At 35.2% G+C, this 144,179-nt stretch overlaps 1 protein-coding gene across 4 annotated transcripts; it reads right to left on the reverse strand.

The window, feature by feature from the left end:
• Positions 1-26,742: 26,742 nt before the first annotated feature.
• On the reverse strand, positions 26,743-116,683 carry CNOT6L (CCR4-NOT transcription complex subunit 6 like). 4 transcript variants are annotated; one of them, XM_063108289.1, is made up of 12 exons: positions 116,192-116,683; positions 82,231-82,352; positions 79,499-79,685; positions 78,049-78,134; positions 62,437-62,526; positions 53,293-53,361; positions 50,104-50,261; positions 47,476-47,630; positions 37,542-37,693; positions 34,878-35,105; positions 32,602-32,804; positions 26,743-28,456 (listed from the first exon to the last, which is right to left on the reverse strand). In XM_063108289.1, the coding sequence occupies exons 2-12, from the start codon at positions 82,340-82,342 to the stop codon at positions 28,244-28,246; spliced, it is 1,653 nt and encodes a 550-aa protein (XP_062964359.1). In that variant the 5' UTR covers positions 82,343-82,352; positions 116,192-116,683; the 3' UTR covers positions 26,743-28,243. The 4 variants fall into 4 exon arrangements, with proteins under 4 accessions (XP_062964359.1, XP_062964357.1, XP_062964358.1 ...); XM_063108287.1 differs by lacking the exon at positions 116,192-116,683 and adding an exon at positions 115,838-115,881; XM_063108288.1 differs by lacking the exon at positions 116,192-116,683 and adding an exon at positions 115,767-115,880.
• Between the last annotated feature and the right edge of the window lie 27,496 nt (positions 116,684-144,179).

A 144,179-nucleotide genomic window follows, 5' to 3' on the forward strand; every position in this document is an offset into this window, starting at 1 on the left:
GTCTTTATAGAAACAGCAATCACTTCAGTGTACTTGACAAGGAGTTCTGAGCAATGACTTCTCATTTTGGCTCTGAATTTGAGCAACTCAATAATTGTTTTATGACTTTGAGCAACTTGTTTCACTCTGATCCTCAATTACTTCACCTCTAGAGATCTAATCAATACAGCTAAGGTGACAGCCTGAATCTTACAGGGAATCTTAAAAATAATAACAAGGGGAGCAACCATATGTCACTATGTGTGGAGACTACAGTAAGAACTTTCATTAGGAGGATTAAATGGAACAATGCATTCGTGTCCTGTTATTATCCCTAATTTACAGATTAGGAAACTGAAGCTTAAAGAGGTTAAATAACTTGCCATTGGCACACAGATATAGCAGGGGTTTTAATCCAGATACATCTGCCACTTTCTAACTCCAGAGCCCATGCACGATCTTAACCAGACCCAAGGACTCCTGCTAGGTCAGATCCATACTACTAGGGAGTATCCTTTGTAATGGTCTGAGTGGGGTGGCTGCATAACTTATCCTGCAAACTGAGACACTCTGAGAGTAAAAGGGGCCCTATTAATAATTACTCAGGGTCACAGGCATAAACCACACCTGTTCCAGGCAAACCAGAACATGTAGTCACTGTGGTTCTGACTCTCCAGCAAACAAATGCCGCAGCCTTTTCAGAGATGTCATACGAACGCAGTGGTTTTCTAGTAGTAAACAAGCAGATTGGTGGGAAAGGGCGAGAGTGAGGGGAGATAGGGAATAATTGGGTAAGGGACACAAAGAGTAATTATGATTTTTAATGATGAACATGCTAATAATATTGATTTGATCATCACATGCTGTACACAAATATTGATATTCAACTCTGTACCACATAAATATGTAAAATAAAAAATAAACAACTTTTTTAGAAAATAAAAAAAAGCAGATTCATTCAGATTCCCAGTCTGTGGTTCTGTTGTTCTTTTAGCACCAGAAGTCCTCATAATCCAGCTGGCTGAAATAGAAAACTGAGATGGCGCAATCCAATGGTGCCCCCAGAGGGACACAACAGCTGCTCCAAAGTCATTTCAGGGTTTATCCCTTATTGCCCTAAACATTCTGGAGCATAGTTTCTATTTCCTCCTTTGCTGAAGCATTTAGAAAAACCCTGTCTGTAAAGCATTCAGTCCTGGAAGTCTTTGATATAAGAATGGGATGATGTTGCCCTCTGGTGTCACCAAAGAGGCAGCGAGCAGCTGCACAGATTGGCCAGGGCAAGGGGGAAGGCAAGGAAAAGCAGCACACGCGCCTTTACCAAGCAAGTATATTAACACATCTTCCTATTTAATCCTTACAACTTTGCAAAGTCCATTCCTATATTACTCATTTTCATAGATAAGAAAAGTGCTCAGGGAGATTAATTCATTCAAGGTCACACAGCAATAAATGGATTAAAATTTGAACCCAAATCTTAGCAATTAAAGCCATGGTCTTTCCTCGTATCATTCTGTAGGCCATATAAAAACTGGATCTTCAAATATTCAAAATACCTTTACTGAACACCTGTTTTGTGCCAAAAATTGAACATAACAATAGGTTGACTTACTCCACAAAGAGACCTCAAAGTACTTTAAAGTGAAGTATATGCACACATACATGTGAGTGTGTGTGTGTGTGTTTCAGAGAGAAGGCGGGGGGACAGTCCCTTAGTATCTGTGCTTAAGTGATTTCTTTCAATTGTAATGCCCTCCTACATCTTTGGTAATATTTTCCTACATCCTTCAGAAAAATTCACTGTCTTCTTCACTAATCCTTGTCTCTCTCTTGCTTTTGATCCTCCTATCACTTTGACCAATTTTTTAGTCACCTTGTATTACAGTCACGGGCTTATCTGTCTAATTCCTCTGCCCACCATCCTTGTATTATATAATAAACTACCTGAGAACTGAGACTGTGTCTTACTTTTTTAAATCTCAAACCTCTGTAACACCTCTCACAGTGCTTCACTAAGAGCAGACCCTCAAGGCATTCACAAAATTTAGATTGCAATAGATGTCAGCCACTGTCCTTGATAAGATTTTGATACCAAGAAGTTAATGTCCAACTTGAAACATCCCATTGTGACTTCTCACAGAGCAAACTAGCCATGCTAAATGTCTCATAGCCTGGCAGGATCGGAGCTTTCCCAACTTACATTCACTGGTGAAAGCATAAGACAACAAACCATGGAGCTGGAAAATGGGCAGAGGTAACATCTCTCTCCATATCTCAAGAACTGAGGCTGCAGGGGCAGTGTTCTCCCATGCTTGTTTCTGTCTTCCTTCATTCCCCCATCCCCCTCCTCCATATTTGGTAGTTATTCTGTTCTACCCTAGAGCCATCTCACTCAGTTGCTCCTTTAAATAGAACCTTTCTCCTTTTTCCTTTCCCTAAATGGCTTCCACTGATCTTGACTCTGGCATGTCCTCTGTTTTCAGGGCTAACCTCCTGACCTCTAATTCTGCTATAAACCAGCTGACTTCCCACAGGCCATATATTAACCCTGTTTAAGCAACTCTTTAAATTCCTGGCATGCTCAGTCAGCAGCATCATTACTAGCAGCACCATCTGCTAGGAGTTTAACCCCTGGCTCCCTGGACTTTAATGCGGGAAGTAGATGAGAAACCCAAGCTTCCACAGGTAGCGAGGTATAAGTCACATAACATCTGAATGCTCCTCTGTAATTTCATTCATTCTAAATGTTAGCAAAGTACGTTTTGATATTGAAAAGAAAAAAATTCTAGTATGTTTATGTTAGTTTTAGCGGTGAGCAATAGCAAAATATTAAAAGTAATTTAAATATTCAACAAATACAGAATTCAGCCATATGATTTTGAATGGCTTCATAATATTCTGTGGTTTTGAAATATATTTATTAACCTGGAGAAATACTTAAGTGGAAAAAACAGGATATAAAAATGAATTAAGAAGTAGTAACCATTTTGATGTATTTTCATCCAATCATTTTTTTCTTCACATTTATTTTTGAAAACATAGAAAAAGAACTGCCATTAGTTTAAAAAGAATTTCTATATATTCATAGTAGCAACAAATCAATGCCAACACTCTAGCTCTGCTGTAGTAGGTACAGCATGTTACCAAAAACCCACAGCCAACATGTGAGATAAACCATTTTATTGCTTCCACTAGTTCCTGGAACTCTTTCTTCTTTTACTAATTCTTCAACACCACCACCATTAAAAAAAAAAAAATCAAGACTTTCATTTCTCTCCTTTCTGCCCTCTCCTTCTTCGCAAAGTCATCCCAGCCCCTCTTCTTGGCACCTCTTTGAGTTACAGATAAGGGGAGTAGAAGAGCAGAACAAAGCAAACACGTCCCCCATTTCTTTTTGCCTCCTTGTGTCTTTGAAAAGACACCGGTCACTGGCACTAAAGAAAAACTGATGGCCCTTGAGTACACTATTCCATTGGAAGGTGACATTCCTACTTCTGTAGTTTCAGAAACGCAAGATCAGAACTTTGTGTAGTAACTGCCTGATTCCAGAAAAGGGGCAAAAAAATATATATTATATTTGCTTTTAAAAACCATAACGTAAGGCACTCTCAGGTCTTTAGCATACACGCTGAAAAGATTTCTTATTTCTCTCTCTGGCATTTGTTTTCAGAATACGGTGAAAGTCCCTGAGAGCCCTCATGACATGACACTTGTCCCTGTAGACAGCTGAGTATTTCCATGAATAGGCAATGGCATCTACTTGGAGGAGCTTCTTTAATATGCATTTAGACAGCAGGTGTTCAAAACATAGTTTAGTCCTGTCAGACAAAGAGCCATTTCCAGTCATTCCATTTGTATTCAGAATGTAGTCAAATCAAGGAATACCCGTAGATAACATCAGAAAGAAAGGGAGGGTCATTACACATCCATTACTAAATTCATTCCATTTTTATGACTTTCCACACTTGAATATATATATTACTCTTATTCTATTATAGCAAACACACACATATACCACCTCTCAACTGTGGATTAAGTTCCTCAATAACCACAAGATGGAAGAAGTTGAATTTGGAAACTTAAGAGCCTAAAGTTTGATAGACTGGATTGATAGACTGGGTTTAGTACTGAACTCATAGAAGTTCACTATAAATAAATAAAATCAAACTATACAACAGCACAGTAACTAGACTGTTAATGATCTTTTGTACAACTTGCATTAGTAATAATGGGTCTGTAGTGAATAAAATGGAGAGGAGAAAGATAAGAGTTACCAAGTCCTACTGCTCATTCATCTGTAATACAGCTGACTGACCTCTTTCTTTCCATGTGTATTAGTCCATTTCTGTTGCTTATAATACAATACCTTGAACCAGGTGATTTATAAAAAAACAAAATTTATTGTTTACAGTTTTGAAAGACGGGAAGTCCAAAGTCCTGGGAACACATCTAGCTAATGACTTCTTTGATGGTGGCTTTACTGCAATGCAGGGGTCTCACACGGCAGAAAATGGTAGAGCAGAGAGAGAGAGACTCTCACGTGCTCTCCTTTTACAGCCCTCAGAACCATGCTCCTGGCCACCATTATTAATCCATTCACTACTGCAAGGTCCTACAATCTAGTCACCTCTTCAAGGCCCCACCTTTTAATTACCATAATAGGATTTCCCACCCTTAACACTGTCACAGTAGGGGTCAAATTAATGGGGGACAATCAATCCAAGGTACTGTGGCTCCTAAAACCTTAGACTAGTCTTGACTGGAATCTCTTACCCTATGTAAGAAACACAAGAGGAGGAACAGTGATGATGGAAAAAATTCATTCAATTTTGAACACAGTGAAATTAGGTGTGCCCAAGAATTTCCAAAGAAGCAGTTAGAAATAGAGGACTAAAAACAAAGAGAGAGATTATGGGTGGAGACAGACATTAGGGAGTCATCTATCAGCCCTTCTAGCAAATCTTTCCTCTTTCTACTGGGAAAAAAGTAGATGTTTCATAGCTCATTGTGTCAATGCCTGAATCCAACTTCTTGACCAGAGGGTAAAGAATTCACGTGTTCAACACATAAAGTCTTCCTTTTTAAAAAATTTTGGTATACAATGTAAAGTATCCAAACTCAAACTTTCTGAATTTATCTGATTTTTGTAGGCACAGTTCACAAACTATTAATAATAGGGTATAAGCAAAAAGTTTGGCAAGACTATTTTTGGCTTAAAATAAGATTCTTTAAAAAGAAGTAGGTGGTTCTCTTTACCTCCCATAGAATATTTTATAGATGTGAAAATACTAAAAATAAAGATTAATGTTTCAACAGAAATAAGTATCTCAAAGCAGAATTCGCCATACTATTTTCCCTCCATATGTTTAGTAAGTACCTCATTTTCACACATCATTTGAATGTGTGGTCACTAACTAAATTTAGACAAGTCATCTTGGCTATGTAGTTGCAAATCACTAAAGAAAGGCAATCTAATAGCAGAAAAAATTCATGTTGATTTTTGGGTTTCAGAATAAGGAAAGTACTTAAATCTTATTTAAAAGCTTGCTATTTTAAGTAATTTCTTGCCTCTCATGTTATCTATAATGATTTCTTCTATATGAGTAGGTAGCCCTACCAGAAATAATGCTAGGATTACACAAGATTTATTTAGCATTCATGCTGTTACTTCTGATAGATAGATAGATCATGATATAGTCATATATTTGCAAGCTTCTCTGATGCAAGGTCTATACCATATCCTCTCTATGAATCCATCCACAGCATCTAGTGTGTCCATAATTACAAGAATGGGATATGCTTCTGGAGCTGGTCATTTGCCTACTTATTCTCAAATTCATTTCCTTCCTTCCTTAGTTCTGCCTGTGTCGGGCTTTAAAAACTAAAGCCACCTTAAGTGACATTACAAGTGGATTAATGTGGCAGCCTAAGACGGCACCGGGAGGAAGTAGGGTGGGAGTGTCTGCGGGAAACTTGCCTTAGCCCTTAATTGGCCACACTCTTGAACACTGCGTGATTGCAATAGATAGGCATTGAGACAGGACCCTTAAGCTGATTGGAGGATGTAAAAAACCTGCCTTCCCCATTTGCCTTTAAAAGCAAGTGCTTGTGTGCTAATAAATGGAACTGCTCGACAGAACCCCCGCTGCGTCTGAGTGTCCTTTAACCGGGCTGGGTTGGGGCCAGTGGTGTGCTCACCTCTCTTCACAGCTCTCTTCCCCCATCTCCTTCCAAAGGGAACAGGAGGGAAAGAGGAATCCCGGGCCATTTGTTCGCCCACCAAAAGGAACGAGGCTAGGGCTGTTTGGGTCGGCCGGCGGCGGACCTGACATGCCTGTATCTCAGAGTCTGCATTTCCCAGATTCCCTTGACAAGTAGCTTCTGAGTAGGTTTGGAAAATGGGAAGCCTTACTAGATTACTTGGTGGTAGGAGAAGAGAAGCAGCCAGGGTATTTCTCTCTCTTTTTCTCTGTTTTGGTGTCACCTCTAGGAGTAGCTGTTTCCTACGTGACACAGGTTCCCATGGAATAATTGTATGTAGTTCCAGATCTGACAAGATTGCACCAAAAGGTTCTAGCTCCTACTGGATGACTCAGTTTCTGAGCTCTGCTAACATACATTGTCCTCCCCTCCACCCCATCAGCCCAAATGGTGGTAGCAGTTTCCTGCCTCTTCTAAATCCAGAGTTGCCTCAATATCTTCTTATTTGGCTTCCCAGCTTTTCCACTACCTCTGTAGCCAATTCCCTTCACTAAAAGGTCTTCTGTCTACTATACACAGAGTGATTTCTGTTTTTCTGAATGGCTCTTTACTGATATAGCTCTCGATACCAGGAATGGTCCCAAGAAACTGATACTCAACATGGAATTTAAGATTGTGTTATCATCTGTTTGATCATGAATGTAGTGATGACCTCCTTACAGGCAAGAAATGGGACACTAGTAATTTGTGGCCTGCAGTGGTATCATAATTACTTAAAGTATAAGCTATGGTTTCTTCAGGTTTTGTCAAGTAACTGCTGCATTTGACCATTATGATAGCAATTGGGATTAACACAGATTATTACATAGGATAGATGCTTCTGACTGCCTTGAAGAGTGTACACAAAGAAAAATATAAGCTTAAGGCCTTGAACTTTTAATCCAAAATCAGGCTATGTCGCCACCTTCCATAGCTCCAGAGCCATAAGGCATACGTGGTTGAGAATCAGGCCCAAGGCTTAATAATACAGGTTGCGAAGTTGCAATATCAGTTAAATGTATAGTCCTATTAGATATTTTATGCTAAGGTAAGGACCCTTTTTGGGGAGGAACAGTACACTGAGACTTGGAATGGTAACATTTGGGCAGACAGAGATGAGACTGTGAACTCTGAATTCCCCAACTCCTTGAACAGCCCTCACTGGCAAAAGCAGCTCTCTTTTTGTCTCTGTATTAGTCCATTTTTGTTGCTTATAACAAAGTAGACTGAATTGGGTGATTTATAAAGAAAATAAAATTTACTGCTTACAGTTTCTGAGGCTGAGTCGTCCAAAGTCCATCTGGTGGTGGCGATAATGACTCAGGGGTCTCACATTGCAAGATGGTGGAAGCAGAGAGAGCAGAGAGAGAGTGACTCTCTTCTCTCTTCTTTTAAAGCCCTCAGAACCACGCCCCTGGCCACCATTTTTAATCCATTCACTACTGCATGGTTCTACAATCCAATCACCTCTTCAAGGCTCCACCTTTTGATTACCATAGTAGGATTTCCCATCCTCCTAACAGTCATAGTGGGGGCCAAGTTTCTAAGACATAAACTTGGGGGACAGAATTCAAGCATCAATGAGTTTTGGGGGGACATAATTCAACCCACTACATTCCGCTCCTGGCCCCCCAAAACTCAAGTCTTTTCACATGCAAATACATTCATTTCATCCCCAAAGTCTTAACTTGTTTCAACTCAGAAGTCCAAAGCTCAAAGTCCCATCTGTGAAATTCAAAACAAGTTATCCACTTCCAAGGTACAATGGTGGGACAAACATAGGGTACATATTTCCACTCCAAAAGGGAGAAATAGGCCAAAGAAAGGGGTAACAGGTCCCAAACAAGTCTGAAACCCAGACACGCACTGAATCTTAAAGCTGGTGAATCTTGTAACTTGACTACACGTTCGACGTCCTCTGCACACTGATGTGAGGTTTGGGTCTCCAAGTCCTCAGGCAGCTCCACTTCTATGGCTTTCCTGGTCTTAGGTGATGCTTTAGATCTCGCAAGCTGGTGTTGCACCCTGGTAATAACACAGGTCTGGGGTCTCATGGCAGTCCTGCTCTCACGGGCTCCACTAGACATGGTGCTAATGGGTTGTCTCTGCTACAACTCTGACCCCACATTTCTGCTCAGCATTGCTCTAGTGAAGGCTGTCTGTGGTGACTCTGCCCCTGTGACAGATCTCTTCCTGGGCCCCCAGACTTTTCCATACATGCTTTGAAATCTGGGTGGAGGTTCCCAAGCCTCCACAGCTCTGGCATTCTGCAAGACCTAACACCACATGGGTGCTGCCAAGGCTTCTGGCTTGTATTTTCTAAAGCTGCACATCCAGCCATATCTGGGGCCAATTTAGCCACAGCTAGGCAACCGAAGAAGCTGGGGTGCTGGTGCTCAAAGCAGCTTCCCGAGGTGGTCCTGAGCAGTGAGCCTGTGGAAGGTGCCTCGTGCCTGTTCCCCAAGACCATTTTGTCTCCATAGGCCTTTGGGACTGAAATAGAAGGGTTGCTCCCAGGGGCTTCTGCAATGCCTTCAAGGCCTTTCCCCACTTTTCTTGATAATCCTGTTCTTTTGTGTTAATCTTCTTAGCTAATGTTCGCTGGGCTGCACCATTGCATGCTCTCTTCTTCTCTACCACATGGCCAGGCTGCAAATTTTCTAAATCTTTATACTCTGCTTCCCTATTAAATTCTGGCTTTATGTCATGCTTTTGTCACCATAACTCAGCATAGGCTGTTGCAAGTAGCCACGCAGCTTCCTTAATGCTTTGTTGCTTGGAAATTTCTCCCGCCAAACATTCTGGTTCACAACTCCTAAGTTCCAACTTCCACAACGTCCTAGGGCATGGAAAGAACACAGCCAAGTTCCTTGCCAGTTCATAGCAAGATTGATCTTTGCCCCAGTTTCCAATAAATTCCTTCTTATTTCTATCTGAGACCTCCTTAGAATGGTCTTTACAGTTCGTATTTCTATAAGCATTCTGCTCACTACCAAGTAGCCAGTCTTTAAGACAGTCCGAACTTTCCCTTGTCTTTTTGTCTTCTGCTGAGTCCTCCAAACTCCTCCAACCTTTGCCTCACACCCAGTTCCAAAGCCACATCCACATTTGCAAGTACATGTTATAAGCAACACCCCACTTCTCTGGTACCAATTTTCTGTATTAGTCTGTTTTGTGTTGCTTATAACAGAATACACGGAACTGGGTGATTTATAAAGAAAATGAAATTTATTGCTTACAGTTTCTGAGGCTGAGAAGTCTAAAGTTCATCTGGTGGTGGTGACAGTGACCCAAGGGTCTCACATTGCAAGATGGTGGAAGCAGAGAGAGCAGAGAGAGATTCTCCTCTTCTTTTAAAGCCTTCAGAACCACATCCCGACCACCATTTTTTTTTCTTTAGTTTTATTTTATTTTGTCAATATACAATATGGTTGATTATTGTAGCCCATTACTGACACCTCCCTCCCTCCTTCCGCTCCCCCCTCCCTCCCAACAAACTTCTTTCTGTTCACTTCTCGTATCAACTTCAAGGAATTGTAATTGCTGTGTCTTCTTCCTTCCCCCCACCCAGGTTGTTTGTGTATTTATTTATTTTTAGCTCCCACAAATAAGTGAGAACATGTGATATTTCTCTTTCTGTGCCTGACTTGTTTCACTTAATTAATTCTCTCTAGGTCCATCCATGTCATTGCAAATGGCAGTATTTCATTCTTTTTTATAGCTGAGTAGTATTCCATTGTGTAGATATACCACATTTTCCACATCCACTCATCTGATGATGGACATTTGGGCTGGTTCCAACTCTTAGCTATTGTAAAGAGTGCTGCGATGAACATTGGAGAACAGGTATACCTTCGACTTGATAATTTCCATTCCTCTGGGTATATTCCCAACAGTGGGATAGCTGGGTCGTATGGTAGATCTATCTGCAATTGTTTGAGGAACCTCCATATCATTTTCCATAGAGGCTGCACCATTTTGCAGTCCCACCCACAATGTGTGAGAGTTCCTTTTTCTCCGCAACCTCGCCAGCATTTATCATTCACAATCTTTTGGATATTAGCCATCCTAACTGGCGTAAGATGGTATCTCAGTGTAGTTTTGATTTGCATTTCTTGAATGCTGAGTGATGTTGAGCATTTTTTCATGTCTGTTGGCCATTCATATATCTTCCCTTGAGAAATGCCTATTTAGCTCTTTTGCCCATTTTTTAATTGGGTTACTTGTTTTTTCCTTGTAAAGTTGTTTCAGTTCCTTGTATATTCTGGATATTAATCCTTTGTCAGATGTATATTTTGCAAATATTTTCTCCCACTCTGTTGGTTGTCTTTTCACTCTGTTAATTCTTTTGCTGTGCAGAAGCTTTTTAGTTTGATATAATCCCATTTGTTTATTTTTCCTTTGGTTGCCTATGCTTTTGGGGTCATATTCATGAAGTCTGTGCCCAGTCCTACTTCCTGAAGTGTTTCTCCTATGTTTCATTTTAGAAGTTTTATTGTTTCAGGGTGTATATTTAATTCTTTAATCCATTTAGAGTTGATTTGGGTATATAGTGAGAGGTACAGGTCTAGTTTCATTATCCTGCATATTGATATCCAGTTTCTTCCCCAGTGTATAGGCTTGGTGCCTTTGTCAAAGATCAGATGGCTGTAGGTGTGTGGGTTGATTTCTGGATTCTTTATTCTATTCCATTGATCCATGTGTCGGTTTTTCTGCCAGTACCATGCTGTTTTGGTTATTATAGCTTTGTAGTATAGTTTAAAGTCAGGTAGTGCTATCCCTCCAGCTTTATTTTTTTTGCTCAGAATTGCTTTGGCTATGAGTGGTCTTTTGTTATTCCATATAAATGTCTGGATAGTTTTTTCCATTTCTGAGAAAAATGTCATTGGAATTTTGATGGGGATTGCATTGAATTTGTATATCACTTTGGTAGTATGGACATTTTCACAATGTTGATTCTTCCAATCCAAGAGCATGGGATATCTTTCCATCTTCTTGTGTCTTCTTTAATTTCTCTCAGCAGTGGTTTGTAGTTCTCATTATAGAGATTTTTCACATCCTTGGTTAACTCAATTTGTAAGTATTTTATTTTTTTGGTTGCTATTGTAAATGGGCAAGCTTTCTTGATTTCTCTTTCTGCATGTTCACTATTGGAGAATAGAAATGGTACTGATTTTCATGTGTTGATTTTGTATCCTGCTACTTTGCTGAAATCATTTATCAACTCCACGAGTTTTTTTGTAGAGGCTTTAGGCTGTTCAATACATAGGATCATGCCATTTGCAAAGAGGGACAGTTTGATTTCATCTTATCCAATCTGGATGCCCTTTATGTCCTTCTCTTCTCTGATTGCTCTGGCTAGTACTTCCAACACTATGTTGAATAGGAGTGGTGAGAGTGGGCATCCTTGTCTACTTCCTGTTCTTAAAAGAAAAGCTTTCAGCTTTTCCCCATTCAAGATGATACTGGTGGTGGGTTTATCATATATGGCTTTAATTATGTTGAGATACTTTCCATCTATACCTAACTTATAGAGAGTCTTTATCATGAGTGAGTGTTGAATTTTTTCAAATGCTTTTTCAGCATCTATAGAGATGATGGTATGGTCCTTGTGTTTGATTTTATTGATATGGTGTATCACATTTATTGATTTGCATATGTTGAACCAACCTTGCATCCCTGGGATGAATCCCACTTGATCATGGTGTATAATTTTGCATATGTGTTGCTGTATTCTGTTAGCTAGTATTTTATTGAGGGTTTTTGCATCTATATTCATCAAGGATATTGGCCTGTAGTTTTCTTTTTTGGTTATATCTTTACCTGGTTTTGGTATCAGGGTGATGTTTGCTTCATAGAATGAGTTTGGAAAAATTGCCTCTGTTTCAATCTTTTGGAATAGTTTGTAGAGAATTGGTGTCAATTCCTCTTTGAATGTTTGGTAAAATTCTTCTGTGAATCTATCTGGATTTGGGCTTTTCTTTGTTGGGATCTTTCTGATAACAGCTTCAATCTCTTTTATTGTAATTGGTCTGTTCAGATTTTCTACATCTTCTTGGCTCAGTTTTGGTAGCTTGTGTGTGGCCAGAAATTTATCCATTTCCTCTAGATTTTCAAATTTGTTGGCATATAGTTGTTCATAGTAGTCTCTAATGTTTCCTTGTATTTCAGATGTATCAGTTGTAATATCACCTTTTTCATTTCTAATTTTTGTTATTTGGATCTTTCTCTTCTTTTTCTACTTAGCCGTGCTAATGGTTTGTCAATTTTATTTACCTTTTCAAAAAACCAACTTTTTGATTCATCGATCTTTTGTATTGTTTTTGGGTTTCAATTTCATTAAGTTCTGCTCTGATCTTAATGATTTCTTTCCATCTGCTGACTTTAGATTTGGATTGTTCTTGTTTTTCTAGTTCTTTAAGGTGAGTATTAGGTTGTTCACTTGCCATCTTTCCATTCTTCTGAAGTAAGCATTTAATGTGATAAATTTCCCACATAGTACTGCTTTTGCAGTATCCCATGGGTTTTGGTATGATGTATCATTATTTTCATTAGTTTCAATAAATTTTTGATTTCCTGTTTGATTTTTTCTTGGACCCATATGTCATTAAGTAGAATGCTGTTTAATTTCCATGTGTTTGTATAGTTTCCAGAGTTTCGTTTGTTATTAATTTCTAGTTTTAATCCATTGTGGTCTGAAAAAATACATGGGATAATTTCAGTTTTTTTGAATTTGTTGAGACTTGATTTGTGACCTAACATGTGATCTATCCTGGAGAATGATCCATGTGCTGATGAGAAGAATGAATATTCTGAGGTTGTTGGGTGGAATGTTCCATAGATATCTGCCAAGTTCAATTGGTCTAGAGTATTGTTTAGATCTTTTGTTTCTCTGCTGATTCTTTGCCTAGAGGATCTGTCCAATATTGATAGTGGGGTGTTCAGGTCCTCTGCTATTATAGTATTAGTGTCTATTTCCTTCTTTAGGTCTAATAGAGTTTGTTTTATATATCTGGCTGCTCCAACATTGGGTGCGTATATATTTATGGTTGTTATGTCTTCTTGATGGATCAATCCTTTTATCTTTATGTAGTGGCCTTCATTATCTCTTTTTATGGTTTTTAGTTTAAAGTCTATTTTATCAGATATAAGAATAGCTACTCAAGCTCGTTTTTCATTTCTGTTGGCATGGTAAATCTTTTTCCGTCCTTTCACTCTTAGTCTATGTGAGTCTTTATAGGTGAAGTGGGTCTCTTGAAGGCAGCATGTAGTTGGGTCCTCCTTTTTAATCCAGTCAGTCAGTCTGTGTCTTTTGATTGGGGAATTTAATCCTTTTACATTAAGAGTTGTTATTGAAAATTGTTGATTTACTCCTAGAATTTTATTGATTTTTGTTTGGATGTCTTAAGTGTCTTTTGTTCCTTTCTTTTTGATTTACTGTTTGTTTTCTGTATTTGTTGGTTCCTTGGGTTGTAGATAAACTTATTTTTTTCTCTTTACTGTTGCCATTTTTATTTTCCTAGTGGGTTTTGATTTTTCTTGAATTTTTAGGGCAGTGGTAGTTATTTTGCAGGTACCAAATTCAGTACTCCCTTGAGAATTTCCTGTAAGGGTGGTCATGTGGTAGTGAACTCCCGCAGTTTTTGTTTGTCTGAGAAATATACTATTTGCCCTTCATTTCGGAAGGATAGCCTTGCAGGGTAGAGTATTCTTGGCTGGCAATCTCTGTCTTTTAGTATTTTGAATATATCATCCCACTCCTTTCTGGCTTTTAGGGTTTGTGATGAAAAGTCTGATGTTAGTCTGATTGGGGCTCCCTTATAGGTGATTTGACGCTTCTCTCTTGCAGCTTTTAAGATTCTCTCTTTGTCTTTGAGTTTTGCCAATTTGACTATAACCTGTCTTGGAGAAGACCTTTTTGGGTTGAACACATTTGGGGATCTTTGAGCTTCCTGAATCTGAAGATCTGTCTTTTTCTATACCTGGGAAGTTTTCTGCCACTATTTTGTTGAATATATTTTCAATGCAATCTCGTTTTTCCTCCCCTTCTGGAATACCCATGACTTGGATATTAGAGTGCCTAAGGTTTTCTGATATCTCTCTTAGATTTTCTTCAATGTTTTTAATTCTTTTTTCTTTCTTTCTTTCTTTCTTTTCTTTTCTTTTCTTTTTTTTTTTTTTTTGTCTGCCTGTGTTATTTCAAACAGCCCGTCTTCAAGGTCAGAAGTTCTCTCTTCTGCTTCTGCAAGCCTGCTGGTTAAACTCTCTGTTGTGTTTTTTATTTGGTTGAATGAATTCTTTAGCTCGGCAAGCTCTGCTACATTCTTCTTCAGGGCATTGATTTCCTTGTACATTTCTTCTTTCAGGTCCTGTTTACTTTTCCTTATTTCATCATGTTGTCTAGCTTAGTTTTCTTGTATCTCATTTGGTTTCCTTAGAATTATCACTCCACATTCTTTGTCAGACATTTCAAGGACTTCTTGTTCTATAAGATCTAGATCTTGAGAGTTGTTACCCTTTGCTGGTGTACTTTCTTGATTTTTCATATTTCTGGTATCTTTCCTTTGATGTTTAGTCACTGTGGCAGGGGATTTCACAGTCCACTGGTTTGACACTATTGTCTGGCTAGGATGCTGCTGGGGTTGCCAATTTGGTATGGCTGCCTCAATATCTGCTCAGTTGCCCACTAGTGCCTTGGGTGCATGGTTGCCTTGGATCTTGGGCCTCTCCAGGGAGGCGCCTCTCTGATCGGCGGGCACTCAGCGGGGCTGGGGATGGAGTCAGGTGGTGCTGAAACCTGACCACCATTTTTAATCCATTCATGACAGCATGGTCCTACAATCCAATCACCTCTTCAAGGCCCCACCTTTCAATTACCATGATAGGATTTCCCACCCTCTTAACAGTCACAGTGGTGGCTAAGTTTCTAATACATAATACTTGGGGGACACAATTCAAGCTTCAGGGAGTTTTGGGGGGACATAATTCAATCCACTACAGTTTGTCAATTTAACACCCCATCTGAGGCAACTCACCTTCACTTGCATACAATCTTAAGCATGACTTCACTTGTGGCAGCTGCCTTAGAAGAGGATGTTATTCTCCCAGAATCCACTTGAACCACCCATTGTTATCTCTAGTCTCATAACAGAGTTTGATCCTAACATAGCCCAGATGGATCAGTGTATGATCTGCTCCAGTATGAGAGAGCAAATACACCACTGGATGCAGAGTTTTGTTAATTTGTATTGCAATAAATCTGGGGAACACGTATGTGAATATATTCTAAGACTACTCAGAAGGATAAAATAAGATTGGATCAGGTTGAATTTATTGAGATGGGGACACTTACATGAAACTCAGTGTTTAGTATGTTAGCTCAAGCACCAGAGATGGTATTAATCACCTGCTAGGTTAGGAAAATAAGGCCTGAAAGGTGTGAGTAGAGATGGCAGAACTTGCTTGGCACACTGAAGAAGAGTGCTGTCAGACAGAAATATGTGAGCCACATATGTAATTTCAAATTTCCTAGTACCTACATTTTAACTTTTTTTTCTTTTTAATTATCTCAAGTGCTCAATAGCTTCACGAGGCTAGTGGCTTCTGTATCGGATAGTACAGCACATGCAAAGATGTCTGCAGAATCATGAGAGATGGAAATTTGGAATGGATTCATAATAGGCAAACTTCTTAGCCACACCCAACTATACACTTACATTGAAGGGCCCAGAAGACACTCCTTTCACCAAAGTATAAAGAAATGCATCATTGAGAGAAGCATATTTATATAAAGGATATGGGGCATGACTTTAGGCAAGGCAGCTCCCCCTCCTCAGGAAGGGTCTCAGCAGACAGCCCCCAGCTTCCTACACTCCCAGCAGATGACAAAATGAGTGTTTGAGCCCTGAAGAGGGGCATCAGGGCAGTACACCACAGCATCATGTTGGACCACTTAGAGCCACTTGCTTTGTATAATACACTCTGTAAGAATCTCCTTCCCTCTTCCCTCCACCCACCACTCCTTCCCAGGGACAACTACAAGGGAAAGGCTAGTGAGATAACCTACAGCCTCTTCTGTTGCAACTATTCTGGGCTACAACAGATACTCATCATCTCCCCCCTCCACTATTCAGTTGCCCGCAGCTTCCTCTCTTCCTCAGCTAGCACCTCTGCTGGTCTTGGTGGTTGATCTAGTGGAGTAACCCAGAACTCAGTTACTGTGCCCTTTTCAAGCTTTGATTCTTGTACTTGTCAATTTAATAGCAAAATGGGACAAGGGAGTACCAAGAGTTGCCCACATGTACCTCTGGCTGCCAAATACATTCCTTCCTGCCCCCACTATATAATAGCAGCTGAACCTCTAACACCATAGGTCTGCAGGGTTCCACGGTCCAATGGAAAGGGCCACTTGCACTGTAGCCTAGACAGCTATCTAGTTACCAATCTTTCTGGGCCTCAGTTTCCTCATCTGGAAAATTAAGAGAATTGCTGTACACATCTTATTGGGTGGTTGCTAGGATTAAATGAGTTAATATATATGAAGCATATAAGCAATCCTTGGCACATAATAAACCCTGTAACAGTAAATTCTATTTTTATATTAACTTACATATGTACCATGATCTACAAATATGGGTTATAAGTATATATAATATGCTTAGAAAACACAGGACTATGCTTAATTTCAATAAGAACTTTATCATTTGCAGTTGTAATTATTTAAGTAATTTTATTTCCCTGATTTTCTTCACCATGTCACATTTGAAGAAAAGTTAAACCTGGATACACCCAGGTTAAGTGACCTTTGACCAATGGAATATAAAAGCCATTGGATATTCTCCTCTTCTACTCCTCAGGTGGACATTCTGAGGTGCATTTTACATGGTTCCTCAGAAGGTTCCTCATAGGATCTAGCCTTTGTTGCCCACAGAGGCGATTAGCTCAATAACTCACCATTGAATTGGCTTTTCTTTCTTCCCTGTTTGACTCTTCCCCGACCCCACTCTTGTTTCTTAAGATCATATCCCAAAATAAACTTCATGCAAGGAAGATCTCTCAGGCTCTGTCCTTCAGGGTAACTTAGGCTGAGACATTACCAGAAGTAGCCCAAGAAGGCAAAGCCTCAAGCTGGGATTCTGGACACAGATCACTGTCTAGTTACCTGGTTGATGACCCCTGGTACATCTCATTGGTGGATTTGAAATGGAAGTGGAAAGGAAACATTGGCTTACATGGGAAGCAGTAGCACTTAAATGGTATGGAGCAATGGTAAGTAAGTATAAGGATTGTGGGGTTACCTGGTTTTCAAAACTGACTTTAGACACCTTGAAAAAAGAAAATTACAGGCGCAGGTTAGTCAATTATAACTCAACGCATGCTACAAAGGTCAGAACACACGGAAGGCAGTAAAGACCATTATCTCACTAAAGATCAGGCTCAGGATTTGCACAGTAATAGCAGAGCCACAAATATCGACATAATCTTCAAGGTTGTACAAATGAGACCTTGAAATCTGGGATGGGGACACTGAGTAGAAAAGCTAGAGAATCTTGAGTCCCCAGATATCCTTAACCCTCAAGGCCCCCTCCCTTGCTAGAAGAAACCTTCCTTTGCCTGGATAACCTGAAAAGTTCTCACCTGTAGCAGGTATCTCAAGATGATGCTCGTCCTCTCTTAGATCCATTCTTGCCTATTCTCATTGACTCAAGACCAATAATTATAGTCACATCACAGTATAGACTGAGCTACACCAGAACAAAGTGTCTTACACACCTAGAGAATTCTGAGACCTGGGCTAACATTATGACTAGGCCCTGGAGAAACATGTGCAAGTGTGAACCAGGGAACCCAACTAAGACTGCATTTATTGACACAGTAGCACTCTCTAGTGAATCAAGATTTAAAGCCTTAGCAAAAAGTCTTGGAGATAATCTTAATATACTGCTGGCATTATTGCTTGAAACTTGGTGCTGTAGATTTTAGCCTGAAAAGCAGATTCTGAAATGGAGATTAGCTTGCAGGAAACTTACCAGTGAGTGCTCTCCAAATCAAACCCCGTGAATAGACAGGAATTGGAATTGGATAGAGGGAAGAGTTGAAGACAAAGGAGGCTCAACAAAGGCACCAAGGGAGACTCTGAAGATGGGATGGCCCTTCAGAGTTGCTGAGGTGGGCTAAGGCTGGGACTTTATGCCCACGCATTGGATATAGGCTGCCCCTAGGAAGGTGTCATTTTGGGCTCTTGATTCTGGTGGTGTACAGGTAAAGACTCATCATACTGGCATGAGAAGGCAGGATTGCAGCCACACAATAGGAGGCAGGAAGCAGCAAATCTGGAACCCAAGGGGTTCACTGGGCATCTCTTGGTTTTTTCATGCCCATGAAAGCAACCATGACTCAACAAGTATAAAATATATTCCTGGGATGAAGGTCTGGACAGTCAACCTCAGGGAAGCAACCTAGATCCACTGACGTGCTGGTGCAATGATGAGTAAAATCTGGAACGCATGATGTAAAAGGAAAGATGACAAATATTTATCATAGCCTCAGGACCAGTTGCAGCAGTGAACCGTACTTTGTTCCACTACTCCTTATCTATTTTTTGTTGAGATTACAGCCTGCCACAGCCCTAGGCTACGAAGAAATGGACTTAACAGTGGGCCCAAACAGATCTCAGTGGTGCAAGGGGTACACTGTATCAGATGAATCTTGTGCTCTGCCTCACACTCTCTCAGTTCACTTCCTTATGCTCAACACTGCCTTGGGACCAGATGCACACAGGTGTACCTTAATGACCTGTGCCTCAGCTACACCAAATGTTTCTCACTTTCCACACCCCCAGCCCCACTTCTCCACTATTATTATATGGAACACTTGCAGGAACTTGCTAAATGAATTTGACGCATGCACAAAACAGATTGGAAAAGGAATTAACACACACAGAGTAACCCTTTCCTCATGATAGAAGTCCATAAGTAAATTCTCCCCTCTCCCCATCCCTCATGAAGACAATTTCAAGGTGCATTCTATTCAGCTCCGCAGAGAACCCTTGGCAAGTTTATGCCCCAGTTGCACACAAGAGGTGATTATTTCAATAGTGCACCCTTGACTTTGCTTTCCCTCCTTCCCTATTTTTCCTCATCCCCCATTTTTTCCTGGGATCACTTACCCAAATAAACTACCTCCATTGCAGGCCCTCGTCTTGATCTCTGCTTTTTGAGATAACCATTTAATGAGATTTAGTTTACCTCCACTTTCCCAGTGAGTGTATATTTTGCCCAAGGAAGGTCACATGGTGGAATGCAAGGACACTTGGTAAATGTTTCCTTTTCTTTTTTTTTGACCGGTAAAGGGATTGCAACCCTCGGCTTGGCGTTGTCCACACCACGCTCAGCCAGTGAGCACACCGGCCATCCCAATATAGGATCTGAACCCGTGGCCTCAGCGCTAACAGCACCGCACTCTCCCGAGTGAGCCACGGAGCCTGCCCCTTGGTAAATGTTTTCAATGCCCTACCTCAGGAGTATCTTTATTTTTTAATTGACATGTACTGATTGTATATATTTATGCGGTACAGTTATATCTCAATACATATATACGATGTGTGATCAAATCAGAGTAATTAGCATATTTATCCCCACAAAAATATATTTGTGATGAGAGCATCTGAGCTCCTCTCTTCTAGCCATTATAGAACATAAATCATTAAGGAGTATCTTCTTAATAAGGCAGTTATCTCAAAACTTGGACAACATCAAGATCCACTTCACGGGCAAGTGATTCTACTTTTGGAGGACTTTCTACAAGATTGGCCAAAATAAAGCCTTCTGTGAAGACATAGTCCTCAGGGTCAGTGACAAGCTCACATCAGATCCTTGGTAAAAAGGACAAGTCGGTAGGCACTGAGCTTTAAGCCTAGAAATTTCTGTCAACATTGGCAATCTATTCCAAAATTATCTGCCAGTCTTCCCCAAGCACTTATCAAGTTGAATAGCTTTTTTTCATTCTCTTGAAGAATAATCTGTTCTCAATCACATATCTTAAAATCATTTCTCAATTGAATATCCCTAAACACAGTTTGCAGAATTCCTATTTCACTGCGTATCCTTCTCCCTCCTCCCCTCCCCCTTTCCAAGGTTCTAAGATTTAAGATATCTTTACTCAGACTAAAACACTTCAGTATCTTCTCCTCTGTCATAAATAGAAAAGTACTTGGAGGCCGGCCCGTGGCTCACTCGGTAGAGTGCGGTGCTGATAACACCAAGGCCACGGGTTCGGATCCTGTATAGGGATGGCCGGTTTGCTCACTGGCTGAGCGTGGTGCTGACAACATCAAGCCAAGGGTTGAGATCCCCTTACCGGTCATCTTTTAAAAAAAAAAAAAAAAGAAAAAAAGAAAAGTACTTGAGGATATGGAGCCTGTTTTTCATCTTAATATCCACCCCCGCCCCCCGATCATAGAAGACACCTGAATGTTTTTGAATAAATTTACTCTGGGTATTGGCTGGTCCAGCTGTTGAATTTGGTCACTACTGGTAACTCAGTAGATCTGTCCGATGGTTGTTTTTCAGTCAGAATGGACTAAATTATGTCCTAATAACAAAACTTTACTGTATTAAAACACAGACTTGGCAATTTTTTACTCACATTACATGTCCAAAGGTTAAAAGCAGAATTCTGTTCATCAAAGTCACTCAAACATCTACGTTGAGAGGTTCCATCTCAATATATGCTTCCATGATTATATCAAGGAAAGAAAAGGGAATATGGCAAATTAAACACTGGCTCTTAAAGTTCCACTCAGAAGTGACATATGTCCCTTTGCTCAGATTTCAAGCAAAGCAAGTCACATAAGTAACTGCAGGATCTATTCTAAAGAAAGTACTAGTTTAAGTAGTAACGTAGTTCTCACCAGAAAAAAATGTAGCATTAATCTGTAATTATTTTGCTTGAATTCACTTGGTTCCCTACTTCACTTCACAAGTGAAAAACAAACCTAAAAGCAGAAACATATTGCACAAATGAGGAGTCAAAAACCGAGACAAAAGTATGTGGTTGCAAAATGGCCATTTATTGCCTACAGGGGAAGGAAAGGGAGGGAGAGAAGGGGAAGTACACAGGTGCAAGGAAACAAGCATATATTTAGCCCTATACATCATGTGTGAGCAGTACCCAATCTCCAAAATGGAAAAAAGTATTTTGTCATCTGACATAGTAGTTAAGGTTCTTAAGCACCTCCCTTCTGAGCTGCCACAAGATTTAAAAGGCAGGACTGCTTTGTTTAGTCAATGTTCACATTAATGAAAAAATACTACCACCCAACTGTGTCCTTTTGCACGCACATTTTGTACAGTGTCTACTGTGAAAAACATCTCAGCTGAGCAGTTTGGTCAAGATTCAAACTCATCAACTGTTTAATAAATAGAAAAATAAAGCAGCTGGTGATTTTGTCAGAGAGAATGTGTTCAGTAAGAGTAAAACCACTTTCTCCAGGGATGACAGAGTGTTAAAATAGTTAAAACACCACAGAACCAGCCTATTAAACATTAAACACTAGCAAGCTACAATTACGTGGCACTTCATTAAATCTTCTCATTAAAAAAAAAAGAGAACCTTAAATTTTAAACTGATTACTGGAACAAGATGATTTAGTGCTTGGCTTCTTAGGATAAAAGCAAAGCAAATACACAACCTAACAGTAGAATTTGTTTTGGAACAGTATCAATAGAAATTACCAAAAGTATTCAGGGAATACTCAGTTTTAAAATCATGTGCTTTGCTTTCTGACCATTAGAATTAGATAGTTATAAAAACACTTTATAGGCCACAGAATGACTCAAATGTATGCAAAACAATAAGTTATTTAACTTAATGCCAAGTAATAAAAATAAATGAACCCTTCCCTACTCAAATGGAAGTGGGTGGAAGAATAGATCCCACGGACAATTAGTTGGCACTTGTTGTATAGTTGAAAGAAATCACAATAGAAGATATAATAAATTAATCCATGGTGAATTTGATCCTGATTCTTTCAGAGAGAAAAAATGCATACACTCTTTCTTGAAGAAAAAAACCCAACAAAACTGTACTAACCCAGTCCAGAGACAGCAAAGCCAAAGTGGAAATGTTCATCCTCCTCAAAATATTCCAAGTACTCCTATTGAACTCTATACCTCAGCTTCTCCTGGATGAAAGAATTGTTTGCATTTGGACAACTGTACGAATGCCCATAGTGCACTTCTCAGTGCTGCTGGTGTTTAAGAAATTTGCCACTCACAACACTGAACAGTTCCAGATCCAGTGTGCAGTAACACAGCCATCCAAACCCCTCTCCCCCAAAAGTTGGCAGAGCACCGCTCAGGAATTTCACAGGTAAGGGAATATATTTTTAGCAAGTTAAGCACAGAGAAAGAACAGTACAGTTTCTGAATAAATACAAAGCCAGATACTGCATCACTTACTGCATCAAAATTGAAACAAGTAGCAGGATACTAAGTCTGTTCAAAAAGAAGCAAAGCCATTGTTTGACACGTCAACACTGAGCCAATCTTGTGAGTTCAGATAATTTACATATAACAATTGATAGCTTGAAAGAAAACACATCAGTAATTTGAAATTAACACAAAACTGAAACGAGTAAGAAAGGACCACTTCAGAGAGAGCTACCATGATTCTTATGGTTTAGAGTTAAGTGACACACAAAGAGGGAAATTATCTAAATTAAGGGAGATGTTATAACAAAAATAACTACTAACGGGTGCCAAACTACGCCTTCTGAAAGATTCTGAAAGCTGTACATACCGTGCTACCATGCCAAGAGTCATATCACTTGGCATTTGCATACCCTTTTCATAATGTTATTTCTGATGACATACTTCTAATTTCAGTTCAATGCTACATATGATGTGCCACAAAAAATTAACATTTAATAGTCAGAAATGTCTTTATTTCATATGCTTTGAAAGTGAGAGCTATTTTACTTAAAAATATTCCATTACTTCAACGCTATGTTTGCTGAATGAAAACCTCAACATGCTTTTTTTCCTTTGGTTCCAAGAATAACCCAAGTCTAACCAAACTTATGTCAAAAGAAATTACTAACTAGGTTAATAAAGCTTGTTTCTCTTGGTATCTCCCTATTTCTTGTTGTGGAACTTGTGATTTAACATAGAAGTTTACATAAAGAAGGTATTTTGTTAAAACAAGAAATACACATGCTGTCCCTTACCACCTTCCTTTTGTGTTCAGAACATCTTGCAGTAGAGATGTAAGGGTTTTTCTTTTTCCCCTTAAGCTTTTAGGTGACACATAAAATAAAAATGGGCATATCACTTTGTAAAGTGAAAGATGCTCTTGGGATCTTTCTTAAACAGATTATAATTTTGGTAAATAGGCCAGCTTAAACATGTACTGATTTACTTATGTTTGAATTTAAATTTGGTGATTATGATGCTATTACATAACTAAAATTGCTCAAAGCAACCATAAGCATAAAAGTTCTCATCTGTCTACAAATTCAAAACTTTAGTTGAAGTTCTTGGCTTAGAAAAATAATTCTAACTTCCCCAATTAATTTGTCTGTCTACAATTCACGGAGTTCTACAAACATAATACAATTCAAAAGGAAAGGGGTAAACACATCTAGACATTAGAAAGTTAATTTTTTCTGAAGAGGAGGGCAGGTGGGAGAAAGAGAAAGAGAATACCTTACAAATGTGAGAATTCACATTTCTGTCAAAATATATGTATAAATACTATTTTGAAAATGTGCCATAGTCTTTACTTGCAATAAAACCATTATCATAGGAAAAACTAAAGTTTTCTGTGACAAAAGCAACTGACTGGTCAGTATATTTTGCAAAGCTGTTAAAAATATCTCAGGAACTCAGAATACAAAAGCTTAGAATGAAATAAATATTAGAATTGTCAATTTTTATTGCTAGAAAATCTAGCCTTGTATTAGGAATGACAAACCATATGCCTCTGGTTCCTTCAAAGAACATATTTAACCTATTTTTCCTTGTGCTTTCTCTACTCTTTGCCATTTGATATCAAAAGTACAAATGGCATTAGTGATTTTTAGAAATTCTTGGAAATGCAAATACAAACTTAAATTTTTATCCATTTAACTATACTTAGGAGGCAGAATTTTTAAATGGAACATAACGTTTGCCCATGTTCCAGTTTTAATGAACCACATCCTCAATTCTAATACAATTTACCATAGAATCAAGTGATATGAGCCTTACAAATCTTTCAACTTTCTCCCTTGCTCTTCTGTGAATTTATATAATTTTAAGACACCAAAAAATAGGGGCAAATAAGAGCTTTATATTTCTGCAAACTACAAAACTAAAATACAGTGGCTTCTTTAATACATTCACACAGGATGCTTATTAGTAAAATTAAATATCTGCCTAAGAATATCAGAAAAGTAATTTGAAAAGAAAGCTTGGAACAAGGCAAATGGGAGAGGGGAAAAAGCTGGTCTCAGAACCCATTGTGCCATACCTGACTTTAACATGTGATATTCAAACAAACATTCACACACCTTGTACATCAAAGAAATAAAACAAAAATATTCAGCTATGTCATACAAAATTTTTTTTACATAAAACATCATAAATCTTGAACAGATTTACTATATCTCAATTCTAAAAAGTTGCCTATAGAATGGTGCTGGGATTCTGATCTCTGCTTGCTTTTAGGCAGTGCTGTTGCTTAAAAGTTGACACCAGGCACAATATTTTAAAACAAAGTTAACGAGCAAGGAGCAGTAAGTGGATTTGAGCCTTTCCTAGATGTCAGTCCTGAGGATGCTGCAATATTCCCCATCAAAGTGTGTAAAGCTATGAGGCAGATACCAATGCCTGAGAGAGTGGGTGACTTGACATGCACTTGTATGACTGTTACAATGGCAAACAGTGGTTTTCCCTTCCTCAAACGACACTGTTTTAATAAATTTAAAGAATAATCCAGTTCTTTGACAATGACATATTTAACAGTTTTAAAAAAATAATACATCACAATCCAAAAATGCCTAAATTTTCTTTTATCTTCAGATAAAGTATGCAGCATAAAGCTTTTTAACTTATTCTGAGAACTAGAAAGTATATTAGCATATATATTTTACTTTCATTGAATTTATAATATATGCCATTCACCTCTTTCTTTTGGCTTCTCACTGCCAAAGTTCCAAATGGCATGAGTTTTAACAAGACAATGCTGAGGACAGCAGCATTTCTGATCATCTGAATTGGCAGCTCAAAACAGATACCACTCCTTTTACAGAGGGAACATAGGGTGAAGGGTGTGTGAAATTCGGGCAATGGGCTAAAGGGAAACCGTGCACATGAAATTTGGGTTACCATGCCCCAAGTGTGGGTACCACCTAAAACATAACACAATTACCTACTTCAACAAAGCTACTACTAACATTACTAAAACCACATTAAAAATACACAGGATAATGAAGGGTTTGAAAGAGTGCATTTGGAAGCAGAGAGAACCCAATTACACACCTTCCTGCAACAGAGTGCCTTGATCATACACAAAATAAACTTAAGCTGTTTACAATGTTTCCCATTTTTTTTTATTTTTTCCCTCTACATTTAACTATTAAAAAAGTTTTTTATTAATAAATGGGCTCCTCTGTGGTTCATATACAATCATAAGTGAACTTTAAATTCCATTTTATACAAACATCTCAAAAAATATTGGGAGTGAAGTATGGTAAGAAATATTGCTCACATTGCTAATAAACATGCGTGTATGAGAGGAGGAAAGTATTTTGTTAGTGCATATACCTCCAGAGCAGAAAACCCACCCAAAACAAAAGATCTAAAATAAAACATACAGTAGCTGATTACAAAAAAAGGTAATGTCCACAAAATTAAGTTTTTCATGCTATTCTACTTTCCAGTACTATGCTTCACGTAATCAATTTGCATGGCTAGATGCTGGATGCTTGAGGTATATAAGAAGGAATACCTGCACGTTGAGGAAAATCTGTCATCTTTAAGGGTTTCTTTTTATTTTACTCTTGTACTTTAACATTTCTAAAAGAATATTTTATTTACATCAAACTTCACTGAACTACAATGACATTCCAATTACAGTAGATGACAAACAATGCCTCTATCACTAGGCACTTTTAAAAGGGAGTTTAGGGTTTACAGAACCCTTCCGATGCAATCCCACATAGATATTACATCATCCCACCACCCTCATCCCACTAAAATTACCCTTCAGGGGAAATACTATCTTATATAGCCTGATTAATTTACTACGGGAGAAATTAGTACAAAACGACCAAAGAAAATCCATCAGTTATGACTAATAAAACAGCCTAAGATGTCAAGTTTGAAAGAGACATATTGTATATATTTAAAACTAATTAAATAATTTAAATTTGACCTGTACTTTATATATTAGTGAGACACAAATATAGGCTATTTTCTTTTAAAATTTCATTCACATAATGGAAAATTTGTTTATTAAAAATATCACATTTTGAGACTAGAAACAGTAAAGTGCATGAAAAGTTTAAAATATAAATTTCAGAAAACTCTTATAGCAGCAAAAAAGCAGAATAAAGAAAAACTTAAAAACACAGACACAACCTTTTCCTGTTACTGTGCCATAATTAACATCAAGTAGCCGACCAATTTTTTCCCCCAGAAAATGATATTATGTTCACTGCCTCTTGAGTCACAGATTTTCACCTGGCCCCTCTTGGGCAAAAAAATAATAATAAAAAATGATTCCAACATATCTAAAGGCATCCAACAGTTGGGAACAAAACTGGCAGCTTCTTAATTCTACCCTGACAGAAAATGGTAACAAAGATTAAAAGCATATGGTGGCCATTTGGCAGCTAGAGTCAGGAAAAATGATCCACAGTTTTTAACTACTGCCCCAAATTTGTTCTCTCCCCCCTCAAAATCCATTCCATTGTCACCTCAAAAAAACCAAAACAAACAGCGACTTAACCTACTTTGGAAAACACATGAAATGTGTGTATGGCTTTCCCCTTCTGAAACTTTGATCAGTGTCTTTTTATTGGTTTTTTTTTTAAATGTTTGACTGTAACAGCAAAAATGATAAAGATCATATAATATCTGTTTTTCCAGCACAACCAGACAGAAAAGAAGCATGGATAGCAACAATGAAAAACACTAGACACTAATTTTGTGGTCATCCTCAACATACCAAATTCTATTTTCAAAATATGTGGCAGTATAATTTAGCTGCTGTTTTCCTTTTAAGAAAATTGGAGAGACAGGCTTAGAATTAAAACTTCTAATAAAGTTACAACTAAGAAGGGGACAAAAAAACAGAGTGAGTCCTCAAAAAAACAAAAAACAAAAATAACCACTGTTTGGCAAACAAACTCATGTGCTGTTAAATATTTGATTTTGAAAACATATTGTGCAACCATCTTTAATTTCTCAAATTTTCTTATTATGGCTAGATACTATATTATAGTTTACGTACAGATCAAGCAAATTTAAGTGCTTTGTTAATGTGCAAATGACTTGGGGAGCCAAAAGTCAGTTTGTCATAAAGGAAAACAGAAATTCAAGAAAGTTTTCCCTGCAAAGACATGCCATCACTCACTTTAAAATCTTATATATATAGTTTTTAAAAACTGCCTTTTACAAAAATGGTTGGCTTATTTGAAACTGTTCAAAAGAAAGTATCTGTTTTGCAAAAACAAATACACTGTTGTTGGGCCTCAAATTGGTGATTTATCAATTATCAATGCTGACTCCTAATGTAATATGAAGAAGGTCCAATTTAAAAACATGTTAAACTAAAACTTTGAAAAGAGTAATACTTTGGTTCCAGCCCTAGTGCCAAATGATATCAATATGCACAAAAATATACAAAGTCTTATAGCAAACACATAATGAAAGGAACCTGAAGAAGCAGCTTAAAAGCCATACTTCACTCCTACATACTTTGATTTACAACTGTACAGGTCCATAGCAACTGATCCCCGTCTTGACGGGGCAGTACTCCACTACCTCCGATTAGGCAAGTGAACACCATTGACAAGAGGCAGGAGCGGAGGGTGGAGTTCAAGTTGTGTTAACAGTGAGAAGTGGTCTGAAGGGATGTGAGGATGTGGACACCCAGTGATGTTGTTCTCAACCAGCCATTGAGGATCTAAAGGCCCCAGGACACCAAGCACGTTCATATGAGTCTTGGAATAGAAAATGTAGTCAATCACGCCCTGGAAAGAGATTGGAGATTGGGAAAAAGAAAAATATATGTTTAGAAAAAAGAAAAACTCAAGATATATAAAGAACAATCCTAGTTTGTAAAAGCAAAATAACTGAGCAACCTATACTTTTGGTACCTATTGTCTTCTTGAAAGTGAGTAAAATAAGGCTCAAGTCTTCAATGGGTATTGCACGAAATAAAGGTGGCTCAACAGGGAAATACAACACCCTATTGGAATCACAAAGCCTTGCATCTATGCATAAGTGGTAAACTGAGAAGCTAAACACATCGAATTATGTCCAGGCATCTCTAGAATTGGCCTGCTTGGTTTAGTGAAATCTAATATGTCAGTATAAATATTAGTGGAAACTTTACTAATTTTATCAGTTACAATAAATTAAAAATAAAGATACTTATATACACACATAATTACATGAAAAGGTATGACAAATTAATTATTGTAATGATAATGGCATTATTTTCAATTATTTGCACATCAAGATATCCAAACACATCTGAACAAAGTCATAGCCAAACATGTTTTCAGATTTGCTAATCCTAGCTCAGCTTTCCAGATTTGCTTCATACATACAAAATATTACACACAGTTTACTATTCTAATCTATTCTTTAGTTTAAAATACTCATTTTTACAAATCCTGGCATTCTATATATCCTGGATTTCCTTGCTGCATAAGGACACCTAAGTAAAAATATCAATTGTATCTTTCAGAGCGAGATGATTTGATTTGTCTGACCAGAAAGTCTCAAAACCAGTGTGTCTTTATCATCCCAGGCTGTGTATACAAGAGAGCAAAGTCAAATTTCTTCCTATATAGTTCCAATCCAAATCAAAAGAGCCTGAGGCCAAGTAGGGAGAAATGTTTCCATACCTGGAAGTACCTATTTACAAATACTATACATAATAAATTCTGGCCAGTACTTTAAATGGCATCACAATGTAATAAACTACTTTAAAAAAAAAAACTTTTAATGAATTTTCATATTGTGAAATTTTGAAAACTACTACTTCAGTTTGCTGATTTTCATATAAGGACAAATCAATTCTTTAGAGAGAAAAGGCCTTATCCAATCTTACTTTACCACAAATTAAGGAACCTATTTGAGTCCAAGGGGAGGACTTTTGCTACTAATAATCCAAGTCTAAACAGTCAAGAAATATGATCACAAGATATTATTCTTTCAATTTGATGAATGCCTAGTTTTACAGTGAAATTTTAGGAAAAGAGTTAACAGAGATCGGGGTGGTTTTACTTCCCCTTATGAGACCACCCTTTGCTTCAACTATAAACAAAACACAAATGAAATACTCTCAATTACTTATGTTGAATAAAACTTCTTTTATCATTTTATTAGAGTGCTGTCATGCACATAAGCTACTAAAGTTATCAAATTCTTTGCCCCCCAAAAGATGTTAAACACTCCAGAAAGTAAGATGTATTTAACTGGAGGCATGACTTTTAACTATTTTCTTGGTTTAAAACACGCAGAGTAAAAGCTCTTATCATTACCCTTAGTAAGGTCATGTCTGTGAATTCACCCAAAAATATGCACATATATATATGTGGGGAAGACCCCTAACTTTGATCATATTCACAAAGGAGTTTATAGACTAATGATTCTTAACCTTTTATTCAAACTTTTTTTTTTAAGAACACTAAAATGTGGGAAAACAGTCTTTATACTTAGTGGAGACTATACTATACAAGTCTATAAAAGTGTATTTCTGAAAAAAGTAAAAAGTGAAAATAGTTTATGAGCTAGCATTATGCTAAGCTTTGTTTTTTAAAAGAATGTGAGAAAATTATAAATTTCATAATGTAACACAGACAGGTTTACTACTTGACGTAATAGGAAAGCTGTGATCATATGTGGGGTTAGGGGTGGGGTGAGGAGCAGCAGCAGCAGGTCTAAGTTAAGCTGTTTATTAAACTCACCTGGTCTGCAAGTAATGCTGAGAAAGGAGTAATTCTCCTAACTGCTTATCCTTCAATTTGCTCCAAATCAGTTCTAGATTAAATGAATCTGAGTTCTAAATACTACTCTTCTACATGTCTATCTTATTCACCAACCAAGAAAGTAAACAAATACTAAACCAAGTAAACAAGATCACTGATACAATGGCAGACTACTGTGTTTGGATGTGGATTTAATGCTGATCACATGACATTTTATACTCGATGTTACCTATACTATTTTTACTAATTGCCTTCAATACTGGGATAGTTTTATCTGTGTAAAATACTGTTATAAAACTGAAAAGTTCATTGTCTGTTACTTGGACTAAAATCTCAATTCTCTCTAATCAGGTATGCCCTTAATTCATTCTCTGACCATCCTTCCTTCCCATCCCATTCCACCCTCTTATCCCATCCATCTATGCCATCAGACTATTTATCTTCCCATATTATGCCACTCTCCCACTGATTTACAGCTCTATCATTCTCTCTCATCCCATCCCATATATATAACATCAAACACACTCTGAACCAGGCATTTCTGTACCTCTTTGGACAATGTAAATGGCTCAATAAGTTTTTTATTCAATTACTAACACGAATAAGATCTTTTGTAGAAATATCAACAAAAAATTTTAACAAATTCAGATGATTGAGGAAGAGAGCTTAGATTAATACCCCTAATTTTGTTTCTCTGATTTTTGCTGTATGGACAAGGAACAAGTAACCTTTAAAAAAGTCTAGGTGACCACTTTTTAACTACACACACACCAAAACAATAAACAGTTGTAGAATTATCAAACACTTATTTTGGAGAACTTTATTACAGGTTTTCTCAGTATGCTGGCAAATGTATTATATATCACTACAGTCACAAGGATAGAATTTAACCTACAGTAAACTGTGTATCGATAAATCTAGAGGTGTTCCTTTAAGCTTACACAAGACTAGTGGTGTGCTATAGGCAACCAGTACTAGCTTTCTTAGCCTCTCTTTCTAACTCTGAATTCAACGGGATCATACTGGGAGCACACAATCTGCTGCACTGGACAGAAATCAGTGAACACTACAAATCAGGGCTGCTTTTCACAGAAAACTGATTATTAAGTATTTACCGGCACATCACTCATATGTGTAACTAGAACAAAGTGAACTATTACTGAATAGAACTGTCTACCCTAGTAGCAAAAATTCTAAATTAATTCAATTTCTAAGCAATTTTTTTTTTTACTTCATGATTACAAAAGCTGATTAATAACAACTACAAATTTATTTCTTGAAAAGGAGCTAACAAACACCAAAAATGGAAAAATGGTTATTGGAGATGTGAAAGAGCCCATTTCATAAATTTCTTTTGGTATTTTATTAAATTCCCTCTAGGCTTCTTATACCAAACCACTTTCTAACATCTGCATTTCTTCAAGATTGTGTAAGATTTTAGTACAGATGCCTAAAATGACAGTCAAAAAGAGCTACAACAGGAGCTATAGGTAGGCAGAGTGATCAGAAAATTGGCAATGGAAAATGGATTAATTACAGAATCAATCTTTCTAAAGAATGGCTGGTTTTGTACAATGAGCCCTCCAATTTTTTTTTCTTACTTTGCAAAAAAAAGCCTTCTTTTTCTCTTTTTAAGTTAGAGTGTTCCATTGCCTGGGAATATATTAGTACTCATGTATATAAAATAGACAACCTTCTCTAACTGCATCCCAAAAGAAATATGGAAAATTAAAAAATAATTTTAAAAAAGTACTAAGAAAATTTTGAGAGAATACTATATAAACTCATTCAAGGTCAGTTTAGCTATATTAGGTGCTTATTATTTGGGTTCTTGCTGAAAGTAAAGGATAGTATGGACAGGTGAGGATTTAACTATATTAATACATAAAAAGTGCTTGGAAGAGTACCTGGCACATAGTAAGCATTTTAGAAGTTTTTGCTATTATAAACATTATTTGAAATTTGACCAAATGAGGGTTCAAAAAGAATTCGCAAGACAACAATAATAACCACAAAACCTAACAAACATCCTTCTGTTTAGAGGCATACTTATCCTAGACATTTTGAGAATCAAAAAATTCCTGAATACAATTAATCATAAATATAGAATTTACACCTTTCTTGTCACATGCTTGTATTTGAAATAATTTCTACACCAGCCCAGAGCTGCCACTCACTTTGAAATCAAAGGTGTAATTGGTGTAAGGCATCAAGTTATTTTCATAAGCGCTCTTAAGTTGGAAGCCATGTGTAATTCTCCCTTCTGAGCTTCCATTCTTTCCATTGCAGCTGAAGTTCATAAGACACTCATTGTACCTTAGTTCCTTGAAGTCTTTATGGTTGTCAGCTACTCCTCCATTGCTTAAATATTCCACAACACCTAGTAGAATAAAGAAGAAAGGAACACAACCATTTAGCATTTAGTCCTTACACAAGCATTCACAGCCAAGACCTGTTGCCAAGTGGATGCATCAGGTTCAGAGTGGTTTTATTAGGCTAAGCCATATGAAACTTTTTTCTTGTTAAAAAAAAGATCAAATAGCAACTTCAAATGATTCGACTGAATTGAGGGGTATTTCCCTACTTCAGAACAAAGTATCAAGATCACCCAGAAATATCCTCAGCTTTCTTAGTGGTTCTTCAGGCTAAAGATGAATCCCAGGTCCTAGAGTAGCATTCACCAGGAAGGTCTTGACCTAAATGTTTTTGGCATATCATTCTAAACCACAATCTCTTTAGTATTTCCCCACTCTATGCAGTAAATCAATGACTTTGGGAATATATAAATGTAGTATACATAATAAAAAATCATTTACAACAAATGCATCTTCAACATTTCAACATCTAGTGTCAGCTAGAAAATATTGTTATTTTGAGCTTAAGTGAGTTTTCTCAGTTTGACATATGCTAGAGGTGTACCACTTGGCCAAAAATATTAGATGTGTCCAGTATCACAGCCCTTACTTAGTATGATGACTGGTGAACTCTGTTAGAGTCATCTCTTTCTGTTTGTGATCAGGAATGATAGTAAGATAGAATGAGTAAGTGATGAGCACAATGTCAACATGTGTGAAGAGCTCAAAAAGTTATTTATCTAGCATTTACTACATGCCAGACACTGCCCTAAGTGCTTTACACACTGAAACCTCACAAACAACTCTATGAGGTAGATAAACTGATTATCCCCTTATTAAAAATGAGGCACTTAGTGATAGATTGCACAGCTCGTAAGTGGCAGAATGGGGATCCAGCCCTGACAGTTCGGCTCCAGAGTCAGCTATTTTGTGCTGCCAAATGACAGCTACCTGCCTTAAATAAATCAAATGAAATAGGAGGAAAACTTGTATTTGAGAGCAAATCAATTCAGACAAAGCATTAAGAAAAGACGATGTGATTAAGATGCCAATTGGGCTAGGGGTTGAAAACAAACATTTGTAAACAATGATTTCAGCATTTATTTGCTAAGAAGAGAAAGATATTTTCCAGCTTAGTAACTTTTTTGAATATTCCAAGTGTAGACATTAAGGTTACTTTATATTTATTGTTGAATGATTATTTTAAACAATTTTAAATAGCCTCGTACAGTAGTGATAATATATAAAATTTAGAATATGCTTTGGTAATAGCAAAAGAGTAATTCTTTAATGTTTTACATTTGAAATTTAGTATCTAAAATGCAGAACTGATTTTACAAAGATCTAAAATAAGTTTGGGATATAAAATAGTTTAGTGGAGCTCAAGAAGTGAAATCCTAGGAGAATTTGATCATTCTTCTGTACCTAGTATCAGTATTCAAATATCATTTAATGAATTTACTTTAAAGTTACCAAAGTTATTACACTAGGTAGCTAGCTACCTGTGATGAATATTTTCTGGTTGCCCTTTCAGATCATCCTTCTCCACAGCACTCTGTGCCCAGGAGGCTGATCTTTACTGCATCAAGTGCAAACCCCTCCCCCACTATAGCTTCTAGCTGGATTTGGTCAATGGGCAGCCCTGGCAGGAGATCAGAGGACAAGAGAAGAGTAAGATAGGGGTACAAATTCCCGTCTCCCTTCTTGCTGATTTACCAGGGATTGACTGCATCATTCAATTCAAAACCATCACTCCTATTATATGTCCCGCTCCTACAACTGTAACTACCATTTTCAAGTTCTGATGACAGTTCCCACCACTTTTCTCTTTAGGTGTAGGAGTGGAAAAGGGACCCTAACTCCCCTAGTTAGTGCCAAAGTACTGCATCATTCATTGTTTTATTATCCTTAACCCCACCCACACCTTTGGAAATAGCTTCTTTATTAAACTTTCTTCAATTACCCTGTGTCCCATCCCTGGGATTCTCACCGATACATTCCCTAATTTAAAAGATAAATTCTCTACTCAAAAGTAGCTGGCTTTTGAACTTATAGTAAAAACAAAATTGAAAGCAACAAGGAAATGATGCTATAAATACCTGAATCTGGCAATGAGTTAAGATCTGCACATAGCACCAGCGGGATGGAATTAGGATCTGCAGTTGGGCTGCCAGGCCTACTAGAGGCTTTCTCCAGAATGTTTTTAACCTCTGAGACAAACATCATGGTCTGGATGAGTTTCACATCAGAATACTCTGGGTCCCAATGCATGTGGGCATTTGCCACTATAAGCAGCTGTTTGTCTGCAGCATGAATAGGCTTCATACCTAAATTTAAACATTATAAAAGATAAGGTTATGCTTTATGTTTCAAGAAAAATAGTGTCTTAAGGTTTTCTCAAAAAGATCCATAGCCACTTCATTACTTCTTTCCAAGAATTTATGCCTTCCTTTTATCTCATAAAGTAGTTCTTAGACACTAAAGGGCTGAGATTCTGGTAATCCTAATATGGGGATTTTACTCTTCTAGATCAAGTCAGCAAACTGTAGTCCATGGGCTAAGTCTGGCTACCCAGATGTTTTTGTACAGCCTGAATGAGCTATATGGATGATTTTATACTTTTTAAAGGGTTCTTTAAAAAAAAAAAAAAGACTATAATAGAGACCATATGTGGCCCACAGAGGCTAAGATATTTACACAACCTGGCCCTTTTCGGAAAAGCTTTGCTGACCCCTACTCTCTACATGTCCAAGTTAGGAATTATACCATGGTATAATGAACATCTGATGATAGCATCTTGCATTTTATACGTTCTTACTTAGTTTTAACAAACACTTTTAAATATCTATCATTTAAATGTCACAATAACCCAGTGAGGCAGGCTTTCATTATTTAAGTTACCTATACCTTAATTTAAATTCTTCCCACTGTCCAGTACTCATCCAACCTTGCATTTCCTAAGCACAACAGTGATGAGTCAGTAGTAAAAGGCAGTAACATAATATTAACCTATACAAAATAAGAAAGTGAATTTGCTGCCCAAACAAATTCATACCATATGCCCAAATAAAGTTATTTTAAAAATGAAGATTAGGGAATAGTATGCTCTTAAAGATTGAACACTAGGGTTTTAGACCTGGCTTTATTACTAATTATTTTGTGTAGTCTTGGGCCAGTCACTTAACATTTTTGATGCTCAGGGTCATGTGGAAAATGAGATACTCAGCTAGAAAATCCCTAAGGTTCTTTATTTTCCTAAAATTATATATTTTTTAATTCTTTCAAAATAAACATTAACATGGTACTTTCCAAATGGTGGGCAGAATAATACATTGATAATTGTAAAAATTAAATTTAATATAGTTAGTTAACACATGTACTGACAGAGAAAGATATCCATAAAATATTTAATGCATAAAGCTCAGTATGCATGGCATACTATTTAAATAAATCTATATACATATATCCTATATATTTATATCTCTATAAAGAAATAAACAAAAGCTATTTCTGGAGAGTATGAATGAGATGAGTGGTCTCTCTCTTTTTACTTTATATACTTTTGGACTGTTGAAATATCAGTGAACATAAAAAACTTAATTTTTCTATTGAAATTTTATAGAAATGTCTCAAATTTATCTATTTAAATATAAACTGGAGAAAAATCCTAATTGTCTAAGTCTGCTATTTTGGTAAAGTTAAGTTTCCTTCTAGTCTTACCAAGCTATGATTATTTTTAATATTGAGAAAACAAGTAACTGAAGTATCTGTTATATGTGACAGAAGTAGTCATTTTTAAAGCAATTTGATCATAAGATAAATACTTGCAGCCAAAATCTTCTAAGTTGTCTCCTTTTCCTGGAACTATGAAGTGTTAATTTTGTCTGTCAATTAAATATTCATGTATTAAATATTAAAAATCTGCTCCTTCAAAGGAGCCATACGCACTTTCTATATTCTTAAAGTCCCCTTCTATGAGTTGTAAGAGACACGTATTTCAGAATGTGGAAGTGTCTACTGTATAACTTAGAATGACTCTTCTATAAATTAAAAAGCAAGTAAGACTCCAAAAGAAATTTAATTTTCACAATACCAGAAAAAAAGTACCAAACTTTTGAGAATGAAAAGGACATAAAGCAGATAAAAATCGAAAGGTTAAAAAAGAAGAAAATTTGAAATCTCCTATCAAAGATTGTCTTTGATGATGAATAAACTGAAGAATGGTGGGAGAAGGAGGTTTGATATAAAAGTACCGTGTAGATGAAAGACCTGGCTCTTACCCTGACAATGACTGAGATATAACAAAGAAATTAGAGAAAATATGCCAAGTACTTAACCTCCAAGACAAAAAGAAAACATGTCATGTACTTAACCTTCAAGACAAAAGATTCATACTCAAGAAACTAAAAATATGGCTCAAAAGTGGACCAACCAAGTCATCGTAATTTCTGAATTCAGCCTAACAAAAACATTCCCTATTTCAAAAAACCTTTGAAATTAATGGCATATTAGAAATACTTTACATAGATTACCTAACAAGTAAAAAGGTCTGTAATAGGAGTGTAGAATATTCCAAGAAACCCTAAGAAATATATGATGCTTTACATGATTAGTGCTATTTTCCTGCCCATCTCCCTTACCATTCCTCAAAAGACAAAAAAATAACTGCAATAAATAGCAGCAAGATTTGCTTCGCTTGTTTTGAGATGGGAAAATTTGGGATGGCATTTATGTTTAATAAGAATACTTTAAATTGCACTTACCTGCTCCAAATAGTTCTTTGTGGACCTCTAATACCACAGCGACACCAATGTTATCTTTTGTCATCACTCTGTTCAGCATAGCTTCGGATCCGTCTGAATTAGCCATTGCCACTTGGTTAAATTCCACTGTATGCTTCTGTACCAATGTAAATCTAAAAGGTACAATACATTATTATGATGATTTTAGGTACTTGGACCACCATGCCAAGACATTAACTGAAGGGGACACAAATTACAGATAATATTCACTGTTTCCCTCATCATTTTCTAGCTATAAGTGGCCATATGATCCAATTTTTAGACATAAGAAGTCTGATTACTGTAAAAACTTTCTTGAAGGCCCCACGTAGCAATGATGACATATATATCAATTCACCCTTTTATATCTTTGTTCCTTCTAGCTAGTGCCTGGAGGAATAACCACTATCTTCTAACCATGTAGTAAGAAGTAGGAGGGCAAAAGCCAAGCTTCTAAGGATGGGAAAGCAACTGAACCAGTTCTGGACTACCTATTTCTATACTTCTTTTTGTGTGAGAAAATTACCCTTCCCCAATTTGTTTAAGCTACTGCTGGGATTTTCTGGTATTTAAAGCTGCACACAATCTTAACTGAGTCCTTGAGTTAATGAAAAAGAACAGAATAAATTATCTACCTACCCTGTTTGCAGTTTTATTCGTACCACATCAAAGCATTTGTCAAGAAAATGCAGAAACACACCCTCATCTCAGCTAAGGAGTAACAGATTTTCCCATCTGGCTTTTACTAGAAAGCTGCAATTGGGTATAAGTGTTCAGAGAAACAAATTCTGTTAGATGAAGAAATGGATCTCCTTGTGATGATAGCTTCTGCACTAATAATAGTTTGGCACTAAGGAAAGAAAATACTAAGTATTGTAAAGTTGTTGGATTTAATAGAATTAGCCTAGCACTGACATTTAATAGCAGTGTGACCTTCATCAAGCCATTTGCCATAGTTTAAATGTCCTCCCAAAATTCATATTGAAGCTTGATCACCATTGTAACAGTGAGAAATCTAACTACAGTATATGAAAGGTGGGGCCACTGGGAGGAGACTGAATTGTGAGGGCTCTGCCCTCATAAATGGATTAATTCATTCATGTGTTAATGGATAAATAGGTTATCATAGGAGTGGCACTGGTGGCTTTATAAGGAGAGCAAGTGAGCATGTTAATATGCTCTAGCGCCCCTCACCATGTGATGCTCTGCATAGCCTCAGGCCTCTGAAGAGAGTCGCAGCCAAGCAGAAGGCCCTCACCAGATGCAGCCCCTCAACTTTGGGCTTCCCAGCCTCCAAAACTGCACAATTTAAGTTTATGTTTTTAATACATTACCCAGTTTCAGGTAATTTACTGAACTATTTTCACTAGATATCATATGGAGAGATAACATCTTTGCTCTCATAACAGCCCCCTTCCTCCTACCTTCCTTCTAGCTTTGAAAACAGAAGCATGCACATATCCCTTCAAAAATATTGACTAAAAGCTTACTATGCAAGCAGGATGCTGTGCTAGACAAAACAGTATTTCCTTCCCTGCTCCAGTTCTGAATGTCTCAGATATGCTGAGAAGTGTGAAGGGTCAAGTCATGTGACTATTTCTAACCCAAAGTGCTTAAAGGGAGTACAGTTTCCACCCTCTACTCTAATAAGGTGATATTTAAGCTGAAACATGAAGGATGAGGAGTTATCAAGAAGAAGGGGATTAAGAGCATTCCAGACAGAAGGAAAAAGTGAAAGGTCCTGAGACAGCAAAGATCTTTATGTTTATGCGTTAGAAAAGAATGAAAGGGTATGAAAAGATGTTGAAGATGAGAGGAAGAGGAACAACTAAAAGTTCCAAGCAAGAACATGGTATTATTTGATTTATACTTTTAAAGATCACTCTAGCTGCTTTGTGGAAAAGAGGTTACAGGGGCCAAAACAGGAATTGAGAGACCAATTAGAAAGTTTTTGAGGTTGTTTAGATGAGAGATGATGGTGTGGACTAAGGCAAGAGGAGTAAGCAGATTCAAAATATGTTCTATAGACAGGATTGACCATCCTCCATATCAGACTTCTTCAAACACTTTTAAGCAGTGGAATACCATTTTCCAAACAATTTCTGATAATATTCCTATACATAAAACAGATCAAAGCAGTATTATGTTAGAATAAATCAGTCACTGAAAATAGTCAATGTGTTTTGATGAATATAAAAATTTGAAATCAGAGGCTATAGATAATTGTAGCCTTATATCAGTCTCAGTATCCAACTGATTTCTGTATTTTGTTTTGGTTACAAAGTATTAATAAAGATCCTGATTCACATACATACACAGAGATAAGTGGCAAATAACTGGACTTGCACTCAGAAAAGGCAAGCAGACAAACAGAAACTTGATTCAGAAGTCGGCACTAAAAACAAGTCAACTAAGCAGCACATCAGGAACATGTTAGTGATTTCCAAAGTGTTAAAATTTGGTTTTTGAAACATCTGAATGAATATGTTATTTTTAAATTACAGTTCAATTACTCGTATTTAATTTTTGAGATAACTTCTAAATATTCATAGAACTTCTAAGGCTTATTTATAGAAACCTTGGGTTCTGCAGGAAAGTTTAAAAATCCTGCTTAATAGTAATATTTTTAGTATTGGAGTAATTTTACTTTTACCAAAGTTAGGTCATTGTTTGGGGAGTAGGGAAGGAACTGCAATTCTTATTAGAATGTCTTTCTTAACTAAAAGTTGCTTCCCTGTATTTTTCTTCCATTTCTTCCATTAAACTTAGATCTAGATCTTTTGTTTAAAGAAATACAGAGCAAATCTAATTTCTCTTCCATGTGACACCACTTTAAATATCTAACAATGATGTCAATGCTCTCCCATCCCAAGCCTTCTCTGGAAAAGAAATGATCAATTCTTTAAATGATATATGGTAGTAAAAGTTGTTCACTGGAAAAATTTGAGTTTACCCAAAGGTGCAGTACCTAGAACTGGGCATAAATGAAATACTGCCTCCTTCATTTTTGACTATATGTTTTTAATAAAGACTAAAATTGTACTTTGGAAACAGCCATATTAATTATAAGCCAAATAGAAACTAATATATATCTAAAATTTTTGGTCTTTTCACTCTTAAACTAGGTCTCTTCAGTCCTGCATTTATAGGTGCTTAAAAACAAAAAAGTGGGAAAAAATATTTTATTAAGTTAAATATTATATTGTAGAGATCTTGGAACAAGGAAAATTATTTAAAAAATTAAAAGTCACTTATAACACAACACCTCTATTAACAAGTCAATGTATTTCCCCAGACTTTTCTCTATGCATATGCACACATATATTTTTACACAAATAGGATAACAGTAAGTTTATATTCTATCAGGGACATTGCCCTATAACATTAAATATTCTTCAAAATCAATTTTTATGACTGCATTATAGTCCACTATACAGATTGGCTATAATTTATTTAGTGTGTGTTGGACACTTAAATTACTTCTGAAACACACTATTAACTAATGCAGTGATAAACATTTTGCATATAAATATTTTTCTGTACTCACAGTTGACTTTCTTATCCCTCCCTCTTTTTCTTCCTTCCATTAATAATCTAAAAGCAGCAAACTTTATCTCTGTTAAGTATCATTACATTAGTTTCTGCTCATTAGTTCACTCACTCAAATATTAAGGGCACTTTGAAACTCCATTCTATTTTTCTAACAGATTAAATATCACTGCCAGTTTTGGGGCATTTAAAATGTGTGTATGTATTCTATTTCCTTTCAAATAATTAAAATTTTCAATAGGGCAGAATAACAAAAATAATAAAAGCTACCCATTACTGAGGATCTACTTTGTAGCAAGATCTCTGATAGGTACTTCGTACTAAAGTCTTAAAATTTGCACATGGAGATATACTGCCTAGACTGCTCATTAGTCATTAGGGATTGCTTCAGTTGCAGAGAGCTGCTTACCTAAGTTCACACACTTCTGGGATCACTCACACCCAAATACAGATCAAAAGCAAAGATAAAGATCCTGTGATTTTGACCCCTGGTGGTTTAACTCTCACAGGCCATGTCAGCTCCAAAGGTCCTTATGGGGTCAGCTGAGGCTGCCAGGCCTGCAACACAACTCCACTTCTCTCTATGTCCAATCTGCTTCCTCTTCTTCCTTTCTAAAGGTGCTGATTCCTAATAGACTCCTGAATATCAACTATCTCAGAGTCTTCTGGAGAATTCAAATTGCAACACAAGGTATCACTATTCCCATTACAAAGATGAGGAAAACTGAGGCTGAGCAAGTCTTTCTTTCTGAAAAATGGGATAGTTCATCCATCTTCCAAATCCTAAAACTTTTCCTATTCTCCAATATTCACAGTAGATTACCCATGCCAGTTCTCTAACTACACTTTCGGAAGACCTTTAATACCATAAGATATAATTATATTCATCTGGAAACCTAAATAGTTAAGGCAGTTTAGTGACTCTTGGCTTACCAATCTCATCTTCTTGGTTAGCCAATCTCCTCTTCACCTGGTATTTCTACTTTAAAGAGAATGCTCAATAGATATCATGACAGCAAAACAGAAACAGTATATCTATTTTCTCTTGACTACCAATTAGTGACTGCACAATCTGCAATGGATCTATCCTGTTCTTATTACTTAAAATACCTGCCTCATGGCTTTAGCACTTTTACCAAGCCTTTGCTTATTAATTTTCCTGGTAATGATCATAGGTTTATAAAACTTCCTTCTTAAATACATGCTTAGTTATTGACTTTTCTTCATTTAAAAAACAATTTTTAAAAAACGAATACTGAACAATTACTGGGTTTATTAGATGCCTCCAACTAACCCTCCAATTTTCTTCCTCATTAGTATAGTTTGTGATTGTATTGCCATACTTTTGACTTTTAAAACTTTCCAATTTTATTTAGTATCTTTGGTTTCAAAAAGTTCAGAAAAATAAAACTAGTTTTCCTAGACAGGGTACATATGTCATTAAAACTAACGCTTCCTTCCTTGATGCTTAGAAACACTAAACAGGACAGACTCACACACTCTCAAGTTTTATCACTTCAGCTTCAGCAAGAGTTAAGAACCAAAGAGATGGGTGAGAACTAAGGAACCAAAGAAAATTTCTTCTTTCTAGTGAGAATTAAATAAGAGTATAGCTATTCTTCTTGAATCTTAAGAATTTCTCAGGTACTCTATGCTTTTAAAAGAAAGGTATTTCCAGCATTAATGCTGATAGTTGTAATCTCCTACAATTTATCTTTTTTCTGTTTATTATATATTTATAATATAGTAAGAAATAATTATCCATATTCTATCCATACTACCTTAACAATACTACTTCTTTCTTTCCCTTCCCACACACAATCAAATGCACTCCACTCTGCTTCTACTTTCTGTCTCACAGATACAGGGGTAACATTTTGAAATACAGAGGTGAAGGCCTTCATTCCTTTTATTAGGTGTTTTAAATTAGACATACTGGCTTATAGTTATTTTCCAGTCATTAATCCAAGCCACAGTAAATATGTAAAATCTTAAACTTGTCTTTCTTCTAATACGAGGGTATTTCGAAAAGTTCACAGAAAGATTCATATTATCTTTTATTTTTTTTCATATTCTATTCTTCCACAAACTTTTTGAAGTACGCTCATACTTTAATTCATTCATTATTCATACTCTATGGCTAGTATGCTGATCCTATGAACATTATTCCTGAAGCTGTTTTATTTTATTCTAAGAATTCTTGTGCATATTCATCTTTTGAAAAATCTAAACAAAAGGTCAAATGGGTATAAGAAAGAACATATATTATGAAGACTGATATGAAAAAAAAAAAAAACTTCTCACATGATTTGAGAAAGATTATTAGGTTGACTGCTTCAAATGCAGGAAGAACATGTCCCAAACAGCCCTTCAAAGAAATAACTCAATTTCTTACCAACTTGTGGTCTGAAAATAATTTTATGAGCTGTGATAGGATTACATTAGTGCTAGAGAGAGGACAGTGAATGCCAAGTACGAGGAATTAAAACAATCTATAGGGCTTAAGTAATATTCCCTCCCTGAATTCATTTACTATTGAAAAGGAACAATGTAGTATAGAGTCAACAAGACAGTATGATCACACAAAAGTTAGCTCTGACCCTTTCTGGATCATCCCAGCACTTTTAAAACCAAACCAAATAGAAGTTCTTCGTGTATACTCACTATAAGATGCTATAAAATGTGTTCTTGAGTCCATTTAAGTAATCATCAGAATGCCAAAAAATAACTAGAAAAGATAAACTAAGAAACTAGGATAACTAGGTAAGAAGAGTAGATAAACACCATCCTATTTTAGTACAGCTCTTTTAACCACTGAAAGCACTTCCACCTTCTTTATCATTTTAACCTCATAAGAAAACTCTGAAGCTCAGTGGAGCAGTTATTATTATCCATATTCGAAAAGTAAAAAAACTACACACAAAACCATAATTTTATGTTCCAGATTGAATTAATGGGAGAGTTAACAGCAAATGCCAGAAAATCAAAATCTCATTTTTAAAAAAAATCATGTAAATCCTAAATGCAACCACCACCTACAACAGAGCAAATTAGTAACTAAGAGGCCAGTGAGATAGGAGTATCACAATAGATCATTTTGAAATGATACTAAACTTCTGAATGCACTCTTCCCATGCACAAAACCTATAATAACATGGGAAGTGAAGGACATGGCCTTACTTGGCTCCTCTGAGACTGGAAGCAAGTTAGAAAGCAGAGGCAACAGAGCAAGAACTAAGTACCATGACAATCTAAGTTGTTCCCAATCCTATTATGAGAGACTGCTTCTTCACAGTGTAATGGTTACACTGTTCTAAACTGCTGTCCACCTTTCCTTTTTTAATTGATTTGAAATACAGCATGATCAGAAGATCAGAGCTGTTAACCTCAGGAAGAACAAGTAAGTCTAGGCTCTAGATCTGGTTTCATCTCTATTTTTTTTCCATTTTGGATTTCTTACTGTATCTGGCTCCAAGACCCCATTTCTACTAACAGTTAAGTCTACAGGACAACATATGGCAAAAAGAAATTTAAATTCTGAGTTAAAAAATTGATCTATAATAAAGGTTTCTACACACACATGCACACACATATATATGTTTACTTTATATGTATATGATATATAAAATATTATATGTACATAATGTACAAAATGCTTTGGACTGAAGATAATACTTGAGATAAATTACAAAGCAAAAGCTGACTTCTAGCATTTTATCAATCAAAATTCTATTTTCTGGTATTTCTATGCATCCAACTACCAAAAAAAGATGTTCATAATGATGACCAAAAGGTGCTGCCAAATCTTGAGATACCTTCTGAATCCCCTAAAATTAAACTAAACTAGAATAATGTGATCTAAAGAATAGTTTATTGTGTTCTAATTCTCTGATTATTGGTAATCCAAGTCCTACTGCCTTTAGTAAGCAATAGTCTATGCTTTCATCATATGGAGAAGAGATTTTTATTATAGTGTTTTACTAAAAATAGTAATTATTATAGTTTGTATTTATTGTTACCTACTTTGTATCACTATTTTCTGTGCAGGATTAAACAATCATCGATGAGGATTCAGAATTATCAAATACTCTGGTTTTAGAGGAATAAGATATGAGAAAGAGTACAAAGTATTCTTCTACAGCTATCTTTGACTTTGTTAGTTTTGTAAACCATATTAAAAAAATCTTACAAGGTAAGCATATACAAATGAGGAAATAGGTCCAGAAAGGGTGACTCATTCGAGATTATACAGCTAAATGAAGAGGAGAAACACTTGGCTTCAAAACTCACAGTCTTTTCTCTACATTGTATTCTCTTTCCAATCTGAAGAAAGAATAAAGGTAGGGCAGTGTACTTTGTGTTAAATTCCAAACAGTTTGGCATTAAATAGTTAGCTAATATAACATGAATAAATATTTGGTGCTGAGACAGAGAGTGGTTTAATCCTATTACAGGACATATAGTCCTGCCATTCCAGGAAAGAAGTTCAGAGGAGATACAATGTAATAATGTATCAAACTCAAAGTCTTCATCTGTTGCCAGGTCCAGGTTACTAATTAGAAAAAAAATTGAGGAAGGAAAGAAAAACAGATGATGCATCAAAGTATTTCCTATGTACTCATTTCTTAAATAGCTCACAGCATTTTTAATAATTCAAAAATCCATTTTCAAATATCCAATGTTTAAAGTTTCTCAGATAACAGTTATAATTATTTCAAAACCTGAACTATTTCTAGTAAATTATCAAGAAATTTTAGATTTTTCCTTTCAAAACTATGAGGGGAATGATAAACATCTTCCATATCATCTTGAAAGGAACAATGGCAACTAAAAAAAAAAGCTTGATCGTAGATGTCTCAGAGTTATCAGTGCATTAAGCTATGGGGTTTCAAGAAAATTTGTGTATGAACCTAGGTAACATATCAAATTCAAGGCAATTTTTCCAAATGAGGTAACCTTGTAAGAAATACCGGAAGCTTGAACAAGAAAGCCTAAAAATTCAGTTTACTACAGTGGTTAAAAGCACGGACTGTGAAGTCAGACTACTGTGTAACCCTGGGCAAGTTATTCAATCAACAAAGGTCCATGCCTTTGTTTCCAATCCTCAGAGGTTGGTATACAGCTATTTCTTTATTAGCTGCTTTCAAAATTAAATTAGACAATTCATATAAATAATTAGAAAAGGCCTGACATGTGGCAAACACTATGGACGTAATAGCAATTGATATTTTAAACTTCATAAAAAATTACCAAACCACTAGAAGAATTTAGTATATTCTGACCTCAAATACTACAGAACTGTGCACTAATTGTTAACCAAAATGAGAATATCTCTACTAAAAATCCATGGAAAGACAGGAAAGTACATACAGATAAATGAGAAGAAGGGCAAATATGAGAAAACTTCAAAAAGTTTGTGGGAAAACAGAACTGAAAGATAATACAATTTTTTCCACAAAATCTTTGAAGTACCTTCATGTCATTCAAATTCACTGAATTTGTGCCATGCTGGTAATATGCCTGTATCAATAAAAACATTTTAAACAGATAAATATTGGAAAATAGCCACAAGCATATTCATGCTTATCCTATAAGTAGATGATTCCCTATCTAATGTATTAAATCGAAATTACTAACCATGGAATTCAACCTCACTCAGACCTCACACATTTCATTTTCCATTGTCCCATCACAATCAATCCTTTTAACTCTCATCTCGATAAGCTCTGTGCCTCTCTTCTGTCCTCCTTTACCTATCTATGCATTTCTCTACTGGATATATATACGATATTACATTATAATTGTCTTGCATACCTATCTTTTCCTACTGCATTTGAGCTTTCAATGAGAGCTAATCTATCTCTGTGTCTATTGTGCCCAGCACAGGACTTGTAACAAAGCAAATGCTCAGTAAGCATTTATTGAATAAATGATTAAATACATATATGAAATGTTAATTGAAAAAAATTAAAAGGATAAAATGAATGACTCTGAAAAAGGCCAACTATCAAAAAAAGAAAAAAAAAAAAAAATCACAGAAAGAAACCCAGATCTCTTATTGTTAATTTTAAAAGGTACCACTTCCCCCGACCAAAACTAATATTTTACTTTATAAAAATATATTTTGAAATATGATTATAAGACCGTATTCAAGTCTGTATTTTTAGTGTAATTTGGTAACAAAAGCACAAAAAATAATACAATAAATATCCTTGTTTCCAATACACAGTCTAACAAGGTTCAATTTGTATAATACTTTTTTTCTAGCTTTTTGTTTATTATATAGGGTCAAACCAAAAACAATTTTACATTTGTGGTAATTAAAAGGAATAAGTTTACTTTATTGAGCTTTGTTTCCTTAACTCACTTTTCTGTTTTGAAGAATATTGCACAACCGTCCACATGCTTTCTCTCCTGCTCAGACATGATTTTGGCACGTGACTTTGGAGAAAAAAATCCATCATATCCACGATCCTTCAATGCCGGCAGAAAGAGAGTGAAGTATTGCTCTGTTTCCACTTCCTGAGATAAAAGAAAAGTTACCATCTACATGACAGAGGAAAACTCTGATTAAGATATTAAAATGTTCAGCATCTGAGCAAGTTGTGATTAAGTTAAAATAATTCACATATCCATCTTACCTTATTGCTATCAGCTGCCATGGCAGCTTTTTAAACATGAAAGAACCAAAAAGTGACATGATTTTCTCATGCTCACACAGCTAGTTAGTAACAGCAGCAGAATTACATCCCAAGTCTCTTGACTCCCAATTTAGATTTGATTCCACTATATATCACTTCCTCAAGACTGGTGATTAAACAAAGTAAGTTGAGTGTATGATACATTATGTGGTAGGGAAAAGTAAATTTTATATACAGGTTGAGCATCCCTAGTCTGAAAATCTGAAATGCTCCAAAATCCAAAACACTTTTAGCACTGACATGACACCACAAGTGGAAAATTCCACACCTGACCTCATGCAATGGGTTGCAGTCAAAACACAGGAACACAACACTCAGTTTATTCAGCATCCCCAGGTATTCTGGTGACGCTACTGTGGCTGATTAGTTACTGTGAACATATTTTTTCACTGTATTAATGGTACGTCTTATTTTTTATTGTTAAATAGTTATGTGTGAATAAATGTAAGAAAATGATAGCCTATTGGTAGGATATAAATTCAGGGTCAGGAATGATGAGCATGCCAAACAACCACAGATTGTCCCACATGGGTGGCTGAGATACTGATACCATTTCTTTTTGATGGTTCAATGTACACAACACTTCTGGTCCCAAGCATTATGGATAAAGGATACTCAACCTGTATAAAGAGGTAATTTTAAAAATCATTTATCCTTCTGAAGCGTAGTGAAAAGGAATGATACCCAACAGTGAGAAACATAAGATCTATCAACAAAAAAATTCTACTTTAAGAAATTTCTAGGTAACTAAATACTAATCATCCAATGCTTTCTGTTAATTTAGTAATTATTAAGTTAGTCTATTTTATTCTTTAACCCATGAAATATTTTTAGCAAATCTTTCAAAATGAAATAATCAAATATGAAGATAATGATTTATGTATGAAGATGCTCATAACAGCATAACAGCAAAATCCCATAAACTAAATGTCCAATGGCAGGGAGAAGGCTACATCAATTAATACACACTCATATAACTAATGAGTTTTCAAGAATTTTAGTAACATGGAAAACGCATTAAATGCAAGATACAAAATATTCCAATAGTGTGATTTCAACTGTATTTTGAAATTTATCTGTAACTAAATTGGTAATTGAATAAAAAGAAACTGTGTAGAAGAAAATACTCCAGAAGTTTTTTGTTTGGTTTAACACCAGAGGATTTAACATAGCAACTATCTTTGGGATATGGAATTTGGTGTTTTCCTCCATCATGAATTATATTTTTACAAAATTATCAAATTCTCTTGAACACTTCATAATATAGTATTATTCTTATAATAAAAAAACAATTTCCTTAAATTATAATATTTTTATACCTCAAACTACATTTCAAAAGGTGTGATGATGTTATTACTACAAATACTAAACCAAAAGGTGGACAAATTAGCAACTACAACAGCCTAATTTTGTCTCTTTCTCCCCCCAATTCTGTGTCAGTCTCAATGTTTAGAAGAAATTCAGTTTTTGAGGATTTTTTTACTTCTTGTTATTTCCCAGGCAACATAAAAATAAATTATCATGCCACTCTACTACAAAAAAATGTTTAAAAGTAATAATTTTTCTTCTCAGGCTATGCCAAAAAGAATGCGCAAAAATACAATACTTAAAATTTTAAAACACCTTTAAGAATCAGTAAGTATTTAAGATGATGGTTAAGTTAATTAGCCTGATTTGATTGTTCCACAATGTATATATGTATTGAAACATCACACTGTAACTTATAAATACATACAATTATTATTTGTCAATTAAAAAAATCTACACCACCACCTTTAAGCACTTAAGGTGCTTCTTCAGTTAAGTTCATTATAATAAAGAATTATAAAACAGAAGAGTCTAAATTTCAGAGGCAAAAATGAATGATTTATACTGTAATATTTTTAAATGTTTATCTTTAAGGAACAATTGTGGGAAAGCACTTTTTTTTTTCCCCCGCAAACTCCATTGTAAGTTAAATTCAGATTCCTGAAAGAGTGGCACAATCTTTTTTAGTTTTCTCTTTCTGCAATACCAATAATTGGTTTATGAGATGAACTGTTAACACAGATAATGAGTGAGATTATTTTCACTTAACAAAGTAGTAAATAAATGTAAGTGGATAGCTATACTCAGAGAAATGATTTCACTGTGGAAATATATTAAAGGCTTATTAAAATTGTCCTTTCTTTTTCAGAAGAGAAAATAATTCCTTTTCAGTTTGGCTTTGAACACAGGATCTTCTCCCCAAAATAAAATCTATTATTTTTAAGTTCACCTTTAAGTTAAAGACAATTTAATTTCTATAGTGTTACCTGAAGACTAATGATATCTGCATCACAGTTAACAATTTCTTCCATAATTCCCTTTTTCCTGTATTCCCAGTTTAATGCCCAGGATGGGCAATAGCCATATAGCTGCCGGGTGGCGTATTTATCACATAACACATTGTAACACATAACCGTGAATGATGCTAAGAAGTGGGAGAAAAAACAACAGACAAAAGGAAGAAAATTAGGCAACTTATTCTAAAGCACCTGTACACATACTCCAAACATCATGATTATAAAATACATAGGGCAAAATTAAGATTTTGTTGAACTATATCTAATAAAATTTCATTGGAGTCCATCATACCAAAGTTATCTTACTAGTCTAGAATTAGACTAACAGTTCATATTTGAAATTTTTGAAAAATTTTATTTTAATGAATAAAAAATTAAAATTTTAAATCAGTGCTAATTTTTTGCATGTCATTTGCTGGGAAAAGCTTCTCTGTATAAATGAAACAAAAGTAAATTTTAGTTTCATTCTAATTAAAGAGGTCTAATTCCATTACTTTTTATTAACAACAGATCCATACTTAATACTTTTTTGGACGTCTTACTGTTCTCACTACTCTGAGCCAAAGAGTAGGAACTAACAAAGTTTAGTTATAAGACAATCCTTTCTGCCAATAAAATGTTCATTTCTAAAGTATTATAAAAAGTCTGTGAGCAAACTAATCTGCAGTTTTTACAAACTCCCCAAGTTTGATTCATATGCACATGCACGTTAAAGTCTGAAAAACCCTAATTTTTATCAATAACTCTCTAGCCTGGTTGCCCCATTAGAATCACTTTGTGTAGCTTTTTCTAAAAATGCTGACACCACGGGCCTGACTGCAGACTAACTCAGAATATTAGGGTCTGAGTATTCATATTTTTAGAAAGCATCCCTGTTGATTACTAGCATCCCAGGGCAGACATTGTTCAGAATCATTTATTTAAATAAAATGTGAGGAATCCAAGGTGAAGTGACACTTGATGTTGGTTCGGTTTTAGAAGATGGGAAAAGTACAATATTAAGAAAGACTCAGTTCACTGGTCCCCTGGGAGTCTGAATGGTGGCCATTTTGTACACTGGAGGCTAAATTTCAGTTTGAGTTGATACGTGTTCTCTAATTATTTATTTTGGAAATGACCCAGAAACATTTATAAGCCTCTACACTGTGAAGTGAGCACCTTAAGTTCACCTTACTCTGCTTCTCTGTATTTGAAATGTCCTTTGGGAATAAGGGGAAAAAAGGAAAGGCAGGTTGTCATTTGCTTCATTCAGATTTTTTCTAAGACTTTGTGAAGTGAGATTTTATAGAAAAGGCTAGAGATTGCAATTTCTATGATATATACAAAACTGTTTATATCGGTACCAATGCCTGAGAGTGAACCACCAATTTTTAAACAGAAGTGAAAATTACCCAAATCACTATTATAACTACTCTCCTATACTCTGTTTCTATCTGGAACCTTTTTCACTATCTGGGCTTGATTCCTACATAGTTTATCATAATGGTTTTCTGGCTATAAATCACACTTAATTACATTAGCTATTACACAGCCCCCCCTATGCATCAGAAGTAAAGGGCATTTTTTTTAAGGGGTGACACTAATCTTCTTTGCATCATTCCAATTTCCACATATGTGCTACCAAAGCAAGCATAATGCATTTTTAATAATATATATATATTTTTTTAGCATTCAGATTCAACTAAGGAAACACCATACATTTCAAGAAAAATCCATACTAGTTTTTCAATGATGAAAAACCTAAGAACACATTACTTTGGGAGTTAAGTATCTAATAAAACTTGTTTCTGTTTCTCCTTTTCTCACCAGAAATGTAGCTGTTCAATCTTAAGAAAGCTTTTCCTCAAGATTATGTTTTCTCATGTGCAAATAGGGATTACTTTGAATAACTTGAAAATGGTGCTTATAATATCAGAAAAGGAATAATTAATTCACACTAGGGAAGGCCAAGGATAAAATAAATCCACCTAACTTAAGACTTTGTAGAAAACCTTATCAGGTATTCCTTTTATTTGAACATCAACGTACATCCTGATAATAGAGTGTTATTGACACACTTCTATTGACATAGTGCCTCCTAAAACAGGCTGATACTGTGATTCTAGAGTGTGGTGGTTTAAAAATTACCTCTGGAAGACACAAAAATGTATTATATATATATATTTCTCAGTGTTATTAAAATGCAAATAGAACCATAAAGAAGTTACACTTCCCAATACCAAAACAAATGATTTGTTCTGAATCTTTTTATTTCTTAACAACAACAAAAGCCCAAAATTCACAAACCGAAGGGCTTTATATTGTTCAAAATGTGCATAATAAATTCTGTGATTTACCCTTCAAAAATTACTAAAGTAGCAGTGTTCAGTGACTGATTTAACCTTCATATTAAAATTTTCAGTTAAAATTCATATTAAAATTCAGTTAAAATTTTCCTTCATGTTAAAATTTTCATTTAATTTAAAAATAAAATTAGATATCATAAATATTATTACACTTGTGATTTTTTAAAAAAAGGCATTTGGAGAAACAATAATTCATAGCTCATTTTAAGTAGAATTCCCAAGCCTAAAATGTCTAATATGTAGTAAGAAGCCCTACAAATGCCAAACTGTTACTGGCCCCCACAAAGAGATAAACTTTTATATTTTCTACCTTACCATAGTTCTAAAAATACTAGTTTATATCCTTACATTGCTTAAATATTCACTCTGTACCATTTCTACACCCCTGGACTGGTATCATATTTTGTTGCCAATGTAGTAAATATATACCCAGTCTAAATAATTCTTCTGTAAGTGTTACCAGTCTACCTCTCAAGAAAGATAAAGTACCTAAGTAGTTTAAAATTTTTCAGAAGAAAATTCATTTTTACTAAAAATCACCTAATACCCTGTTGTGAAGATGCCATTTGGAAAGCTGTATTACAAGAAATAATTTTAAAACCAAGAGCTGCATCACTGTGAAAGATACAAGATACTTGTACATAGGCTTATCTTAGTGTGAACTTAAACTTTTTAAAAGTCTATCCATCAGTATTTTTAAACTAATATACCCATGGGAGGTAAAATGAAGGCCTGTTAATTATAGATCACGAAGCTCAAATTGCATTTTAAGTATTTCTGAAAAAAGTCAAAAAAGAACTGGAAAACTGTTTACCTGATGGCAGAATTTGGTCTCGTTCCTTTAATGTAATCCATGGCCTTGGAGGAAGCTGCTCTGGATGAACTGAAAAAATATTTTGTAAACATAAGTTAATTTCACATGTTTCTAAAATCAGTATCATTTAGTTTATAATGTCACAGCAATCTCTATTTTCTATTCAGCTGTAATTGCTCACAAACTGACTCAAAAATCTAATAACTTAATGAATATTTAGAAGCCAAAGGAAATTTAAGAAGAGTTATGCAGACCTAATATAAGAAAAGGATATTAGGAAACTCACTAGTGGCATTTCTACTTCTACGGTATTTATGAAAAGTACCTATTTAAAATCTTAAGTAAAACCTATGTCTTAATTACATATGTAAATTATGTGGACTCAGCCTTTTTCCCGAAATCAAAGCTATGTGAGATTCCAACACAATTAAGAACTGAAACACTCAAACATCTTTAAACTAGAAACAAATAAACAAACAAACAAAACGCCTATGAATGTATAATAAAAATTACTGAATTTTTTTTTTTTTTTTTTGTCCATTTTGTGACCGGTAAGGGGAACGTAACCCTTGGCTTGGTGTCGCCCGCACCGTGCTCAGCCAGTGAGCATACCAGCCAGTCCTATATAGGATCTGAACCCGCGGCGGGAGCGCTGCTGCGCTCCCAGCGCCTCACTCTCCTGAGTGAGCCACGGGGTCGGCCCCAAATTACTGAATTTTCTAATGGGTCTTTCATTTCCTTACTCTCTTTGATAATGTCAATGCAAAGCAAGAGGTAAGAATAGAAATACACTGTATAGAAAAAAGGAAGGCAATGCCAGTTTATTAACCATTTTGATGTTTCAAAAGACTACCCAAAGTATACTACTATGTTTCAACAGCCATACTTTTCCCAGAGAGAAATGAACATTATTTCACATATTACATATCTTGCCAGGAAAGAATGAAGGTTATCATAAGATGACAAACAAATCATCCAGCTGATTCAGTATACTGAATACAAGAAAGTAATCATGCTGGCTAGGAGTAACATGCTAGAATTTTGGCAACTGTTTCAAAAATGGAAAGCCAAATATAGAAATAGATTACAAAATGAACAAGTCTTTCTTTCTTCTTTTGTTTTTGTTTCTGCTCCCACTTATGAATGACTAAATGCAATATTTCTCTTTCTGTACCTGGCTTATTTCACTTAACATAATCTTCTCTAATTACATCTATATTGCTACCAGTGACAGAATTTCATTCCTGTTTTTATGGCAGTAGTATTCCATTGTGTATATATACTACATTTTCCTTATCCAGTTGTCCATTGATAGACATTTAGGTTGGTTCCAGCTCTTAGCTATGGTAAATAGAACTGCAACAAACATAGGAATGCAGGTATCCCTTCAACATGATGATTTCCATTCCTCTGGGTATACAGCCAGCAGCAGGATTGCTGGATTGTATGGAAGTTCTATCTGTAGATGTCTGAGGATACTCCATACTGTTTTCCATAACAGCTGCATTAAATTACCATTCCACCAACACTGTAGAAGGGTTCCCCTTTCTCCACATCCTCACCAGCATTTGTTATTCTCTGTCTTTATAACGGTCAGTCTAACTGATGTAAGATGATATCTCAATGTGGTTTTGGTTTGCATTTCCCTGATGCTTAGTGATGTTGAGCATTTTTTCATGTGTCTGTTGGCCATCTGTATATCTTGTTCACACTGTGTAATGATAAGAGTAAACAAAGAACTTTCCAGCTGTTGACATCCATATTAGCAAAATCTACCCTAAGATGGCTTGGTTAAAAACTCAAAAATTAAGAAACTCCTCAAAATAATACAAGTAAGATAATTTCTACATTTCGGTGCTTCCCAAATATTAAGTAACACATCACAATGTATCAGTACAAGTAAAATACATAGTATTCAACAACATAACCAAAGAGCCAAAAACATATAAAAGTTATCTTACCAGTAACCAGGGAAATTAAAAAGATGAGTTAGTATTTTTTTACCCAAGTTGACACAAAATTTTTAAGTTTAATAATATCAAGGGTTGATGATGGTGATAAGAAAAAGCTATTTGCATGTCTACCTGGTGGGGATATTAATGAGTACAGCTATCTACAGAACAAATTGACATCATCTTCTAAAATTTAAAACATGCATGGCCCTAAGACCTAGCAATTCTATTTCCTGGACTCAGCTCTACCTGCTTAAAGCAGCATTCAAAAAGATATTCATTACAACATTGTTTATAGTAGCAAAAGCAACAGTAAATGTCTACAATATAGTTTAAAAGAAAAAAGATATCTATGTGTTAAAGTGAAAAGATATCCCAGTACTGTTGAGTGAAAAGAAAAGACATGATAAAATGTGATATATTTTATTAGAAAATTTAAAAACCACACAGTAACAGTAATAGTATAAATTTTCTACTGGTATAATTTTTGTATATAAATACCCACCAGAAAGCACAAGGATATACACCCAACTTACAAGTGTGATTACCTATATGAAGGGGACTGGAATTAAAGGTAGTGGTCAAAAAATTTTAGTCTTACATGAATTTTAACTTTTTTCTTTTCTTTTCTTTTTTTTTTTTCAAAGAAGACAATATATCCATGTGAAATGTACACTTAAAATCATTTTTTTAAAGATGAAACTTCATGGCCAATGATATGTGAAAAGAAAGGAATTGAGAGTTATATAGGCTACTATAACATAAAATAAATATATTTGTGACCTAATCTGCCAAAGGGAACATCTCCAGCAAAGCCAGAGAGAGACAACCCATCCCACACCTCACACTGCCTAGCTGCAGTTGGTTTGATCTGCCCACAGTCGGCATGTCAGCTGAGCCTGGAAGGGGCAACAAAATCTACATGTTAAACCTAAACATTAAAGGGCAATTGTATGCTAAAATTAAAGATTTTAAAAAGATCAAGAGTCTCCTAACATAATATCTAAAATGTTCAGAGTACAAATGAAAATCACTAGTCATACCAAGAAAATCACAACTTAAATCAGAAAAGACTATCAACAGACACAATACTGAGATGAATCAGATGTAGAGATTTCTAACAAAGATTTTAAAGAGGCCATCATAAAACTGCTTAAATAAAAAATTATAAATTCCCTTGAAACAAATAAAAAACTAGAAAACCCCAGCAGAAAGAGAAATAATGTTTTTTGTTTTTTTTTTAAAAGAACCAAACCAAACAGAAATTATCAAACTGAAAAATACAATAACCAAAATTTTAAAACTTATTGGAAGGACACAATAATAGAGATAAAAGATAAAATCAGTGAACCTGAGAACAAATTAATAGAACTTAGTCAATCTAAACAAAAAGAAAATAGACTGAAAAAAATGAACAGAGCTTGAAGAATCTTGATGATAACAAAAGATCTAAATTCATACCATCAAAGTTCCAGGAGAGCAGAAAGAACATGAGGCTGAAGAAGTATTCTGAGATAAAAGCTGAACATTTCCCAATTTAAGTGAAAAACATAAACCTGCAAATTCAAGAAGGTGAGCAAACTTCAAGTATAATAAACTCAGAGAAATACACACCAAGACAGATCATAATTAAACTTCTGAAAACTAAAGAAAGAACCTTAGAAGCATCAGAGAAAAACGATGCATTACCTACAGGGGAACACCAATTCGAAGGACACCGGATTTCTTTTCTGAAACCATGAAAGCCCAGGAAGTGGTACATTTTTCAAGGGCTAAAAGAAAAGAACTATCAACTGCAAATTCTGATTTCAGCAAAATTACCCTTCAGAAATCAAGGGGAATTAAAGATGTTAACAGACAAAGGAAAACTAAGACTTTATCACTAGGAGACCTGCCCTTAAACAATGGCTAAAGAAAGCTCTCTGAACAGGAAGGAAAATATAACAGAAGAACAAATAGAACATCAAAAAGGAAAGAATAAAGAATGGGTAAAATCAGGAGGAGGAAATATAATAGACCATCCTTTCCCCCATCAGTTTCTTAAATCAAATGTGATGGTTGAAGCAAAAATTATAATAACATCTGTTGCTCAGTGTAGGTATCTATTATTTTCTAAATACACAAATTAAAAGACAGTAGAATCTTAGCAAAATGAATAATAATGACACGTGACTTAACTCTATGCTAACTACAAGAAATTCATTTCAAATACAATATAGGAAAGTTGAAAGTAAGAGGATGAAAAAGATACGGCATGGTAACATCAACCCAAAAAAAGGAGAGTAGCTATATTAATATCAGATAAAGTAGATTTCAGGGCAAAGAAAAATACTAGAAATATGGGGAGTCATTACATAATGATAAAATGATCTATCCACTAAGATGTAGCAATCCTAAACATGTATATACCAAACAACAGACCTTAAAAATATCTAAAGCAAAAACTGACAGAACTGAAAGGAGGAACAAACAAACCCATAATTATAGTTGGGAATTCCAACACCCCAGTATCAGCATTTGGTAGGACTATTATGTAGAAAATTAGAAAATATATAGAAGAATCGCATACTAAGAACCAACATGATCTAATAAACATTTCTAGAATATTTCACCCAACAACTATAGAATATATATTTTTCTCAAGAACTCACAGAACATTCACCAAGCTTGACAATATCCTGGATCATAAGACAGACCTCAACACATTTAAAAGAACTGAAATAATGCAGAATATGTTTCCTAACTGGTCCCAAATTGTTATCAAATAATAAATCAACAGAAAGACAACTGGAAAAACTTAAAATACTTGTAAATTAAACAATACACTTCTAAATAACCCATGAATCAAACAGGAAATCTCAAAGAAAATTAAAACAACAACACTGAACTAAAGGAAAATAAAAATGTAACATATCAAAACTTATGGGGTGTAGCTTGCTGACAGGCAAATTTATAGTGCTGCATGCTTACATTAAAAAAAGAAAAAAATTCTCAAGTCAATAATCTAAGTTTCCATCTCAAACAAAAAAAAGAACAAAATAAACCCAAAGCAAGTAGAAGAAAGGAAATAATAAGATACAGAGATACAAAAGGTTAAACATAAAAGAAAAGAAAAAGATATACAATTAAAATTCAAACCGAAGGAGAAGTCATGTAGCTATTTTTTTCATACAGCTATAGTAATACCAAAGTAAATTTTAAAGAGCAGCACAATAACAAAAGGTTTAAACAACCAGGAATATAAAACACATAAAAATATACCCTTTAGTATATATAATTTAAAAGCTGAAAGAACTACAAGAAATAAGCAAATCTACAATCAAAATGGGAGATTTAATATAGCTCTCTCAATAATGAATCACATAAATAATCATTAAGTATATATAACACAAACAACAAAATAACCAACTAAATACTGCACCAAACAACTTCGGAAGGCACAGACTTTAAGTGCACACATAACATTCACAAAAATTAAGCATGTGCTATAAATAAATAACACATTTTAAATATTTAAATCAGAATGTTCTCTGACCACAATGGAATGCAGCAAGGAATCTATGACAAAGAAAACTCCCCTGAAAATAAAGAAATAAACTTCTCAGCAACTCAAAGGTCAAAGAAGAAATGAAGAGGGTTATTAGAAAACATGCTGAATTAAATTATAACAAAAATAATACAAATTAAAACTTGTGAGATGCAACTAAATGCCATGTTTAGAGGGAGATTTACAAATGAATATATTGGGGAAAAAAGAAAAATTAGAAATTAATTATTTAGGTGCTCATCCTAAGCTATAAAAAGAACAGTACATGAAACCCAAAGAAAGCAGAAAGAATGAAAAAATAAAAATAAGAAATGATATTGAAAACAAACACATAATGAGGAGGACCAATAAAGATAAAAGTTATTCCTTTTTTTTCCCAAAGAAAATACTGATAAATACCTCTGCAAGACTTCACAAGAAGTAAACAGAGGCAACACAAACTAATATCTGGAATGGAAAGAGACATCACTATATGGCCTAGGAATATTAAAATATCATAAGAAGATATTTTGAACAATTTTACGCTAATGAATTTAAAGATTAAGGTAAAATGGTCAAATTCCAGAAAACACAACTTTCAGAAACTGAGAGAGAAATGTAAATCAGAATAGTACTATAGTTATTGAAGAAATTAAATCAGTAATTTAAAACTTCCTACAAAGAAAACTCAGGCCCAGATGTATTCTACCAAACATTTAAGAAACAAAACATATCAGTCTTTGTAAACTCTAAAACAATAAACTCCCAAACATAAAAAATGAGAAAATGCTTCAACAAATTTTATGAAGCCAATATAATATTAATATCAATACTTGACAAGCACACTGAAGGAAGAAAATCAATGGTCAATCTCACTCAAACATAGATTCAAAAAATCGTAAGTAAAATATTAGCAAACTGAATCTAGGGATATACAAAAAGGATAATAACAGTACAATATGTTATAACTTATTTGAGTTTATTCCAGGAATACAAAGGTATTCTAACACATGAAAAACAACCAACATAATTACCATATTAACAAAATCAAGAATAAAAATCATCCATATCTTGATAGAGAAAAAGCATTTGACAAAATTCTATATCTACTCACATTTTAAAAAATCTCCTAGCAACCTAGGAATAGAAGAAAATTTCCTTAATCTGATAAAGTTTACCTATATAAAAATTATAACGAACACTGTACGTAATTGTAAAATGTTAATTCATAATAAATTATGGGACAAAGATGGCCATTACCACCACTTTCAGTTAGCATTTTACTGGTGGCCTTAGCAAGTACAATAAGAAAAATAAATTTAAATAGTAAGGATTGAAAAGAGAGTAATAAAATTGTCATTATTTGCAGATTATATGATTGTACAAATTGAAATAAAAATGTATTAGGATTAAAAGCAGTTTAGCAAAGTAGCTGAATATGTATTTTAGCAAGGGATTTAGTAGCAAGTGTTTAGCAAGTTGGATGAATACCAATAGATATACAAAATTCAATTGTATTCCATAAATCAGTAACAACCATTAAAATCATAAGATTTATTTTTAAAAAGACTATTTATAAAAACATTAAAAAGGCAATACTTAAAATAAATGTAATATAAAATGTGCAAGACCACTACTAGAAACCTAAAACTCAATACTGAGAGAACTTATAGAGGCACAATAAATGGAAGAAAAAGACTGAGGTTTGTAAACATGTCAATTCTTTCCAGAGCAACCTATAGATTCAATATATTCCCAAATATAATCCCTACATTTTGCAGAGGGTAGAGATTTAAAAACCTGATTCTAAAAATTTTAATAAAAGTACAAGGTAAATAAAGCAAGGAGCCAAAGGTAGTCAAGACTCTTTAAAATAAGATCAAGGAGGAAGATGTACTATACTGGATCTCAAAGACTTTTTATAAAGCTACCATAACTAGAGACAAAACAATACTGCCAGGAAGTATAACAACAGTACCATAAAGACTAATAGAAGAAAACTCAGTGTCAATACAATGTACATATGGAAAAGTCATGAAACTTAACTCCTACCTTGCACAAACATTAATTCCTCCAGGAAGGTTACAGTTCTAAATGTTGCAAGTAAAAAATCAAAGTTTCTAAATAATAACATAAGAGAATACACTCATGATCATGTGGTAGGGAAAAATTCTTGAAGAAGACACAAAAGCAGTACCCTAACAAAAAAGGTTGATAAATTGAAGTATTTGCAACACATGTACCAACAGACAGCTTATATCTAAAATATATGAAGAACTTCTTAAAAATGACACACACATATCACACACATGCCATATGGCTGGGTCAACTGGCTACATCTATACTGACAAGAGAAATATTTAACTTTAAAGCAAGTTGGAAATGGCATATACACGTTACGCAGACAGTTTAATTAAACTGACACATATTCCTAAATCCTTACTCAAAAAACTTCTGTAATAGATTTACTTACTTCACTTCCATCCATCAACTTTTTAGTCTTTTTAGCCAAAAACATTTCAGATAATATTAATTTTGTTTTACCTTATGGTAAACCTTATTTGTGTTAGAAGGAGTAGATAGGTATATCTTTTATGATGGAGAGTATTAAGAAAGAGTACAGTCAAAATACTGTGATTATGGTCTTTATGCTGGAACTTTAGATTTCTCTAGCTGTTTCAGAATTCTGTATTTTAGAAAGGCACTATTCTAAGAAAAGTATCTCAATTTAAGAAAAGTATCTCAATTTAGTAGTACCTCTACAATTTTACCCACATTTTGAGTACTTAAGCACACACACACAAGAAAAATTAAGTTGAATACTAAGCCTTATTATACAAGAGGTTTTCAAAAAGTTCATGGAAAGATTCATATTATCTCTTAATACTATTTTTCCATAAACTTTTTGAAGTACCCTTGTATAAAAAAAATCTTCCATTTGGAATATTACTATTTTAGTCAGATAACTCTAATGTTATTACTCAAAAGCCTGCTTGAAAACTTTTCACAAATGTGGAGTGAATCAAACTGACATTTCATTCATAAAACAGGTGTCAGATGTGTGGTTTCCAAGTAATTTGGATCAAATTCAAACAACTATATGAGGGGTCTTCAAAAAGTTCATAGAGGGGGCTGGCCTGTTAGCTCAGTTGGTTAGAGCACAGTGTTGTAACACCAAAGACAAGGGTTCAGAATCCCATATTGGCCAGCCACCAAAACAAAAGTTTCACAGAAAGACTGTATTATCTTTTAATTCTATTTTTCCATGAATGTTTTGAGATTCTCTCATTAATCTTTATGGTTAAGAGCAAGGCAATCTTAGGTTCATAGCTCTGACATTAATTAGCTGTTTGTAAATTAGTCTCTGAATGTCAGAATTTTTATCTGTAAAATGTTAGTAAAAATCCTACCTCATAGGTTCCTAGAAAGATAAAACAAGATAACATAGCTAAAGCTCCTAGCATAGGGCTTTGTAAACAGAAAGCACTCAATACTATATGAAAAGAATACTGTCTGACTACCATGGAATATACTAACGGCAGGAATTATGAACTTGTCAACAGTTATAAAAAATGGCTACATGCTCTTGAGCAACATGGGATACTAACAATTAGCTGGTAATAATATCCGTAGAGTTTGCTTTACTGCTTTATCGTTAATACTTACCTGCAAGATTGTCAAGCATGAAGTTCAGTAGCTTTCGGGTTCCATCTGGGTCCTGGTATAAGTTGAGAATATCCTGTGATAAAGGATTGCCTAAAGGAGAGGACAAAAATAAAACCTGTAAGACTTACAACTGCAACAAGATGGAAATGTATACAGTAAAACAAAATGCCAATTTTCTAAATTGATTTCTACTTATTTATTCTGTTACATACATTTAAAGAAATACGAATTTAAAGAAATACTCTGTTAGGACACTCAAAGAAAAACTTCAAAAGAATTATTTTTTTCAGATTTAACTGTTTATACTGTGTATTTAAAGTTTGGGCTTGTCAAAAACACATATATACACACATACATAAACACATGTTAATCTTGGTCAATTCTAAATTAATATCACAATCTAGCAGCTTGAAGTAACCCTACAGGTTTTACATTTATCTTTGAAGACAGCATTCCAACTGAAAGATAAACAGACCTATATGAGAAAAAATGAGTAATATTATAAAGAAGGAGTCTTCTTAGTTAAAATATTTATATTACATATGCGGAAAAGGAAGTTATTTCAAGTGAGAAGAAAATCTGTTACCAAGAAGAGTTAGTCAAATGTGAGAGGCAAATAAGAATTTGGTTATGACAGTAATCAAGAATATGAGTACTCATAGTACAGATTTATCAAACACCAAAAAACTACCTATGTTAACAAACTATATAGACCCTTAAGAAATAAAGGAGGTACTCATAAATACAAGCATGTAACAAAAGTCTAACATTCAGATTTGAAAAAACAAAAAACACAGAACTTCTAGAAATGAAGGTTCTAAATACAAACCAACCCAACCTTCAATGTAACACACACCCACAAAAATGGCTAAAATTTTAAAAAAATAATCAACCAAATTTTGGAAAGACTGTGGAGTGTCTGGAACTCTTACCGGCAAAGTGTAAATGGTACAACTATATTCAAAGTCTGGTTGGTAGTTTCCAATTGACTTGAAAATGGGAAAAGGAAACTTCCTGGGGTGATGGAATTGCTCTATATCTTGATCTAGGCGCTGGTTACACAGGTTTACACCTTTATCAAAATTAGTTAAAGCTGGATACTTAAATATCTGGGTATTTTAATGTTTGCAATTATAACTCAAAGCAGTAGGAGGAAAAAATCTTGATGAATGAGTTAGGCAGTAGATCAGACACATATGAAATCAGTGAACAGGAAAAATATACTCACAGAAATTAGCCAAAATGCATCACTGAGATTCAAAAAGATGGGAAACATGACATAGTAAAAGATATGGAAGTTAGAATAAGAAAGCTTAATAAATATGAAATTAGAGTTCAAAAAGAGAACAGGACTTCGGTTTCTGGTCCAACATGTAAACAGAATGAAAGTTGTTACTCCTGTTCTTACAAGTGAAGTCACAGACCAACTGCTGCTCCGAACACAAAAAAGCAGATATGAAGAATCACAGTTTACAGGTAACAGAAGCCTATAGCTGGAATTTCTATCAGTAGGAGCACTTTAAACTGTAATTGACAAATTGCTGGAGGCTCAGTGTAGACTAGCTTGAGAGTTAAAAACTCCAAGGGGGCCCACTCTTAGGGGTCCCACACTCCTAAGTTTTACTTCCAGGAATCCCACCAGGTACTCACTGTGAAGACTGGAGAAAAATTCCCTCATGCTTCCAACGGGAGGCTGGGAAAAATAATATTCTCCTAAATCCTGCCATTGAGGGAAACTATTTTATAGCTCTGTTTTACGAAAGCCTAACAGACCCGGTGGAAGGGAAATACACAACTACAGCCCCCTCTAACCTTCAACCTGGAGTAGGGAAATACCCAATGGAGTCTCACTAAAAGACTGAGACCTAAACATAGGACTATAAGACTATTACTCTCCTTCTACACCTTACCACTACATCAATAAATCTCCTGTATAATAACAGAGGATTACAGCTGAAAGAACACAAGCTTCAGGCCCTATTTAAGGAGTCTAAAAGAAACCCAAAAGACAACAGAAGAGATAAAAACACTTGAGGACATTTTAATCTCTGAATCCATAGCTATAGCAAATAGTAAACACATCAAACTACTAGCCAGAAAGAGAGATTAAAGAGATTAGAAGAGGCAATATTTGAAGAGGAAAAGCTGCAAATTTTCAAAAGCTAATTTTCATAAAAAAAGAAACTGATACAAGAAGCACAATATATTCACAGTAAGAGGTTTACAAAAGGATTTCATTTAACTAAAATACATTGTAGTGCAAACTAGAGAATGCCAATGACAAACAGAAAACTTTAAAACTAGATGGGGGAAAGGACCAGTCCCTTCAAAACAATAAACATGAAAATAACAAGCTTCAAAAGCAACAACGGAAATTGAGAACACAATAGAATAATATACAACAGAATAATATCTCTCAGGATTTGCAAAAACTGTATTTCAGACTTCAAACATTCCTCTCTCAGTAACAGACAGGAAAAGTAGACAAAAAATTAGTAAAGATGGAGAAGACCAGAACCACACTGTCAACCAACTTGACCTAACTAATGTTTATATAATACTCCACTCAAAAACAGGAAAATATACATTCTTTTCCAGTGCACAAGAACATTCAACAAGAGAGACCATATTCTAGGCCAGAAAACAAACTGAAAAGAAACTGAAATCATACAAAGTGTTTGAGCATAACAAAATAAAACTGGAAACCAACAATAGACAAGTATCTGGAAAATTCACAAATGCTCTGAAATCAAACAACAAACTTCTAAATAATCCATGGGTCAAAGAGGAAGCCACAAGGGAATTTTTAAATGTTTTAATTGAATTAAAATGAAAACATGACATCATAAAAATTTGTGGGTTACAGATAAATCAGTGTTTAGAGGGAAAGTTATAGCATTAAATATATATTTTTTTTAAAAAAGGATCTGAAACTAGTGATACAACTTCCATATTAAGAACTTTAATAAAGAACAAATGAAATCCAAAGCAAGCAAAGGAACTAATAAAGAGCAGAAATACATAAAATTTAAAACAGAAAAATAGTAGATTATTACTGACCTCATACTGTAGTACTTTGAAAAAGGCAATAAAATTGATACACCTCTCTATGACCGGGACAAAAAAGACACAAATTGTAACTATCAAGAATGAAGAAGGGATAGCTCTAGAGACATTAAAAGGATAAGGGAATGTTAAGGACATTTTATGTCCATAAATTCAACAACTTAGAAGAAACAAATTCCTTGAAAGACAGAAACTACTAAAGCTCACTGAAGAAGAAATGGATAAAAAAAGTCAGCAAAAATGGCAGAGTAAGAACCTCCAAAAATCTGCCACTCCAAAAAACAACAATGATAACAACAAACTGGTAAAAATTGTCAGAATCAACTATTTGGGAACTCTAGAAATTAACCACATGATTGCAACAGCCCACGTAGGGCTTACTCAAGAAAAAAGTGCAGAATCTAGATAAGAATAGCAGTCTGTGGAGTTTTAACTTTGCCTGGTTCCATATTGCCAGGGAAGCTTGGCATGCACTGGAGCAACCAAAACTAAGCTGGAGCTCTTTCAAAGTCTCATTCCCAAAGAACGGTCATTAACTGACCTTTGTGGTAGTTCCTTTACTCTTGCTCAGCACTGAAAAACTTCTCTCTGGGTGTAGGGGTATGGGGGTGGGAACTGAGTAAACCATTGCAGGCAACTGTGTGGCTGCCTAAGGTGATGATAACAGTTGGGACAAACAATAGACTAGCCAAAAAGCTTAAAAGGAAAAGCTTGGAAATGAGGTGTCCACAGGGGCTTTGAAAAGCTCTGACATATTCCTAGGAATTTAAAAGATCATATATATGCAGGGAGCTATGCACATGAATGACCTAAAAACAACCTGAGCTCTCACCTATGTCTAACTTTGAAGGCTATACCCAAGCAGGAAGTAAAGGTTAAGGCAGAGTTGTAAACGTCCTGGCTGAGTACTGAGGTGTGACCTAAACATATAAAGAGCCACTTGACAAAGAGTGGCAGATTCATTGGTCCCAGGTATTTAAGGAAATCTCTACTCCAATCATTAGCTGACCACTAAACTAACTGAATAGAAATTCCAGTGGCCACACATGACAAAGAATACGAAATTAGTTCTGAAAAGTCACTAAAGCAACAAACAAATACTACAAGCAACAACAACAAACAACCCTGAAAAAGAGTGTGTATGTTGGGGGAGGGGGTGAGATTCTGATTTCAAAGTTGCTATATTATATTATTTAAAATGTCCAGCTCTCAACAAAAAATTATGGGACATGTAATAAACAATAAAGTAAGTCCCCATACAGAGGGGAAAAAAGCTATCAATAGAAACTGTTTCTGAGGACAGATATTGGACTTACTAAAAAAGACTTTAAAAATCAGCTATTCAAAATATGTTCAAAAAACTAAAGAAACTGCGTCTAAAGAATTAGAGGAAAGCATAAAAAGGATGGCTCACCAAACAGAATATCAAAAAAGAAAAAAATTATAAAATGAAACCAAATAGAAATTATGAAGTTGAAAAGCACAATGGAAAAACAAATAAAAAAAAAAACACTGGAAGGGCTTAAGAGCAGTTTTGAGCAGGTAGAAGAATCAGTGAACTTGAAGACAGGTGAGTTGAGATTGTACAGTCTGAAAAACAGAAAGAAAAAAGAATAAAGAAAAATGAATAGAGCCTCAGAGATCTATCAGATATCATCAAGGGTACCAACAAACACTTAATGGTAGTCCCAGAAGGTAAAAAGATGAAAGAACAGAAAAAAACCCCTGAAGAAATAATGGATAAAAGCATCCCAAATTTGATGAAAATCAGTAATATACACATCCAAGAAGCTTAACAAACTCAAAGTAGGAAAACTGCAAGAGATCCACACCTAGACAAATATAATAAAACTGTGGAAAATCAAAGACAAAGAGAGAATCCTGAAAGCAGCAGGAAAGGTGACTCATCATGTACAGATCCTTAATAAGATTAACAACTGATTTCTCATCAGAAACCATGAAATCTGAAAGGCAGTGAGATGACAAATTCAATGGGCTCAAAGTAAAAAACTGTCAATTAAGAATTCTATATCAAGAAAAAATATCCTTCAAAATGAATTAGAAATTAAGACATTCCTAGATAAACAAGATTGAGTGAATTTGTCATTAGCAGACCTGTCCTACAAGAAACAGTAAAGGGAGTCCTTCAAGCTGGAATAAAAAACAATTGGATAGTAACTCAAAACTACATGAAAAAATTAAAAGTAACAGTAAAGATAACTACCAGTATAGGTTAATATAAAAGAAAGCATATATGTATTTTTTGAACCTTTTTCTCATATATGCTGATGGACACACATGTATAAAGATGGTATTTGTGATAATAACAGCATAAAAGAGAGGTGAATAGAGCTGTAGGTGCAGTCTTTTTAATACTGTTGAAATTAAGTTGACACTAATCCAAATTAGATTGCTATAAATTAAGATGTTAATTGTAATCCCAGGGTAAGAAAATAACCCAAAATAATATAGCAAAAGAAATGACAAAATAATTAAATTGGTACACTACAAAATATCCACTGAACATAAAAGAAGGCGTTAACTGAGAAAGAGAGGAACAAAAAAAGACATAATACAGAGAAAACAAATAGTAAAATAGCAGACATAACTTATCTGCAATTACATGAAATGTAAATGGGTTAAACTCTCCAATTAAAAAGCCAAGATTAGCAGAATGAATAAAAAACAGAATTCATTGTATGCTTTCTACAAAAGACACACCATGGACTCAAAGACACAAATATGTTTAAAGTAAAAGAATAAAAAAAGGTATGCCATGCAAATAGTAACCAAGAGAGAGCTGAAGTAGCTATTCAGATAAAAAGAAATAACTTCAATGTCTTGTATCTATAAAGAAATCAAATTAGAAGTTAAAAATGTTTTAATAAGAAAATTTGAAGGCCATAGTTTTATTGGAAAATTCTACCAATCATTTAAGAAAGAAAGCAATAGAAAGGTTTTGCACACTCTTCCAGAAAATAGGAGTATTAGCACCATTTTCCAGAGGAAATAAATGACTAAATTCAACGTTCATCAATCAAAAAACTCTTACCAAATGTGGAATAGAAGGAAAAATTATTTAACCTGAAAGAGCATCTACCAAAAAACCTACTGTTGATATTAATGGTGAAAGATAGCGCTTTCCCCCTAAAATTAAGAACAAGGCAAGGACGTGCACCATCATCACTTTTATTCAATACTGTAATAGAAGCTTTAGCCAGTGTGACAAGGCAAGGAAAAGAAATTAAAAGAATACATATTGGAAAGGAAGAAATGAAATGGTCTTTACGCACAGTGGAAAGTTTGTAAAAGCTGTTAGAATAAGTAAATATACAAACATTGCAAGAGACAAAGTCAATACATAAAAAAACTGTATTTTACTTCTACACAATGAATTAGATTTTTAAAAAGCAGTACCATTTATATATAGCATCAAAACCCATCAAATACATAGGTATAAACCTAGCAAAATATTTCCAAGATTCACATGATGAAAACTACAAAACAAATAAAACAAAAAAGACCTGTATAAATGCAGAGACATATTTTATTGAAAGATTCAATATTAAGTTTCAAGACTGAGGTATCAATTATCCCCAAACAAATCTACATATTTGATATAATCCCAATAAAAATTCTAATAGGATATTTTGCACAAATCATGAGCTAATTATAAAATTTACATGGAAATGTAAAGCATCTAAAATGTCAATGCAATTTTGAAAAATGAGAGCAAAGTTAAAGGAGTCATAATACCTAATATCAAGCTTAGCATAAACCTACAGTAACCAAGCATTTGAGTATTGGCATAGATCAATGGAACAGAATAGAACGTCTAAGCGTAGACCCATACATATTTAGTCTCTTCAATTTTGACAAAGTTGCAAGAAAAATTACAAGTTGGAAATATAATCTTTTCAACTAATTGTGCTGGAATGACTAGATGTGCATATACAAAAGAATAAACCTCGTGCCGTATACAAAAATTATCTCAAAACATACCATCTAACAGTTTTAGGTTTTAAAGGTAAAACTTTCTAGAAGAAAGAACTCTTTGCCTCACCCAACCACGTGAAAACTTTCTAGAAGACAAAAAAAAAACTTCTAGAAAGTTTTCATGTACTTGGGGTGAAACAAAGATTTATTTCTTTGATGTAATGACAAAAAAAATTCCACAGAAGAAAAGCAGTAATAAATTGGATTTCATTAAAATGAAAAACTGCTCTTTGAAAAGCATGTAAAGAAAATAGAAATACAAGCCATAGAAAATATTTGCAAAACACATATCTAAAATAGTGCTTAAATTTGGAATATATAATGGATTCTCAAATCTCAGTAATTAGAAAAAAGCATCCCAATTATAAAACCAGACAAAAGATATGAATAGACACTCCAAGGAAGATCTCTAGGTGGCAAATAAACACTTGAAAAGATATGCAATATCATAGTCAAAGAACGAAAAATTAAAATCACACAATATTAGAATGGCAAAAATAAAAAATACTGATAACAAGGATACATAGAAACTGAAATCCTCTTATATTTTTGGTGAGAATGCAAAATGACATAGCTACTTCAGAAAACAATTTGGCAGTTTCTTTTTAAGTTTAACATATACTTACCATACAACCCAGCAATACCATTCCTAGGTAGTTACTCAAAAATAAAAACATATTTCATACAGAAATCTGTATGCAAACGTTTACAGTGCCTTTATTCCTAATCACCTATAACTGGAAACAATCCAAATGTCCTTCAACTTGTGAATAGATATAAAATCTGTGGTACATCCATACAATGGAATACTACTCAACAATGGAAATGTGTGATCTACTAGTGCACACAACATGGATGAACATCAAGTGCACTATGCTAAACAAAAGAATCCAGACTCAAAAGGCTACATACTGTATGTATGTACATATAACACATTGGAAAAGTAGTTGTCAAGGCTATATAACAAAAACCTTAATAGGAGAGAAAGAGGCTCACTACCTAATATCAGGTTCAATTCACCAGAAAATATAAACTACCTAATAAAATAACATCAAAATATATAAAGTAAAAACTGAACTACATGTAGAAATGACCAAATATACCATTTTAATGGAAATTTTAACATAATATCTTAATTATTAAAAAAGCAGTCAAATTTCTAAAGATACAGAAAATCTGACGAACACAACTTACAAGTTTGATCAAATGGACAAATATATAGCATTGTGCCCAACAATTAGAGAAACAACATTCTTTTCAGATACAGGTAAAACATTTACAAAACTTGATCACATACTGGGCCATAAAGAAAGAATCAACAAATGTTAATGAACTCATTCACACTGGCAGATGAACTTCCTCATCTGTCTTAATGCAATTAAGTTCAAAGCTACCAATAAAAAAAGCTAATATTTTAAGGAAATTATGTCAAAGAAGATATGATAACCTATATCAAAAATACTTAGACCAAAATAATAATAAAAATACTTCATGTTAAAATTGTGAGTGCAACAAAAAAGTAGCCAATGGGCAAATTTATAACCTTACATGTTTATATTTGAAAACAAGTAAATCTAAATATAAATCATATGTCCAACTTAAAAATAGAGAAAAGGAAAAAATATTTTTTAAAAATAGAATAACCTCAAAAAGGCAGAGGGGTACTATAGCTACAAATGGAATAGTCTAAAAATATACCAAGAGAATATTATGAACACTTTTATGCAAATAAATTTGAAAACTTAAAAAGCTTATTCCACTGGTACAGATAAAGTCCAACAAAGTTGACTCATTAACAGACAGGAATCTTCAATTGTTCTTGTGATTACAAATATACTGACATAGTAGTTACATATCTTCTGCAAAGAAAAGATCAGGAAATGATAGTTTCACAGGGCTGTTCTACCAAAATTTCAAGAAACAGATTAGTTCTATCTTACACGAACTCTTTCAGAGAACTGAAAAATACGAAAATTTTCCCACTGTTTCTAAGGTCAATTACAAACCCTACACACACTTGAATAAGAATAATGAAAAACACAGATCTATTTTATTCATAAACGTATATGGAAAAACCATTAAAAAAAACCCCAAACAATAAAAAAAAAAACGTTGGAAGAGCAGACCACCATGAGCCTTGTGCTTCCCTCTGCATTCTTGGTAAATGTAACAGATTCCTAGACTTATCTGTCTCCTGATGATGGAAAAGTTTCTGTAGCTACTTATATAGGTAATTAAATAGGTCAAGGCAACCACAGCATTACTAACATGTAACTGTTTATTCCCCATGAAGCAGGACTAGCTCTGTGTTGTTTGCTACAATATTTACTGCTTGCCTGAAAACTGCTGGACCTGTGAACCTGAATTATTCAAGTACAATGTAAACCTACTGTGTACAAAGCATGCATGGGTCCATTTTGTGGTCTAAAAAAATAAATGCAAGAAGAAAACCCCAATTCATGGTTAATTTCCCAAATGAAAGGAATGCCTCACTCTTGAGGGTTCGGGAAAATTAACCCCTTTTTAAGGCTTCTCACTGCTCAAAAAAATAGGCTTTAAATAATCTTTGGAAGGGCCGACCCCGTGGCTCACTCGGGAGAGTGCGGTGCTGGGAGCGCAGCAGTGCTCCCACCGCGGGTTCGGATCCTATATAGGGATGGCCAGTGCGCTCACTGGCTGAGTGCGGTGCAGCCGACACCAAGCCAAGGGTTGTGATCCCCTTACTGGTCACAAAAAACAAAAAAACAAAACAAAAAAATCTTTGGCAGCTCAGTCACCCAGGGAAAAGGGGTTACAAATCCGTGGGAGGCAAACAACAAGTGATAACATTCTTTGTCTCTGACCCAGGAGTCTCATGTCTTCGACCAGTATCCATGAAACAGTAGCTGGTTAACCTAGTAGCTTGTTAAGTAGGGTAAAACCTCAAAGCCTTCACAGTTTTTGACAGATATTATCAAATTAAATCCAATAGTGTGTACAAGCATGCAACAATAAAACCAAGTTGGGTTTATCTCAGGAATGCAAATATGATTTAAGCTGGAAAAAATGTATACATAATCTTATTTCTTTGAAATAAGAAACAATCATCTCAAGAGATGAAGAAAAGCATTTGATAAATATCCGAAAGAAAGATTCGCAAAGCAAAAATGGAAGTAAACTTCTTCAGTCTAAAAAATAGTTTGTTTTGCCAAAAACAAAGAGCAAATATCATTCTTAATGGAAAAATATTAGAAGCATTCCCTTTAAAATTGGGAATAGAAGTATGCCCAGTATTAATGTTTCCATTCAACATCGTATGAAATATCCTAGTCAGTGTACTGCAATAGGGAAAAGAAACTAAATATATAAGAATTTAAAAGGAAAAAACAAAACTGCCTTTATTAGGAGATGAAATGATTATCTGCACACAAAATCTCAAAGTATTTGCAGATAAATTTTTAGAAAAAATAGTTTACCAAGAAGTCTTACTGTAAAACCAATAAAAAAAATTATATTATGTCTCAACAGCAAATGAAGAAAAAAAAAAACAACAAAAAATAAAGAGTCATGGTTTACAATAGGAACAAGAAAAAGTTTATAAGGTGCCTAGAAATAAATCCAACAAAAGATGTGCTTGATCAGTGTGTGCAGAACATTATAAATTCTATTCAAAGACATTATGTAAGATCTAAATAAACAGAGAGGGAGCCCAAATTCATGAGTAAGAAGATTCAATTCAATTAAGATCTCAATTCTTCCTAAATTGTTCTAGACAGTCAATACAATTCCAAAGTTCCAACAGGATTTTTTGTGAAACTTAACAAGCTGTTTCTTACGTGTGAGAACAGCCAAGGCACACAAACTGCCAAAATACTGCTAAAGACAACTATGAGGGGACTTCCCAAACCAGATATCAAGTCTTAATATAAAACCAATAATAATTATGATAATGCAGTAATTGGTACAAGGGTTAGACAAACTGACCACTGGAACAGAAGAGAGATCCCCCAAACAGACCTAGACATAGTTGACATATGAGAAAGGTGACTTTGCTGATCAGTGAGAAAAGGAAAAACCATTTGTTAAATGATATTGAGAAAAACTGGTTACTCACTGGGAAAAAACCAAGATTAGATCCCTCCCAAAATTAGACTCCTCATACCATATTTAAAAATCAATTCCAAATGAATTAAAGAATTAACTATGAAGAGCAAAACAACTCTTAGAAGATAATAAAGGAAAATGTATTTCTGACCTGGAGTAGGGTAGGATTTTCTTTAATAAGACACAAAATACACTGATTATGAAAGATTTTTAAATTCAACTACATTAAAAATATCAAATCTACTCATTAAAAGATACCACAAAGAAAACAAAAAAGAAAAGCCAAAAAGTGGGAGAAGACATAACCCAAAATAGACAAAAGTTAAGAACTCCTACAAATCAATAACAAACAATCCAATTGAAAATAGGCAAAAGACATCAATAGTAATTTCAGAGAAGAAACAGTAATGGCCAAAAAACACATGAAAAAATGCTCAGTCTCAGCAATTAGGAAAATGCAAATTAAGAGCATAACTAGAAACTATTTTACATTCAACAACTGGCAAAACTCTGAAAAATTTGACAATACCAAGTGTTGGAAAGAAAACTGAAAAATGAAAACTTTATTACTTTGGGGAATGTATTTTAGTACTTTGTAAAACATGAAATTACCTACAAAAGCTAAGGCTGTACAGATCTCTACAACCCAACAATTCCAATCCTATGAACTGTATCAGAAGATATGCACTAGAATGTTTACGGCTGCACTATTCACAGTAGTAGCCAAAAAAAAAAAAAAAAAAGGAAACAATATAAATATCTACAAGGGTACCTCAAAAAGTTCATGGCAAAATAGAATTAAAAGATAATACAAATCTTTCCATGAACTTTTTGAAGTACCTTCATTTAGAAAAATGAATATATTATAGCATATATACATATATCAGAATAACACGTAGCAGTGAAACCAATGAATTATAATTACATGTATACATCAACATGGACAAATCATAAAAACATCATGTTGAACAAAAGGCAAGAACCAGAAAATTATATTCATTAGGATTCCACTTAAAGGTTAAGAGATGCATACATAACTCCAGTATCTAAATTCAGTATGGCAGTAACCTTTGGGAGAAGGCAGAAAGATATAATCATGAAAGAGCACAAAGGAAACTTAAAAGGGACAGAGGATCTACACCTAACAAGGCGCAATTGTGCCTATTTCCCTATAATCTCACCAGAGTAATTTTATCAAATTTTTGGAATTCTTCCAATCTGATAGGTGAAAAATGGTAATTGAGTATAGTTTCAATCTGCATTATTATTATGTATAATATAGATATTATGTATATTTTAGAGCCATTTGTATATCCTTTCATATGAACTATCCTCTCATATAAACTCTGCTAGATTACTGTTTTTCTTATTGATTTCCAAAAGTTCATATATAACACAGATATAAGTACTTTGCCTCCTATATGAATGACAATTACATTTTCCAAGTATATTTTTTAAAAAGGTATTGAGAATGCTGGGTAATGGGTGTACAGGTACTCATTTAATTATTTTCTTTAAAATGTTTTTTATATTATATTTCATGAACAAAGCAAATTTACATGGTAAAAGAAACTCTTCCATTGACATGGTCTGTTTTGTTTAACGGAGATAAGTAATTCTTGGAAGAAAGCAAAAATTTTCACAATTACTGAGGTCCAACATATTTTTATGACTTGGGACATCAATGTTTAATGCCTGAGAACTCCTCATTGATGTATGTGTCAGAAAAAGTATTGCCTTAAACCTTAGTATATTAATTCTAAATTATTTTTAAATAATTGTATGAGAATTGCTTTCATTTATGTCTTTTCTTCCATAAAATTAATACATTTCATTTTTTCTAAGTCACTTAAGAGAACACTTCCTACATACTGGATTGACCATGTCTATAGTTTTATAATTGGCTTTCTTTTCCTAATTCCTCAAATAATCTACCCTCCACATGTACTCCCCCCAAATCTCAAAAGAGAATTTCTAAAAATTAGCTTGTTGGGCCAGGATGATCCAAATCATTATTAAAATTTCAGTATCTGCATTTTAAAGGAAGAAAATAAAATACAGAAAAGGTACTCCTCCCAGTTCTAAGAAAATGAAATCTCAGAGGCAGTCCATTCTCATTGTTTCTTTTAACTGATCATAGTTCTATTGTAAATGTACCATTCCCTTCTCTTTCTTTTTTTTCTTTTTCTTTTTGGACATAAAGTACCACATGTTGTTATTAAGACTGATTTAGAAATTGTTTCCTAAATAATAATAGTTTTACCTTCCTAAGAAGCTATCATTCATCAGGGATATTTTATTCCTTCAATTGCTTCACAAAGCCATTCCTGTTTTTACCATCTTAAACTTTTTAAAAGGACAGGAAGAGCTCCGGTTTTCTTTCATTTCTGAAAGTTCCTTGCTCTTCTGTACTGGATCATCTGAATAAAAAGTGGCAATGACAGAAAACTAAACAGATTCTCAAAGAGAAAAAGGCTACTGCATATAGGTATTTACCATAGAACAAATGGAAACTTAGTGAAGAGGGATTTATCAATACATATGAGCAAACCCAAGTTACAGTTAGAGAAGCAGAGCTGGTGCCTAAATAGGTAGACTAGAGGTCTAAGAGATTTTAATGAATGTGAAATTAGCAGACACAGCCACTAGAATTGAAGGCCAGCCAAAGACAATAATTTGGAAGACTAACATTTTAACTAGTAAAATAGGATGAAAGACTGAATAGATAACAGATATAGTATTCATTCAGTTGATATGTAGTGTAAATTTTCTGGGAACATGTCTCTCTATGAGATAACATGGGATGCAATTATGAAAGAGCAAGAAATACAGGAGGGAGGTCTTCAAAAAGTTCATAGATTCATATTATCTTTTAATTCTATTTTTTCCACAAACTTCTTGAAATACCCTCGTATAACATCTGCTTTTCAGGAATGTTGCCTGGTACAAAAATTAAGTCCACTGAGTTCAACAGTAAATTATTCATTTGTCATTGATGTGCTCTCTATCAATAAAAGCCGGAAGAAAATAGCTATTCTGATTAATGTTAAAAATAAGAAACAATAGTTACTCATAGTAGAGACAAAGAATTATAATTTAGTATAATTAGCACGACAGTACGAATTTCATACATTGTGAATCTAAGATGATAAAAAATGATAACCATTCCATTTTTTTTTAATACATAAAAAGACTAACAGACTTGCCCCAACTCCAACTCTAGCTTGATGGCTGTTTCAACTATGTAATAATGAGATTTAGCACGCAGAATATAGTATGAAATGTCCCAACAGTTAAATTTCAAATACTTGGGTTAATCCTCAGGAAAATATTTTAGATATAAGTATTTCCCTTCACTTTATACATGATAAAAAATAATCAATAAAATCTTACAAAGAAACTATAAACACAAGATTCGGACCATTCATATAATTATCTAACTTATGAAACTTCATAAGGAAGCCTAATATTATTTCTGTTATTTCAACCAATAACATCAGAATTTTTTCCATTCTTATTCAAACTTCATTCTTAATGCTCCATTAAATGACATAAGCAAATGCAAATAAAGCATTTTCCTGGAGACTAAAATAGTCTTTGAAGAAGAAAAACAAAATATATGAAAGTGTGTATACTTCATAAGGCTTTGATTAATGTTCATTCCTCACGAGCATAAAATAAAACATTTAACCAACACACTACATTTGTATTCAGCCCTCTGAGTTAAAAAATAAACCCTTCTGGGCTGCCCAGATAGCTCAGTTGGTTAGAGCACAGTGTTACAACACCAAGGTCAAGGGTTTGGATCCCCATACAGCTAGCAGCCAAAAATAAAGAATTTTTTAAAAAATCCTTCTTCATATACTATGCCATAAAAGAAAATTATACAAATTTTAGTATTTATATGAATTGAATATGTCTTTTATCCCAAACTGAAAGAAATAGAGCAGCATGCATTTTGGACTAACACATTTTATTTAGAACAATATACTTATTAGGTATAGCTAATTTTTACTGTTATAATGTTTTCCCTCATATTCATATAATATGTAAATGTTATTTTACCTATTCTATCAAGAGCTAAACATGGGGCATTCTGGCTAAGGTTTACTCTACTAAGTAAAGTCCTCCTTAAAAAAAAAAAAAAGGACAATGAGAACTACAGTGTTAATTTAAAATATCTCCCCTAAGGAATATCAGAGTTTTATAGACAATAAAGGTAAAATACAAAAACCAAAAAAAATTTTTAAAATTTCCTCTTATGTTTATTAAAATGATGGCACCATTCTGAAATCTTGATGCTCAATACCCGAAGAACTACTTTTCTTTCAAGAGAAAGTATAGTCACATTCTCGAAATCATATTAAAACTTTGCCTATATTGTAACCAAAATGGTCTTTAAAAGGCTCAGAACACCTCAATACAGAGCATTAATGCTATCATTTAAAAAAAAAAAAAATCACTCACCTTTCAAACCTAGAGTTTGTAGCTGGAAGAGCCGACCAAGTTCATAAGGCAAAACCCGTAACATATTGTCATTTAAAAGCAATTCCCTGTATTAAAAAAAAAGATTTAATATACCAAACTTTATTAATACCTACATTTGCCATTCTTAATCTGCCTTTAACATGCCATGTTAACATTCAAGGTACAATTCTATATGCTCATCCAAAAATGCTGTGCAATTATAAAGTACTACAAAATGTATAACTGCCACAACTGTTAACAGTGGTTCTGTGATTTACTCATTCTCTAGCACAGATTAAAATTAGAGGTGTAAGAACTGCACAACATTCTCTGGTTAAATATATCTCCTTTTCTCTCTCATTCAAACAAGAGATATCCTTGAACACAGTTTACTTCATAGAAAAAAGTAAACTTTTGTAAACGAACCCGAGGATTAAACTATAATTAGTAGCCAATGATCTGCGTCATTTTTTAAATAACTGATTACAACTCTAATCATATCAAAATACCAAGAAAATGAAAAAACAAAAACAAAAAAATTAATAGAGAAAAACAAAGTAGTGTATCAAGGGAGTAAAAGACAATAAATGTGAAAAGACAAAACGAATACTACGGTGGACAATCGCTGACAAAACAAATATTAAACTAATGCATAGGATAGTATAGATAAGAATAGGATGACATAAATAATAACTAAGTTTATGACTCTGAAATTTTGAGCAGACTATAAAAAAATAAATAGTACCCTCATTAGTGGATGACCAAAAAGTTTTTAAAACCAAAAGAAAAAAACAGTAAGGGGATTAAGAACAAGATCCTGAAACAACGTTTAATTTTAGACATGTGATAGCAATTTTTTAAAAATTATAACTCCAAAGATAAACAAGGTAGAAAAGCAATTCTTGCTTTCACTGGGAACATTTATACAAGGTCTCAGGATTCCTGCAATATTTTGTTTTATGAAGAAATTCTTTAAAAATCCTGAAGGACGAGAAATAAATCCATTTTATCAGGTTTAAAGATTCCCTTAAAGAATATAAAGTATAAATATACCTTGTCTACATGATAGAGGTATGTTCCTAAAAGTTTTACTTATAAGCAAATCATATTCTTTATTATTTCTGATTAGTCTGATCAGACTTAAGCCTAAGGTGAGACTTACTATTTTAGTCCCACCCTACCTCAAGTCTGTCAAAAGAAACTTTTTTTTTTTAAATTAAAGAAACTGTTAATACAAGCACATTCTTAGCCAGTAAACTTCAAATTTAAAGGAAGGAAAAGAAACGTTCAATGGAGATCAACTTAAGCACTGTGTGCTTAGACAAGTTTATATCATTTGATCTTCACACATATAGATATCCTACTGTAAGATGAGTAACATATCCCATAATTTTCTTATTTGGTAAATTTAGAATTTTATATAGTGAGTCATGTCTGTAATATTCCTCACCTGAGAGACACCATGTTTCCTAGTTCTGCTGGTAAACTTCTGAGTTTATTGGATGACAGATCCAGGTAAACCAGATTATGAAGCTTGGCAATATCAGGTGGAATGCGACTAAGGTAATTGTCATTTAGGTGCAGCGCTGTCAAGTGTGTCAATGACCAAAGTGATGTACTTAAGCTCCGCACTCTACCTAAAAGGCAAAATACTGAAGCATAAATCTCTGAGTCCAAGATGAAAGCTGAACTGCAAGGACTAAAAAAGAGGTAGGAGAGACTGCAAGCAAATACACAGAGATATTGCATTTTAATTTTGTATTTAATGCCATTTGATTGATACCAAACACACCTGGTCCTCCTTTAATTTCATGACACTTTCACTTGACAACCACTCTTTCTCATGGACCTTCCATGTAAATGACGTGCAGCAAACTGTGGAGACCCTTGGAGTCAGGTCTCAAGGAGAAAACATGGGGCTAAATTGAGTTTTTGTGCTAGAACAGTCCTGAATTTTTTAAGTCATACTCCTTACAAAAGTATTTCTTATATACTCCATGAAAATTAATAGTGCAAGTTTTATCCATATCCAGGGCCTGAATTCATCTACAAACTTTAAATAGACAAGAGTATATTACTATGATTTAGAACCAACCTTAGATTAGACATCAGGAAAACCATTTTACCCTCAAAGGAGACATCTTCCCCAGCTTTCTGATGTTACAATTATAGATTAACAATACTGATTTTAATATTTTGCATTAAGTGCAACATACTCAAAGAAATGGTCACACATTAAACTCTATGATCAGTCAGTATATGGTAGAACATGTACTAGAAAAAGTCAGAAGACCTGGTTCAGAGTCCTGATTTTTACCATCTATTAGCTAGATAAGACTGGGCAAATCATCTAGCTTCTATGAAATGGGAGGGATTATCTCACCTATCTTAATTATAATAAGTATTAATTATGCATATAAACTTTACAAAAGTAAACTGGCATTTTAATTATGTGTCATTTGCCAGACAGTAGATTCTGATAAGAGGGGCAGTGGAAGGTACAGAGGGCACAAAATCTCAAAGGGGAAATGTTACTTTTCATATAGCTATCAACCAGTAAATTCAAACTTTTATCTTTTGTCCATTATTCTTTTGACCACAGATTCCTTCCTGTTGCGCATAATCAGACTTAAGGCATCAAGTAGGATTTTGCATTTTAATAGGAAACAAAGTTTTCAAGTAAAGAGGCTCTGGGTAAAAGAGGAAGTTATTTCAATTTTACCTGAGATTTAACCTAGCAGTTCCCAACCAGGGGAGATTTTGCTCCCTGAGGGACTTGGGCAATGTCTGGAAACATTTTTGGTTGTCACAACTAAAGGAGTGCTACTGGTATCTAGTGGGTAGAGGCCAGGGAACTAAACAACCTACAATGTACACAACAATCCTCAACCACAAAAAACTGTCTGTCTGGCCCAAAGTGTCAGTAGTGCCAAGGTTAAGAAACCCGGAGTTCACCTAATAGGATTTGCTCACATTTATTCTTTTGATTGCCAATCACCCATCAACCTAATTACCATTTAGCTAAAAGTACAATTAATTATTACCATTGACATTACGATGTGGGTTTAACTCTTTCATACAAAAGCCTACTGGGAAAAAAATCTACATTCCATATATAACCTGTATTGTACAAATTCATAAAAGAAAAATGGTCTTTATATCCTATTTAATAAACTTTTAATTTTGTAATAATTTTATATTTACAAAAAAGTTCCCAAGATAATACAGAGTTCTTGTATACCCCTCATTCAGGTTTCCTAACAAATAGAATCTTACATTACCATGATACATTTGTCAAAACTAGGAAACCAACATTGGTGTATATTACTAACTAAACTCTAGACTTTATTTGGATTTCACTGGTTTTTACACCTTTTTCCTCCAGGATTCAATTCAAGCACCATTTTGCATTGAGTAATCATGTCTTCTTAGTCTCCTCTGGTCTGTTTCTCAGTCCTTCCTTGTTTCTAATAAAGTTTACGATTTTGAGAGAGTCTGCAGGCCACCTGCATTTCTGACCAGATGCTACAAATTCAGGGGTTCCTGTGACCTGCCTCAGGTTCAATAATTTGCTGGAACAACTCATAGAACTCAGGAAAGCATCATACTTAATGATAACAGATATTTCATAGAATGTCCTTCAGTTTGAGTCTATCTGATGTTTTTCTCATTACTGGACTGGGGTTATTAGTTTTTGGTAATCATATTCTAACAAACCTTAAACAGTTACTAAGGTCATATAACACAGTTATCACACATCTGTTAGAATAAATAGATAAGTTCTAGGTTTCCTTCTTGGCCAACTCTGGCATAACAGGAGAACAGCAAAGATTTCAATTTGGAAAAATAATTACTCTGAAATAGCCAAAGCAAAATCTATTATATCATAGAACCTGGCTTTACTTAGAAACTGTATATCCTCAATATCCTCAATATTTCCAGGGTCCTCAGTTCCAGATGCCAACTCTTGCTCAAGGTAATTAATATCAAAAGAAAGGGTAGGAACAAAGATATTTAGTCACAGATAAAGAAAAATGAAACACTGCTATCTCAACATCTTGTATTTCTCCAATTAAACCACCTAATTAACAACATACAATAAGGAAATAAATATAACAATACTCAACTTGTTCATTATTACTGTTACATCCCAGATTTTTAAATGCTTCAGATTCCACTCACCCGAGATTTCTAATTCTGCCCAGTGAGATTTTTTCCCATTGGCTACCTCCTCTGCTGACATGATGGTATAAATTCTGCGAGGATCTGGAGGATCATATTTTTCCTTTGGCATCCCTATTAGTCTGTTAAAAAAAAAAAAGGGGGGGGGTCAGCAAGTATTATAGTCTTATATAAAAAAAAAGAAAATAGTATGGTAAGTTTTCTTTTTCTCTCCCCTTGCCAGGCTAATAAGTCATTTTATACTACAAATTCTCACTTGAAGGAAAACACATCAACCGCAGTATGCTAGCCTCTGGAAGAACTCATTAACAGATGCCTAAAGAAAAACACAAACAAGCAACGGTACTGGACTTTACAGTGAACACTGTGGTTGCTTCCTAATCCCTTTGCCTTCATTTAGCTACACTGCTTTCCTAGATAGACTGACTTTACAACCAGTTTCCTGAATGGACTTTGACTAGTCCGTGAGAATCAGGTAACTCTATTCTCCTTGCCTCAGTGATATTCAGATATCCCATGCCTAAAACAATCAGCACATGACAATCCCCTGGCCACAGAGATTAGTTCAGAAGTATCTAATAATCACAAAGCTTTAAGATTCATTCTACATTTATGGGAGATGCAGGCTTCTCTCTTCTACTGGTCATAAATAAAGAAGAATATAAGATATAGCCCAGATTGTGGTTGACAGCCATCCAACAACTATAAGGGAAGCCAGCCGTAGAAGGCAGAGTCTAGAAAACAGAGAAACAAAGTTATAGTCCTCACTGAATGACATCTGTAGCACTCCCAAGTACTGGCCTTTTCAGATACCCAAGCCAATATATTTCCCTTATTGTTTAAACTAGTATGGGTTGTGTTTTCTGTTACTTGTCATTAAAAGCATCCCAATTAGGGTGACTATTTCATATTTTGGTTTGCCTGAGCCAGACTTGGTTTATATCTGTTGTTCTGAGGTAATTATTAAAGATTATTAATACTTTCACTCTCTAAAATGTCTAATTTGGATGAGTTATATGGCTACCCTAATCGAAACTAGTATTATGCAGTTTTCTTCATGTAACTGCCAAAAGAAATCACTCAATAATAATCATTAATGACCAACTAGACATAAAACTCCTCAAATGTGCTATGTATGAAAATAATAATGTGCTAGGTAGAAAATAAAATCCAGTTCAAAGCTAACAAGAAGAGCAAATGACAGAAAAGTCTGAGCCTAATTAGACTCCTACACGCTATCAGTAAATTGCCATATAATATTTACAGTTGCTTCTTTGCTCATATTTTAACATACACACACACCTGCCCCAAAACCAAGTGTCTAAATCTGAAACTGTTTCTAAGTAGAGTTTAAAATTTCTATACCAAATGGAAAAGTTACTTTCAAGTGGTCTGAAATTTGTTATACATAAAGAATAAAGAAAAATTAGAGGTATTCTGCCATATATCAAAAAATCAAAGGTAATTTGTAAGAGTACTATCAAAATTTTCCATACCAAAATTTTCCCTATTTCTGAAGGGAAAAGAATCATTCCTTTCCAGTTACTTAAAGAGGCAAAGAGAATGTTTTTCCAGATTTGTTCATCTGTTAACAGTAATTAGTTTCCAAGTTTCCAGGTTAACCTATTCAACTCTAATCATACAATTTGGGTGATACTATTTTATTTTCCATAAATGTCACAGAACTTCACACAACACAAAGAATATGATCATTTCCACAGGAAAAAAGCTTGATTTCTACTTGATTTCGGGCTGTGTGAAATACTTCTGAAAATAAAGTTTTTAGATAAGATTTTTATAATTTCTAATGTATAACATAAGGCACATGTGTCTCTATGGGTAATTTTGCACACTAACATAAAGTTCTACAAAAAATACAAGACTAATAAGCAAAGTCAATTCAAACAGATCCAGATCCAAAGACATTCTACATAATCCATCACCTACAGTGAGGATGTGTAAAAGACTTCTAAACTTGCACAAATATAGGTTTCATTAATTTTAGATCATTCTTATAAAACATAGGGCATAGGATTAGAAGTTAATGTGACTGTTTCAATCATAGATACCACCACATATTATGTTTGTTAAGGGGGCTATGAGTTATTTCTGTGTGGAAATAACTTTTTATATTTCTTTCTTATATTTCTATACAGTTCTCGCCACTTAATATGTAATTGTGGAATAATCACATGCTTTATAATCTTCAAATCTACCATCTTCCTCTCACCATCCATCTCACAGTGAATTTAACAGCCAATGCACTTCTAAAAATCTGAAAAAATGGTAATTAATCCACGTGTTCAATTTTCTGAAATATTTTTAAAATCTTGATAGGAAAATAATAATTACCATCTTTTCTGGCATTCCAATTCTACTCTCTGAAATAGCCACTATATAGAACTATATTTCTATTAATACTTTCTTTTAATTTTTCATGTTTTCATCTCACAGAATCTTACAAAACAGCTCCATAAGATGTTTACTAATATCTATAATATATAAAAACCAAAGTCATATTAATATTACCATATTAGGAGTCAGAGGTCTCTTGAACTTGATTAGGATGCCAACAAAGATACAAGTCACTTAATTCTTCAAAATGAAATCTAGATTTAGGTAGTCTGACTGAAGCTAATACAGTTTTCATTTGTGTTAACTAAGTAATTTGGCAGAGTCTATCGTTTGGGTGATCACTACAGTCCCAAACATCAGGTTTTTAACTGTGCTATTAAAAACTTAGAACTCAAATACAGGAAATCAGCATTATTGAATTCTTCTGTTCAGCTCTATTTTTCCAGGTCTTCAGCATCAACCTTCCACCTTGTAAGCATACCACAAAAACCTATTTCAAAATAACTTAAAATTATAAAATAATCATTCAAATGTAATTTAAATCTCCAAATGTGACACTGATAACGTGGTTTCTAATAACCTCATATACAGGTCAGTGCAAGCTTTAAGTACAGAGGGATGAACACTTTTCACTCAAGAAAAAAAATGCTTTATTTTGGAAAATGTAGCAGCTAATTCTTTTCTCTATCTTCTTTTCAAACTGATGAAGAAGCAGGTTTTGAATTCATTTTCACCAGCGTTTCTAATTTCTACAACGTCCTTCATTCCCAATGGATCCTTCCATTCCATCAACTTAATTTATATTGGGGATCCTGATCACATAAGTAAACTACTAGCCTATTAACAACACCTTTTAAACTTCCCAGTCTTCAATCCCATTTCAACCCTACAAAAAATACTTCACATAGCTCCCTGAATACTAACTTCACGAGCTGCTTTCAACCTGCCATTCACTCTCTGTTCCTTAGCACATCACCTATGTAGCCCTGGTAACTGACAGCCCTGGGACAAGGAACCTGGTCATCTCCTACTTCTTAGCCCCTATATGAACTATCCTGAAAATAAAAAAGTTTTAATCTCCATCACCAAACACTACCACATAGTGAAGATTTTCATAAATTTGCTAGACAGTCTTCTGCTCCACTTAACAAAATCTTCAGGTAAATTAATAAAATACTGACTTCATAAAAAATGTATTTCGATTTTTAAATTATAAGCAATGTTATATGTAACACTAAAGCTACTTGGCATAGAAAAATTTAGAGTTTCTAAAACTGCAAATATTTCTGGTAGATGAGGAAGAAAAATAAGACTGCAAATAAAAGATACCTACATAACATGCTATTTCAATGAATGGTGTGTTACAAAATACTTATGAAATACACCCAAATATACTATTGCTAAAGAATTCAAAATCTCAGGTTTTATACCTGGGACTAAGAAAAGAAAGCAGCATAACTCCCCCAGAAAAAATACTCTGAGCCAAATCAGAGAAAACAGTTAAAAGCTAGAAACAAACTTCTGTAAATACTGGTCATTTACCCTAGCTTATAAAAACAGCAGCCTCTATAGTATATGTAAAGATATAAGTCCTACGGTGTTAAACCACAGCTTCCTTCTCACCACCTTATCTAAGTTTAAGGTCATTTCATCTCAGTCTACAGTTCAGCACAATTAATGTTATTTCATTTAGGCTTCAGATTAAGAATGCTACACCCGCCAAAGAGTGCTTCATAATTAATCAGAGTCTTTCAATTCAATGAATCCAACCCTAAAACAAATCATTAGACATGTACTTATTTCCATAGAAATATTAAGTGATCATCTCAACAGTAGTTTGCAAAAGCAATCTTAAGCAAAGATGCAGATACTGGCAGAGTTCCTAAAATTAGAAGAACACAAAATTAAGCCTACATTAGCTATTTCTGCTTACATTTTAGAGTAAATGTCAGTGACTTACTACATTTTACACATACTCAGATAAATCTGTCTTATATTGGCATTTATTCTTAAAAGGTTATGGAAGGAAAAACACATTGTTATTTACTGAATACTTACCCTTGACAAACATTTGTCTTTCCATCTGGTCTTAGCTACTATGAGCTTCCTTCCTGAGAAAATGTGTCTACATTTACCTTGTTTAACAAGGCAAAATAACCTTTGCACTTCACCATTTCTGAAGTTTCTATTTCCTCATCAATATCTATTTTTAACTATATATAACTATTAATCATTACAACTGTCATACAAAATTTGTACCTCACCAGCTGATACTAAAAAAACAACACCTAGCAAAATCACACTGCATATAGTAGGATCATAATGACAAAATTAAGGATTTATGGCAATCACAAGAGCTTAGAAGACATCCTGAGATAAAGAATAATATTATTGGCAATCCCACTCCAATTCCACACCCAGGGCTTCTGGAAGGCCTTTGTCTTTAATTGTATATTCAACAAAAATCCACAGATGATAAATAATGCAAACATTCAAAAAGAACTTCATTCCAAGTTTTCATGACATCTCCAGCTCTGTGACCATTCAAAACAAAATAAACAAAACAATACCTACGTTTTATAATGGTAAAGTCACTCGTAGTTATGAAAAAAATAACCTTCAGACTTTTGGAGTCTCAGGTTGCTCCTGACCAGTTTAACATTTATTGAAGAAATACTTACTGCATGCCTACTACTGTCATTTATCGTACCAAGCACTAGGGCTTCAACAGTGAACAAAAAGACATTGTCCTTATCCTTATGGAGCATACACAATTTTTATGGCACTACTTGAAAAAGTTATAGAATATTTTACTTTTAAAAAATTCTATAAGAAATTTGCTTAGGGCTGGCCTATTAGCTCAGTCGGTTAGAGCACCACTTTGTAACACCAAAGTCAAGGGTTTGGTTCCCCTTGCCGGCCAGCTGCAAAAAAAAAAAAAAAGAAATTTGACATTTCCTCTTGTTACTTTTTCTCCCCTCATAAGGTAGTTTCATTGCTCCCTATTGCCACTTTCTGAAATGAGTACACCTAAAGGGAAGATAAAACATCCTTATCACAAATGACAAGGGTGATGAATAACAGATAACCTCTAGAATGGTCAAGGAAAAGAGAGGAGAATAGAGTACCCAGGACAAGAATACAAGTTTTGAATGGCCTAATATTGGAAAATGGGACTGAAGATAACCAGGTTAAACACATACCAATACATTTAACTTAAGGTAACAGATACTGGTTACCTATCCCAGGACTATTTTTTTCTGTGGTCTTTACTGGCAAACTAAGTAAGTAGATAACAGCACTCATAAGAACTCTGGTCTTGGAGAGTTGGAATCAATATGTCTTATTTCTATACTCAGTGTATTCTTAGAAATCTACTTCATATCCCAAGTCAAACTATTTATCTACCCAAACAAAATGCATAGGCATATGTGGCAATAAGCCCCTAGATGAAGATGAGAGTATATTATTGGTTGTTATACATCTTTCCAAAGGTAATCCAAAAATAAATTTACGGCAATCCAGAGATAGGAAACTTCTGGCTCTGGAAAAGGGTGAGGGCATAACCCACTTGTTAAAGCACTACCAGGAGGAAAAAAAGGAGAAAGAATAACTCCTTTTCCACATATTAAGAAATTTTCTGCCTAATATTTGGGATATCAGAAAACAACAGCAGCAGCAATGCAAAACATAAATAAATACTAAAAGGAAAAATGGAGACCAGACCTGGGGTTATAAATTCACCAATAACTTGGTGGAATGAAACTTGTCTTATAGTAGCATTATTTGAAACCAAATTTCATTTTATTTCATTAACAATCAATTTGGACAACCAAAGCTTATAATCTTTCTATCATTCCAAATTAGGTCTTAGTCTCCACCCAACAATCACTATGCTTTAATGCCTCTTGTATTTAATGCCTCCTATTCATCTAAAGATATTAAATACAATCTAATTATCCTACAGAAAATGGAAGGTAATTAGAATAGATTACAATTTTTGCCTTCTCTTCCCAGTTCTTTATGGAATTGGGAAAAGCTGGGTTGAGAGGCTGATTAAAAAAAAATAACAATAGATTAAAATCTTCAAAACCAATTTTTCCACGAGGACTATAATTTCTTATCCCAACTCCTCATCTTTCTGCATTTTTGGTTTAGTCTGTGTTTTCTGTTTCCTCTGATATATATATTCTCATCTCTTTCAGTGGGTATCAAGTTCCTATCCATCCTTCTTGGCTTAGGTCACCTTTCACCTCTTCCTCAGTCCAATGTAGAAATCAACAAACTGATTTTAAAATTTATATGGAAAGACAAAGCCCAAAGACTTTTGTTAAAGAGATATAAACTTCGGTGTGCACACTATCTGATTTCAAGACTTACTAAAAGCTACAGAAATCCAGACAGTTTGGTAGTGATGAAAGAATAGACACATGTCATTCAATGAAACAGAACTGAGAAACTAGAAATAGATACAGTCACCCCTCTTCATGTATGGGAGATCAGTTCCAAAATCTCCCTGGTATATCAAAATCCACAATGCTCACATCCCTGATAAATAAAATGGCGAAGTATTTGCAAACAACCGATGCACATCCTCTCATATACTTTAAATCATCTCTAGATTACTTATAATTACCTTATACAATATAAGTGCTATGTAAATAGCTATTAAACTGCATTATTAGGGGAAAATAAGAAAAACAAGTCTGTAATGTTCACAACACACCCAATATTTTTTCTAATTTTTTTGTTAATTGATTTGACAACCAATAATTGTACATATTTATAGAGTACACAGTTATATTTTAATACATGTATTCAATGTGTGATGATCATATCAATGTAATTAGCATATCCATCACCACAAAAATGTATCATTTCTTTATGATGACAGCATTTGAGCTCCTCTCCATGCCATTTGAAAAACATCAATTATCGCTAATTACAGACACCTATCACTACTATAGATCTTCGGTTCTTATTTATTATGGAGGTTCCTCAAAAAACTAAATATAGAACTACCACACTATCCAGCAATCCCACTAATGGGTATTTAACCAAAGGAAAAAGCAAATTAATGTACCAAAGAGATATCTGAACCTCCATGTTTACTGCAGCACTATTCACTGTAGCCAAGATATGGAATAGACCTAGGTACTGTATCCATTGACAGATGAATATATAAAGAAAATGTGGTGTGTGTATATACACACACGCACGCACACACACACACAAAGAATGTAATCCTGTCATTTCCAGCAACATGGGTAAGCCTGGAAGACATTATTTTAAGTGAAATAAGTCAGGCACGAAAAGATAAACATCTCATGTACTCACTCATACATGGGAGCTAAAAAAAAGTTGAGCTTTTTCTAATATTTTCAATCCACAGTAGGGTGAATCCAGGAACGTGAAACCTGTGGATATGGAAAGCTGAGTGTAGAGTTAATAGATTTTCAATAGAGTAGATTTTTCAATAAATGGTACAGCTACAATGGGATATCCATATGCAAAAACAAACATCGATCCATACCATGCTCCACAAAGTAAAATTACAAGACTCAAACTCAAACGTAAAACCAAAAACTATAAATCTTCTACAAGAAAACATGAGAGAAAATTCCATAACCTTGGATTGGCAAAAATCTCTACAATGAGAACTACAAATCACTGATGAAAGAAATTAAAGTGGACACAAAAAGATGGAAAGACATTCTATGCTCTTGGATTGGAAGAATTACTGCTGTGAAAATGTCCATACTACCCAAAGTGATCTACAGGTTCAACATAATCCCCATCAAAGGAAGACATACAAATAGCCAACAGGTACATAAAAAAATGCTCAACATTACTAATCATCAGGGAAATGCAAATCAAAACCACACTGCGATATCATCTCACACCAGTTAGACTGGCTATTATCAAAAAGTGAATGACGAATGCTGCCAAGGATATGAAGGGGAATCCTTATACACTGTTGGTGGAACTGTAAATTAGTGCAGCCACTATAGAAGTTTCTCAAACAACTACAGATAGAACTACCATGCATCTGTGTGTACACATACAAACATACACACATACACATGAGGGTATTAAAAGGCAAAGTGCCACAGTGCTGAAGTAGAAGAGATGATACTGAGCTGAGTCTTCAAGAAGGAATAGAAATCAGTATTTCCCTCAGGAAAAGGGGTTGTAGGCGGGGTCTGGACAGAGAACCAAAGCAAAAAGAAAAGTGTAAGCAAAGACACTTAGATAAGAAAAAGTATGAGGAAGAGGCAGGTGCAATATCTATAAACAATTCAGTGTTGCTGAAAAATATCACTGGAGCAATGGAGGGATGGTGTTGTAGAGGTGAGCAAAGGAAAGATATGGAAAGCTTCAAAAATCTGTTTATGCTTTCCTTACTCTTTGCTACAGATCATTTTTCTATTATGAAGAACTGCTATCCATAATAGTCTAACAATAAACATGATGCTACCAATCCTAGTTGCCTCTTTCCTTCATTCCCTTTTACTTTCTTCTGTTCAACAGTATTTCTTCTAGTCACACTTCCAATGGGCCTCTATCCTCTGATTCATCTGTCACATTCTTAAATAAATTACAAATGCCTTAAAAGTCCTGTTCTTATATTAAATATAAAAATGTTCTTGTCACTTCCCATCATAAAAGCAAACTTATAGCACTTGACTGTCATCATAACCCTAGTTTTTCAGCATGCACAATTATAATCACTAGTGTAGTGAAGAGATTTGGTTAGCAAAAGACCTTCTGCTAAAATGTGTATTCAAACTCAAACTCAGAGAATTCACTTATAGCAGAGTACAATATCTCTAAAATTGGGATTCTTTATGGCAGCAAATGGTAATGACAATAACCATCACCACCACAACTACCACCTACTAGCTACTACATATAAGTTATTTATCTAACTTTATTTCACCTAATTCATTTCTCACAACAATCTTGTAAGTAGGTATTACTATTTCAACTCTAGAATTCTAAAAGTTAGTTTAAAGAGGTTTAGAAACTTGCTAACAAGCAGCAGGACTGGAGTTTAAATCCAATTCCAATTCCACTACATTGATCTGCATCAGATTTATGCCTTCAATAAATCGTTTGCCTTTAAAAAAAAAAAAACCTGCATAATGATCTCTTGTACTATTATCATAAATCTAAAAATCTACCTTCTTTGACCAAACACCCTAATTTTGTTGTTACAATAGCTTAGTTCCAATATCATTGGTAAATCAATATTCCATGACAGGCAACAATTTAGACAAAAATAAGTTAAAATATCTACATCACATTGCAAGGTTTAATTAATACAGTCAAGATTTTATGTTTTTATGTACTAAGACAAAATATAAGTGGACAGTACTACAAAACCTTGGGGTGGAAAATGTCTCTTCAGGCAGGACCCCAAAGGCAGACACAAAAAGAAAAGATTTATGGATATGATTGCCTAAAAATTCAAATCTCCTATACATTAAATAAAACATAAATTGGAAAGCAAGTAAAAGGGGGAAAATATTTATGACATACATGATAATGTTAACAGTTTTAAATATACTAAGAGACCTCATTACTTTTTTAAATGACAAAGAGAATATTACAATAGGCAATTCATGAAAGAACAAATGCAAATATTTAATAAACATATACAAATTTCACCTCACTCTAAAAACAAAAAAAAAACCAAATACAATGTAAGAAACTATGACACTTTTGGGAATTTATCCTAATCCTAAGGATAAGAATTTTATCCTCAATAATAAGTTGGCTAAATAGAATACAATATAGCCATATAATAGTACAAAAAGCCTCCTCTCTTCTTTTCTATGATTAACTTAATTTATTTAAATCTCCCACCAACTCCCCTTCCAGATGCCACCAATATTTCACTACAACAATGTCTAAATTTTAATTACAAAGCTGAGATTAATATACTTGAACAAGACGGATTTCAGGCCAAAAAAGAATGAGGTCAACACAGAATAATTCAACCCAAAGTTGTCTCCCAAACTGTTAAATTATTTAGCTAATCATACAGCTCTTAATCAAACCTAAAGAGAAAGTAAATCCTTTGTTTCCTGTGGGGGAAAAAAACCTGAATATCCCACAAACTGACTATGCCCTCTCCACATGCAACTATTTGGTCAACTCAATTTTCTAATTACCAGAATGTTCAGACATAATGCAGGGAACTTTTCACTAAAGGAAAAAAGACATTTTTTGTTTATGTAATTCTAGTGTAAGAACTGACTACACATCACCATAATATCTACCTATGAAAAAGGGATATAAGAATATACCACACAGATGATTAAGTATTTTTGGATGAAATAAAGTAGTTCAAAACAAATTTAATTGGGTCAAAGTAGTATCATCTGATTATATATAGATGAAAATCATCATTCTCATGTGCTAAATGCAATCTACAAATTATTAAATATAAGGTACTCTGCACTCTGCCTGTTTATCCTTCCCATCCCCCTAGCCAGGCAACCACTAATTTTTTTACTGCCTCCTAAAGTTTCGCTTTTCCACAGTGTTGCTTAGTAGGAACCATACAGTGTGTAGCCTTTTCACACTGGCTTCTTCACTTAGTAATATGCATTTTAAGTTTCCTCCATGTCTTTTCATGGCTTGATAGCTCATTTCTTTTTAGTGCTCTATAATATTCCACTGTCTGGATGTGCCACAGTTTATCTACTGGCCTACTGAAGGTCATTTTGATTGCTTCCAAGTTTTGGCAATTATCAGTAAACCTGCTATAAACATCCATGTACAGGTTTTTGTGTGGACATACATTTTCAGTTCATTTGTGTAAATACCAAAGAGTATGACTGTGGATCATATGGTCAGACTATGTTTAGTTTTGTAAGAAACTGCCAAAATGTCTTCCAAAGTGGCTATACCATTTTGCATTCCCACCAGCAATGAATGAGAGTTCCCATTGTTCCACATCCTCACCAGTATTTGGTATTGTCAGTATTTTGAGTTTGGCCATTCTAACAGGTATGCAGTGGTATCTGATTGTTGTTTTACAAAGAGCTTTTTTAATTAGAAAATAAAATGACATTTGACTATATTTGAAGATATGTGTAAAACTTTCACATTTAAAAAAAATAATCTGTCATAATTCTTATAATAACTTAGCATGTTATCAATATTGAGAAAGCTATATATTCCCTAAAGACATCTGCAAAATATAAAGATAAATAACCATGTATAAAAAATAGATTAATGAGAAATAAAATATTTCCAAATAAGGAAGGTAGTTTAAGAATACAGGTTCACAAAATTAATGAATATGTAAAAAGATCACATCCATTTAAACATCTATATTCTCTTCGATCAAAAGCTGAACATTTAAGATTTTTGTAAGGTGTTTTGTTATTATAAGCCCAAGACCATGAAAGTATACTATGGTGTATTATTTCTGTAGGATTTATTCATCTGTTATACCCATAATATTTTATGAAAGTTTTTTCATATTCTAATAGAGAAAAAATAATGAATGTTAGGTATTTTTCTACCACAAATTACTCATATACACATAGCATAATATTTATAAAATCATGTAGTATTATTAAAAACTTTCCAATACAATAAAACTTTAGTCTAAAGAAAACACTAGACATTTTAAATGTATACATCTAAGATTACATTCTTCCCAGAGAATAAGAAGTAAAAGTTCATGGAAAAATAGTTCAAAAAGTTCACGGAAAAATAGAATTAAAAGATAATAAGAATCTTTCCATGAACTTTTTGAAGACCTCTCATATATATGCTCATATATATGTTCATACATATATCTGAAACATAAAGATTATATTCAAAGTATGTTTAAAAGCTTACCAACAAGAACACTTAACGCTGTATTTATTCATCAGCTGTTCAATAATTTTAAATTCAAGTAAAATGCCCAGGATTACTTTTTTTTCCTTTTTGAAGAGCCTGTAGGTCATTTATGAATGCCAAAGGATAACAGATCATCTCCAAACAATAATTTCCTTTCCTGGGATTGGACATATTTGTTTTCCCAACCACCTCTGAGCATAACATAAGAAGTGATAATCATTAGTAAGCTATATCTCTTCTTTCTGAAACCGAAATGCAATAACATACCAAAAAAAGTTCAGGCCTGGGTGTTGTTATCCATTGAAAATTGTCCTAGGTGCCTAAATTCATCGCATCTATTCAGGCAAGAAAGGATTCTTTTGTAAGTCTTCAGCTTGAGCAGTCATCAAAAAACAAAGTGAAAGAGAAAGAAAGAGAGATGACTTTATTGGCAAATCATAATCGCAGTAACAGCAACCAAATCAAGTAGTTAAAATAAACTGAAAATATGAGAAAGATCTATGGAGAAAACTAACAGCAGTCTAAAAAATAAATATTGATTAATAACTGTGATGGCTCTTTCCAAGAAATACTAAAATAAAAAATCACAGTGTCATATCACAGCACACCCTGAAGTCCTCTCTAAAAAAGTGGTTCTCAAAACCAGATGTGATTTTGTCCTTCAGGAGACATTCAGCAATGTCTGGAGACATTTCTGGTCATGGTTAACATGGATGGGGGAGGGGGTGCTACTGGCATCCAATAGGTGCACGTCACAGATGCTGCTAAACACCTACAATGCTCAGGACAGCCCCCCACCAAAAGAAATATCTGACCCCAATTGCCAATAGTGCTAAAGTTGAGAATCCCTGTGCAAGTACAACCTAAGCATGAATCCAGAGAATAGTATATATTAAACAAGCCTTTAGAAAATCAAGTACTACTGCAAAGAAATCATTATGCCAGAGAGAAAGGGAAAAGTCAAAGGTTACGAGTTCTATTTATTCATAAATTCCTGACCAAAGAAGACATTTTGGACAATTAAAACTGTCTCTAGTTGCTAAGAGAAACAGAATAGCTATTCCACCAAAGGCTGAGCATTCCAACAATTTCCAAGTGGAGAAAAATAACAGGATGTTACTATCACTGAATGAGCACTAACCATGTGACAAACATTACCCATAGTTTTACACATATTAATTCACTTAGTAATCCCAACTATAAGTTGGAGGTATTTTAATTATCTCCATTTCAGAGAGGCATAGGGATGTTCTGAAACTTGCCTATGGTTACGTAGTTAGTAGGTGGCAGAATGGGATTTAACCCAGGCAGTCTACAGTCCAAGTCTTATCCACTACACCATACTGCCTCACAGTCTGGACCTGGAGAAGTCTGAGGACAGAGCAGAAAAGAAAAAAACTTTACAGGAATTCTGGGACTTTCCTTGAGTACTAAGCAGCAACCATGATTGCTGGGTGTTGGGCAAAGGAGCTGAGAAAGACACAGCCAACCTAACAAAGCATATGAACTGCTCAGTATCAGAAGACAGACAAGCTTTCTAGGGGCAAAGACTGTGTGGGCATATTTGTCATCTATTTGACTTATATAAGATATGTGTACTATAAAACTTAAAATAATAAAAAAGTATACAATACTCATTACTATAAACTCTATATAGCCAACTGACTCTCACAGAATGTTTTAGCTAATCTGTTGCTAAACTCATTTCTGTAGACAACCTATGGTTGCAACTGACAAATGAGTGTAATTGCAACACGAATGATAGTTGATAATTTTGCTTATATTAAAAAGACAAAAGTGAAGCAAAGACTTGTCAGAACTTCACTTGTTTATCAATGACATGAGCAATTTCTTTGTTGATAATGGCTTTCCAATACTAAAAGAATATTTCTCAACTTCTTGTGCTATTCACAATGGACTCAGAACATATTAAAGTTTAATTTGGATTAAATTTAATTTGGATTAAATTTAAGTTCCTCCATCACTTTAAATCTAGACAACCAACAAATTAAGCCCTATTTGAAGCATATTTCCGTAGTTGCAAAAACTCCCACATGCATTTGTGATGCAAAATCTCCTACATGAATGGCAGATTTCAAGCTACCAAGGAAACGTCAATGAATGAAGAGCTAGGAGGAGATGACCAGTAGCATAACACTACGCTGTATTTCAAATGTAAATAACCTCAAGAGCACAGATAATAATAAAATATAGTAAAATAATTAGGAAGCAATGAACCTTTGTAATATGATTTAATTTTAAGTTTATATAATTTAATTCTTAATAGGTTGTGTTTAATAACTGGCCTATAAAATTCCTGGGGGGGGGGCAACTGGTTCTCTTGGGCCAGCACAAGCCAACTCTAGCACACCACTGTAAATATATGAAATCTTGCCTTCCCTTCTCCTATAGATCCTCAGTCTCTTGGAGTCAATTCTGCTTCACTGAAAAAAATCAAATGAAACACTGAAATGCTCTGTGTTGTACCTAGCAAAACTTATTCTCCTACTTCACTTCTAAGGAGGTTCATTTAATAAGACCTAGAAGTTATTACTTATAAGAATGTACACATACTATTATATGAGGATAGAATTAAAATTTTAGAAATAGAAGGAAAGAAAGATTGTAAGTGTTCCAGTAGTTCTCAACCTTGGTTAGCCTTTAAGGTAAAACAATACCAATTTTGCACAAACTCTTCCATAAAGCTGACATGAACATTACCCTAACAACAAAACCAGATAAACACACTACAAGAAAAGTATGTACCTCATAAACATAGATGCAGAAATGATTTTTGAAAATTTTAGCAAATCTAATCCAGCAATATATAAAAAGGATGATACATCATATCAAGTGGTGACTACCACAGGAATGCAGGTTAACATTAAAAAAAAATAACAAAATTTACCTATTAATAGACTTAAAAATTACATATCATCTCAATAGATTTGAATAATCCAACAGCCATTCCTATTTAAAAAGAAAAACTCTTACGTAAAAAATAAAAGGGAAGGGCCGATACGTAAAAAATAAAAGGGAAGGGCCGATCCTGTGGCGCACTCGGGAGAGTGCGGCACACTGGGAGCGTGGCGACGCTCCCGCCGCGGGTTCGGATCCTATATAGGAATGACCGGTGCACTCACTGGCTGAGTTCCGGTCACGAAAAAGGTGGGGAAAAAAATAAATAAATAAAAGGGAATATACTCAGCCTGATAAATGGCATCAAAGAAAAACGTATAGCTAACTTCATACTTAATAGTAAACTTCTGAATGATTTCCTCCTGAAATCAGAAACAAGGCAAGGATGTCTACTCTCATTTCTATTCAACTTTTGTGCTAGAAGTTCTATCCCATGCAACCAAGCAAGAAAAATGATATAAAAAGCACTGAGATTGGAAAAAGGAAGTAAACCCATCTTTATTCACAGACAATAAATTGTTTCAAGTTGCAGGATACAAGATAAATATATACCTTCCCCCCAATCAATTATATTTCTATATGCAAATAACAAGCATTTAGAAACTGAAAATTTTTAAAATACCATTTACAAAAGCATGAAAATTAAAAAAGAGATTACTATGAAAAAAGATGTGCAAGACCAGTACACTGAAAACTACAACATACTGTTGAAGACCATTAGAGAGATAAATAAATGGAGACATACATCATATTAATGGATCAAAAGACTCAATATTGTTAAGATGTTAATTCTTTCCAAACTGATCAGATTTGATGCCATCTCAATGAAATCCCAGTATGTAGTTTTTATAGACACTGACAGTGTCTATAAAAAATTTATTTGCAGATACAAAAGACCTAAAAGAGCTAACTCTGAAAAGGAGAAATGCAATTAGAGGACTTACACTATCTAATTTCAAGAGTTATTAAAGCTACAGTAATCATAGCAATGAGGTATTATCATAAAGACAGACAAACAGATAAAGAAAATAGAGAGTCTAGAAGCAGATACACACATATATGGCCAATTATTTTTCAAAGGTACCAAGGCAATTTAATGGGGAAAGGATAACTTTTAACAAATAGTGCTAGAGCAGTTAGATTACCATACTCAAACAAATGAACCTCAATCTTTACCTCATACCATATATGAAAATATACTCAAAATTGATCACAGGCCTGAATATAAAAGTTAAAATTATAAAACATATATTTAAAAAAAAAACTCAAGAGAAAATCTTAGTGATCAAAAGTTTGGCAATAATTTCTTAAAGACCAAAACAAAAGCATGATCTATTAAACAAAAAATTGATAAACTGGACTTCATCAAAATCAAGAACTTTTGCTCTTTGAAGGACATTAAGAAAATGAAAAAAACCAACCCACGGACTGTGGAAAAATATTGGCAGATCACAAAGAACGTATATCCAATATAAACAAAGAACTCTCACACTCAATAAAAATAATTTTAATGGGCAAAACATTTCAACAGATACTTCATCAAAGAAGATGTATGGATGGTAAATAAGCACATTACAAGATGGTCAATGTCATTAGTCATTAGGGAAATGAAAATTAAACCACAGTATGACACTACTACACACCTATTAGAATGGCTAAAATTTTAAAAACTGATTAAGCAAGAATATGGAGCAACTGCAACTCTCATACACTGTAGTTAAGAATGCAAAACTTAGTACAACTTTGGAAAACAGTCTGGCAGTTTCTTAAAAAGTTAAATTTATACCTATCATAAAATCCAGGCATCCTACTCCTAGGTATTTACCCAAGAAAAACAAAAACATATGTTCACTCAAAGATTCAATTGAACTTGAATGTTCTTAGAAGCTTTATTTATAACAGAAAAAAACTGGAAACAAACAAATGTCTACCAAAAGGCTAACGGATAAACAAACTGTGATAAATCCATACAATGAAACAATAAAAAGGAATTAACTATTGATACACAGTATTATCCCAACTGGCTGCATAGTCTGAAAGACTGGCAAGCAAGAATCCACAACACAGTGTTTCTTCAAACCCACCAGAAATGAAAACATCTTTGCTGCTATAAACAATGTCAAAAGTAAGTACATTTACATCAAAACTGAGACAAGTTGCAAGGGCACCTGTAAAAGGATCATATATCATCTAAGAAGCCACATTACTAAAAAGTAAACATATCAAGAGCATGGGAGTTCTTTTATTCAAAGTAGCAAATCCACTAGAAAAACTAGATTCAGTCTAAAGAGTTTAAAATATGAAAAAACGGAAGTAACAGTCTAACATTTCACACAAAATCCTTCGTCTTTTTCCTAATCCTACCTTCCAATTTCAGGCTCTTCCTCTCTAGTGTTATATAAAATCAAAGAATTGAGTAATATTTCACAAATATCTGCTTGTTTACTCAAACAAACAATCTTCTGTATACTAACTAAAAATGTTGTCCTGCATCAAAAATTTAAACACTAATTCAAGAAATTGTTTGATTTACATTACTAGAAAACTAAACTTGAGAGTATCAAAATCTAAGAGTTTGTAGAGCATAGTGTTAAGGATTTGATCCTTGTTACTGGTCAGTCATTAAAACAACAACAACAACAAAGGGTTTAATTAATAAGTCCTTTTCATAATAAATAACTTTCCTAATTATTTTAGCTCTTCTGCTTCTTTGGGAAAATATTTTAAATCTTGAATACAAAGTTTTGAACAATATGAAAGTCTGAGGGTAACTACAATCAATAGCTGTCTCATACTTTCAACCTGAACCAAATTACACAATGCTCCAGCATTAGATAAACATACCAAAATGTATATAAAGTGGTATTAAAACTAGTGTTACTATTCTGAGAATCAGGGTTTAGAATGTGGAAAAGCCATATCTAAATCTAAAAGTGTCTACGAAAAACAGTAGTGTAAAACAGAAAAATCTCATTAACCAAACTTTCTGGGATAAAACTTGATGATAAAGCACAAAGAAAGGAGACCCATCCAAGAAAGGGCTCCAAGGTGCCAACATCTTAATTATAAAAGAATTTAAACGAAAGGTAGGGCCAATGCTGACTTATGTTGATCCAAAACAGCATTAAACAAAGAGCTAACCCTTAACTTTTTAGTATGAAATAAATGCCTAACGAGTATCCACTCCACTCATACTAATGACTGCCAAGAAGGTGGTGCTTTGTATTGAGAAAAGGTTTGAAGGGAAGGGGTGTCAACTTTAAATAGTTCCTAAAATAGTTGCTTAAAAGGGTAAAGAACAAGAGAACTTACAAAGGCATTGAGTCAAGCTTGGTTCCGGGAAAAGATACCTCGTCCCTATGTGAAAGCAAAAACGAGCCAGTGAAAAATACAGATACCCAGATTCTGTCAGCAGACGGAAGATTATTGTTCATAATTTCCCACAAAGGTAGCAGATTGCTGTGTTTTCCTGCAAAAGCAACAAAGCAAACTAAATGTAACGCTTTTCTGAATTTCAAACCTGCAGTCAAAATGTCAACTTCAGGGCTGGCCGGCTAAGGCTTACTCAGTTTGTTAGAACGCACTTTATAACGATGGTAAGGGTTCAGATACTGACAAACCGCAAAAACAAAACAAACAAACAAAAAATGCCATTTCACACCCTTGGAGGTCACAGAAAACAAAAACTCCTGTTTTGTTACTTAAATTCTTTACTTTCCTTCTGAGTTAATCCATACAAAATGTTTTCTTCGTGTCTTGAAGCTGACAAAATGAAGACAGTATACACGGCAACATACTAGGAATAACAGGCAGTTATCCCGAGTCAAGGAAAAGAATTTGATATTTTCCGAAACCCAACGGCACATAATCCATGTCTATTATTACTCCACTTGAGGAAGCGCTAAATAAATATTTTTCTTAAATTTTTTTTTAAAAACCCTTATTTTTGACATTGTTTTGTCAAAAGACAAAGAGGGGGGAAAACGTAAAAACTTTATAAACATTTATCAAAAACCCTTTACAGAACTGTGCTCCCTGCCCAAAAAAACACGGTCTAGAAAAGATGAGAAAAATATAATCAATAATTATTATATGATAAACATCTATCAATTTCCCATCTCTTTCTAAAATGTATTTAAATTCATTTCCACAAAGGAAATATAATATTGTTTTCAAATAATTGCCAATTTAATGAAGAAAGTATGTAAATTCCATAGAAGAGCTATTAAGAACAAAAAAATTCGAATGGAGCAGTAGTTTTTAACCAGGTAGATAATTGTTAAGTATGTTACAAATGTGTAACTAATAGTAAAAACTACCTAAATTTGTGTACTATTTATATACACAATATAATACTAGAGAAGTATTGCTATTCCTATTCTCCTACTAGCATTCTAACAATGAGAGAAAAATAGTTACAAGTGTTTCTCCCAGATATTATAAAACATTATAGATACATGTTGCATATTCACATATCTTTTATGTATGTTGTATAGCTTTATTTAGTCCTTATCCTATTAAAATATGGGTGTCTCTCATCACAATACTAAAACATGTGCTCATTAAACAAATGACTTCCTAATTATTAAATGACTTTTCAATCTCCTTTTTAGTACTCATCTGACATGACTTCTCTGGTTTTAAAAACTGAGGACCATGCTCTATCTTTTGAAACTTTTTCCTCCCTTATCTCCTGGACCAGATTTAAAGTAGGCTGAAGAAAGATGGAGTTTATGAGTGGGAGAGAGAAGAAAATATGCATTAAACGCACAGTATGCGCCCAGATAGCGTGCTAGGTGATTTGCACATTTCACTAAAATTATAAACTACATATTAATTGGCATTTTACAGAAGAGGAAGCTGAGGTAGAGAGAAGCTGTAAAACGTCCAAAACCTCACAGCTGGACTGGAATGTTAACACAGGTAAGTCCCACTACAAAATCCAAGCTCCTATTAAATGTTTAATTTTAGACATTTCTAGAAGAAAATGGAGAAAAATAATCTTATAATCTTGGGGTACAGAAAACTTTTCTAAATAAGGCAAAAGCCATAAAGAAAAAGAACAGATTAAACAATATAAAAATATTTTAATGTCTATAAGGCAAAGAGCAAAGTCACAAACAAAGTCAAAGGAAAACATAAAACTGTAACAAAGAATTTCTATCATATTTATAATGGACAATAAGGCAATATTTCTAAACAGCCCTTACAAATCAATAAAAAAAAATGTAAAGACCTCAATGTAAAATTTTTTAGTAAACGTCATGATCAGACAAATCACAAAAGAATAATAGTGACTCCCCCCAAAAAGAAAAAATTATCCCTACTATTAGTTAAAAAATTGCTAATTTAAAAAATATATGTAACTTTTTATCGGAATGGCAATGATTAATAATGCGAATAAGAGTTTAGGGAAATAAGCACCCATTACCTAATCGGTAGGAGTATAATTTTACACATTTCTAAAGGGCAATGTGACAAGATGTATCAAAATTGTAAACGTGTAATTACTTTGATCCAGAAAATCCACTTCTATAAATATGTCCTTTAAAAAAAGTGTGCATAAAAAAGAAAAACAATATTTTTTTAAAAGTGTGCAAAGGTAAGTTTTTTCACTTCACTAGTGTTGATAATTGCCAAAAAAAAAAAAAAAAAAAATTAACTATCAACAAAAGATTGAATGATGGTGCAATAATAAAATGTATTACAATGAAGCCATTAAAAAGCATAAAGTATATAAATGTAAAATGATACAGCTGCTGTGAAAAATTTGTCAATTCCTTGAAAAGTTAAACATAGAATTACCACATGACCCAGCAATTCCACTCCTAGGTATATACCCTAGAGAAATGAAAACGTATGTCCACACAAAAACTTGTATGTGAATGCTCATAGAGTTATTTATAATAACCAAAAATGTGCATATGCATACAATGGCATATTATTCAGCCATAAAAAGGAATGAAATACTGTTACTTGTTACAACATGGATTAAACTTGAAATTATGCTAAGTGAAAGAAACCAGACACAAAAGATCACATATCATTCTACTTATATTCAATGCCTACTATAGGCAAATCCATAGAGACAGAAAGAAGACTGATAGTTGTAAGCAGATAGGGGAATTGGAACTGATATTAGATATGCTTTCTTTTGGGGGTGATGAAAATGTTCTGAAATTAGCTAGCAATACTAGTTCACAACATAGTGAATACACTAAAATCACCAAAGTATACATTTTTAAATAATGAATTTTGTGTTATGTATATCAATTTTTTTTTCTTCTTTTTTTTTTTAATTTTATTTTGTCGATATACATTGTAGCTGATTATTGCTCCCCATCACCAAAACCTCCCTCCCTTCTCCCTCCCCCCCTCCCCCCCAACAATGTCCTTTCTGTTTGCTTGTTGTATCAACTTCAAATAATTGTGGTTGTTATATCTTCTTCCCCCCCCCCCCCGGTTTGTGTGTGTGTGTGTGTATGTGTGTGTGTGAATTTATATATTAATTTTTAGCTCCCTCCAATAAGTGAGAACATGTGGTATTTCTCTTTCTGTGCCTGACTTGTTTCACTTAATATAATTCTCTCAAGGTCCATCCATGTTGTTGCAAATGGCAGTATTTCATTCGTTTTTATAGCTGAGTAGTATTCCATTGTGTAGATGTACCACATTTTCCGTATCCACTCATCTGATGATGGGCATTTGGGCTGGTTCCAACTCTTGGCTATTGTAAAGAGTGCTGCGATGAACATTGGGGAACAGGTATACCTTCGACTTGATGATTTCCATTCCTCTGGGTATATTCCCAACAGTGGGATGGCTGGGTCGTATGGTAGATCTATTTGCAATTGTTTAAGGAACCTCCATACCATTTTCCATAGAGGCTGCACCATTTTGCAGTCCTACCAACAATGTATGAGAGTTCCTTTTTCTCAATTTTTTAATGCTATAATTTTTTTAAAAGCATGATATATGTATTGGTGGAAAGAATGGTCATGATATGTTGTTAAATGAAAAAAAGCAAGGTAAAAATGTATATACAGTATGATTCTATTTATGTTATGTTTACATAGTTATATAAGTACATATTACCCCAAACCACATAATGGTACTATATACTACACTACTAACAGTCTTGATCTCCATGAGGTAGAATAATCAGAAAGTTACGCTCTTCAGTATCATTTGACTTTTTACAAAGAACACATTACTCTCAAATCAAACATGAAACAATAAAAATATTATCATCCACAAATAAAAGTATACAACTATGACAAAAATACACAGAACAGAGTGAAACCAGGAAACAATACAAGCAAAGATTATTAACCAGGGGTCCATAAATGTCAGGAAACCTGTTAATTTGTAGGAAAAAAATTACACCACTATTTTCATTAGCCTCTAATTAAAATTTAATATCTCTTTCAAATAGACCTAGAAAACCAACAATAATAGTATTAGCAGTACCTGTGATTTTTCTCACTAACAGAATTATATTTTCGTATCACATTACAGTTGTTACAGAGATCTCGAAATATTATCTATACACATCAGTACTTCGAAATTATGGTAGTTATTAGACTTGCTGCTAAATCTTGTTATTTAAAGGCATTGATAAAGAAGAACAAACCCATTGCTATATTACGAATTTGTTTTTTAATATATTTTGGTATTTCAATATAACAGGTTCCTTTTAAATTCTATTTATTTTCTTTTATTCATTTAAAATTGTTATTCTAAAAAGTATCCACAGCCATCTCCAGACTGCTAAAGGGTCCACGGCACCAAACAAAGGTTAAGAACCCATGAATTAGAGGCAGGAAGTGAAACCAATCATGAGGCTATTCTGATTATACAAGTGCAAAGTTAAGTAGAACTTAAATTCAGGCAACAATAGAAATCACTCAATACAAATCACACCAATCAATTTGTTTAACACAAAACTCTTAATTTCCTTCCCTGAACTGTCTCTTCCTTCTGTTTTCTCATTCGTCCCTAACGTCTTCGTATTCAATCTTCGTCACTTGAAACACTGCCCTTCCATCCTAAACCACACAGATCTACTTCTTGATATACCACTTTATATTTTAACTCTTTAAAAAAGGCTTCCCTCCTCCCATTCCCATCTCCTCGACTGACTCTTCATAGCTTAACCAGATTAATCTTAGAAGGTTAATTTCAACCTACCATGAGCCTACTCATTCAATGGTTCCCAAGTCTTTAATAGTAGTATTGATAATTATGAGACTCTAGATCACATTTGCAGTACCTTAATCAAAAGAAGTGTAGGTAATGAATATCCTGTAAAATATCTAAAGCAATATCATAACATAAAACAAAGGACCCAGTTTATGGATTTAAAAAACCACCTGCTGCTCTAGATTTGAAATCTGTATCACCAAACCTATGACAATATTAAAATTCCTTACCCAGGCATTCAAACCCTCCATAATCATGCTCCCATCTGCCTTATGAAACTCATGTTCCCACTCAAACTCTGGAAGAAATTAACTTAATTTCCCATTCACCCTTGAATCTGGACTCATCTATCTGCAACTATACATTTCTTAATGTAATTTCTACTGCTTGCAATGCCATTTGATCATTCATTCATTCATTCATTCAAAAATTTACTAAGTCCTTACTATATGCTAAACACTATATTAAGCCCCTACTATGTTATCAAACACTTGAGCTACAAAGGTGAGGTATACATCATCTGTGCCCTTTCAGTCTAATGAAAAAGCAGAGATATAAACAAGACATTGTGGTGTTTTTTTCTGTTGTTTTTTTTCCCTCTTATTTTGGCAGCTGGCCAATTCAGGGATCCAACCCGTGACCTTGGTGTTATAAGGCTGTGCTCTAATCAACTGACTGAGCTAACTGGCCAGCCAGCCAGATGCTGTGGTGTTAAGGAGGAATACACAGGATGCTATAGGAACACAGAGAAAGATCATAAAGCAAAGACTGCAAGTGTTGGGTAAGGTCTCCCAGAGTAGGGAGCACCTGAGGTTAATTATTAAAGAGGTTAGTAAGGTCATAAAGTATAAGGTATTGTAGGCATATATAAAGCATATACTAGGCTGTAAGGTACTCACTTTGGCTAGGGTAGAAAATATGTGAAAGAGCAGAGTAATAAATAATAAAACTAGAGAGGTAAGCAAAGACAAGACCATGATGAGCCTTATATATAATGAAATGAAATCTTCATCTTATTCTAAAAGCAATGGGAAGCAGGAAGATTTCCTGGAAAGTACACACGTTTAGGAATTCCAATAAAGTAAATCTGAATCAATCTGTCATTTACTTGCTATGTGACCTTCAAATTTGCCTAAACTTCAATTTCCTTAACACTAAAGAAGGGATTGATAAGATCAATTTTACCAGGATTTTTAACCAAAAATGAGTTAAATGATGCAAATCTCCTAGCACTGGAGTCAGTGAACTGCATACAGCTTGATTTGACAACAGTGAATGGTTTTTATATTTTTAAAGAATTGTTAAAAAACAAAAAAAATACAGCAAAAAAAAAAAGAAAAAGGTGACAGATCTTATGTGACCCAAAAGGCCAAAATATTTACTTCATTTATCCCTTTAAAGAAAAAGCTTACTGACTCCTGCCCTAGCATTAAACATTGTAGATAACCAGAAAATAGTAGTTATTATTACGTTATTAAAGGATTTTAAGTAAAGAATTTATGCAATGTGTAATGAATTTTACAAAGATTTCTCTGGTGACAATGTGACTAAAGAAAGAGAAGGTGAAGAAGCAATAATGGAAGTTGGTACACTAGGAGGGAACATGTTGCTATTAACTTTTTTTCTCTTATTCATCCCTGGCAGGCTAAAACCCATACATACTCTCTATGTTACAGCACTTAACGTTATTTTGTCACACTTAGCATATTCTACCTTCACTTGTTTGCTATATCCAGACTTAAACTGCTCTATAGTGTAAAATAAGCATTTTGGAGTGAGATTTGGTTGTAATCTTGAAAATGTTAATTAACATGTATGGTTCCTAACAACAAGAAACAGTAATAACTAACATACATTGCGTTTTTTAGTTTGTTTTACTATGGATGTGCCAAGTACTGTTCTAAGTTAAGTGCTTTACAGGTTTGAGTTATTTAATCCTCAAACAACTCTATGAGATAAGGACTATCTCCCTGTTACAGATGAGCAAAGTGGTAGATCCAAGGCTCACATTCTTAACCAGCTACAGATTGAGAATCATACTGCCTATCTCACAGGATATTCATGAAGGCTAATTTAGATTACACATTTAGAGAGAAGGGAGTGGTTTTCACAGTCCTTAGTACCCATGGTCCAAAAAATATTAGCTCCATTCCTTGGTAGAAAGACTATATTCTAAATTTTTTTTTATTCCCCAGTACCCTGAATACAATATCTTGTAGCCAGTAGAAGCTTAGTAAACATCTATTAGTAGGTTAGATATAGTTTGGTTATTCAAATTCTCATATTGTTTCAAGGTTACCATTCTGCATAATTCACATTACATTGTTTCAAAAATTTATATGTAGATGTTGCAGAGGATTGCACTAAATATGAAGGTATAGTAGAGCACACCCTGCAGGTAGTTTTGGGGTTTTGCTTTGTTTAAATATAATAAACAGTATGATCAGAAAGCAACATATATGTAGTTATCCCAATAAAGTCTTTGTATAGAGAGATATTAAGGTTGGCATATCCTAAATTTAGTTCTAGTCTTTTAGCAGTATTTGTAACTCTGGTATTATATAACTCTGATCTGTTACTCATTCAGGAAATCGAAGCAATACAGGAAGAGAGAAACAAAGAGCTTAAACTGTAAGATTACAGAGAGAGGTTCTCCCTGCAAGTGTTTTAACCTCTTTTTTGTGTCACCAACTTCAATTGTTAATAAATGAAAACAATATTGGAAAGCCCAAAACTACCAGGCATCTAATCAGTATGAATGATGAATCTCTCACATGAAGTGAACTACTTATTTCTTTTAAAAAAATAATAAATTATATCTGTAAAAGTTTTATACTAGGCTGAAAAAAATTAATGGAAGCTAATAATGCTGCTACAAAAAAGAATACAAAACAAAAATTCTATTGCCACTTTCCAATTTTGCCTTGTGAACAGGAAGAGTCTTAGCTAAACTTAAAGTTCTTTTAACTTCTGAGACCTATACGTGAAGGACAAAAGCTAAAATTTTAAGAAAACATTTATCTAATCAAAATGTAGCTGCATGGAAACACAACTGGAATTTCAAAAATTAAACAGAGGGTAAACACCACAGAGAAACATAACTTTGCCTTACAGAGTAAAATTTCCTAAGAAATCTATTAAATTTTTTTAGAACACTATAAAGAAAAATTACAAAAACCATTAATGCTGAAATTACAACAACCATTATTGTTGAAATGTTTTGGAGGGAAAAGTCAGCTGACAGATAGGTTCAAAGTACATTATACTAAACATGGAATTCTTCACTAACCACACTCCTGACATGGCAAACGTTTGTCCACTTCTTTTAAATTCTATGGCTAGTACTTCACTTATGATTTATTCTCTCCACTTCCTGAGTTCCCTTCCAAGCCTAGCTATCAAACTAATCAGAAAGAAATTCTCCACACTGTTTTTATTGCATATTTTTCAAAAGAAACAGTACTCTCCACTACTCAAGAAATCTTAATTATTCAGATATTCAATAAAGTATTAAGGGCCCTCCAAATGTACATATGGATTGATAAGCGGTGATAGCAATAGGGAGGGGAGGAAAAAGGGAGAGGGAAAAGACAGAAAAATAATCCAGCTCCTCTTCCCCAAACAAGGTAAGCGTTATCATCTGCCACTCATTACTTGACATAGCATCTTCACTTTCCTAATACATTTTTCACCCTTCCCTCAAAACTCAACCCTAACACCCACCCATCCCCTCTCTCTCTCAACAAACTAGGAACACAAGTGAATTTCCTCAACCTGACGAAGAGCAACTGCAAAAAATCCATAGCTAACACCACATTTAATGGTGGAAGATTGAATGCTTTCCCTCTAAGATAAAAAATAATACAAGGATTTGCTGCAAGTCAAGTGTCTGCTCTTGACATTTCAACAACGTACTGGAGGTTCTAGCCAGGGCAATTAGGCAAGAAAATGAAATAAAATGCATCCACATTGAAAAAGAAAAAGTAAAAACTTCATTTATTTGCAGGAGACATGGTCCATGTATGCAGGAAATTCTATGAAACCCACTTAAAAACTATTAAAACTAACAAACAAGTTCAGCAAAGTTGCAGAATACAAGATCAATACACAAAAATCAGCCAAACTTCCAGCTGGCTTCGCAGAAATTGACAAGGTGGTCCTAAAATTCATATGGAAATACAAGAAACCTAAATAGTCAAAACGAAAAAAAAGCTGTTAAGACCCAGACCTCTCAATTACAAAGCTACTGTAGTCAAGAAGTACTGGCATAAGGATAAACAAACAGAACAATGGAATAGAATTGAAAGTCCAGAAATAAACCCCACATTTATGGTTAATTGATTTTTGACGGGGATGACCGGGGTGACAAGACAATTCAATGGGGGAAGAATAGTCTTTTAAACAAATGGTTCTGGGACAACTGGATATCTACATGTAAAGAAATGTTAGACCCCTACATCAGACCATGTACAGAAATCAATTTAAAATGGATCAAAGACCTTAATGTAAGAGCTAAAACTATTAAAAATATTTTAAAAAAACAAACAAAAACTCTCAGGACAAAACATATAGGTAGATCTTTGTGACCTCAGATTAGGCAATGGTTTCTTATATATGATGACACCAATAGCATAAGCAACAAAAGAAAAAATAAATTTGATTTAAACAAGCTAAAAACTTTTGTGCCTCAAAAGACACCATCAAGAAAGTAAAAAGACAACTCACAGAATGGAGGAAAATATTTGCAAATCATACATGTAAAAAGGGACATATTTATAATATATAAAGGACTCAATACCAAAAAGATAAGTAATTGTAAAATGGGCAAAGGATTTGAATCTTTTCACACACAACTCTCCAAAGATATACAAATGGCCAATAAGCACATGAAATGATGCTCAGCTTCATTAATCAGCAGGGAAATGCAAATCAAAACTACAACATATTACTTCACATTCATAAAAAGAATGAAGTACTATTACATGCTATGAGATTGATGAACTTTGTAAGTATGGTAAGTGAAAGAAGCCTATCATAAAAGACCACATATTATATTAAGATTCCATTTGTATGAAATGTCCAGAATAGGCATATCTATAGAGACAGAAAGTAGTTCAGCGATGGCTTAGAATTAGGAGTGCGGGAGAATGAGGGCTGTCTCAAAGTATATACAATTTGTATTTCATTTGATGAAAATGTTCTAAAATTGACTGTGATGAGTGCACAACTGAGAATATACTAATAACTATTGAGTTGTACATTTTAAATGGGCTACTTCTAAGGTGTATGAATTATATTTCAAAAAATGCTGTTTTAAAAAAGCTGGCCCGTTAAGTAATCCCTGACCCGCCACCACCCACCATTCCATTTTATATTACTCCCTCCCAGAATGTAATGGCTTGCACTGGTTCGTTTGTTATTTGGAAATAACTCAATTATATGCTTTATATCCCTTACTCATAAACTTTGCAAGGATCTCTTCCACATCTTTCATACTTCTCTTTAGAACTGGGTATAACAACGGGTACAAGATGGGTCCTCAAATAAGGTCTTTAATTTTCAAGATGCAAAATAGTAGAAAAATTTACCAAAGAGAAGTTAACCAGACTACTCAAAAATCTTCCTTTTGGGAAATGTAGATATATGTCACCCCAGAGATCCCTAAGCAAACTCTTAAAATAAAAATAAGTAAAGGTGACCTAGAGCTGAGGTTTCACATTATAATAATCCTGGGCAATGAAAGAGTAAGTTGTGATTCAATTAAAATTAAAGTTATCCAGAGATAAAATTCATTTAGTGTATTTAGAGGCCTGGTGTTAGTATGCCCAATCAAAGAAAGTTGTAGTATTTTTGTCATGAAGCATGAGCACAAGTTAATAATTAAGCCTTTGTTGTTTACTTGATTTTATTGTTTTTGAGTTACGGCTCACATACATTAATTCTAATGACTTTAGAATTACAAAAACAACAGTAAATGACAGAACATAAGGTCCACCTACATATTTCTTTAAAGTATAAAGTAGTAATAATAATGCTCTATCCCAACAGCAGAGAAAGAAAATTTTTTTAAAAACTGTTTTTATGAAACTATACCACAGAAACTGAAATTCAGAGTTTTGCCCTACTGATCTCAACTGATTTCAAAGTACAAAGAGAAATAACTCAAACAGCCAGAAACTACTAAACCACAACAACAATCAATAATTGGATAATAAAGGAGAGACCACCTAAAAGTTTATAGACTCTAACTGTACATTTCTCTGTAAAATTTATATCTTTAAATAGCTGCTAAAGTTCACTTATCCAAACCCCTCACAGATGAGAGCTCCTCCCCCTCTCCTCCAGCTCTTATCCTTTCCCTCCTTTTCCCTCTCCTCTCCCTCCTGCCCCCCACAATTTTACTCTTTGAGGATGAAAAGCAATTTTTAAGTATTAAAATTCACTTTAGATATAATTTCATAAATATATGCTACCATCTAAAATAACACCATGAAATGACCATTGTAGCAGAGATGGCCAAGCTGTCCACCAGCCAGGGGTTACATTTCCCATCCCCCTTGCATTCAAATAAGCCTCTGTGACAAATTCCTGCCAATGAGACTTAGGCAAATGTTTATCACTTTAAGTCTGGGAGTTCTTAAAAAACGGTCTGCAGACAAGAGGCAGGACTCTAAGGCCCTAGGGACTGGTAGAGTCACAAGATGTAAGGAGCCTGGGTCCATAAATTACCACGTGGAGGAAAGCCACAAGCCTGATAAACAGGAGCACGTGTAATGGGTTGTCATGTAAGCAAAAAATAAACTTGTATGTGTTAAGCCACTGAAATTTTGGAGTATATTTATTACTCTAATTAGCATTACCCAAAGTAATACTCAAATGTACAGAAACTCCTAAGTATTCCAATTCCCCCTAATTAAAAACATTTATAATGGATATTTTGGAAAGATTGTTTAAAAACCCATTTAAGTAACATTAAATTGTAAAACCTAAATAATTTTCCATCTTGATTTTTTTGTAACATAATTCCTTTAGTCTAAACAATGACAGCATGAGCAGTTCCACTGTTAATAGATTTCACTGTCCAAATATCTTAACAGTTCAATATCATCTGTTTCCACGATTATTAGAGAAATATTTTCCCCAATTCTCCCAAATTAAAACAAGTTATGAAGTGTTTTAAAATGCTACAATTTATAATATCTAATGAAAATCACTTTATCAAATACTAAATAAGGGCAAAATACATTTCTATCTCATTGTTTTTAAAGTACTAAAAAATATCATTTGTAGTTTTTAAGAATTCTTTCTTTAAATATAACCATATGGCAGACAGTTCTGTTCATTGTAAATAGACACACACTTTAAGAAAACCATAACACTTCGCAGTTTAATAAAGTGTCCCTACTATCCTTTACAGAATTTTTAATATATATAAAAGTTATACTAACCCTGCACGCTTATTGTTGAAGAGGGGAGGGGAGGAGGCCACATGGGGGAAGATCTGATGGGAACAAAAATAATTCATTTAAAAAGTTCAACTGGGGCCAAAAAAAATGTTACACTGAATGTGCGGCAACTTTGGCTTTAATTTTACAAAAATCTGGTAAGTTTTTTTTTTTATTTTAAAGCTTATCATTGCTGATACCTTTACAAACAATAATGATATAATACCTAAATGGGAAACCTGGCATTTGTAAACAGAGACATTACAAGCTTAAAACCAATTAAAACTCCTCCCACATTCTCTGCCCTGCCTTCACCTAAAAAAAAAAAAAGAAAGAAAAAAAATCCTTTAATTAACCTGTTACCTTTACCTTAAACTCCATACATTATTTTTCCATAAGACACAGTTTAAAATTTAATAAATACATTTACTATTCCACACAAAATTTAAAAAATGAAAAGTTATTGAAAGTTAATACAGGATTTTTGCTTCCATTTAAAAAACATTCCAAGCGGTTTTGTTTACCAGAATCAGTCAACAGGATCTAAAAGTATTACACAGCATTTTTTGTGACAGTTATACTTTGTGGATTTATATAGGTAAATTTTGATTCCTTATCCTTTTTGATGCTTGATTGTACTGGAATTTATATATGGTATATAGAACTTAAAAAAAGTTTTTCCCAGGGCTACATAGCAAAACCTCATAAAAAGGTATGACACTGGAAGATGAGCTATTTGAAAAAATGAAAAACAGTAAGTATGACTATTTTCTATAAATTAATGTACAAGCCTATTTTATTGACAATTTTATTCCTAGAAAAAAGACCTCATATACATTAAAAGTTGTTTATATAAACCGTATGTATATCAAAGGACTCTATAATATTCCACTGTCTTGATTTTTAACTTACAGATGCATAATACTGTTCTAAGTAATTAATGAGTATTTGTACTTATAAATGCTTTTCAATGCCCATAATCAGGACTGCAGGAGGCAGAACTAAAATTTAAGTAAGCATCTACTATGTGCCAAACACATGTTTTCTCATTCAATTCTCACAACAACCTTTTGATAAGGGTATTATCTCTCTGTTACAGATAGGAAAACAGAAGCTTATAGATATACCTTGCTTAAGGTCAAAAGCTAAGAAAAATGGCACAGCCGGGTTTCTAGCTGAGGTCTGTAAAACAAGTCTTTTTTCCACTAAACTAACGTGTTAAATTGTTTTTCCAGTAGTGGTAATAGAAAACAGCTATTCACCCTTCCTTCTTTTCCCCTCACTTCCCAGTGAACAGCATACACTATTTCTTTGTGAGACCAGGTTCAGAGAAGAGCAATCTCTGGTCGTTATACAGAGCAGACTACAAGGATAGAATCTGTATAATGACTTTATCCACAGTAGGGTTCCAGACAGATGAGCTAACTAGATACAAATGTAAAGAGTGTGGAATAGATAAAAGTAAATCATCAAGTAATTGCCTAAATACCGTTTACATCTGGTTCTGAAATGCACTGTACGCCTATTGGCACATTTAGCTTTATAACTGCGTTTTGCTTAAATTATTCTCAAAATCTCCTTCCAGGAGCACACACTGAGTAGACAAGAGGCTGCTCGATCTAGGTTTTGGAGACTGTGAGGAAAACGTGTTTGTTCTGCATGACTATCTTGACTGACAATTAAGATAGCACCTCCTAAAATGTAGTACTGCGCTTCCAATGTGTGCAGACGGCCGAGCTAAACTCTCTGAACACAATCCACCTAAACTGCCCTAGCGAACAGCCGGCCAACTTAAGAAGGATGACAGCTCCAGTAACTTCCTCTTCCTCACCGACCTCCTCAGCTCGGCGTGTACACGCCTTGCCCCCTAGGAGGCAGGATAAAACAATTTCAAATACACAAAATCTATCCAACCCCAATACCACAGGCCAAGAAAGCCAATTTTCCTTTCTTTTTTAAAATTTTATTAAAAAGAAATACACCTTGCCAACGAAAAAGTTATTTACAACAAAACCCGAAAATATTTACTCAGCTCCCCACACAGCTTTAAGGGAAAGATGAGAAGAAGGGATCTCCACACCGCGTATTCCCGAGATTTACTGCTTTGATTCACTTTCCCTAGGGTCCCACCGCCTGCCGGGGGAAGTCTTGCAGTTGGAACGCCAAAACAAGCCTTCGTTCCTCGTCAGGAGACGCGGAGGCGGCCGAGGCGACGGCAATCAGCGCGTCCCGCCTCCGACCCTCACCTGCCCAGGCCCGAGGCAGCACCCTGGGCCAGCGCGGGCTCGGCGTCCGGGGAGGCCACGGGAGGAGGGCGCGGAGGCGGTTAGGCCGCGCTGCAGGCCGGCGCCCTTCCTGCCCAGGCCGCGGCCCAAGGAACGGCGGCCCCGGCGGCGCGGCACCGACCGCAGCTCTCCGGCCCGCTGCTGACCATGCCTCACTCACTCGTCCCTCCCCGGCCGCCGCGGAGCCGCTCTGACCTGTGAGCCTCCGGAGCCTCGGCCACAAAGGGAGAGGGTTACACCACTCTGGGGTCCCGGACACACGCAACCCGTCCCCAGAGTCGGGAGCCCCAGGCGCAGAACCCCCCGACACGCACACCCTTCGTCCACCTCCAAGAAGACGCGGGTCTGCCCCGCCACCCGCTCCAGTCAACCGACACACACCCACTCGACGTGGTTCCTCAGGCTGCCTTGCCGCCCGCCAAAGTCCCAACTCGCACACCCACACGCACATTTGTCTCTCTCCCACCTCATTTCCCCAGGGACGCGCTCCTCTTCCCAACACTCTCGATCCTACTTGGAGGCACAATAACACTCTACCTCATTCTCTTCCTCTGGCCCAGAAGGAGCAACAGCAGCCATTTCCCCGCGGCAGGGGAAACACGGAAACACACAGACACACGCGCGCGCGCGCGCGCACACAAACACACACACACACACACACACACACACACACACACGCACGCACGCGCGCGCCCGGACCAGGCCCCCACAGATGCTTCCCCTCCAGAGCGGCGGCCGCAGACGCAAACACAAACACCCACGAGTGGGCCTCGCTCCAGCCAGCCCGCCCCGAGGGGAAGCCGCGGCGACAGACAGGGCCCGGACCCGGGGCTCGCGGGCGGGCGGGCGCGCGAGGCCTGGGGCAGCGGAGGTCCCGCGCCCCCTCCTCACCTGCATTCAGCGCGCCGGGTTCCGGGCGGCGGCGGCGGCGACGGCGGCGGGGCGACTGCTGCTGGTGCTGCGGCGGCGGGGGAGGCGGCGGCGGTGGTGGCGGCGGGGCTGAGGGCAGCAAAGACATGCAGGCAGCCCGCCGGGGGAAGAGGCACCGGCCGGAGGGGACGCGGGGCGGGCGGGCCGGACCGCCGGAGGAACAGCAGAGGCGGCGGCGCGGAGGGCAGCTGAAGGGAGCGAGAAGGAAACGGATCCGGGGGCGGAGAAGAGGACGAAGGCCGCCGAGTGACCCTGGACGCGCAGGAGAGGCCCTGCGGCCACCGATGCGAAGCCCCAGCCGAAGGAAGCTGCGCCCCCGCAGGCGCCGGAGCGCGGCTATTGCTCCGGGAACCGCTCACAGCCTGGCCTTGGCCTTGGCCTCCTAGCGCTGGGACTGCCGCCGCTGCGGGGGTTGCTGCTGCGTCTGGTACTGCCGGGGCCGAGGATGAACGGAGACGCCAGCTTTCGGTGCTCTCGCTCTAACTCATACACGTTCACACCCCCGAGGGCCGGGGGAGAGGCGTCCGGACGATATCGGTATTGAGATTAATAACAAGGTGCAGAGAGTGAGAGGAGGAGGAGGGTTGATTGACGTGGAGGGGCTGGCAGGAGTCAGTCACTCCCAGGCGCTGAGGGGTGGGGTGAGGGGGAGGCGGGGCTCCAGAGCCGCGCCTTGGCACCGCCCCTCGTGCGCTGCGTTTTGTCGTGATGCGCGTGCGCGCACGGCGGCCAGGAAGGTTTACCCATTTTCTCCTTTACCCTTGCTGTTTTCTTACTCTCTCTAAGCTGGAGCAAGGAGCAGAACTGAGAAGTCTGGTAGGGTATCACAAACCCACATCCGCAAAGCCATGGGGGGAAGAAACTGATGAAACCGCTTCACCCCGTGTAGTTGCATGGACTCGGCTCTGTGTACTGCACGCTCGCCCGAGGCGACCTAACAGCGTAGCCAAGCGCAGGTCTAGGTGGCTAATGAGACCCCAGGTGAGATGAAGTGGTGGAAGGAAGTGTTTACTGACGTTCCGTGGCCTTTTTTTTTTTAATGTGTAACATCTGTAAGTTGTATCGTGAAAGGTAAATGAAAGAACCTGTGACGCTGTGCCACAACCGAGTCCTATTTGCTAATTTTCTTTCTCGCGATAGAATTTCTTCTGGTAATTTATCCATGCCACCTACAGAGTGAAAACATCCAAATGTAAGCTAGAAATATTAGTGTTTACCTGGTGAATGTGGTCTTGATATTTTAAGCTTCTGGGTTTAATTTTATTTTGTGGGCCAGCTTCAGCTTTTACCTCCCGCAGTCCAAAAAGCAAAATTACACGGTTGTAGAGGCAGAACACTGCTGTTGCAGTTTTGCACAATTTCAATCTCTTTCTCAGTGCGTGCTCTGGGCTTGTATATTTACCAGTGTTGGTTAAGGATATATCAGCAATGTTCAGTTTTTTCCCACAGGAGTGTTGTTTAGCACACTAAGCCCGTTGTGTTTGTTGCAATTCATCTTAGGCCCTATTACTGAATGTAAAATGCCTTCATCTCTTGGGGGGAAAGGTGCAGTGAAAATGCAAATCATCATTTAGCGAGAACTGAATAGCCGTTAAGAGTCCGCCGTTGCAGAAGAGCAATTGAACCAGACCAGAAAGCAATTCTCAGACCAGAAAGTGTGACTGAGTGATTGAAGAAGCCCCTCAGGGCAGAAAAGACTGCGGACTACTGTTTTCCACCCGTGTTGTTTCCATTTCCCTGCCTACCAACGCCACCCCCATACTACTTTCTGTAAAAAGTGTCAGAATGGCCTTAATCCTGGAAGAAGTCTTGCTCATTTCCAACTATAGAGTCTAGGCTGACATATAATGAATAATTGTCTTTGGCTTTGTTGCTTACAAAGCCAAACAAGTCTCTTCAGAAGGCCAAAATAGTGAACCTGCCTCAGTGGCATCTTGCCATAGCATTTCTCCTTGGCTCACACACACTCTTCTCCAAGGAGAAATACTACCAAATGTTGAAGAAAAGAGGGAAATAAATACCTGAAAAAAAACTGTAAATCAGATTATGTGATATCTTTACAGATTTGTTTCTTCAAATACCTGTGGATAAATGATTCATATACAATAAACAAACATATATCGAGGGTGTACCATGTTCCAGGCTGTATTTAGCATTGGAGATACACAGTCAAGCATGTATAGTCCCTATTAAGTAGCTCTCAGTCATCATCGTAGGGGAAGCTGACACATAAACAGGAAATCATCACAGAACAAACCAGAAATGAAAGTATGAAAGGTGACAAAATTAGTAATCACAGACAATAAGCTGATAGCACCAGCGTTTTCACTGAAACGATACATCTGCCCACTCTTTACAGGCTGCATAGCAGTAGTGACTGGGGTGGGGGAAAAGGAGAGAGCCACTGTGGAGTTAAAGAAGCACTAATAAATGGTGGGGTTTTGCTGGTCTTAAAGCTCAAGTTTGTATATGGAATGTTCACTGTTGGCTTCTAAATTTCAAATAGTAAATGCATCACAATCCATTGGGGGGGGAAGGTAATTGTAACATTTAGAGTTAAAAATAGTGGATGTTATTATAAAATGATCAATTGAATGCAGATTAAATTGCAGAGATATTCTACTCTCACATGTTCTCTTTATACCATATCAAATGGGTTGACTGACTAAAAACAAAAGGAAAGCAATACTTTTATATATTATATATTAATGAGTATAACTATATCATCCAAAAAATAGGGTTTCTTTCATTTGCAATTAGACTGACATTAGAGAAACAATAATTTTCAAATAGTTGGCACTGTACAAATACTGAAAAATTAAATCTTCATTGATATTAAAAAAAAACTTCCTTATCAGATTTCAATTCAAAAGAAATTCCAAAAACAACAAAAAAGTAGCACTTTAGCCATTTTTAAAAAGCAGTTCTATATCAGATAAAGTTTGCAACGGAATAGTAACATGCTTGTGTTATCTCATTTCTGAGGACTTTTCATGTTCTTCAGATATTGCGATTTTTTAATTAAGATTAGAAATAACACTGTAATTGGTTAGAGCACAGCTGTATAACACCAAAGTCGCAGGTTCAGATCCCAATACCGGCCAGACGCCAAAAAAATAGGAATAATAATAACACAATAAGAAAATCTCTTTAAAAGAAGGGATTTATCCAATTGAAGCTTCTGGATTATTTAAAGTCTTCTTGACCAAATTGATTTAATAGCAGCAGTGTGTAGGTACAGTTTGTTCTGAAACAACACTTATGTTTATGTTGTTATAGAACTGGTTCATTCTTTCTCAGTTGACAAACTTGATGTTCTCAGAATCCACCTGTGTTTTTTTCCAAATTAGCAATTAATGTTTAATCTGAATAAATCTTCCTATCCATGTTTTTGTTGGTAGCACAGGTCGCTGGTGGTGTAAGATCCCTCATAACTATGTTCCTTTGTCTCTTCTGAAATTCTGTTGAGCAGCTTGCTCAAAAGGCAAAGATTTCAATTTTTAACAGGATCATTACTGTTTGATAATAGATTAAATTTGATTTTACTGATTTCAAAATACACTTTTATACTAATAGCTACATAACTTTTTAAGAAAAGTGTCATATTTAAATGTATTCAGTAAGGTATAGTTAGTAAAATAATTAAATGTATTTTTACCTCATATCTATTAGTAAAACAATTTTAACTTTAAAAAAAGTACTAATCAAGATAATCTTGAATTTTTACTTCCCAGACCTCCTGAGAGGGTCTCCAAACTATTTTTCAGTGACATAGTCTACCATTTATTGCTCTCCATCTTTCCATCTTTTACTTCTCTATTCCTCATCCTTTCCCTCCCCCCCCCTCTCTCTCTCTCTCTCTCTGCCAACCCCCATTTATTTCTTATATTTCTTTGAAATACTGTGTGCCATGGGCATGTTTGTCCGAGAGGGGTGACATTACTTATTACTTATTGCCTGTGCCCCTCTCTGGGCCTGTTGACTCTCTTTCCATCAACCTCCCCTTTGCTCCTTTTCCATAATGGCTGTAGATGACACCAAGGACCATCCCACTATCTTAGCCAAAGATGAACATTTTCCACCATTATTAATAGTGTGCCATATGATACATCGGTCCTCCATAAAATGGTAAACAAAGTTCATCTTGGTGTCCTCCTGCCTCCTCTTTCTACACTCCCCTTCTTAAGTCTCTTGATCCCTGAATATTTAGAATCTCTACCCCTACACCATCAATATTAGCACCACTCTTTCTAGTACCTCTCTCTGTTCCAGAAATTTTCTACTAAGCAAGCACCACCACCTCCAATAAATATCTAGTGCCTCAGTTTGTCAAGGACTTGGAGATGACTGGCATGCTATTTAATCAATAAAATCAGTTTATTTTAATGCTGTACTCCAAGGATCCTCATGGGGTTTTCAAAGGAATGCTTAAGAAGCCACCTAGAGTACACAGAGAGAACCAGGTGGAGGGGACCTCAACTAAAAAGCCTCTGTTTTACATATTGACCATCTATTTGCTCAGTAAGTTTCCTTTTCCTGTGAACAGTGCTCTTTTTCTTTGGGAAAACTATTCCTGCCTTTACTATAAACAGGTGATTCTAGTAGCAGCTGCAGCTCAAGGGACCCCCCCCCCCCCAACTTCTTGGCTACAAGGGTTGGCATATGACTCAAGCCAAAGCAAGCAAAATTCTTCCTCAGGTCATTTTCAGCTGGAACTAAGGGAAGAAGGGCTATTCCCCTGTAGCAGTAGAATCAGGAAGGAAGTCTGAGAGTAGCAGTGGCCACATGCTACATTGTGTAGAATGAAGTCACCACACAGAAGAGAACTGTAGATAGCAATTCCTGGTTATGCACCACTCTCAGATTCCAGTCATCCCTCGGTCCCAGCTGGACCTTTTCACATAATGTAACTAAATTAATTAGTAAATTCTCTTTTACATCTAAACTAACTTGAGTTAGACCTCTGTAACCAAAACAGCTTAATGCATTGTGTTTTTGCATGAGAGTTCTTTCAAAGAAGGCTAACTGCTGCTGTAAGTTTGAAAATCACCAAACTAAACTACAAGAAGTCGTTATTATTGATTGAATCATAGTCTACCAAACATTGAAGATCACCTGGTCCTACTTCCTCATTTTCCACATGAGGAACGTGAGGCAAAGTGACTTGATGAACATCACCCAGGCAGTCAGTGGTAAAGTCAGTGTTAGAAATTGGTCTCTAGATACCTAGTTCAGTTGTTCTCTTCATTACATTACTGTGTAATTCCTCCCAATGGTATTTTTAAAAGGCAATTATTTAGAAATACAACCTTAACCTAAAAGAATAAATCACAACAATGGCAATTTTAGACACTGACTGCTTAATGGAAAGATATTTGATGGCATGAAGGCCATAATGGACCCCTTTTCCTCTTTGAGCTCCTCAAAAATTTTCATATTGGACTCATACATACTCTTTGAGTCTTAGATGGTTACATCTAAAGTTTTAACTACCATCTTTATGCTTAAGACTCCCAAATCTACACCTCCAATCCAGAGTTCTTGCCACAAATTCAGATCTATATTGACAATTTGCTTCTGGATATTTTAACGTGGATAGTCTACACCTATTTCAAGATCGGTATGTATAAAACTGCGCTCATTGTCTTTGCTCCAAAGTCTATTCCTAACCTTGCATGACCCTCCCTCATTACAAATGGTACTTTCATGCTAAAGTTCATGTAATCATATGAATTGTCAACCAAAGCAGAATCCTAGGGGTCATCCTTAACTTTTCTCTCCCATCTTCACCAAGATTTACCAATTCTGCCTACCAAATATTTTCCTTAATCAATTCCCTTCATCCCAATACACTACCATTGTCTTAAGTCAGCCTGTCACCTCTTGCCTGAGCTTTTATGTTTTGTCTATTAATGTACTTCAACTAAGTATAATACCAACAGTCTCCTAAACCATTATTCTGTTTGTATTACTCTGCTCTTTAAGTGACTCTCCCTAATTTGTAAAATAAAACCTAACTTCACAAGCGTATATGTTCCTTCATGATCTGCTTCTTGCTTACCAGTAACAGCTGCAGCCACTTAGCCACCAGACTTTCTCTTTCTTGCCCCTGCCCCTGGCTTTAATGAACTACTTTTCATTTCTGAAACAGGAAATGCTCTCTTAGTTATCTTTGCACATGCTCTTTCCCATTCTGTTCTCTTCTTGAAGTCATCCTTCAAGATTTAGTCAAGCAGCACATGCTCTGTGAAGCCCTACTTTAAGAACCCTACTATGTACTCCTTTAGCAAGCTGTGCCCACCTCTATTACAATAAGTGTGATTAAATTAACTAGTAAATTCTCTTCTATATCTAGTATAACTTGAGTTAGACCTCTACAACCAAAACATCTGGACTAATACATTGTGTTTCTGACTGACTATTCTTTCAAAGATAAATATTGCTAAAATAAGTTTGGAAATCACTAAAGTAAACCACAATAAGCCATATTATTGGTTGAATTGGAGTCGTTAAAAAGAGGCACCCCATTTGTAGATGTAGATTAGGAAAGGTTTCCCCTCTGAATGGATGCAGTTCTGTCAAAGCACAGCCCCGGCTCTCGTCTTGGCCAGATGTCTCTGTGCAATATGCAGACTGAATAACCATATGAAAATATACAGATGTATACATTACCTATATATGTATACATCTGTCTTTCACATCCTAGATTGTAGACTCTGTCTTTATCCCTAGCACATAACAGAATGTCTGATACATAATTCTTAAGGAATATTTGTTTAATTAATTAATGGTAGTATTTCTCAAATCATACCATGTATTCTTAATTTACTAACAATTACCTGCTAGTAAAACAAATTATAAATAACTGACTTAAAATACGTTTTATTTTTCCCTCACATAAAAGAAGTCTGGAAGTAGTTGATTCAGGGCTGTTATAGCATGTCCATGGTCAGCAGAGACACAGCTCCTATTCTCTTTTGCTTTGCTATCTTTAGAGTACGGCTTCTTTTCCTACTTCATGGTCCGATACAGCTGTCAGGGCCACCCCATATGGTTGTGCAGTTTGTTTATTGCAGGGCTCCTGATCAAGAAGTAAGTGGGGGCTGTGTACTCTGAGGGGTTGTGTCTACCAAGAGGAGGAGCTTTTTTCTAACTCATCTATAAGGATGGATGTTCCTTTCTATTCTGTTCAAAAGCACCAAGACATTAACAGAGATATTATGGTCATTAGGATTCCAGCCAGCCCATCCATTTTGGGGGGCAGGACAAAAATTACCACCACCCCTAAGAACTTTCCTGGTTTCTGGAATAAGACAGATCGGGGTATAAATTCTGCCACTTATTATATGATCCTGGGAAAAGTTGTTTAACTTCATCTGAAACATAAGTATAATATCTACTTGCAGGGTTGGCATGAAAACAGACGAAATAGTAAATTAAATGTTAAGCCTGACAATAGTAGGCACTTGATGTTTCTTGACTTAGTAGGTATATGGGCTTGTGCTGAGTTATATTTAATATTGTGAATTTTTCAAATATACCTTCAAGGAGCAGCTACTGTGCTTTCTTCCATAAGATATTATCAAAAGTAAAAAATCATGAAAACAAAACATGTCGAAATATTTAGATGACATAACCACAAGTAGAAAATACTTAAAGCACATGTTTAATTCAAGAAATCTTTTCACAGATAATCTCCATGTAACCACAGCCTGGAAAAATTGCAGAAATACACATCTATTCGCACTGGATTGGGAAACAGGAGTGACGTGTTCTACTTCTAATTTTGTCATTAAATAGTTTTACTACCTTTGGCAATTTATCAGGACTTTCAATTCTCAGCTTCCTCATCTATCAAAAATAGGGGAATAAAAAACAGAATATTACATACCCTAGACAACTTGAAAGTGAAGATAACCAAGTGAAAATATTACAAGAAAGCATAAATCACAAAAAATGCTACATATTATTACACGTCTTGTAATTTTGTTATTATAATAAGACAATTAATGGTTAAAAGAAGTATATCTCTTTTGGCTCTTTTCCTGCAATGAATTTCTTCATTATCAGCTATAGTGCCTTGTTTTATGATAGCATACTTTAGTCATTTCCCCAGAACCAACCTACCTTCTTACTGTCCTTTTTTTCTTCCTTCTTTTAATAGTGCAGCATTTACAATTGTCTGGTTGATTAAATTAATATTTTCACCTGAGTAACTCTTGTGGCGGATGGAAGATTATCTGCTAATGCATGGGTTGACCCACATAACTGCTTTAACAAAAATACCAAATGTCACTGTGTTCTCATGCTAAAAGCATCAAGGAAGGATATGCTTTTCTGTTTTTCTTGTTCTTGTTTTTCAGGCAACGTGCAATTTTGTGTAGCAAGCCTGATCTAGAGCTTGAAATAATAGAAAGATTATATGACATCAACCCAGGCCTCACTGACATGTGAATCTGTTAATAAAATTATAGTCACTTGCGATAGGGATGATTTTTTAGATGAGCACTTTCCATGAAATTCCAAATTTCCAAAAGAATGTAGATGTTCAACCTTTGGATTTATTTTTGGTTTTAGTTTTATTTTATGTTTTTAATTAAAATATCAGCACATTCAGCAGAGAAGTGGAAGGAGTACATAAAAGAAACAAAGAAATAGAAAGCCATTGTACATTTTATCTATATTTCACTCCCTGGCATGTTACTCAGGAAGTACTGCATAGTACCATAATTTTCCTAAAGTATTGCGAGAAATAGATATTTTGTGTGATCTAATTTTTCTATTTGAAATTTTTTTTATATTTCTTTAAAAACCAAGTACATTTTTCTGGGAATTTTCCTGTCAACAAAGGACATTTAATATAGCCTCTAAAAATATTTCCAGTGCTATAGACAATGCTGAACTAGCTACACTATTAGGCTGAGGCCTAAGTAGGGAATTCCTTCCCATGGAAAAGAAGATAGCTGGGTTGGCTGACTTACGCCATGGCATATGAGAAGCTGGAACGGCAAGAGAGAGATTGGTGGGCAGGCAGCTACAGGTGGCACACAGAAAGCATGGCAGGCCTTGTCCCCGTGGTGGGAGGCACTGAGGCTCTGTCCAGATGTGCCAACTTATCAGAGCTACACAGTCTGCTACACCAGATGTGGAAAAGAAAGTACAGAGTTGCACTTTAGGCGCAGCAACCATATGCACTGATAAAATGTGCTCTAGTAAACTTCAAGCTCTAGCCTATATGGTTTTATGGTTTTCCACTTCTTCTGGGGGGCATTAGTTAGCAAAGAGCCTGGCATTCCTAGAGTGGGGAAAGGATGTGAAATTCTTTTCCCCATGTGTCTTTAGGAGATAGGGAGATGAGTTCATTCTTAACTTGTGAAAGACTTGCAGAAGTATTTGACTGACAGAGGAATGAGGGGATAGGAGTAGGGTGGGGCAGAAGCATTTTGAAAGAGACTGGAGGACTAGCATTCACTAGTAGAATCAAGACCCAGAAAAACTTGGCTTTTGTAATACTCCGTTACTGATATACAGCCTGATAAGTCATGGGGAAACTGTCATTTTTTTGAGGGCCATGTATTTTGTTGTTGTTGTTAACAGCCCTTTATTAACGAAATTGCATTGTAGAAAATTAGAAAATACGAACAAAAATAAAAACAGTATGTTTTCACTACATTTAACACTTTGTTGGTGTATAGTTTTCCAGTTGTCTCTATATATTTCTTAACTAAATGAACTCATACCATATATGGGGGTACTTCATAAAGCTTGTGGAAAAATAGAATTGAATGATAATGTGAATCTTTCTGTGGACATCTTTAGGTACCTTCATATGCTGTCTTGTTATGTGCTCTTATCAGCCAGTGATGTCCACCTATTTATTTTAGGAATTTTTTGTCATATCTAAATACAGAATATATTTTTTCCTAAATTCCTAATGGAATTTCCACAAATTTTATGTCCTTTAGAACTGCTTTGTCCAAACTAGTCTCCAATCCAGGATCACACATTGCATCCAGTTAATATGGCTCTTAAGTCCCTTGAAGGAATCAGGACAATTATTCTGGAGAATGTCAGACTTTCTGGTTTGTCTAATTGCTTCCTTGTGTTATCATTTGTGTTCCATGATCATCTGTGTTTTCTGTAAACTAGATGTCATATGTAAAGGTTTAATGGATTCAAAGTAAACATTTTTGGCTAGAATACATAATAGGTACATTCTGTACTTCATGTTGCATCCCATCAGAAGACATATAATATCTGGTTGACCCACAGTAAGTTATTTTGGATCCTGGATTAGGGTGATAACAGTTTCCCCCCCAGAAATCTACCTCAATGGTTTGTGCATGTAGGGAATTAATAACTGTTCAGTAAAATATGGATTTCAGCATTTTTGCCCTTAAGGACTTTGTGTTAATTAAGAAAGAAGCCTTTATTTCATGTTAGAATCTGTTATCTGACCATTTTGTTTTGTTTTGGTTTGGTTTTTGATGTTAAGTTTACATTTGCTGTGGATTGAATGTCCCCTCCCCTAAACTTATTGAAGCTTAAATTCTGTCCGCCAAAGTTCTGGGTATTGGAAACTTGGCCCCCACTGTGATAGTATTGAGAGGGTGGAAAATCCTATAACGGTAATTAAACAGTGGGGTCCTTAAGAGGTGATTAGACTGTAGGACCACACCATAGTGAGTGGATTAATAATGGTGGTCAGGGGCATGGTTCTGAGAGCTTTAAAAGAAGAGCATGTGAGAGTCTCTCTCTCTCTGCCCTGCCATTTTCTGCCATGTGAGACCCCTGCATTACTGTAAAGCCACCTCTAAAGAAGACCTTCACCAAATGTGTTCCCTGGACTTTGGACTTCCCAGCCTCTGAAACTGCAAGCAATAAATTTCACTTTCTTACAAATTACCCATTTCCAGGTATTTAGTTATAAGCAACAGAAATGGACTAATACAATGTTCATGATTAAGTTTTCCTTGGCATGTTATTTTTATATACTATCTTGTGCTGGAAACTATGGCCCAAAAGTACACTGTACATCAGGTCAGATAAACTAGATGTTAAAATTTTAAAACAGATATTCCATGCATTAAATAATTTATGTTTTGAAATTTGAGACATATAATCTGGAATAACTCTTTAAATGTCAAGCATTAAGTTTTATTTTTTTGGTTGTTTTAAACTAAAACTAACTACTGATACACCTATGCACAACAAATTCAATGAACTTCCATCAGCTGACCTTTAAAATAATCATTAAAGGAATTATGCCCTTTTCTGCAACAGGGATAATCTTGTTATTTGTGTTCTTTCCAGAATTATGTTCTACTTTTTTATTTACCTTGTCTATATTGGTGGCCCAGTCCCCAAAAGTAGCCAGTAAATAATGATATTTCTAATATTTCAAATCTTCTAACATTTTCCTCTTTATTCTGCATATATATTAGTGCATTCTTTCTATATCTACATTGAATAGGCCAGCTGAGGCTGTGGGGTTTTTTTTTTAAATTTTTTTATTTTACAGAATTTATGAAATAGAGCAAATCTTTTGATATGAAGATAGAGCCTCAATTTCACTCTCCAGTTCTAAAATGACTCATGCTCATCACACATTTTAATTTGTGTTCTTTAGTTAATCTTTTCAGTTTCTTCTTTCTGTCAATCTGAATTTACAAGTTAGTATTCTAACATATGATGTGATTTAAGAGAATCACCACACAAAACTATTTTCCCTACTATTTGTTATAATGCCTGAAAAGTCACCATGGGGATTCAGTCCTTCGAAAATAAAAACTTCTAAAATACCATACATCATCTTAAATTAGTGTGTCATAACCCCTGCTATGCAGAACACTACTTTCTAAGACATTCTGAGGATACAGGGAGAGGGGAAATTCTGTACTTAAATAAATACAGGAAATGCTACACACTGCATTTTCTTTTTTCCTCTTGAAAACTCAACCTACTCCTAAGTTTAATAAGAAAATTTAGAAGTCTTACCTAAAGAAATATGTTTAACTATGTTTAACATAACTTTGTTTAACTTTGTATTAACATAATACATGTGTTTTCTCACATGTATTGACCATAGAACCCTATTTACTTAACACCCATAATATCCTATCAAACCAGTGTTCTCTGGAGCATGCTTTGGGAAACACTACCTATACCTGTGATCAGTAAAGCCTTGTTTTAGAATCACAGAACCATAAAGCTGGAAATCTTATGTTATTGATAAAGTAGATTAAGTTTCAGGTTATTCAGATTTAAAAAAAGGAAATAGACTTATAATAGTTAAATGACTCAGCTTAAATAATAAAACTGGGATAAGAACCTATATTTTGTTTCCTGTCTGCTTCCTGGGAACCTAAACAATACACTGCCATAATTTTCCAATTGAAATGAAGCACACAAGTTATTTGATCAAAATGCTAAAGAACTATAGTGCACATAAGAAAAGGCCTTCTCAGCTGGGTTACTGGCTCTCTTTTTTCTGTGATCCTGTGAGATATTACAGGGAAAGAGTGTGAGTTTTTGTGGGGGTTTCTTGTTTATAAAAATGGGATCAACTCATAGATAAACGTTTGAAATATACTTTTCTCACTTGACCTTATATAGTTAATATATTTTCTTGCCATTAAATATAATCCTGAAGCATTGTTTCCAACCCCATCAGACCCAATACTCCTTTTAATAGCAAATATTTTGTAATGCCTTCTTTATTATCCTGACTTGAAATGCATAGATAATATATTTTATGTACATAAACAATTTATAAAGAAGCAATATAATGCCTTAGCTATACCTAGAATAAAAAAAAATATTTGAATAAAATAATATTACAAAATGCTCAGACATGACTACATTAGAAGTATAGTGAAGTTAGATGTTTGTACCTATAGGTAGGTTTAATGTGAATGCCATGGCTACATTCCTAGGAAATTCATATTAAAAGCATAAAAATTTTTTTAAAAAGTCCCTTTATGTTATAAGTAAAATGGAGTTGGTTCTAGGTTTAGATTACTATAAATAGGTTTCTCCTGTTTGTCCAGAAGGACATTTGAAAAGCATGTAGGATGAATCTTTCTATGTACAGGAATTGCCTGAGAATTCTAGGACATCTAGCATCCTTACTTATCCCAAATGTCACTTCCCCACTCCCACTGCCATAATTGTGATGTCCCCAAACCTTCCCTACCAGTTCTCAAAATGACCCCACGTATGAGTGGGGACACACCAGTTAAGAATTGTTGCTGTAGAATATATTTTAAAGATTGCCTAGGATTCCATTGAATCGCTATGACACTAATGGATTACCAACTATTCATGAAATTCAAGGACACACTTAACTGACTGAATAACAGTAGGAATCACTTACTGAGAGCTCACAATGCCCAAGACACTTTATTTGCATTTGCCTATTTAACCTTTATAACCATCATATAAAGTAAGTATTATTTTTCCTCCGTTTTACAGATGAGAAACCTGAGGCTTAAAGATGTCGAGTAACTTTCTTCAGGGGAGTCAGTGTCCAAACTCAGGTCGTTTTGATGTTTAAATTTGTGTGCCTCGCCACTACAATATATTGCCAAATGTAATTTTTATTACTTCTTAGAGCAGCCATTCTCTTTCTGTTCATACTTTTCTTCCCTTCTGATGCAGTTTCAGTTTATAAATGCCTTTCGTTTTTGATCTTTCTGGAACAATTCTTTTCTGGAAACTTATGAGGCTGTTGCCCACTCCTTCTTCCCTCTGCCTTTTAAAGTGGAGATCTGTGCTAGATTTGGATCTGCTACAATTGGTTCTAATTAATGTCCCTACCCTAAGGCTGTCTTTGAATGAATAACTCAACTAACTAAGCAAATTCAATTTTTAAAGGAGCTTGAGAATTTCTAACCTGAACCAACATGCACCAGCTGACATGCCCAGGAAGTATACTGCTGCATGTTCATTGCCTTTTTTTCCTCACCAGCCATTTACTTTTAAAAATACTGGATGGTTGCTTCCACCCCAACTAATGTCATCATCTGAAAATATTATTTCAATAGTTATGAACCACCTCCTCATTAATGAAGTGTTTTTTTCTTCATTACTAGAGTGGAAGTAATTTGAGCACAGAGACTGTATGTCATTTTGTTTCTTCTATGATACATTGTAATGCTTGTATGCGGTAAATTCATAGTAACTATTGAATGACTACAGAAGCTGAGTTCAATCTAATTTAGCACAATATTATGAGATAACATGAACAGACTTCTTCACTTAGACCCTTTGTATTTTGTTTTCCGCACCTATGTAATGAGCATAACAGCTCCTAATTCATAGGGTTGTTGTGAAGATTTAATGAGACAATATTTGTGAGTGTTGCTAGAATTACACTAGCACATAGGAGACGTTTAAAAAGAGTAGCTTTTCTTCCTTTCTCTATCCTTTCCCCACAATCCCCATCCCTTCATGGAGTGCTTTGAGCTTTAGTGTGGTTTCAAATTTTGGACCTGTGTATATACAATGTTTATCTTTCTGTATGACATGCATGTGGAATTTGATGGCATATCTGGACATAATCAACAATTTCTTAGTCTTATTATTTTTGAAATGTATATAGAACCCATTTCCCTAATTAGAAATGAAAGAGGAAACTAGAGAATAGTGCCCTCATTGTAGGGAACTAACTTTCTCACTCATACTATTACTGTATATGTGTCTCTCTTCGAGGAATGTCAACTTTCTGTGTTGTGACACAATTATCCTAAAGAGTTCATAGGAGCAAAGCCTCAGATCAGCAAGTCTTGTCTAAAGGGATAGGTCTTTCTTGTTAACAGTTGCCAAGGAAAGAGGCTAATTCTCAGAAAGGAAAGTTTTACTGAGTGAGTGGGCCCAAAATTAATGAGATAAAGATTTAGTCTCCAAAGGTCAAGGAGTCAGAATGGAAGTGTACTCTTAAGTAATTGCTGTTAAAAATGGCTCCCCTGATCTACCATATGGTAGCAAACAGGGAGCCAAGAAGGAAGGACACAGATAAGATCTGTTTGTCTTTTAACTGTCTTTTTTTCCCCTCTCCAGGGTGGCACATGAGCTTTGGAGAACAAGGTACAACTTTAACCTAGCTTATTGAAATTCATGCTATTATTTAGGTTTATTTCCCTTTTTAAAAAATCCCTTAATCTTTAATAAACTGTCTCAGCTGTACTGCAAGAAACCAGGAGAGGGTCATTTGTTCATGCCTGGGCCAGAATGCCAAAAGGGGATTCTGCAACCCCTCTCACCCAGTATGTTTGTCTCAATGACAAGCGGCTTAAAGACCCCAATGGCAAGGAAAAGCCAGGGAAAATAGGCAGGACCATGTTGTACAACTGTCTCCTAATCATCTGGAAATTCTCCTGCTAATGCTAAACTTGGAAAATCTGGGTTATATTTTTGTAAAGAAAAGCAGAATCTTAACACATATGATTCAATGCTCTGTCCTCAGAGCCATTCTGACACATGGAGCTCACTAGGAACTTGTAGAATGAATAAATGAGCCAGTATATATTAAGCTTTGTCTTAATTTGTTCCTTTCATTGTGTTTCATAACCAGCATGTAAGCTACAGTGTAGGTGACTTTTATTCATGTTCAACTCAACACCCATTGAGCACCTCCTATGAGCAAGGAACTGACCTAGCTGCTCTGGGAGACACAAGAATGCATAAGATATTGTACCTTGCTTTAAGGAGGTAAAACTCTAAGGGCAGACATAGACATGGACAAAGTAACTTGATCTTTAATGTGTAAGTTCAGGGATGTCTGAATTTTTCTACTTATTACTTGTCTTTTTGTAAGCATTTTTCAATTTCTCTCTCCGTTAAGAACACTTGTGTTTTTGTACCTTATCTTCCTTTCCTTATTCACTCCCTTGACACCATTCTTATTTTATTTCATATCAGCTATCTTATTAATCTAATAGGTCTTTCCTCTCTCTTTTAAATAAGCTTTCAGTACATCCTTCTTGACTACAGAAAAGACTTCCCTGGAGGCTATTCTTTGATTATCTTTCAAGTTTAATTTCTTTTCATTTTCTTTCAGGATTTTCTGCACTTCAGGTTGGCTTCTCATAACTTTTGGTAGAATAAAGTCTGTGCCTAATTCATTGTTCTTTTTTCCTTTAACATGTAATACATTACTGAAGCTGTTTAAAATTCTCAAAGGTGGACATATGCACACTGTCTTCTAGACAATATAAACAACCTCTCTCATTAAAATCACATAAGTATAAGTTACCTGAAATCTGAGATGTAAAGTAAAGGTCCAATAAAATGGATTAAGGCAAAAAAAAAAAAAAAAAGTCTAATATAATTCTAAACTTCTCTAGTTTGGCTGAAAAAAATGAATGAAATATTACCATGCATTTCTTTTACAAATACTTTATTACTACCTAACTATTTTTGTAGAACACTTTACAACTTACACAGCTTTTTTTCTTAATAGCTGGGGTACAAGCTGCTACTACCAGGAGCTGGAGAGCCTGACCCTACAAAACATTTTGATGTACAATTAGCTCATTTGATCACAGTCATTTCATAACTTTCATTTTTAGCAGATACGAAAAATCAAAGATGCCAAACGAGGTCTCCAAATTCACAAGATCTGTTTGTATGTGGCAGATCTAGTTCTCAAATCCAGGTATTCTTGCTTTTAGGACATGATCCTTCTGCTTCTTCATGCTATACATTATTTCATCAGGTCATTTATATTTACATTTAACTATCATTTTACTTATTTGAAATGTCTGAACCACTTCTATTACAGAAATACTTTTCACTAAATCCAAGTATAGAAAATTAGTATAGATTATTTTTTTGGTTATCCAGTAGGATGAAACTTTTCACCATATAAAATCCCAAACTTAGCAACTACTAATGCAGATGGTGCTGCTTGAAATATAGGAGTTGGAGAATACAGAAAATGGACTCTATAGGTCCAAATAATTGCATTGGATCCAAAGAGGGCTCTGTAATGAGCTCTTTTTCAAAGACTGCATTTGAGTGAACAGTTACCCAACTGTCTAATAACCTAACACCAAATGTAAAAATATTGGAGAATTAAGGTGCTGTTTTTTGGGGTTTTTTTGACTGGTAAGGGGATCGCAATCCTCAGCTTGGTGTTGTCTGCACCACACTCAGCCAGTGAGTGCACCGGCCACCCCTATATAGGATCCGAACCTGTGGCCTCTGTGCTACCAGCGCTGCACTCTCCCAAGTGAGCCATGGGGCCAGCCCAAAGTGCTGTTATTAAATGCATGTAACAATGATCTAACTCTTCATTCAACTGAAGTTTTGTGGGACAAGGTATTTGTCCCAGTGCAACAACATAGGGCAGCTTGACAATTTCTTGAAGTCAAGGTAAATGAATATAAATCATCAGAGAGTTTTCTAATAGAATGATTAAATGAAACTAACTAAAAATGAAGTAAAAATGAAAGACTTTATTATATATCTTTAAAAATATTTACTAGATACAATCAAGATGGCGGAATAGATGGTCCACAGCATCACTCTCTCCCACAAATCAACCAATTTACAACTAGGCACAACATGCCAGCAACTTGGAGCCCACCCAGGGACCTGAGGCATGGAGAAGGGGACTGGACCTCTCTCCCACAACCAGGCACACTGCACCAGTGCCTTGGGGCCTGCCTGGAGACATGAGGCATGGAGAAGGGGACTGGACCTCTCTCCCACAACCAGGCACACCACGCCAGCACCTTGGGCCCTGCCCAGGGACACAGGGCATGGAGAAGGGGACCAGACCACCCTCCCACAACCAGGCACACTGAGCCAGTGCTTTGGGGCCCACCCAGGGACCCAGGGTATGGAGTCGGGGACCAGACCACCCTCCCACAGCCAGGCACAACATGCCAGCACCTCAGAGCCCACCTGGGGACCTGGGGCATGGATAAGGGGACTGGACCTCTCTCCTACAACCAGGCACAACATGCCAGCACCTTGGGGCCTGCCAGGGGAACCAAAGCAAGGAGAAGGGGACCAAACACACCCCACAACCAGGCATACTGCCAGTGCCAAGGAGCATGCCAAAAACATCACCCCCACGTGGGTGGCCCACCACAGTCACCACAATAACCATGGCTGCTGTAAAAGTGGCTAGACGCCACAACTACCACGCAGATGGTCCACCAACCACTGGAGTGCATTCACATAAGAAGAGGCACCAGCAGAGACAAAGAAAAGAAGAGGGTGTCTCTTTCCACAAAACCCATTTCAGAGTGACAGAAGCATCTGCTCTATGATAATATTGGGGGACCTGATCACATCTCTCAGCATTAGACAGATCATCTAGGTAACAAGTTAACAGAGTAACCATTATTCTTTCAGAAGGAGAGAAGAAATCTAGGCAATTAGAGGGTGGAGGGGGAGGGAATGGGGGAAGGGGAGAGGTTGGACAAGGGGCATAAAGAATAATTATGATTTGTAACAATATATATGCTAGTAATGCTGATTTAATCAACATATCTCAATGTTCAACCCCCAAAATATGTATAATTGATTTTGATTCAATAAATAAAATAAATTATTTTTTTAAAAAAGTCTTTACTATTCTCACATATGTCTAAGTTACATAAGACTAAGTCTTATAATGTACTTGGTTATCTGTCCTAATGATTGACAAACTGCAAATCAGACAATGGCAAACAAATTTTTTAAAATTTTTTCTTTTCCATGACTTCCACATAACACTGGGTCCAATGAACAAAAAGTATCTTTCCAGAAGTTTATTTTTAAGATAGTTGCCCAACAGCCCATTTTTATATTCTGGGTTTTTGTGAATTGAGTGTTTGTCATTCAGAGTAGGACAATGTCAAAATTAAGTAAAAAATTTTAGTAAGGTCATTTCAGGTGTAGATTAAAATCTCTATTGGCTCTTATTTCTATCATATTTCCTTTTAAGATTATACATTTGCAGACTAAGATGTGGCATAAAGCGAAGAGAGCATTCAAACAGAAATATGTTAGTATCCTTTCAGAGAATAGTGCCTGATTCAAGATGCTTAATAAATGCCACAGGCTCTTCATGTACTCCTAAAATTTAGCACTGGGTTTTGTTCTGGCTGTTAGAAAGTCTTTTGATCTAAAACGTCTTTTGAGCAGTTTACATGAGGGTATAACGGGTTTTACTCAGAAAGGAAACTAAATTGTCAATCTTGCCTTTGATGTTTCTTGTACATTGTTTCATTTTTCTCATCTCAGTAGTAATTTCTTGAGCGCCATGATGGAATGTTAAACATCTAATCATGCTGTATTTTATATATTTATTTAAAAATATTGTCTCACCCCGCCCACAAATGTTTTATTTCCTTGGGGAGTTTACACTTCCTAGAAGCTTCTTTCCCTGGTGTAGTGCCCTGGTGTAGTGCCCTAAACTGGATACAGATTCAGATCCTGAGTTGTATCTGCTTAATCAGCCAGCTGTGTAATTTTGGGAAAGTGTCTTCACCTCTTGAACTTCAGTTTTCTTATGGATAAAATGAGGAGTTTGGCCTTGATGTTCTCTCAGGACATTTGTTCTTAAATATTCATTGTTCTTAAATATTCAGGTATTTAAAAATGCTCATTGAAGGAATAAATATTAGCCTATTTTTCATATGCATGTTTGGCCAGAATTATGATGATCACTCTGACATCAATGGAATGAGAGGACCAGCTGGAAAAAGGGGGCATGTTAAAGGCCTTGTTGCTGGAAATATCCAACATGTGTATCATGAAGTCTGAATCTGAGAATCATTAACAGAACAATATAATGCCCTAATGAAGGGTGGTGATGAAACTTTGATACTGAGATTGTTTTGAAGTTTTCAACTCTTACTTTTATGGACATCAACAAGACTAGAAAGGGATTGAACATATGTGTTCTCTGTACCCTGCTACTCATACACCAGTCTGTTGTGCTTTTCTTGTGTGACAAGAAAGCACAACAAACTATAGACCAACTGAGAGAGGAATACACTGTTGGCAATCTTTGGGTAACCTAAGATCCTCTTAGGCTCTCGTCTATTATAGAAGATATTTGACTGTTTGCTGGTACTTTGGAAATTTCTTTTTCTTGGATCACCTATTATAAGCTAGTGCATAGGGAAAAAAAGTCTAGGTGAATGAACATATTAACAGTTGTTATTCCTGGATAGTGGGATTACTGGAAAGAGATTTCCATTTTTACTTTACAGTCTTTGAAATTATTTATATTACTTTTGATATTTTAAAAAAAGAATTTTAAAGTGCTATATTTAAAATCTAAAACTTGCTTTTGTGGACATAAACAAAACTAGAAAAGCTTGTCATTCCAGACATTTCAAGCAATGGGTGTGACTGAACAAAAACAATTATTCTCTACTTTCTAAAGTAGATTTTACTAACATGCCTTAAGTCTATAGGCATTTGGAAGAAAATTATTTTCATTTACTTCTTTCTTTTCACAGGCATTTGATTATTGTATCCAGAGATATCTGTGTGCCTAATTTTTTCAGGGGATAGATTGTATTTGTGGTACATGGCAAATGATCAATAAATGTTTGTTGAATGAATGCTGCATTAAATCAACCTTAATCTTCTTCTATTTTAAAACCACAATAACTTCTGAGAAGGATACAAGTTTGGTATCTGAAACAGGCTTTTCCTCCTAGTAACCTAAAAGATTTTATAATATCTCCAAAAGTTATCTTACAAAATTCCCTACTTATTTTCAGGAATTAGTTTATATAATAAAAAATCTGATTTAACAAATAAGTTGAATATGATATTTCATTTATGAAGGGATTATTAAATAATGCATTTTATGTTGACAAAGCTCTTTCATATCATTTAATTAGCTATTCCTCACAACTCCTCCTCTGGTGCTATTATCTGTGTTCAAAGGGAATGTTTAAATGAATGAATGGATGGATGAATAAATGCTTTGCTTAAGATCCCAAAGGCAAGGAATGGCAAAGACAGGTTTAGTATTCATTGACTTGTCTCCCCAGACTGCTGTTTGGCCCACTGAGTCCTGTCTTCTCCCCAGAACAAAGAGATAGCCCTGCAATGTTTTTCCCCCCATGGCAGTAAATAAGTAGGTCATTTGTTCTAGTAAATGCTTGGCAGGAAAAGATGAAAGACTAAACCAGATGAGAAATGTCTGCTTACTACAAGTGTGGTTTCACATCTTGGTTTATAACTTGTCTATAGTAAATGTTATAATTATCATGAACAAGCCTTTGCAGTCTTTAAATATACAAACTCACATTTCTTCTCCAATGCCAAAAGATAATTTCCCCCTTTCTGTCTCTGGAAAGAGAAAGACAGTCAGAAAAAAGAGAGACTGAGAGATTAAGAGACTGAGAAAGAAAGAAACTGAAAGAAAGAATGTGAACAAAATTTAAATGGATTAGAAATACTGAAATTTCTTGACTGTATTGAATTTCACATTTCAAAATTAATAGAGTAGTTTTTACTGAAAAAATATTGGTGTTGATAGGTATACTTGGAAGAAAAAAGGAAGAATTAAGTTTTTGGCAGTAGGTCAGCTTTTACTAAATCTGTTTTCCTTTCTTTTCCTTCCCTTGTTACATTTTTATTGAGTCTTTACCGCTAGTTTTTTAGAATTAAGGTAGTTTCTGTAGGAGAAAACTTCTTTGTATGCAGAAATGGTTCCCCCCTCCCCCTGCCCCGAAATGCTTCTTATGAACATCAAATGAAATTTGATTAAGTTTCTTTGGCTTTGGATATTTACCTCTTTTGTTTTCTGAACAGCATTTTTCCTTCCACCTATTGTTCATGTGAATTAGGCGTTCCCAGCTGCATTTACAAACTGTTCTGGAAACTACAAGTTTCCTTTGTGGCATGCAACTCTTAGAACACAATCCACCCTTAGTGGATGCCAGTTATGCCTGGTACCTCTCCCGGTCTAAGCACCCAGTACAGGTAGTTGCCTGACATCAATGTTGAATTACAGCTTTTGATTAATAGACACAAAATCTCTCATTTCTTAGTTCTATTTACAACATGAATGTTCTTTAAATTATTTCCTTTTTTCTTTTCTGTTCCAAACTTGTTTGGAATATTCCACTCTTGTTTGTAGCTTTATCTGCCTTTTGTGCTGAAGTATGTACCAGCATTATATCTCAGTATAATCACTAATAAATGCACGTTATTATCATGCTGGCTTTAATTCCCTCCTAAAATTTAAATATATTTGAGGTATTATTAATACCTATTTACAATGTTCTTTTGATTCTTAATATGGAACAAATTCTCCTGGATTAACATTATACAAACCAGTAATTTGATTTACTGAAAGTAAACCTAAGTAATGAAAATTCCTACCCCTTGGGCTTCTGCATAATTTTAAATGTCAAAATCTGCCTAGAAAAACCAACTATATTCCCTCCCCAGGTAGTTAGTTACAACTAGAAATGAAGGAAAAATTGAAATATTTTTATTTAAATATTGTTATTGCTTTAAATAAATTTGTCTAATAGAAGTCCCTCTGTACCAAAGATGCATCCAATTTCCAGCCTTTTGTCTGGGAAAAGCCCATTTAGAAATAATTGCTTTTATTACTGCTGCACTAAGTTCTAGTTTTCTCATTTTTCAAAGAATGCAGCAGGTATCACTAACTTTTATGGGTGTCAAAGGATCATTGTAGTAAAATTATTAGTTTATTAGTTTCTTCTTTGTCTTCATTAAAATCCTTCAATCCCCAAGGACTTCAGTGATAAGTCAAGCCCTAAGCCTAGCAGGCATGCGCTGTTATTCTGCTGGGTCTCACAGGAGTCTTTAGTTTCCAATCATCCTCAACCCTGAAGTCTCTCAGACAGTCCCTGATTTTGTAAATACTAAACTCCACCCAGAATTCCACGCCCCCCCACCTGCCCCCCCCCGTGACTTTTCATTACAAACTCCTTTCATTACAAATTCAGTGTAAAAAGCCTCCAAAATACCAACCTCCTTCACAGTTAGCTGGTCCCTCCTCAGACCTATTGAAATAGAAAGTCTGAAGGTGGGGCATATTAACGTATGTTTAAAAAGCTCTTCCATTGATTCTGACCCACAGCTCTAGTGCAGAGATAACTTATATGTCTCAACATCCTCAGACTCTCACTCGTTTTCATAGTAGGTGATAAATAAGGCTTTCATCTGAAACCAATCCCTTTTTTTCATATTTATATAGGTGCCTTGTTATCCCAAATGGGGCTGTAGTGATTTTTAGCAGCTTGCCTTTATCAAGTCTTTTCAAGGCATTCAAATTAGTTTATATATATATATACACACACACACACGTGTATGCACACACACACATATATACATATATGTATATATATAAAACTTTTGTCTTTTTTGTACACATACTTCATCAACAAGCATAAGCAGATTTCGGAAAACAATGAACTCAAATATAAAACTAGCAGGAGAAATGGTGGGCAGACTGGAGAACAGATTACTAGGGTGCTGTGGGAATCTGTCAATATGCTTACTGAGGCACTGGAAAAGGTCAATGAATGTGTTTAATTGATTACATGGAAGTTGGTTAAAAGGGTATGTAGTACAAGTACAACAAGACCACATTTTCTTTATCATTTTAAAGCCCATAATGAATAGAACATGGTTAAGTTTGAATAGCACTGTCTTAAAATTTTGGTACTTTCAAAATAAAATTTTGCTCATCAATGGATATTTAATTTAGAAAATTACAAACTCAGTACAATACCAATTTAATAAATTAAGTAAAGTGTTCCATTATATTTCCAAATGTGATATAGGAGGTCAAGTTTAAATAATGGGTTGGGTGAGAGTGGACAGACTTCAAAAACTTCTGGACTGGGGTTGAAAAATGTCTCAGCTAGTGCTACCTTTTATTCTGTAGTATATAAAACTAATGCAAACTGGACAAAACACTACAGGATTCAAATGAAAAAAACTTCTAATAATTTTTTTATTTAAAAAACATGAATTGAGCTCAGACTAATTTACTGAAAGCTAGTTTACCTCAACCAGTTTGACTAAGAGTTTCTAATGTGTTCAAAAGCATATAAAATAGAAAAAGTTACCATCAGGATACAAAATGTCCCTTTACAAAAAGGAGCAAATTGTATAAATATTTATTAAACATACAGGGTTCGGATGGAAGAATCCTTAGATGAATTGCTTAAAATATGAATGGCAAATGGATGTTATCTAAGAATTTAGTCAAACCCCTATATGTGGTCATTTAAAAGCTTTGGCCTGGTGTTTTTGGCTAATGGAACAACCATTAAGAGGTTTATACTTCAGCAATAGGCCTGTTTCTTATTTTGACAGTCTAAATATAATTTGAAAAGGAATGGGATTAGAGGTGGGAAACTCAAGTGTCTGTAGGGTCTAGGCAGATATTGTGAAGGAGTGAAATGCTCAGAGAGGCATTGCAGTGTGGTGAGGACACAGTACCTGGGAAAAAGTGCAATATCACTCAACTCCAATGGATCATGGACATGTAGAAATATAAGCCCAGTATGGCTTGATCTTCTCATTATTTTCAAAGGAAGACAGAATACTAGATTTTTAGGTTAATTAGTTGTCAGTTCTATTAGAAAAAATATGTGTAGGCCAATACTATGTATACTGTCTCTGAGAATTTATATTTCCCCTTAGGGGTGTGTGTGTGTGTGTGTGTGTGTGTGTGTGTGTGTGTGTGTGTGTGTGTGTGTGTTCTAATAGTTATCTGCTAGACAATTGAAACAACAAAGAGGCATTTTTGAAACACACACTACTAAAGAGGACCAGACTGTAGTGCCTATGTCCTCTGGTACTGGGTATTTTTCTATGGGACTTGGAGAGTGCTATTGAACATAAAGAACTATCTTGTTGGGAGTTCCCCAGGCATTCTTCTTCTTCTTCCTTTTCTTTCTTTCTTTTTTTTTTTTTTTGGTAGCTGGCCTGTACAGGGATCTGAACCCTTGATATTGGTGTTATAACATTGCACTCTAAGCAACTGAGCTAACCAGTCAGCTCCCAAGGCATTATTCTTGACTGAATAGCTCCAAATATTGGACATATTTCTCTGTGCTGTGTTGGAAGGGATGTAAATAATGGGATAAGGCCATCCCTTCTCTGTATGGGACGGGGTTTTAGCAAAGACTGGTGTAGCATTGCACACTGAAAGTAAGATGAAGTTGGTATTCTTACTATAAGACATAGACTTTGGCACAGATTTAAGAACTAAAGCCAACCATAAGAGGACCTGCTGAGAATGGATTTGACTTCTGGCCTGCATTTCCTTTGTACTATGAATTTATTATTAGCATAGTGTTAAAATCTTTTTGCTAACATAAATAATTGTTTATCTCACCCCTTCAGTTAGTCTGATTTAGCAATATACTGACTGTACTAGCCAGAGACCCAGCAGGAAACAGATGGCAAACTCAAAGAATTTAACTGAAGAGAGTTTTAAAAGGGGGACTACTTACAGAGGTGTGGGCAGGGTTAAGGGCACCGATAAGAGATGTTGAAATAAATGCAGACTAACAAGTATGGGAGTTACAACCACATCTAGGCCATAAGGAATAAGAAGAGATTGTGTTATTGGAACCAGGTGAGAGCTAGCGCTATGGAAGAGGGGCCACCTGACAGAAGGGGTCATTAAGTAATGCAGCCACCTCGAGGACTGCAGCCAGGCAGGAGGGATCAGGGCAATACTCTGGCTTCTCTTCCTTCCTGCGCTCTATCTCTTGCTGGTGCTTTGCATGGCTGAACCCAATGAGAAGCCAGAGGCCAAAGGAGCCCAGTTGGTATGTGTTAAATGGATCAGTTTCCATGGGTACCAGGCAGGGTGGACAAGGATGAAGAATGGATGTGGTCAGTGGCAAATGGAGAATAACGCATACAGTGTCTTTTAAAACAAGAAATTACCAGAAATTTATCAGATTATAGCAAGGAGAAACAAATTTGTTAGGAAAATAAGGATAATGAAGCAGGTGAATTTATGGCAACATGATAAGGACAGAACAGTCTTGTAAAAATAAATAGTTACCTTCTGATCTATCAAATTATTTGAAAGAGGAAGCATAGATGACAAGGGAAGGTTATCCAGTGAATACAATTTATTTGGATTTTGCAATAAATCCTGATAGTGCCTTCTTGTAGCCTATGAAAGATACTTAATTCTCATGGACAAAAGGATAAGATAGTCATGGACAACTGGTAAGATTCAGCAAAGGAGATAAGGATTTCATATTAATTCAACTAATAGTAAATTACGATACAGTGTACAGTGTGTCATATTTTAATTTGTAACTTGGAATTAGGTATGTTATAAAAAGGTAGAAGGGAAAAACCCTGCTAATCCTGGTCAAAGAGAATTTAGGAAAATTAAACACTGGATAAGACTTATCAAGTTTTATAATCAAGCAACATTATTATAAAAACATAATCATACTTGTATTACTCTCAGATGGCTCTCCCCATGCAGCTGGTGTTTCCCAGACCATGTGTAAACTGGGGTCCCCATATTTCTCTGCCTTTGGGTCCCTAATAATTATTGGTGCTATACCTCACCCTCAGAAGCTCCCTGGAACTTGATGGATGTACCAAGGGAGTGTCTCATAGAATGTTCCAAACACATTTGCTACCGCACGACATCCACCCTTTTTGTCCTCTTTTGCTGCTTTTTGTTACCTTCTGCCTGTAGGAAAGGTGACAGTCATTGAAGTTGTCATTATCCCAGGTGTGTCCCAGGCTGCAGTGTGCTGCATCCAAGAACTTCTCTCATGTCCTCTTTGTTACCTGGTTCCCATAAACAAGAAGTCCTGTGCTCACTGTTTGAGTGAAATGGCTCTTTTACATATTTTCCTACTGCCTCCCCTGCCTAGTTTCTAACATATCCTTGAAAGGCGCTTGGTGGAAGCAGGGCCCTGAGCAACACTCAGAATTGCCTTCCCTTTCACATTGATCCTGTGCCCTTCATACACTCTCACTTTCCTCAGGATGAACCGCTCCTCAGAGCCACACAAAGACCCCTTAAGGAGGTCAGAACATCCTTTGTATGTCCAACATGTGTATGAATCTCAGAGTGCACATGGCTTGCGATAAGTGGAACCCTCCTATTATACAGCCACTACTTCCTGAATCTGCTAGATTCGTGGTTGTGGTAACACTGCAAAAACCCCACCTTCACTGTGAACCATGAAAGGCATCCAGCCCCTTCCTATAGCAGAACCAGGGCATCTTTTTTTCTCTCTAACTTTCTGTAGCCCTCCTTCTAGGGTGGGTTCAGGAGAGCAATGTATTCTTGTGTTTTCTTGATGAATTACATGTTATGTACTATTTATGATGGCACAAACTAAGGAAAGGTAAGTTACCAGTAGATATTTTAGAGCTTAGGTTATTACAGTTTTTATGACATTTTATTTATTAACTCTTCTACTCATATACCTATGCCTAGTCATTATTATTTTCCTTTAACCTTTGGAGAAATTTATTTTTTTTCTAAATACTAGTACAATCTATTTTTCCTGATGACTCAGGATGCCAATTACTTTCTCTTCTTGGACCCCTGTGTATCCCTTTGATCTGTATTTTCGCTAGGGCATAGAGCTCTGCCATCTCTCCCAGAAGAGACGGAAAAGCAACATTTATTTATCCATTAAATATTAACCCTTAACAATTATCCATAGTTGTTTAGAATTAATTACTGAAATGTCACTGAAGATGAAAAATTGCAATGGAGAATCATGTGCCACAAAAATACTGTCATCCCTATTTTCAAATGGAAAAACTGAGGCACAAAGCAGGCACATAACTTGCTGGGATTGACCATGCCAGGGAAGCCTGAACTGAACCTCTGGCCTCTTGATTATTAAAGGCCCCTCCACTCTGAGTCTCTTCTTTCCATCTACTACCCACTCCCCCACCCCTGCCAGCCCTGCACCCTTCCCTCCAACACCACTACTGT

Source organism: Cynocephalus volans, chromosome 9 (genome assembly GCF_027409185.1).
Source record: "Cynocephalus volans isolate mCynVol1 chromosome 9, mCynVol1.pri, whole genome shotgun sequence".
Taxonomy (NCBI): Eukaryota; Metazoa; Chordata; class Mammalia; order Dermoptera; family Cynocephalidae; genus Cynocephalus; species Cynocephalus volans.

What these genes read in the sequence shown, in the direction of transcription:
- CNOT6L (XM_063108287.1), bottom strand. An exon ending in GGCAGAATTAGAAATCTCGG is followed by an intron (nt 79,686 to 82,230) that starts GTGAGTGGAATC and finishes TTTGCCTTTTAG; the next exon opens with GTAGAGTGCGGAGCTTAAGT. An exon ending in ATTACACCTTTGATTTCAAA is followed by an intron (nt 28,457 to 32,601) that starts GTGAGTGGCAGC and finishes ATCTCTTTCCAG; the next exon opens with GGCGTGATTGACTACATTTT.